This window comes from Saccopteryx bilineata, chromosome 2 (assembly GCF_036850765.1).
Source record: "Saccopteryx bilineata isolate mSacBil1 chromosome 2, mSacBil1_pri_phased_curated, whole genome shotgun sequence".
Lineage (NCBI taxonomy): Eukaryota > Metazoa > Chordata > Mammalia > Chiroptera > Emballonuridae > Saccopteryx > Saccopteryx bilineata.
Window position 1 is genome coordinate 330134591 of NC_089491.1, and position 144179 is coordinate 330278769.

General features: G+C 36.9%; 1 protein-coding gene across 5 annotated transcripts; it reads right to left on the bottom strand.

Annotated features, from left to right (window-relative positions):
- Positions 1 to 36900: 36900 nt before the first annotated feature.
- Positions 36901 to 88818, bottom strand: POT1 (protection of telomeres 1). Of its 5 annotated transcripts, none has more exons than XM_066262214.1 (20): positions 88571 to 88817; positions 87619 to 87800; positions 85551 to 85623; positions 84646 to 84737; positions 81696 to 81803; positions 80917 to 80964; positions 78794 to 78908; positions 70916 to 71046; positions 65126 to 65416; positions 63483 to 63638; positions 58476 to 58645; positions 57337 to 57422; positions 53012 to 53068; positions 52456 to 52612; positions 50153 to 50358; positions 45719 to 45854; positions 43426 to 43514; positions 41332 to 41423; positions 38984 to 39089; positions 36901 to 37063 (listed from the first exon to the last, which is right to left on the bottom strand). In XM_066262214.1, exons 2-20 carry the CDS (start codon positions 87739 to 87741, stop codon positions 36951 to 36953), a joined length of 2349 nt encoding a protein of 782 aa, XP_066118311.1. In that variant the 5' UTR covers positions 87742 to 87800; positions 88571 to 88817; the 3' UTR covers positions 36901 to 36950. The 5 variants fall into 5 exon arrangements, with proteins under 5 accessions (XP_066118311.1, XP_066118309.1, XP_066118312.1 ...); XM_066262212.1 differs by having other exon boundaries at positions 87619 to 87803; XM_066262215.1 differs by lacking the exon at positions 88571 to 88817 and adding an exon at positions 88524 to 88543.
- Between the last annotated feature and the right edge of the window lie 55361 nt (positions 88819 to 144179).

The window sequence follows — 144179 nt, forward strand, 5'->3', positions numbered from 1 at the left end:
GGTGGGTGATGCCAGGACCAGCTGCATTGACTGATGAACCCTGACCAGGTGCTGACCAGTCAGTGGAGACCATTACCTACCGTGAGTGGACACACCTGGAAAGCTGATGAATATTCTATTGAGGTCCAAGGAAAGCCTTGGTCCTCCCCTAAAAATCTCCAGGATTAAAAGCCCTTAGGCTGGAGGACCCAGCAGGGCTCTCCCTCCTGAGGATGGAGGATGTGCCCAAGCCTTTCCCTTCCCTCTCCTCTCCCTCCCAGGTGTGTTACCTTTACCTTTCTCTCTCCTACGCCTCTGTAACTTGTTTCCTGAGCTTGTTTCTTCTACTACTCACTTCCTCTACCTTTGTGACTTTCTAAATAAACTTTCTCTGTAGCTTGAGGCTGGACTTGGAATTCTCTCTTAGCCAGAACTCAAGTACCGAAGCTGCTGATCCGCGGTCCGGTCTGACTCCACTGTCCTAACACCTGCTGCTATTTTCAGTGCTGCCAGCTGCTTTGTGCTCACCCCTTCATGAGTTCAGTACCCTTCCCTGAGCGTCCACCTCTGAGACTAGGAAGGCCTTTCACTTCCACCCTCAGATAACAAAGAAGCGAATTGTCTCCTCTTGTATTAGAAAGGGGACATATGTGTGATCATATGACTGAGATCCCTTGCAGTGCTCTACCTTCTAGGGGAGGTGACCATCGTGTGGTGAACAAAACAACGATGGTCCATCTCCTCAGGGGACTTAACACTGTAATAGAGAATTCAATCGGGGAAGTCGGCACTGAACTGAAATCTCCCATGTCTGTCAGCTCTAGGATAGGAAAGGAGGGCCTGCTAATGAAAATGTAAAGAGCTGTCTTATGCAGACTGTGTAATTAGGGTTAAAGTAGATGCCCTTAAAAAAGACAGAAGTTGAGGCCTGCAAGTAAACGGGGCCAGAGAGAGGAGGGAGGAGCTAGACCTCCAGGAGAAACTAGGGCAGAGCTGAAATTCAACAAGATAGACAGGACAATAGTGGCAGCGGTGCAGGGCGGCTGGGAATAGAGTTCAAAGCGGAAGAGGGAGAGACGGGTCAGAGAGGCAGCAAAGGAACGTATTATGGACACACTTGAAAGCCTTTCAGTCCTTGGAGTCCCCGCGCTATTCCAACGTTTTCTCGTTCAGTGAGGTCGAACTGTGGTTCAACGACTTGCGATCAGACTTGTCACTGCTAATACACGTTCTCCATTCTCAGACTCTTCATGATGCCTTCTTATATACAAATTGCTCAGTCTTTAAGGAAACACTCTTAAGTATCCTGACTGCAAAGACTTATGATGCACATTCTATTTTTTTATTTTTATTTTTAATTTTATTTTATTTATTCATTTTAGAGAGGAGAGAGAAATGGAGAGAGAGAGAGACAGAGAGAGAAGGTGGGGAGGAGCTGGAAGCATCAACTCCCATATGTGCCTTGACCAGGCAAGCCCAGGGTTTCGAACCGGCGACCTCAGCATTTCCAGGTCGATGCTCCATCCACTGCGCCACCACAGGTCAGGCCATGATGTACATTCTAAACCTAGTAGAGCAACTATAGGTAGTATATAAACCAGGAGCAGAATTTTATACGAAATGGCTAGATTTTCTAGATCTTGGATTTTTTTCAGCTGTATAAGGTTTTTTTTATTACTTGTGGCGTTTGCAATCCATGGAGGACTTCATACCTAGACAGAGTTCCCGTGTAGGTCTAAAAATGAGGAAAATAAAAAGAGAAAGACAGTTATATCCCTTTCATACTTCTACCCACTGAATTGCCAGAGGTGTCCTTGAGCCCCAGCCCTTCTGTGGAGCTGTGATACAAGGCTGACTCGTAGGTTCTCCTTTTCCGCTGGGTGCCCTTGATGACACAGAAAGGGACGGGTGTCCACCACCTAGGTCTTTACTAAGAACAGGTTTCTGTGACTCTAGCTGGGTGGAAACAACATCTCTCCTGTCCAAGCTCAAGGTGAAGAAAAAATGAAACAAGTACAATATTTAAGAAAAAATAGGGAGATCATATTACAGAAAGGAAATTGATTGGTGGCAATGAAACAGGTCTGCACTTTACACTCCTTTCCGTGGCTCTGGGCTGTGTGCTGTACAGAGTGGACAGAGCCAAGATAGTTCTTAACTTTGAGTTGTTTACAATCTAAAACTTGTCTTCAAAATTATATGCAGGATTTTGGAGGCAATAACAGAGCACTTTTATTTCTCCAAGTTCTGAAATTCTTTTAACTTCAGGTGTCACTTTTGAAAAAGCAATTCAGAGTTTTGTTTGTTGAAGGATATTTTGTTGCTGTTCTGAAACTGCTTATAAAAATGCTACAATCTTAACCTACTGGTAGGAAATACTATTTAAAGTGTTAAAAATCTGCTATTTTTCCCTCTTTTTAAATTGAATTTATTGGAGTGACACTGGTTAATAAAGTTATACAGGTTTCAGGTACACAAAGAAATCTGCCATATTTTAATAGAGGAACATATTTTAGTAAGAAAACATTGTCTCAGATCTTTATAGCATACTGTTCATGTAGATCATAAAAACTAGACTTCTATGATTACAATATTGCAGAGAGATCTGAGTTCTAATCCTGATCTTTCATTAACTACCTGGCAAGGTAATCTTGGGAATATCTCTAATCCTCCTATACTTACGTATCTTCATTTGTAAATGGTTAAGACGTTTAAAAAATATGGTATTCCAAAATATAATAAAAATTTTAAAATGTTCATATAATTTCCATACTAGTAATTTATATCTTTATATTGTTTATAAAAATCTCTCTTTGATACAAGAGCTTTATAAAAGAGAAAAAAAATCTAGGAACTCTAAAGTAGGTCCACCAACATCATTACTAATATTTATGAGTTGTTAAGTTGTTATATGAATTGTAACAGAAATAATGGCTCATTATAAGCACATGTTGCTATATCTTTATATGAAGCATGTACTATTAGTTAAACGCACAGATGATGCATGTAGTCTGTGCATTTATGGACTGAGAATGACTGAAAAAATGGAAATATTTATAGTGATTTTCTAAGTGGTAATGCATTGTGTGTTGTTCTTATTTTCATTATAATTTTCCCCAAAATTTCTATAATAAAAATGTTGTTCTTAGGATAAGGAAAAGTAAATTTTTAAAAGCATATTGCTCAGTTAGAATTAATCAAATGTTTGGATTCACTAATGCTTTTCACTCACCTGTAAGACATGGACTGCCCATGGCCTGCCAATCACTGATTGTCCTCTCCTTCTCCCCTTGAACTGTGTCGTTTACAAAGTCAAATTCAGTTGTGTTTGTTTCTTTACACCTGAAAGCCAGTTGTACTTGCCACTCTAATTATTTAAATTAACATTATTATAAAAATTAATGAGGTGATTATTATAATAAAGGGTTATTATATTTGAATATTTTATAAAGAAATGTTTAAAGTGTTATTAAATTGGGGGTGATGAGACAATTGTGCAATCTGATAAAAACTTAAAATGCTTATACTTTTGAATTGCTTTACAAAAATCAAGTCCTTTTTCTACTTCAATGCAATTCAAACTGGATTGTAAATGATGTGTTACGGGTGTGGTTTATGCCAAAAAGAAGATGAGTACCTCCCATCAGAAGACACTACTCAAAAAGTTGGTGAATAAACAATAAATGTATATGTTTTAAGCCCCAGCTGGGTAGCTTGGTTAATTAACTCTCCCAAGGCAGAGAGGTTGCCAGTTTGATCCCTGGTCAGGGCACATACAGGAACAGATTGATGTTCCTGTCTCTATCTTTCTTCCACTCTCACTAAAATCAATAAAAAGAAATTAAAAAATAAATAAAGTATTTAAGGTATATATTAATCACTGTTTAATGAGTCCTCACGTTCATTGCTTTTCAATTATATAACCAACTATAGGTTTTCCTTGAGTTAGATAAAAGAACTCCTATTATAACTGTTTATTTAAATGCCAATATGTTAAATAATCATTCTGTGGCTCCTTTCCTACTCTGTCTTACACTTGAACCTCAAACCCCTCCTTTCTTTTCAAATCCTTTAATTATCAACAAAACATAGATACACCCTGAACTATAACAATGTAAAGGAAACACCTTAAATCCAATTATCTCAGAAGCACCAGTTAACAATCTGCTTTTAATCCTGACTGTTATTCTAATTTCTACAATTTTTAAAGGAATTCATTTCTCGGTCAAATCAGTCCATTCACCCAACTTTGTTGTCTCCTTCAGATCAAAAAATTATTACTATAGTTTATAGCTTTAAATGTTAAAAAAAAAAAAGGCAGCATTTTATCTTGAACAGATTACATAAAGTCTTACTATTTTCCAGAAAAGCCTTTTAGGGAAGAAATAAACAGATGTATAACTATTTTATGTGCTTATTAATTCAGCAAATATTTATTGATTGTGTTACACACAAGACAAGGTAGTGTGTTGTATGTATGTGAAGAAAAAGGGGAAAAAGATCTCACATTAGGAAGTTTGCTATGCCTATTGTTCTTGTCTTTGGGAAGGTTTCTTTTGATGATTTTAAAAAAGAATTATGCCCTTCTACCATGTGAAGATACAGCAAAAGACCCCTTTTATGCATAAGAAAGAGGGCTCTCACCGGATGTCAAATCTGCCAGCCACTTGATCTTGGACTTCCGGCCTCCAGAACTGTGATCCTCCTTCCCATTTCAGACAATGGCACCTCATCCTCTATGGGAGGTAACCTGAAGTCCTGCCTCCCATTCACTCTCTGCATTTACTCCAACACCAAACCTTGTCAACTCAGCATCTAAAATCCATCCTGAATACGACCATTGACCATCTCCAGGATGACCATATCATCAATACCGCCTCGAGATTGTTCTAGAGCAGCCTTCTTTGTTGTCTTTCCACATTTACTTTTGTTCCTCCAAACTCATTTTCCACAAAGCAGACATATTTTAAAGAGAAGTATGACCATGTCAAAAATTGAAGTATAAAATAGACAATGTAAAACATAAAGTGAAATCCAATACTATAACTTAAAAAAATTATCCGATGAAAGTATCTTTCCCTGAATAATACAAAGACAATGCATCCAAGTTAAAACAATGGGCAAGAAAAAATAAGAAAAGAAAAATAGCAATGGAAGCTCTCAGGATTTAGATGAGAGGTTATGGTCGTTTTAATCTGTATTCAACATGCTGAAAATTCTTTGTGATTTTCTATGTTGAAACAGCGCCTGACATATTTTCTCACTGCGTGTCTCTGGCAGTGCATGGTTGCTAATGACAGCTTTTGCTCCTGAGCCTTCCCTGCAGGAGAGCGACAGCCTTTGGGATAGAGAATTTCCTACAGCAGCAGACCTGCCGTCGCTGATCTGTCAGGATGAGTTAGACAAGCGTTCTGCTCCCTAAGGACAACAGGAAAACAAATAAAAATCAAACAAAATGCAAACATTTTCATCAAAGCTATTTTGGCCAATTAGTAGGTGCCCTAAGGAATCAAAAGCAAGGGCAGAAACAAATAGCATTCCATTCACTAAAATCTTTTGATTTCAATATTCCAAACAAAAATTAAACCATCTTTTATATCTTCTGATATTTAATTGCACAGATATCTGGGCTGGAATCCTGGCCAACATTACATGCTTTCACACTCTGCACATACTCATTTTTCACTCTTTCTGCAAAGGGTTATCAGGCTTCTACCATTCCAACACACAGTGCTGGGGGGAACTGGAAGAATGCAATGGTGAGCAGAAATCAAAAAGGACTCTCCCTCACCTAGCCCAGCGTTTAATGGGTGGGAATGGGGAGGCAGGCATAGTAATGTACTGTTCATGCAAACAAATAGAAAATTGCAGCAGATACAAATTTGCTGGTAAGCTATGTGATTCTTAAAATCTATGGTTGGAATATTTTATCTAACCCAGAAGGTCAAAGATGACTATAAGAAGTTCAGAAGGATTCTTAGAAGTTAATTACTCAACAAGGGAGGAAAGGATGCTCCAGGCAGAGGAAACATGGTGGCAGCAGAGGGTATGATCAGTTGAGACTGAAAGGAAGTCATTGGCTAAAGCAGAGTGTCAAGGTGCTGTAGCACACTATGGGTCTGAGAGACAATGGAGCCAAAGCATGAAGGACCTCACAGGTACAGTGAATGGTTCTGCCTCTGTCTCGAGAGACTTATAAAGTCAACGGAGTATCTCAGGTGTGTGTATGTGTGTGTGTGTGTGTGTGTGTGTGTGTGTTTCTGCATGCATGTGTGTTCATGCATGGTGTGTGTCTGCTGCTGGTGTGGGTGTCATGCTACTTGGGTGGCATGGCTTGAGGCAGTTTACTTCCATACTCTGTACTTTACTTAATCACTTCTTAATTTTACCAACAGACAATTGTCCTTGGTAACAGTTTCTCCATATGGTAAGAGCGATCGCAGTTGAATATAAATGGGTTTATCTCTAGATCGTGGAAAGCACAAATATAGCATCCTTTACAAAGAAAATATTAAACCAGTATACATAAACACCATCTCAAGTTTTGCATGTTTTCATTTGTAACATAATGTAACTGAGTGGCTTTTTAAAAATGTATGGTATGTATTCCAAATTACAGGTTGGGGCAAAAGTAGCTTTACAGTTATTTGTATGGAAAATAATACAATAATTAATAATACAAGAATAAACTCTGTGTTGCACATTCACAACTCTCAATCTACTCTTATCCCCTGTAGTATAATTTGCTCTTAATGTGAACAGAATCAAGAGAAAACTTTTTCTGACTAAAACAATTAAATATTTAAATAATCACCTTTAACCATATGCACTGCTATTTCTGAGCAAAATAATGAATAAAATATTATACACCCAGCAGTATTGGCTACATTCAAAGGTGACTAGTGTTCCTATTTTAGAGAATTTAAGATACAGTAAATATACAATAGGTTGAGAATATAAAAGATCTGAATCCAGGGGTCTCCAAACTTTTTACACAGGGGGCCAGTTCACTGTCCCTCAGACCATTGGAGGGCTGCCAAATACAGTGGTCCTCTCACTGACCACCAATGAAAGAGGTGCCCCTTCCAGAAGTGCAGTGGGGACTGGATAAATGGCCTCAGGGGGCCGTAGTTTGGGGATGCCTGCAAGCAATAGTACACTGAATAATAATACATGAATTAACACATTCTGATAATAATCATAGTAATAACTTGCTATTATGGTGACTTCAGCAATAAAGAAAAGCCAGCCTATAGAACATTATATTTTCAAATAAAATATAGTAATAGACCTATAGAATTATAGCCTGACCTGTGGTGGCGCAGTGGATAAGGTAACGACTGGAATGCTGAGGTTGCTAGTTCAAAACCCCAGGCTTGCCTGGTCGAGGCACATGCGAGAAGCAACCACTATGAGTTGATGCTTCCTTCTCCTCCCTCACCCCACCTCTCTCTCTTCGTTCTAAAAATCAATAAATAAAATCTTTAAGAAAATAGAATTATGGACAATATTACACATTACATAATTCCAGCTATTGATTGATTTAGTGTGTGTTATGTGTTAGATGCTTTAAATATTTCCATATTGAATCTTTGTGAGCCAGTTGTTTGCAGGGGGTCCTCACAGAGCTTGAGTCCCAGGCCTGCTGAAGCCTGCACGTGGGTGATAGAACCTCCCTTCATCCCACCTCCATGCAAACACTGAGGAAGGTGCTAATTTTGTTTTGCACTAATTATTTGCACCTAATGAGGAGGCAAGCATATAGTCAGCCTCCAGAACAGCCCAGCCCACCTGATACCAATAGTAGGCTATTAAAAAAACTTTAAAAAGGGCAAAGGAAGCTTCTCCATTTGGCAGGAGCCTCACTCCATTCAAGTAACATTGTCTGAGGCTACAGAGTTCCACTGGAAACCTGGGGGGACGTGAGAAGCCATCCTTGTCTCTGAAACCACGCTGTGTTAACCCCTGCTTTATGGAACTGTAGCCTTTTTTCCAATCTCTGTAAGGTTCCTAACCATTTGCCACTGAAGCCTTACATCTCTCCATTGATACCACTACCATCCTAGTGTGACAACGTAGAAATTGCTACACCCATTTTAGGAATAAAGGCATGTAGGCTCTGAGCATTACAGTGACTCGTCCAAATGGACAAGCAATAGTGTTGAGGTCCTGAGCAACAACCACAAGTAGGGCCATTGTGGACATAAGTATTAGAAAAGGGCAGGGAGGCCCTGGCTGGTTGGCTCAGTCATACAGCATCAGCCTAGAATGTGGATGTCCTCAGTTCAATTCCCAGTAGGGGCACACAGAAGAAATGACCATTGATTTCTTCACCCACCCCAACCCCACCACTTTCTCTCTTCCCCTCCTGCAGCCATGGCTCAATTGATTCAAACACATTGGCCCTTGCTACTGAGGAAACCTCAGCCTCAGGCATTAAAAATAGCTCAGTTGCAAGCATGGCCCCAGATGGGCAGAGTATCGGCCCCGGATGGGGGTTGCTGGGTGGATCCCAATCAAGGCACATACAGGAGTCTGTCTCTCTCTTGTCCTCTCACTTGGAAAAAAAAGAAAAAAGAAAAATGAAAGGAAAAGGGCAGGGAGGCTGATGGTGGGTGAATGTATATATTATAATGTGAGCATAAGGAAGAGAAAAAGAAATGTGTTCCATAAATGTCAACTGTGACATGGAGTGGAGATAAATAGCTAGCTATCATAGAATATAGAGATTAGTGTCTTTATCACTATATGTTTAGATATAGATACATATATAAAACATATGTTTTCATTTTTTTCTAATCAATATCATATAAGTGGAAATAATTTTAACTTCTCAAATGACTTTTCCCTCTGCCATGTCCCATCCTGTATGTTCAACAGCTCTATAGCCTGAGACTCAGAGTAGGAAGAAAGCATTGCCCTGAGACAGTTTATTAATGGTAGACCCAAGGCCCCAGGTGTCCTCACTCTCCTGCTCCTTCCTCCAGGGCCCAGATGGCCTCCCTAGTTGAAAATTTTAGTTAAAGAATAGCTAGATGTTGCCTGACTAGGCAGTGGCGCAGTGGATAGAGCATCAGCCTAGGACCCAGCAGAGGACCTAGGTTCAAAGCCGTGACGTCACTAGCTTCAGCATGGGCTCACCAGCTTGAGTGCAGAGTTGCTGGTTTGAGCATGGGAACACAGACATGACCCTGTGGTTGCTGGCTTGAGCCCAGCTATCACTGGCTTGAAGCCCAAGGTTGCTGGCTTAAGCAAGGGGTCACTGGCTCAGCTGGAGCCTCCCAGTCAAGGCACATATGAGAAAGCAGTCAATGAACAATTAAGATGCTGCAATGAAGAACTAATGCTTCTCATCTCTTTCTATTCCTATCTGTCTCCTTATCTCTCTCTCTTTCTCTCTCTCATAATAAAGGATAGCTAAATACCTATTTGCCATTAAAATTCCATTTGGGTTCCATCTTTCTTATTTACCTTGAAAATATACATATCCACCCCTGCACTATTTTCTGAACGTTAGAAATCTATTGAAATATTTCCTTTCAACATAATCACCTATGTTGGCAGATGTTTTTAATTTCTGAGAAAACAAATTTTATGTGAACTATGTAATTCATTCTATCACATTTGGGATCACCCTGGTTTTTATTTTCAGCCCTTTGCTGAAACCAAGAAATGTCCAATAACTTGCTAAAAACAAGAACATAATGCATCCACTTTGGGCATTAATGACAGTGACTGAGATAATGAGATGAGTACCTCAAAGCCTCTATAATGTATAACATATAAAACTCACTCTGAAGGACAGGATTAAAGCAAATAGTGCCATTAAAAGAGGTTGTGATATTCTCAATATAGTTACGCAGTAGATATTCTGTCTTAAAATATGGGAGTATGCAATCCTCACTCTCATTGTTAGCAGAAACAAATACATGTCTCCACGTGACTGATAATACTTTAAGAAATGAAGCTTATGACATCGTATTACAAATTAAAGAAGAACAAAAGAATGCAGGAAGATTCTAACTGTTAAGTTCCCAAAATAAATACCTAAAATCATTCCTTAAATAAAATCTGTGGCTGTTCAAAGCTTCAACCTTCCAGAGATCGCAAACTTTTATTTTGTATTTCAGATCTCTGAAAGGATATTTATGTGAAGAAAGGAAACTAGAAAACAAAGTCAGAATCTAATTTCTTTTCTGAGTTGTAGCATCCTCCACCTTCTACAACCTTACCCAGCAGCCCTGCTACCCAGGAGAATCGAGTCAGAGGGCGCTCGCCCAGCGAGTCTAGTTTGGCTCCAATGCATTTGAGATTGTGGGGATGCACTTGGATGAGCTTACTGCATGGAAACCCTCCTTTTTTTTCAGTTCACAGTGGACACTGCAACTTTAGTATTTTTCTGAAACCACTTGGCATCTCTAAAAACCTCCAAACAGTTGTGAAAGGTCGTCCGCCACCCCCCACCCTCAGCTGAGTTAGGCCTAATGATGTTTCTCAAGATCTCTAAATAATGGCTTTGTCATGACACGACTTAAACTTGCAGGATGTTTCTTCTGAGCGGGCTGGCTTCTCACACGGAGCTCCTCCTGCAGGGTGAGGTCAGAATCCCACGGGGAAGAGCTCCCACGCCTGCCTTGCAGAAGGTCACCCAGAGTGGTGGTTCCTTAACTGCCCCCTGCAGCCGATCTGTGGGTTTGATCCTGTGGAGCTTGCACTTCAGTCTGGCTAGATCTCTCCTATGTTGATACTCCTCATTTCAGAAACCCAAATTTCATGTATTAATAAATCTACTATCAAAATATTAACTATAGATGGCATGTATGAACAAAATGTTTAACACGCTCATTGGCTTCAGATTTTCTTCAAAAAACCAAAAATTATTTCACATGAGGCTTGGGGATTAATAGAAACCTGTTCAGTTGTGATTTATGTGCACGTCCCATCTGAGATTGTCAAAGAGGACACTGAGGTGGTTAATCAACATGCAAATTACACATTTCTGTATGAGTTAAAATGAATTTTGGCAGAGGTATGCATGCCAAATATTAAAATTTAAAGCTTTAGCGTTGTAATGAAAATGACAAACCACAGAAAGACCCGCCTTACCTGTGGATGTATTATTGAATGTCAGGAGCATTTTAATTAGTACTTGCCAGATAAATTTTCACTTGTTGATAACAGATGATATAAAATATAAATACTCAAAATGCTACAAGTAAGAAAACACACTCAAAGCCCCACCTACCACCTCCATCACAACACATTGCTACAGTATCCATTCCAATAGACAGAATTTTTAGACATGTCTTCAGAATGAAAAGTGGTATATTGAAACAATCATTCTGAGATCAATTGTTTTGTCTGTTCATAAATACTTGAAAATATACTACCATTTCTGAATCTCAAACATAAAAGTTTAACTTCTGTTAGAAATGTTATAAGATCCTGAATAAAAGGAAAGAATTGTGAAAAGGTATGAGATTAAAAGATAAACACAAAATAATTAATTTTCAGTAATGTCACTCACTTGTGCTTTCTTCAATTCTCATCACTCATTTGGAAAATCCTCAAGTTAGAGTGTTCCATAAATGTTAGTTACTAGTACATGGTAGGCAGTGTGTTAATTGCATTCCATTCATTATTATCTTTACACCTTGGGAATTCAAGAAAATTTAAGCAAACTGAGGCCAAAGGAACGAAATAACTTGACCAGCTCATACTGCCAAAAAGTAGTGGAGCTATGTTTTCAACCAATGTCTGGTCCCAGACTCTGTGCACTTAACCGTTACGCTGTCTATTTCAGACTAAATTATTGACTAACAACAATGCTTTCTCCTACAGTTCCTTGCATTACCTGAATGGATACACCATTGGTTAATGAATTTTGTGTGGAGCAGCTAAAGTCAGAGTAAAAGGATCCAGGATATACCTTGTAGGAAAAGGATAAATTTATGTTGTACATTTACTTGACCAGCTAAGAGACCCAACAGACCAGAGGAAGTGAAGAGGTGCATACTATTTCTTTGAAAATATTATCTTCTTTGTTTTGATGGACAATGGGGAATTAAAATTGGGCACTATCATTGTGTGCATGATAAACTAGGACATGTTAAACTCACATGATGGATCATATTCACTGTGGCTTTAGCACCAACTTAGGTCCCTGGGCTCCCCACATGGTGAACGTCAAAGGCTTCTACGAGAGCTTCTCCACTTACTCCCAGGGACTTTGCTATAAGGTGCCAGCTTAGGTTTCTCCTTCAGTATTTTTCCCTCGGATATACATGGAGTAGAAATCTCTCGGTTTCTGGAGTGGTTGTGACTATTCCAGCTTTACCCACCCTGGTAAAGGGGTAAAGGGGTTCCCTCCCTCCCTCCCTTTCTCCCTCCCTCCCTCCCTCCCTCCTTCCCTCCCTCCCTCCTTCCCTCCCTCCCTCCTTCCCTTCCTCCTTCCTTCTCTTCCTCCTCCCCCCCCTCTTTTTTTTGTTAAACAGGCCATTGGTCATTTTAAAGACTATCTGTAGAGAAGGATAGTCCTTTAACACTTAGGTGTTAAAGTTACCATCTTAAATCTCAGCCCTTTTTGAGAAGGCCATCTGCATACATGTTTAATGAAATTTAAATCTTTCAAAACTAAGAAATGAACCTGGGAAGTCCTCTAATTAATTTTTTAAAATATTTTTAAGCCTAGACTATATCTCAAAGTACTTGTAAGTACACTGTATGAATGCAAGTATCATATTGTAAATGTGATACTTTTCGTTGTGTTTTCGTTGCTTTTACATAAACGGATCTCATGTTTTTTGTCTGGCTTATAATCATGTCACAGTTGGACTAAATGTTGTGGGGCCTTCCCAGATAGGAATCTAAATATAATAAGCCTCAATACCTGTCTGCAGTCTATGGAAGAGAAGGAAATGATTTTCCTTTAGATATTTATTCAGATTACATATTATTTAAAGAATTCTTTTATTTAAAAAAATAAAGAAATTTAAATTTTTTTTGTGGGTGGTGAGAGAAGGGTTGATAGTGAGGCAGATTCCCACATGTGCCCTGACTGGATCCACCTGGCAAACCCATCCTGGCTCAGTGGATAGGCAGGGGTCCCCAAACTTTTTACACAGGGGGCCAGTTCACTGTCCCTCAGACTGTTGGAGGGCTGGACTATAAAAAAAACAATGAACAAATTCCTATGCACACTGCACATATCTTATTTTAAAGTAAAAAAACAAAACGGGAACAAATACAATATTTAAAATAAAGAACAAGTAAATTTAAATCAACAAACTGACTAATATTTCAATGGGAACTATGCTCCTCTCACTGACCACCAATGAAAGAGGTGCCCTTCCAGAAGTGCGGCGGGGGCTGGATAAATGGCCTCAGGGGGCCGCATGTGGCCCGTGGGCCTTAGTTTGGGGACCCCTGGGATAGAGTGTTGGCCCGGGCGTATGGACGTCCCAGCATGATGCCTGGTCAAATCAACTGAGCTATTTTTAACAACTGAAGCTGCTGCACTCGGACCAACCAAGCTATCCTCAGCGCCCAGGGCCATGCTAGAACCAAGTGAGCCACTGGCTGCAGGAGGGGAAAGGAGAGAGAAGGGGGAAAGGGAAGGGAAGAGAAGCAGATGGTCACTTCTCCTGTGTGCCCTGACCTAGCATCATCCTAGGACATCCATACGCTGGGACAACACTCTATCCACTGAGCCACTGGCTAGGGCCACATTAAAGAAATTTAAGTGGAAGTCATGTCCTATAAAATTTTAAAAGTTCTAAGCAAGTATTATTTATCAAAGGTCATTTGGTTCTCCATGGGAAAGCTACTATTACTCCACTATCCATTTTGTTACTTATTGCTAAGGAAGAGACACAGGTGCCCTACAAGTGGAGAACTGGTGCATTTCACCAAAGGCTGGAAATCACATTTTCTGAACAGGATTTCACAGCTAATCTAAAAGACACCCACACTCACCCAACATACCGCCTGTCCTTTTCAGGATCTCCCTCTCACCTGTCCTTTGAACTCTTCTCATTTTTTAATTTTCTGTTCCTCACCTCTATACATTTTTTGGGGTCTGTGTAGTATTTTCTTCAGGTAGTCTCTCAGTCTTCCAAGCATCTTTATTGTATGTTTTTCCTCTAATTTATATCATCTGACATTTATCCTTCTGTTTTCTTTTTGCTCAGGAAATCACCTGTCATTTGCACCTTCTATCTCTATAGTTTATATTCCCCGTTTTCTCCCTTATAACCTTAATCACTCACTTTCTCTTCTTTTTCCCATAAAGACTAAATCATGCTATCCTTTTACCTAACTTCCCAAGATAAATTTAATTTCCACTCCAGTTTCTTTTGCTTTAATCATTCTTTTCTCTTTCCAGTTAGTAAAAAGGAATAAAACTTGAATTCACAGATGAGTATTTAAGTTTATTATTTGTTTTTATGTTGATTATGCTTGGCTAATTTTTCTGTTTTCTAATGAAAGAAGGATTATTTTATTTAACCATATAAAATGCATTTGATTTGGATACTCTACAGCTGATCTTCCAATCAATTCAATTTTTTTTTTTATCCATTATGATATAAACACACGCTAGGCTTCTCTTTACCACCATTTTCTTAGCTCTTGATCACACCCCCACACTCATCAGACTAGATTTCTAGTGACTTCAGTGGCCGTAGGGGACACTCTCTGCTCCTATTTCCCTTAAAACCCTTACCAGCCACTCTAAGGAAGTCCTGGGGGCTTTACTCTCTCAGAAGTTGATTTCATCCTGCTTCACAATGGACTTGAAGCCTTTCAAGTTCAGTGCCCTGAATGGTGCCCCTGCTGCAACAGCAAAAATACTAGTTATAACATCAAAAAATCTTTCTAAATGCCTAGCTGACCTGGCACAAAATTGCGGAACAGATTCCAAACCGGAAGTGACATTAAGAACACTGGTAGGTGAGTGACAAAATTAGATTTGGTATCAGTGGTTTGTGACTATGCCATGGCCAGACTGAACAGAAAGAGGCCGGGAGTAGAGCCTAAAGCCTGAATACAGCTCGGACCCCAGCATATCAAACTTTCAGAGTAAAGTTGAATGAGAAATAAATCCTCTCTTTAGAAGAGGATAACAAAGAAACTTGTCTGTCTAGAACTTGATGCCTCCTCTGAGGATTTGTAGCCATTAGTGAGCTTTCATTCGAGTCTCTAGACCAAGTTATCACTACTTTTGATGTATGAAGAAAGTTTGAGTGGAAATTTTAATTTCAAATAGTCCTGGGTTTAATTTTTTAAAAATAGAACTTTAAGAAATTGAAAAGACAAACATTAAAGAAATACAAAGGAAGAATTACACAGCAGATATGTATGGCTGAAGAGAGAATGATTTGATCTCCAAGGGAAAAACTGTCCAGAAAGGAAAGCAAGAGTGAGAAAGTGGGAGTCAGAGAAAGGCCCATATGACTACTAGAATTCCAGATGGAATACCTGAGACACTTAGAGAGACGATGGCTACAGATTTTCCAGAACTGTAAAAGGACACCAAGACTGCGATTCAGGAAGCCCAATGAGAATGACAAATAAATTCCCACCTCCAAACATTATAATGAAATGCAGGAACCTCTAAAGCCAAAGGAAAAAAAAAAAGCCACAGTTTTTGCTCTCAGTGATCTGAGTCTGTAGATATGTAAAGGGCCTAAGTGTCCACACTTAGAGCAGTTACTTTGGGAATGAGCAGCCCTCATGGTAATTGCTCTCACAAATACTAATTTGCCCCTCCACCTCACTTTCATGTATCCAAATATTTAGCTTTCCTTAAGCTCTGCAGTTCTTTCTGAAGATGTGAGTTTTCTAGTCATCATTTTTCTTCAACCTAAAGAAAATTCTTTTTTAAAATTTTTTATTTTTCTGAAGTGAGAAGCAGGGAGGCAGAGAGACAGACTCCCGCATGCGCCCCACTGGGATCCACCTGGCATGCCCACTAGAAGGCGATGCTCTGTCCATCTGGGGCATTGTTCTGTTGCAACCGGAGTCATTCTAGTGCCCAAGGCAGAGGCCATGGAGCCATCCTCAGCACCTGGGCCCAATTTTCTCCAATGGAGCCTTGGCTGCAGGAGAGGAAGAGAGGGACAGAGAGAAAAGAGAGAGGGAAAGGTGGAGAAGCAAATAGGTGCTTCTCCTGTGTGCCCTGGCCAGGAATTGAACCCAGAACTTCCACACACCGGGCTGATGCTCTACTGCTGAGCCGACCGGCCAGGGCAAGAAAATTCTTTAGTCTAATTTTTCTTGTTTATTTATTTATTTATTTATTACCATTTTTAATTGAATTTATCAAGGTGTTGCTGGTTAACATAATTATACAGGTTTCAGTCAGCCAATTCTACAACACATCTCTCTATACCACATTGTGTATTCATTTCCCCAAATCAAGTCTTTGTCCATCACCATTTATCCCCCTTATAACCTTCTGCACCTCTTGCCCTAGACATTATATTTTTAATGTATATTCTTTCCTATTTTCTTTCTTCTCAACAGCTGGAATTCTAAGGATATATACATGAAATAACTTAATATTATCTCAAGTATTACTGAATGTCTTTTTCTTGTTTTTAGAATTTCTTCTCTTGTTCTTCAAATTAGATAATTTCTATTATCTGTCTTCAAGCTCAATTACTTTTTCTGTCATCTCCAATCTACTATTAAGCCCATCATGTGACATTTGCATTTCAGATATGTTAATTTTCAGCTCTATAATTTGCATTGATTTGTTTTTATAGTTTTCATTTCACTGAAATTCTCTACACACATTCACTGAGTATGACCATCTTTTCCTTTCAGTTCTTAAACATATTTATAAAAGTGGTTTTTAAAGGTATTTTCTGATTATTCCGACATCTTATCCAGCTCTGAGTCTTTTGGTCTGTTCCTATTGACTGCTTTATTTTCCTATTTGATTCAGTGTCATAATTTTATTTTAAATATTTAGTGGTTTTACTATATTCTAGGCATTTTGGATAATACATTGGATAGATGCCTGATCTTATATTGTTCTCTGAGCACTATTGATTTTTTAAAAAACTTCCTAGCTGGGAGTTACCTTATTGACTTCATCTTGAACTTACTTTTGCATATTGTGAAGGCAGGCCTAATTTGTAATTGTTCATATCTCAGCAAAAATCCCATAGGGCAGTTTGTAGTTTGACATTATGGTGCTCCAATGGAAAACCCAAGGTATCTGTCAAGCCCTTCCAACTTGCTGTGATTCACCCCCCAAATGTTTGTCTTCCCTGTAGGGGCAGCAGCTAAAATCTCTATTGAGCCTTTGAAACTTTGAAGCTATTGATTTTAACTGAACTCCTTGGTTCTTCCTTTACACTTACACAGTCACCGAGGACTTGAGCAGAGTTTATATTTATGTTGTGGTGCTCCTCCTCCATAACCCCTTACTGGGAGGAAATTCTCAGCCACTTGGCATCAAATTCTGTCCCTTTACAACTCCAACCTAAAACATTTTACTTTTTCACGTGAGTGCTCACTGCCTTACACCACACAGAGTAGGATGGAAAAAAGGACAAATGCAGTCTCCATATGTCAAGGGCCAAATGCCACTTTTAGTCATTCTCTAGTGGCTCTATTATTTTTGTTTAATATTTTGTTATTTGCAACTATGTGAAGGGATGGATATTAACTAAGTTTACTATGGTAATCACTTCACAATATAAGCATATATCAAATCATGTTGTATAACTTAAATTTAAACAAGGTTATATGTCAGTTGTATCTCAAAACACTGAAATAGAAGTTTCTTTAATTGTTACTTGCAGTAGGTGTGAAGAACTGTTGGTCAAATACAACTTACTTCACCATGATCAGAACCAGAACACCTGTTTGGTCAGTTGACTGGTTGATATTTTAAATAAAACTCCTCTTTATTCATTCATTAAACCAGTGTTTATTTGTTGAGCACATCATATGTGCTGAGCATGCTTCCTGACTTTGGCAATATAACAGTGAGCAAAATAGATAAATTCCCCATTTCAGAGAGCTGAAATTCTAGTGAAATAGAGAGAAAGACAGATAGATATATACAGAAAGTAGTGACATATACTGGTAAGTTCTAAGAAAAAATTAAAACAGAAGAAGGGGTAGATCTGTTTCTTTTCTCTCTTCATCTGATTAAGAGCATTGCTGGAAGAGAAAAAATTATTAAAATCTTTACAGTAAAATAAAATATATACTGATAAGAAAATCAAAGGTACTATTTAAATCAAAATAGTTAAAAAGTCATTCTGTAATCTAGTGTTATAATATAACTTACAAACATCTTATTCTAAGAGTTTTTACATTATAAAAAGTATAAACTGAAGCAAGCTAATTATTTGAAATATAGTAAAGCCAATCATAAAACTATCTAGTCCTTCTATAATTGTGTTTGCTATAAGACAATATGAAGACCCCCAGTTGAACTCAGCTCCTAATTCTCTACTATTTTACAGGACTCACTCCCATGTCACTGGTGGATTGCATGTGATTGTCTGCCCCTCACTCCATCACTCCAGCAACCCAGTCCCTCAAAGGCCCCGCCCAGGGTTAACACTGAAAATTCCTCTCTGACTTCCCACACCCACAGTGCTCTCCCTCCCAGCTCCATTCAGTTAAATATGTAGCGATATGCATTTCCACTGTGATAGTAGTCAGTGATTCAAACACAGAAGGGGACCATCATGTAAGCTCCACCCTTGAAAGAATCTAGTGGGAGATAGAGAGTCATGAAAAGTCACCCTTACTCAGTTCACTACCTTACGTGACGAAATGCTTATGGGAGAGAGTCTACTGAGCTTGGCTTCATGGAGATTTGCTCAATAGAAAATGACAAACAGGAGGTGACATTTGAAATAATCCTTGAAAGGCTTACAATCATTTGCCAAACAGATGACTGAAGTGGACATGACAGACAGAGGGCATGGAGTGCTCATAGGCTAGGATGGTGTGACTTAGCATGTTGTGTTTGGATGAAATGAGAATTCTAGTGCAGAGCAGGGTTGATGGGAGCTGGCAAAAGTGACTGGGAAAGATGCAGAAAAGAGCTGTGACTAGGTTATATAGTCCCTCGTTATGTCGTTTGAGCACACAATTGAGGTAGCAATGTTAATAAGCTGGGAAAGTTTTTGTTTTCCTCACACTTCACATCAGAATAAATTCTAGGGACAGCAAAGATTTAGAAAGAAATAATTAGACTCTATAAGTATTTGAATAAAATTATGGGAGAAACATGACCTAAGAAAATTTTAGATGTGATATAACCAGAAAGTACAATACAGATTGTTCATTTTATTTATTTATTTATTTGTTTGTTTGTTTGTTTGTTTATTTATTTATTTTTAGAGAGGAGAGAGAGAGGAAAGAGAGAGACAGAGAGAGAGAGAGAGAAGCAGGGAGGAGCTGGAAGCATCAACTCCCATATGTGCCTTGATCAGGCAAGCCCAGGGTTTCGAACTGGCAACCTCAGAATTTCCAGGTCGACGCTTTATCCACTACGTCACCACAGGTCAGGCCCAATACAGATTGTTAATAGATTTAACTTCACAATAAAACAATTTTTCATGACAAAATAAATAAAACCGCTAAGCAAAATAAAAATGAGAAATGACAAAAAGGTAAGAATACCTGTGAATCAGCCCCTTTATTAACTGTAGAAATATCCTGATTAAAGAAAATAAAAAGGGCAATAAGTCAAGCACAATTCAAAATGAGTTTAAGTCATGAAAATCATAGTCATGAGATCTTATGACTTACAGTGTTTGAATTTCAGTATCGCCACCTAGTAGCTATGCAAAGTTGCTTAACATTTCTGTGCTTCAATTTCTTCACCTGATTAACTCATGCCAGTCACATGGGGACCCATCCTCCCTTCAGCCAATTTGTTTGTAATGAAGAGTTCTTTTCCTCTGGGCTGTAACGTGGATTCAGTATTATCACAATGCTTGGAACATCACAACTCAATTAATAGCACACAACTGAAAGGTTTGAAATTATAAATTGATTAGGAATGGGTGCAGCTACAAAGAACAGGAAACTAAAATAGAAGTGAAAGCAAAGAGGGGTTCTAAAGAAAAATAAGTACAGAGGAGGGAAGTTAGCTGAGCTTTCAGGGGCTCAGGCTCTTTCTGTTTGTTTGTTTGTTCTGTTTTGAGAGAGAGAGAGAGAGAGAGAGAGAGAGAGAGACAGGAAGGAGAGAGATGGGAAGCATCAATTTGTAGTTGCAGCATGTTAGTTGTTCAATGATTGCTTCTCATATGTACCTTGACTGGGGGAGAAGGAGGGCTCCAGCCAAGCCAATGACCCCTTGCCCAAGCCAGCGACTTTGGGCTTCAAACCAGGGACCTTTAGACTCAAGCCAGCAACCATGGGGTCATGTCTGTGATCCCATGCTCAAGCCAGCGACCCCACGTTCAAGCCAGCAACCTCGGGGTTTTGAACCTGGGTCCTCTGCATCCCAGTTCAATGCTCTACCCATCGTGACACCACCTGGTTAAGCAAACAAAGCAGCTTCTTAAGACATGATTTTTTCTGAGATAAAGATACTCATCTATAAAATATTGATTTTGCTCTTTTGTGCTACCATAGAAGAAAAGAAAAATCTGGTATTTTGGATAAAATTGTGAATAATCCTTGTTATTTTCATTTAAACTGTGGAGAAAGTTTAAGGACCAAATGTATTTGCATTTGAGATATGAAGATTTCTAAAATCTTGGAAAAAAAATGTCCTGCTGACCTAAATGAAAATACTTTACACAATTTTATAACAAGCAAATAACCTGATATTCTTCACAAAAGCTTCTTTTTAAAAATCCTTATAAAGTTCACTACATAAGACAGGTCGTTAACATTGCTTCAGAAAATAGCAAATATATTTTGTACCTGAACTTGAGAAAAAAATGCATCCCAAGGAAGTAGCTCACAACATACATTAATTTCAGAACCAATAAGGTATTTGAGTCAAGCTGTCTTTTCTCAGTTACAAGAACATTCTTGGCCTACTGGGTATTTCCATTCTTCTCTAGAATTTCACACAGAGTTGTACAATTTGTTATTGATAATCATAATGACTTGTAAATTAGCACTGTTACATAGCAGATATTCATGCATATATTATATATTAAATGAAGGAACAAAAGACTCTCTCCTAAATGAACCATATAAACCATGCAGTAAAATTTATTGCCTAACAAAACTTCCATGAAGAGACTGACCTATGGGATGAAAGTTTCCAAAACTGATCTAAGGTCATTCACAGTTTTCAACTTTTAAAGAAATAGCGGCGTCCAACAGATACAATTTTTTTAAGCCTATTTGTTCTATTAGGATAACACAGGACAAGAACAGGGACAATTTGGTTTGGATTTAATGCAAGCCTAATCTCATAGAACTTTTGATATTTTTACTCAGATTTATTTGAGAGATGGATAGTGATCATAAAAACTAGTTAGTGTTCTGAAGTTCTCTCTCACACTCAAGACTTGAATGTTTTGCATCTGATACGAAGCCAACTTTTTAAGGTGTTGAAGTCTAAAAGCACATCTTTGTAATGTGTGAAATAAGTTTCTTGTGCAATCATAGATCCCAAATTCATCCCTGTTTCCTCTTAGAAAGTAATTTCAAATGAATTTCTGATGGAGGAAAAAATAAATCCTAAGCATAGAAATCACATCTGCTCAGTGAGTACTGAGATACAATTTTGAGCACTGTAGACAAGATTTTTCTTGAATGATGTATTATATCTATAAACTTAGTGGAATAAAAATGTTTTTACAATGATAATTATAAATTGGTACATAAACTATTTGATGATATTTTTTAAATGAAAAATTTTTTGTACAATTAAAAGCTACAGACCATCATGGATGGTGTTCTAGTTTATTAAAAAGATGTTGTGATTTATATAAATTCTGAATAGCCAAAGTATTGATAATAATAGATGGGTTCTTCCATTTTTTGTACCAATTTTCCCTGGAGACACTTGACTAAATTTTTAGATAATACCTCTTTTTAGTTGCAAAATGTAAATACCAGAAAATAGTGGGCTCTTTTCCCCGTCAACCTAGAAAGTAGGAACATGTTGTGAAGATTATCAGAATGATCTGATGTGATGAGAATACTTTTCTCAAGCTGCTTAAGAAAACCCCTTTTATTCCACTGGGGTTTCTGCACATCGAAGCAAAGTACAGTGAGTAAAGTTACAAAAATGTGTTGATGCTTTAGTCTGAATATAAGTTGGTACATGATCCTCCCAGGATTCTGAAAAGTATAGACAGGTTTAAAAATGTGAAACTGTCAGCATTTGGACCGGTTCTGCCTGTAATTTCTGGCATGTGGCTGATTTTGCAGGAAAAGACTGTCTTGTTCTAGCTGCGCTCCCAGTCCTCACAGTGTGCAGGAAATGTGCTTGTTGAATAAACGCGTGGACACATGTACTGAAAAGGATCAGAGTGCCTGAAACCTGGGACTGGATTTCAAGTTTGCTGCCTCCCAGTCGGAGAGAGGTGGGCCAAGCAACCTCCTCATCTAGTCAGTCCTGCCTCCACTTCCACACTTCTTCAACTCCTGGGCAGCTGGCGCGGAGTGATCTCTGGAGTAGTGCAATGTGGTGGTTCTTATTCTTGTACTTGGACACCTGAACAGGCCTCTATCTTCAGTAGAATTTCACTTAGGATTTTATACTAACTTTAAATATTCATAACAACATAAAGTGTTGCCTTTCTTCCAGACTCATTTGCATTGTGTGAATGCCTAAGACCTTGAACCACACAAGGGAAACGCTTTCAAGAGCAGTTCAACCTCTTAAGAGGTGTTTTATGGCAGACAGGGATTTCTGGTACAGAGCCAGTATAAAACAAGTATGAAGTGGTTATTAACTTTTCCAAAGAACAGTGATTTATTTCGAGTGGACCTGGGGAAATCCTGCTATGAGTGGTTTCATGATCTTGCAGGCGTGGTCTGGTTTGATATGCCTGTCACTGTTCTAGGATCACCAAGTGTTCTGACATAAAGACAGAAACACATGGAAGCCAGGTTTCAGTGAACTTAAATACCTAATATCTGTTATCTCTAGGAGAACCAAACTTATTTTCTGAGGCACATAGATTATGTGTCACAGGGCCTCTTCGTGATGTTAGAGTAGAAAGTCACTTTGCACATTCAGTATTGGAAATTTGAGGCTTTGGAGTAGGTGTCAGTTATTATCTGTAAAACCATAAAATAAGCATTAAAATATCTCACCAAATCTCTTGGCATAAAAAATGCATTTTGATTTGCATTTAGATTTAACTAAAACCACAGGGACTCAACACTAGTGGTGTATTACATCATTATTCTTTGTTTAAATCTCTATTAATAAGAAGAAACAGGTACATGGAGTCACAGGGCCCATTCCAAAATTAGATCCTACCAAATATTACAAAGAAACTTTCTTGACTACTCTGAAACACAACTAATAAGTGGTTAGTGACTTATTAAATATAACTACTCCTGAGTGATAAAAGCATGGGGAAATCCATCAATTTATTTGTATTTTATTTTTATTTATTTATTTTTTAGTGCATGACAGAGAGAGAGACAGAAAGGGAGAGAGATGAGAAGCTGAGAAGCATCAGTTCTTTGTTGAAGCACCTTAGTTATTCATTGATTGCTTTCTCATATGTGCCTTGACTAGGGCGGGGGTGGGGAGGGAGACTTCAGCCGAGCCAGTGACCTTGGGTTCAAGCCAGAGACCTCGGGGTTTCGAAGTTAGGTCTTCAGTGTCCCAGGCTGATGCTCTATCCATTTTGCCACCGCCTGGTCAGGCTGATTTATTTGTATTTTAATTCTAAGTGACTCAAATGAAGAAACTAAAGAGACTTTTACAGACTACATGGCAAAAGAAAAATTTCTCCATAATATTTACGTATAACTTTTCTTCTTTTCCACCATCACTTGAGAGTTGTGTTTTTAATCAGACAAAATATTTCCTTTCTTGCACACGGCACTGTTTTCAGATTCCTCCCTGTAAGGCCAGTGTCCGTGGCCATGCAGGTTCTCACTGGATTCGGGCAGACAGGAAGGGAACTGTGGAGCCAGGGGACGGTGGGACATTCTGTTTTATTAGAGTCTCACAATGGGAGGTGAGCAAGCAGGCAGGGAAGACCACTTCCCTTTCTCTCTCTCAGGGCTGATGAGCAAACTGGTGGTGGTAAAGGGGTGGGGGGAGATGTCTTCCCTGGCAAACAATAGAAAAAATGGCCCCTCCTAATGGTGATAGGCAATCTACAATCTACAACTGCCACCTTGATGGCAAGCACCTGCAGCCTTTCCTAGACTATACACACGTGGTGCTGCCCCACGCTCGTGCACCAATCAGGCAAAGCAAAGTGAACAAGCCTAACACATTCATTTGCCCAACACTCCTCTTGTCCCTTGTCACCCTAGTCCCTACTTCAAAACAACTATCAGCCCTGCTGGTACACAGCCACTGTTTATCTTGAGTTTGTTTTGTGTATTTTTCATAGTAAGAATGAAATACTGAGAAACTGGAATTTGAAGTAATAAAACTGCCAGAGATAAGTGTCTTAGGACAGGGTTCTTTGGTCATCCGTCCCCACTTCCGTAACAGCCTCAGGGGACAGGGCCTGACACAGCCCGACTGAGTGGCTGCTGTCCGCTGTCCTTGTCACCACTGCAGCGGGGCTTGCCCGGATATTTAGTGGATGATAAATAAAAATTTGTAAGTCTTCTGTTAAACAGAATAGCAATAAAGATTAGTTTTTGTCACCAAAGTGTAATAAAACCTAAACCCTGTATGAGGGTTTCCTACATGCGGCGTTCTGTTTCATGTGTCTCGTTCCCTTTAATCCCCTGCACCCCCCCCCCCCCGTGGTTTCTGAGGAGGGCGCTGTGAATATTCTCACTTTTCAGGAGAGGGTAAGCAACTGGTCTAAAGTCAAACAACTAGGTTGGAGTGCATATGGGTTAAATCCATGCATTTTTAAAAATTAATTATTGCTGCAGAAAGCTTTCTTGTTTCCATTTTGTCCACAGCATAGGAGTGGGATCCAGCCTGATTAAAAGGGTGCCTAGTGGTTGCAGGGAGAGGCTCAGGTGACAGCAGACACTGGGGGGATGCAGACGGGTCCCTCAGAGTCCTCTGGGCTCCAAAGGCTCCTAGTCATGCTTGAGGGTGAGCCTTTCGAAGCGACACTTGCCCAGCCCAGCCCAGCCTGGGGGCAGCCAGCCTGAAGAGGTTGGTCAGGTGTCCGTCCACCTTCTTGGTGAGTTTCACCTGCTCACCTAGGCAGTCTCAGAGATGAGGGGCTGGGCGGGTAGAACCCAGGGGCTGCAGATCCAAAAGGGCCTGGTCCAGGTTCTTCTCCAGGACTATAGTGGCTTCCCTGGCATCCTGAGTGTCACCCCAATCACCCTAGGAAGGCTTCTGCACATCCTATAGAGAGCAGTCACCAGGCTGGCTTTGTCCCTTCAAGAGCCACTTTGAGACCTTGCGCTTCTCTCAAGAGCCACGTCATCGCTGTTGAACTAAAGCTCAGAGGTGGGTGTAGGAGGCCCACAGGTGCAGGCTGGCCAGGTTGGTGATGGCAGCTTTCACTTCGGTGCAATAACTGATGCATTTGGGAGCTCATGGTTGTTTGGCAATAAGGAGTTAAGCTCAAAAAATGGTGTTGGCTGGTTTCAAAGGCTGAGGATGGCTGAGATGGTTCTAAAGGTGGTGATGGGAAAAAAGGTGAAAGGGTGGAAGAAGGGTGTTTCCGGGTCTGTCTCATCCAAACACCACTGAAGTAAGAGACAGATCAGGGGACCCCAAGGGCATTGCTGAATCCCTGCAGTTTTACCAAAGAGCCCAGAGTGATGCCCAGGATCTGATGCTTTTAAAATTCCCTCCGAGGTGATTATAATATGAAGCCTGAGTTCAGAATCACTGATTTCTGCCACGGGCCAGCCGCGGCGAGTTTATTCAGGTCTCCAGTGGGAATGGTACAAAATTGATGAAAATAGACAAAGAAGGAAAGACATATAAAAGATGGGTCCCGTTAGAACTTCAGTTCCCTACCAGCAGTAACTCCCGCCCTGGCAGAGCCGCAAAACATGGTCGCCCTCAGAAACTGCAGCCTTCTTTATTTACTGGGCAAAGTGGAAATTAGCATACAGTTTCCAAGGGAACTCAAGAATTCCACCAGGTGCAGAAAACCCCCCACCAATACTTAACATACACAACCGTACACAAAGAAGTAACGTCCTGCCAGTCCTTCTGGGAAACACGGGAGGTAGGACGAGTACTGAAGCACAGCCTTTTGCAACTTAGTGAGGTAGGGGGCTGGGCAGCAACCAGTTCCCTACACCTCTGTCCCCAAAATCCAAACTGCAGAATACCCTGTTGATTTTTTGGTCCCCAACAGACTTCCAGATTCTAGATCAAAGTGCTTCAACCTAAATGCTTTCAGGGTCAGGCAGTGAAAGGGAAGCGATCAGATAGATTCCATACTTGGAACTATTTCTAAAATAATGGTTCTGAATCTTTTACCTGAAAGGAATCACCTGGGGAGATTATAAAAGTGCAAATTAGTGAGCCTCAGCCCTACAGACTTCATTCTGCACCAAAATACCTAGGTTTTATTTTTAAATGCAAATTTCTGGGTTCTGAAAATCACTTTAAGGGCTACTATTACTTTCGGTGCTGATAAGTTCAGGAATTCTCAGAATTTGAGGATGGACTTGAAGATATTTTATTCATTCTAGAAATATTACTGAGCATCTATTATATGTCAGGAACTTCCAGGCACCGGGTAAACAGTAGTAATCAAATCAAACTCCCTGCCTGTAAGGAGCCCATGCTCTGTTGGGGAAGGGAACAGAGTAGGAACAAATAAATGGCAGATGGGTAAGTGCAAGGAAGAAAAATATGTCAGCGGTGGCAATGAACTGTCACGGAGTACACTGGGCTTTTATATGGTCAAGGGCGGCCTTTCTGAGGAGGTCAGTTTGGCACAGAGGGTGTGAGGGAGTGAGCCAGGGAACCTGGAACAGCTCAACAATGCTCAGGCTAAAGAAACATCAGGTACAAAGCCTTGGAAGGGCGAGTTTGTCCAATATACCGAAGAAATAGAGACCAGTGTTTGGAGAGGAGCGGGAGGAGAAGAGTGATGGTAAGAGCCTGAGCAGGTGGTGGTGCAGTGGATAGAGCATTGGACTGGGATGCAGAGGACCCTGGTTCAAAACCCTGAGGTCGCTGGCTTGAGCACTGGCTTACCAGCTTGAGCATGGGGTTGTAGACATGACCCATGGTCATTGGCTTGAGCCCAAGGTTGCTGGCTTGAGCAAAGGGTCTCTCTGCTGTGGCTCCCCAATCAAGGAATATATGAGAAAGTAATTAATAAGCAACCAAGTAGCCGCAACAAAGAATTGATGTTTCTCATCTCCCTTCCTGTCTGTCCCTCTCAAAGAAAAAAAAAGTGATAGTAAGAGATGTGAGAGAGGCGGTAAGGGTTCACATTGGGTGGTGAACACCACAGTCTCACTCTGTATGACGTTAGAAAACATTAGGAAATGACAGTATTTTTCTTACATTTTAATGAATCAGCCTGGCTGATATCCCATGTGGGGCAGTTGCAGAAGCAGGAAGGTCAGTTGGGGACCTTCGGCTCTGGTCCGGGTAAGAGAGGATGGCAGCAAGGCCAGCATAGTAGTAGAGGAAGTAGTAAGAAGTAGTCAAACTTTGGATATATTTTAAAGAGCAAGCCACAGAGATTTCTCCAAAGAAAGAAATCAAGAAATCAAGGATGATGAGCTATTAACACTGGGGCATTTAGTTGAGCAAATCTGGTGTAGGTAAAATAATCTTCCACCAAATTCCCAGGCAGGCACCAATATAAAGCTTGTTTTACTTTTGATAAAGCAACACCTTCCCTACAGCATGGAAGGTGTGAACACAGTGGTACCTTGAGATACGAGCAGACCTACAAAATTTTTTTTTTTTAAGATACGAGCTGCAACTCAGTCTGTATTTTTGTTCAAGACCCGAGCAAAATTCTGAGATACAAGTTGTGATTGGGGAAGCTGCCGCTAGTTGGCGTGTTCGCACACAAGTCCAGTATCAGCAACACAAAACCAGCATCTCATTCTTTCTCTCATGTGCTGTACTCGTCTTGCATCATTTTTGCATTTTTTACTTTTTGTGTGCTATCATGGGGCCAAAGAGAGCGTAAAGGACAGTGGTGAGAAGATAATGATGTTGATAGAAGTAAAGCAAGAAATAATAGAAAAACATGAGCGTGGTATACAAGTGACTGAACTGGCAAGGCTGTACAACAGCAATACATCTACAATTTGTACCATCCTTAAACAAAAGGATGCCATCAAAAGCACAAATCCAGTGAAAGGAACTACAATTCTGTCCCAATTAATGACAAATATCCATGAAGAAATGGAGAAGCTTCTGCTGGTGTGGGTGAAAGAGAAAGAGCTGGCAGGAGATACAGTGACGGAGACTGTAATATGAGAAAAGGCACGTATTATATATTTATGACGACTTGAAGAAGAAAGAACCATCAACCTCAGAAGAGGCAGCAAAAGATACATTTAAAGCAAGTCATGGCTGGTTTGAAAATTTCAAGAGATTTGGCATCCACTCAGTGGTGAGGCATGGTGAAGCTGCGAGTGCTGACGTTAAGGCAGCTGAGGAGAACATCGCACATTTTGCTGCACTTATCGCAAAGGAAGGCTACATCCCCCAACAAGAGTTCAACTGTGAAGAAACAGGGTTGTTTTGGAAAAAAATGCCCTGGAGAACTTTCATCACTGCAGAGAAGCTGCCAGACCATAAACCCATGAAGGACCATCTGATCCTTGCATTGTGTGCAAATGCTAGCAGTGACTGTAAAGCCACTGCTAGTGTATCATTATGAAAATCCTCGAGCCTTTAAGACTCACAAGATTCTTAAAGAAAAACTACAGGTTATGTGGTGTGCCAATGCTAGGGCATGGGTTATGTGGCAGTTTTTTATTGAATGGGTAAATCTCATCTTTGGTCTTGCAGTGAAGAAATATCTTCAAGAAAATAAACTCCCAATGAAAGCATTACTAATCCTTGAAAATGCTCCAGCCCACTCACCTGATCTTGAAGATGACATTCTCGATGAGTTCAAATTCGTGGAAGTCCTCTACCTCCCACTCAACATGACTTCAATCTTGCAACCTATGGATCAGCAGGTCATTTCCAACTTTAAAAAGCTTCACACAAAGCACTTGTTACGCCGCTGCTTTGAGGTGACTGAGAATACAAATTTAATTCTTCGAGAGTTTTGGAAAGATCACTACAACATTGTGATATGTTTACGCATTATTGACTTGTCATGGCAAGAGGTTACAAGAAGAACTTTGAACTCGGCATGGAAAAAGTTATGGCTTGATGTTGTTGCAGACAGGGACTTCTAAGGATTTGAACCAGAGACCAAGACTGAGGTAGAAACATTGGAGGAGATTGTGTCCCTCGGAAAGTCCGTGGGTCTGGTGGTAGATGAGGGTGATGTAAATGAGCTTGTTGAGGAATATGAGGAGGAACTCTCAACTGAAGAGTTGAAGGAGCTACAGATGATGCAACATATGGAGCTTCTGCAAGAGATTAGTAGTGAGGAGGAGGTAGAGTCAGAGGAAGTGATTTCTACAAGTGAAATTAAAGACATGCTGGCAAAGTGGGAGAAGCTTTCAAGTTTCATTGAAAAGAAACACCCAGAAAAAGTTTCGACTGGTCATGCTTCAGCACTTTTTAATGACACTTGTCACATTTCCGTAACATTTTAAAGGCAGGAAATAGCAAACCTCTTTGGATAGATTTTTATTCAAAAGTCCTGCGAGTGAAAGTGCCAAAAGTGCAGCCAAAAAGGCAGAAACAGGTGATGACTAAATGAAAAATACGTAATGTTAAGCTTAGGTTAAAGTTAAGAAAGTGCATTTTTTTACAATTAAGTTTTTGTGGTTTTATGTTAATAAAGTGCAGTTTTAGTTTACATTTAGTGTTAAGAAAGTGCAGTTTTAGTTTACATGTCTACAGTGCCTGCATCCCTTTCTTCCTCCCTCCTCCTCTGCCATTCACCTGTTAGCCACAATTGTCAGTCTCCAAGGTAAGAATACAGTACTAAATAACACTTTTTTTCTTTTATTTCATATATTTTGTTATGAATTGGTAAAGTATACATGTGTGTTTCTTAATTAAAAACATGTCTTTTTTCATAATTCAGGATGGTTTGGGGATGTTTCACAGGGCTGGAACAGATTAAATCTATTTCAGTTATTTTAAATGGGAGAAATTTGATATATAAGTTGACTGACTTACAAGCTCGGTTAGAGAACGAATTCAACTCATATCTCAAGGTACCACTGTACCGGAACTCAGCATCCCAACAAATGTTCACTCTTAAAATCCATTTTCTGCTAGACATTAAACATCAAATACAAAAAATTTCCTTTATTTCATTACCTGTACTAGAAAAGGAAAAGGTAAGAAGAGCTATTTTTCCTAGAGATATGTGGATCAGAAGGGAACTTTTTCATTTTCTCCTGTTGTAATTAAGGCTTCTAATAATTCTTGCATATGCATAATTTGAAATGCTCTAATCATTAATAAAACTGAAACAAAAAAAAGCACCTCAAATAAGAGCCAGAGGTGGACAACTCATTGAAAATTCCCCTACTATATTTCTTCCTGCTTCTGATCTTACCTCCTATTACTTTGGATCAAATTTCTGCATTTTAAAATAACTATTATCAATCGCAAAAATAATGGTTGTTTAGTGTGCTTAATGTAAAAATTCACCTTGTTACTCCTAATATTAAAATAAATAAAAGGCCTGTATCTTCTAATAACATGGTATAACTTCTGTTATTTATTAAGAGCAATGTAACCTGTTGCATTTTCACATATGGTAAGTTTTTTTCAAAACCTACAGCATTGCATAGGTTATGAATAGTAAACTGTTTTAACATTTTTGTTTGTTTTTAGCTCCTGTCTTCTGGCGCTATTTCTAAAGGTTGTGTTTTATCTGTGTTCTTTATTGTAAACTATGTCAAATCCTTTTTGGAGAGACACTATATGAATAATAAATGAATGCAAATGTCTGAGCAGACTTTTAACTACCTCTTTTGTACTCTTAATTCTTTATCTTAACCTCCATTTAAGCTTGGATCATTGTACAGAAATGTTTGTCAATTATTCCAAAATTGAAGAAGTTTATCATTCTAAAATCTTATCTAATGGGGAGTAAGCATGTAGAATTTCCTATCCAATCACATTAAACCCCAATGATGCCTATCTACTGTAAGCTGTTTTCATCTGATTCCACAAGTTAATAACTTTGATTTTTTAAAAATATGTTACCTTTCCTATTAACTGCTACAGAAGCTTGGGGCATGAAGTCATTGAAGAGGTCATTGAAGAGGCAGAGATTTTAAGTTCCAGAAAGGCTTTGCTCTCCACTGGAGGACAAACCTCTGCTGAGGAACAGAGTTACACGTAATGACAAACTCACTGTTATTTGGGAGCTCATAGTTCAAAGGAAAAAGTTGCTCTGAAGGTGTAGAAAAAGAAAGAAGGTATATACTTGAACTTTAAGATTATACATGAAAAGGTACTTGTTTGGAAAGTGCCACAATATTTGATGGAATACTTTATAAATAGATGATAAATAGGTTTTCACTAAACACATGCTCCAAACCTTCAAAATGTTGTCAACAAATAGATGAAAGAAAAGAAACTCTTTACACAAGTTAAAAAAAAATCTTTCTTTGGCAGCTGTGGACTAGGTTGTCAAGTAAATTACAATGCAGTATCCTGCAAAGTGAACTCAAAGCAGAGAATAAAAGCAATGTACACACACACACACACACACACACACACAACCAATGTGACTTTGTGGCCTAGATTTCAAGGGGAAAAAATAGATATTCATTAAGATGTTGCTCTTGTCTAAAAATAGCAGGGAAGCTTCTGAACTATCCATGTTTCTGCAACTGCACTTCTGAGAGAGAGCTCCCATATACATCGACACATTAGCCTTATCATGTAATTGATGCGAACACTTCTCAACCCATCAAATGCACTCCTGAATGGAAGGGACATTCATCTCCATGTAAGATGATCTTCACTTTGAAACCTTAAGTGATCTCAAATTTCTTAACAGTTTAAATGACAATACAGCCAGGGAAAAAGAATACATGGTGCTACTGATTCACTTCCTGAGTGCCAAAGATAAAATCGCACATGCCTAAGCACACTGGTGAGTTCCTGCTTAGTGAGTTCCCATACTACTTACAAGTACCAGAATTAAGAGATCACTATGTCCAGATTTTACGAGCTGGCTAGTTCTCCGTTTTTCTGGAGTTGGTAGGAGGCTTTGACATGATCACGAGATCCTGAGGGGGCTACACTGTAAGAACTATTTTTATTTCCCCTAAAATGATATTCTAGACCAGCGGTTCTCAACCTATGGGTCGCGACCCCGCTGGGGTCGCCTAAAGCCATCGGAAAATACATAATGCATATCAGGTATTTATATCCCAAATCATAACTGTAGCAAAATTACAGTTATGAAGTAGCCACCAAAATTATTTTTTGGTTTGGGGTCACCGCAACATGAGGAACTGTATTGCGGGGTCCCGGCATTAGAAAGGTTGAGAACCACTGTTCTAAACCTTTGGTGTGACATCATTGCCTCCACAAAACCTGGATTTCATAATGAAAAGTATTACAGAAGGTGTTTTCCTTTCTTACGTTAATATAATTCTTTTCACAATGAATTCTTTAAAGTATGAAAAAATATTTCAAGATAACTATGTCATGGCAGAATTCTAATCTGTATTAGGAGTCTGGACGGGCCTTTAAAATTCTGATCACCTGAAAACCTCCAGAAAATATTGTGACATTGGATTCTGGAGGCTCCAGGTTTACTTAAAGGGAAAATAACACCAGATTAAATAGAGTAAAATAATAATAATAAAATAATATAATAAATAACTATAAGGTTATCAAGTGAACAGAAGAGGTTACACAGAAATATATTCTTACAAAAATGTATTGACACAATAAAAACTATAACAATTAAATAGATAAAAAGTTACTACAAGAATAGAAAGTAAAATAATTGGAGAATTCCCCACTAAAAATTACTTATGTTCAACAATTAAAAACAAGTCTCGCCCTGTGCATGTATTGACATAAAAAGTCTACACTGCAAAATGACAGAAGCAAGTTGCATAAATATAAAGCATAATGCTATTTTTTTAAAAGTGTATATATTTATGTTTGTATGAAAACAGTCAAAGCTATTTTATACATTTATAGCACGATGTTATTTTTAAAACATTTTTTTTTTTACAATGGTAAACAGTCTGGTAAACTATTCATCAAACGGTGAAAAGCAGTTTCCTCTGGGTGTGTTAGAACAGGAATTAATTTAAATTTACATATTTCATGTTGTTTCACATTCTTGTAAGTACATGTTAACTTTTATTAAAAAAAAATTCTGGGTAATAGAAAAACTTTATAAACTTAGACAAGTCAGCTCATGAATCAAGCCTCAGTTTTCTTATTAGAAAAATGGTTTGTTGTGAAACTCAAATATGTAAGTATTTAGCACGGTACCTGGTGTGTAGACCGTCCTAAATATCTCCTACATGGATATACCTGCTTTGGATTCTTTGCCTCAAATCACACCTCAAATAGTATAAACAAGCCAAACAGCTGACCTGTGTGCATTTATTAACTATTGAACTAGAAGGAGCAGTATCTCTCTGTCTTTAGCAAATAACAGATCAATCTACACATACACAAACACACACACACACACACACACACAAATATTTTTATAAAACTGAAAAGTCATGATTTTAAATTTGACATATTGTCAGGTAAAAAGTGGATTACATATTGAGTTAACATCTCATTTAAATGTTCAATCTGAGCCTGACCAGGCAGTGGAGCAGTGGATAGAGCATCTGACTGGGATGTGGAGGACCCAGGTTCGAGACCCCGAGGTCAACAACAGCTTGAGTGTGGGCTCACCTGGTTTGAGCAAAGCTCACCAGCTTGGACCCAAGGTCGCTGGCTCGAGCAAGAAGTTACTCGGTCTGCTGAAGGCCCACGGTCAAGGCACATATGAGAAAGCAATCAATGAACAACTAAAGTGCCACAACAAAAAATTGATGATTGATGCTTCTCATCTCTCTGTATTCCTGTCTGTCCCTATATATCCCTCTCTCTGACTCTCGCTCTGTCTCTATAAAAAAAAAAAAAGTATAAATGTTCAATCTGACATATTTTACATAAGGCTATTTAAAAAAAGGCTGAGTCATTAACATTGTAAATTTGACCACTTTATTAAGTTGAAGTGGAATGGAATAATTTCTAATATCAGTAAAGAAATAAATGATCAAAGCATATAATTCTGGTCTGAAAATCAAATTTATCCTAAACTGGTCGATATTAGCATCCCAAGCAAGCAATTCTACCACTTCCACTTAGAGAACACCACTCTTCACTGTAGCCCCCTGAACAGCATTTCTTTGAGGAGTTCTTGTTTAAGTAGATCCTTTTGTACAAAAACAAAACAAAACAGCTGTTACATACCTGCACTCAGTCAAAGCTCAGACATTTTAGGTGAGGATATCTTTTAATCCCATAGTCATGATAACATCATCAGCAGTGCTGATACAGTGACCTAGGCAAGAAGCTTAACCAGGGAATTGGTGGTGAAATCAACAGGGAAAGTGCCTTTCAGGGCAGGGTAAGCAAGCAGCTTCTCCTGAGGACTGCAAAGGGCAAATGAAAACGGCCTTCATTTATTCAAAGTCTCTCTTTCCTTTATGACCCAGCGGCCATCACACTGGATACTTATGAGCAACAGGAATATTTTTAACTTACTCAACTAGAATGTGTTAATATAACACAGTATCTATTTTTTTAAAATTTAATTAGTGGTTAATTAAATTTTCCATTTTAAAACAAAATAAACTATTGAGCTAAATCTTTTACATGTTTTATAGTAATCTCATAGAAAATAGTAATGTTTTTGGAAATCACAATATTTTAGATATGCTAAATTGAGTGTCAATATAGATGGGCGCTTCTCCTGTGTGCTCTGGCCGGGAATCGAACCCAGGAATCCTGCACACCAGGCCAATGACTCTGACGGGTCTACCATATCATGCTTTTTAATTAAAAAAAAAAAAAATTTACATTTCTTTTGAATGCTGATGAACAGGAGACACCAAATCTTTTTCGCCTGCAAACTACTACCTTCTTTATTAGATCTAGCTAATAACACTGTTTTGTCTTTTTTCCAAATAGCTCCAGATATATGGAAAAGATTTATATAGGCGGATGGGGATCCTCAAACCCCTCAGCGAGATCTTCTGAGAATGGCTCTTAAGATACCTAGAGGCAGAAAAAGCCCAATAGAGATCAGGGGGAACTACCAGCTTTTAGGATACACCCTTAAAGGCTCCAACACCCCAAAGGGGTCTCATAGGATGCCATCTGGGCCCTGCTTCAATAGTGGAAAGGAAGGTCATTGAGCTAAAGCCTGCCAGGCTTACACGCCTCTGCTGTGAGGAAACAGGGACACTGGAAGGTGGGCTTCCCCCTCGCTCCTCTAAGGGAGGGTTCAGTCTCTTCCAGCCCTGCTCCAGCCACCTATGACCTAACCTTGCCCAGAAAGCTGGGGTTTGCCACTGAAGGCTGAATGTGCCCAGGGCCGTCAACCCCATCTACGACACTGTGGACGAGCCTAGGGTATTTCTTCCAAGAAGCAGGTAAACTGATTTCATTCGCACAAGGGCCACTTAACTATGTCTTGCCTGAATAGTCAGGTTTTTTATTCTTCCCTCAAAGATCTCTGTTGTGGGTGTTGATAGTCCTATTTTCTGCTGCTTTGCTTAATATATAGTGTTTCTTTATCCCTCCTACCTCAGTGCCCCACTCACATTTCAGGCTGGGACCTACTCTTAATTTAGAGCTCTCTTTCCTCCTTTTGCCAATTTGTATTATGAATTTACCTTTGCCACCCAGCTTAGTGTATCCCAAGGTTCTCTTTACCAGGCCACAGTCACAGAGCTCCAGGGAAAAGCAACCTGGTCTCAACTCTCCAGGCAAAGGAGAACAGGAGCTCCATATCCACGCATGCTGCAAATGGCTTTTTCCAGTCTACCTGAATCATTACCAGCTAGAAGCAGCAGTCATTGGGACTTGGACATGAGCTGCAAAGTATAGAATGGTGACAACAATTCCAGTGCCATGCGGACTTTTCCTGTGGGGAACTTTCCTGGACTCCTGCTCCCTGTGACAGCTCCTAACAGACTGAACTGTGGTTGGGTTGCATTTTTCAGGGATTTGGCATGGTGATGTGGTCAACTTGGACTTGGGGAACATGTTAAGGACACTACTCATTTATGGATTCTTGCTGTATTCGCCAAGAGTTTGCTTAAAGGCTCTTAATCACTGTAAAAAAAAAATAGAGGACTAGATGAAGAAGATGGGGCACATATACACCATGGTATATTATTCAGCTAGGAGAAATGGTGACATTGGATCACTTATAGCGGAATGGTGGAGTCTTGGTAGCATTGTGCGGGGTGAAATAAGCGAATCAGAAAAAAAACAGGAACTGCAGGATTCCATACATTGGTGGGACATAAAGGCGAGACTAAGAGGCATGAACAGGAGTGTGGTGGCTATGGGGGGTGGGGGGAGGGAAGGAGGGAGAGGGGGAGGGGAAGGGGTACAGAGAGAACTGGATGGAGGGTGGCGGAGGACGATCTCTCTTCGGGTGATGGGTATGCAACATAACTAAATGACAAGATAACCTGGAAATGTTTTCTTTGAATGTATGTACCCTGATTTATTGATGTCACCCCATTAAAATAAAAATTTATTTATTTAAAAAAAAATATTAGATAACATCATCTGCAACTGTGGTGTCAAAAATCTGATAGCAAATCTGCTGCTCTGTCCCACTGCTGACATTATAGGACTTGATGAAGCATTCCAACCATGGATATGTATCTGCAAACACAAAAGAAAATGTTGTTTAATGATTAAAACTTGTAAACAAATAACTCCGGGGTAGCCAAACATAATGCTTAGTTAGAAAAACTAATATATTTAATTTGAAGCTTGAAAAGTTTATAAATACATTTACCAAATAGAACATTATCTATTCTTCCAAATTACATACTGAATTTTTTCATTTTGAATTTTTATTAGCTTATTTGAGCCAAACTGACAACTGGCAGGAAGCAAAATCTTAATGGATAGAGAAGATGCTCCAAACAATGGCAGTTTCACCACTTATTTTAAACATCAGAATCCAAGGGGAAGGTGTAAGGGGGACAGGACAGGAGAGCCGCTCCTCTGTGACAGATTAGAGAGGTGAGAGAGAGCAGTGGGAAATCTTTGGGACTAGAGAAAAAGCAAAATGAATAGACACACACTTCTTTTCCATAGGCAGGGATAAGACACTTAACCGTGAACACGCCTTGCACACGGAAGAGTCACCTTTTCCACCCCACAGGGTGCGGCCACCACACTAAAGCAGAGCCCTCAGTCCCCTTACTAAGTTGTTGTTATTATCTTCTAACTTAGCTGTCAAAGTCCACACTGGAGTATTTCAAAATGATTATGAAGCTATAAAATATCCCCTAACATTTGTGAGCAGTATATTACTGTTTTACAGCACTTCTAATTTGAATTTTTTCCCTAACAATAGGAAAAAGGAATTACTAACTGTGGGGTTTTCAGAATGTTTGATAGTGAAGGTATTGAATAGTAAGTTATCTCATTCCCAAATTTTATTCCTTTATTTCCAGCTAATTGGTTACTGATCTCCCTGTTTTGTTTATTTATTGACTTATCTTCCTCTTGGTTGACCACAAAAAAACTGATCCTGAAGTTCCAATCAGCTGAACCCATCCCATGTGTCAGGTGAGACTACAGGTACAAGTACGGCAAGTATTGGCAAGGCTCGAGCCAGAGAGGCGCCCTCCACTGTGCCGGTAGAACGATACATGGTTAAAATGTTCCTGAAAAGCAATTTTGCAGTACATAGCGAAAGTCTACCAGGCCTGTGCTTTTTGACATGGTTGTTTATTTCCAAAAATCTACCCAAAGGAATTCAAGTAGCCAACAAAAATTAAAACTAACATCAAATAAAAGTATGTAAGTTAACTTTTGTTACAGATGTACAAAAACTGTCTTTTTAGGATTGTTATAAAATGCATAGATCAACCAAGGGAAAACAAGGCTTGATTAAAAATAACCCATAAAAGTTACTTAACAGTTAAATCTGAAACTGGTAAAATTTGTTACTGATGAAAAATTGTCAGAATAGTCAAACTGTCTTGATGATTAGATCTGCCAAGTTTCAATGAAAATACAGATAATGGCCACAAAAGAAAAACTCGGTTTCAATAGGTACAAGCTCTATTTATAATATGACCTGAAGATCTGGTTGATATATCAAATGTTATAGAGAAAACAACTAAAGCCGCTCAAAATAATTAGTAAAATAAAAATACTGTAAAATCTGAAACTAGTTAATATGGAATAGAAAACTCATCAACTGGCTAAATACAGTTTTTTACAGAAAATGTTACTAATAAAAATTTTAGCCCTGTTAATATAATTTCAACTAAAATGTCTGCATGCATAAATAGCATGAAATGTGCTTGTGATCAAAACTGCCTCCCCTTTATTTTGTTTCAAAATATTGAAAAATCTTTTCGTTTCAGGAATTGTGATGCACAGCCATTTTATCCCTGCCCCTGTCTGCACCAAAAGGTAGATCCCACAGTAAGCTAGCACTTAGAAATTTATTCGAATTCACATTTCAAACTTTTCATACCTCTAAAAGTCCATAGATTATATATGCTAGGTGCTATGTTTTAAAAAAAGAATGAATGGGACTGTTAAAATATTATTGCTTACCAATTTTCTTTCCTGGAGGACAAAACATATTCATGATCATTTCCATACTTTCCTGAAGGTAATCATTGGTTAAGATTTCTGATGGTGGAATATGGAAGAATTTGTCCTTAAAAGAATAATAAAATAAAAAGAAAATAATATTAATCTTTTATTAAAGTTATAATTAATACAAAAGTACAGGGGTGGCAAAGTAGGTCTACAGTTGTACTGTGACATTCTTTTGAGTTAATAAAGCTATTGCAATAATCGTAATTCCATGTCTTTTTCCATAGAAACAACTTAAACGTACTTTTGTTAATCTTGTATTTTAATACATTTAATTACCAGTGGTTGACAAACTCATTAGTCAAAAGAGCCAAATATCAACAGTACAACATTGAAATTTCTTTTGAGCCAAATTTTTTAAACTTAAACTATATAGGTAGGTACATTACTTATCGACGTAGCACCCGCATGTGATATTTTGTGGAAGAGCCACACTCAAGAGGCCAAAGAGCCTCATGTGGCTCATGAGCCGCGGTTTGCCGATCACTGATTCTATCTTGATATATCTAGACTATATCAAGATTGCAGAATTCATAAACTAGAGTGCCAGTCTGAACTCTAAAATCTGACTTACTACTTTGAGATATAAAATCAAGTTAAATTGCTTTGACTTAGTAATAATAAAACAGCAAGACTTACTATTCTCTTGATAATACATATATTGAGAGCCTACAATGTATAAGTATTAAGAGTATAACATACAGTTTATATTTAATATTTTTCTCCACTACTAAATTATGGGGAGGAAACAGATTTTGCTTGCTTTGCTCACAGTTATATCTTTATCACAAAGAGTAGTACTGGGCATATAGGAGGTGCTCATTAAATATTTATTTAATAAATGGATAAATGGATTGCTTAGGCAGGAGAAAAAGTCTCCACTCAACCTCACTCCAGATTCTTTTACAATGTGTGTAGTAAAAATATTAATAAAAATATTAGTATTACCAGTTTTTTTTGTGTGTGTATGTGTGTGTGTGTTTTTTAGCGAGCGAGAGAGAGAGAAAGGGAAACAGGAAGGGAGAGAGATGAGAAGCATCAACTCATAGTTGTGGCACCTTAGTTGTTCATTGATTGCTCCTAATATGTGCCTTGTCTGGGGGGCTCTAGCCAAGCCAATGACCCCCTGATCAAGCCAGCGACCTTGGGCTGCAAGTCAGCAACCATGGGGTCATATCTATGATTCCACACTCAAGCTGGCGACCCCATGCTCAAGCTGGTGAGACCATGCTCAAGTCAGCGACCTCAGGGTTTAGAACATGGGTCCTCAGTGTCCTAGGTTGATGCTCTATCCACTGTACCACCATCTAGTCAGGCCTAGCTTTTTCTTTTAGCTTCTGGGAAGTAATGTCTAAGCCCCTGGAATGTCATGATTGATAGAAGTGTCCTTATTTACCTGGAGACTCTGGGTTACACTGGATAGTGTAATACTGTGACTTAGGGTGGGGAGTTTGTATTATGTGGTATTAGCTTGACTGGTGGTGAGGGGCTGAAGACTGAGATTCAATCATGACTACTGGTAGAACTCCAGTAAAAACTCTGGATGCTAAAGCTCAGCTGAGCTCTCCGGTTGGCAATACTCCATGTGTACCGTTACACACTGTTGCCAGGAAAGGAACACTGTCTTCCATTCCAGGAAAGAGCACAAATGAAAGGTCCACATTGAAAACTTTCCAGGACTCTGCCCTATGCACCTCTTCCCTTGGATGATTTTAACCTGTATCATTTAGCTGTAATAACTGTAACGGTGAGTATAATAGCTTTCAGTGAACTCTGTGAGTCTGTCCAGTGAATTATCAAAACTAAGAGTGGTCTTTGGGACCTCTGAACTTGAGACTGGTGCCAGAGTGAGATCGGTCTTGGGAATCCCCATACTGGGGACTGTTATCAGAAATAAGGTGGTCTAGTGGAAAGCCAATGTAACGACCCTCTTATCAAAGTAATTTTGTTCCCTGTAATGTGAAATGAGGAGCCTAAACAAGCCTAGGGAAATGGTGATAGATGATGCCTAGGGGGTGTGGCTATACCTCTGTTTTTGGCTCCTGAAACAGAATTTCAGAGTCATAAAAAAATGACTCTCTACTAAACTCCTATTCCTCATTTTTCATTATTTTGATATCACAATTTACAGTATAATATTAAAGAGAGATAAACACATATAGACAATTTAAAATCTATGCACTCGTATTTTATTCTTCTAAGCTGCCTTAAATCTTCTAATAAAGTAGATATGAATAAGTATATTAAAAAATTTTAAGGTATTACTTTTAGTTAGAAATATCTTCACTACCTCTGTTACTTACAGAATCCATGAGATAAGCTTCCAATACTCCTGTTCCATCATCAAGAGTAAATGTCATCACAAACACATGCTGAAGGGGTACAATACCCAATACTAGTGAAGGAAGAAAAGATTAACTATATGAATGTTCTACCCCTTATAATTAAAGTAATGTAAAAATTATTTTCAGATAGTATGAATCTGTTAATTTTGTTTACTAAAGCAAAGCAAGAGAAAAACTATCACATATGCCTTTTGGTTCTCTAATCCCAACATATTAAGCTCATTTTATCAGGTTCACTAGGAACATTACACTGTACCTATATAAAGGTAATGAATTATAAACAATTGTATCTTTCTGAATTAAATATTAATATATCTGTAAAATGAAAAACATAAAAACTGATTTAAAATACAATTCATTGCAAGTTGGCCTTATGAAAGACAAAATTAAAGTACTGGGATACTCTTACAAATAGCATGCAGTTCAATATTTATGATTATGTAACATGTCTCTCCTCTTCATATTATAAATATAGGGATCACTTATTTTTTAAGAGATATTATCTTGTTAAAAGAAAAAAAATGTTGAAAGGTGGAATTTCATAATGTGGTAAGATGAGGAAAAAGGAAGAAATTAAAGGTATAGCAAATCACTTAAAAATTTATGTTAAATGAACAGCTGTGTTTGCAAATAGAAGACATTGAATATGTTTGTAGAATGAAATATTGTTTTCCATTTGTGGAGTCAATATTTAAACAGAACTAATTAAGGAGGCAAGTAAAAAGAATAATTAGGACATACAGACATGACGGAAATTGTTACTGAAGAGAAATTGATTTTTAGGATTTAAGAGGTCTCAATAGTTTAAAACTGTGTGCCATAACCAAGAAACATGAACATAAAACCTACTCTGAGGGACCAGACAAACAAATTAACAGATAACTGCATTAAGAATAGGATAGGGAGACCAGACTGGAGAGCAAGTGGTTCATGACAAAGGAAACTTGAGTTTCATTGGACCACAAACAAAATATGAGATAGCATTGGCATATTAAAAGAGAAAGAAAAAACAAAGTATAAATTAATATCTACATGGTAAATCCTTACTTAACATCGTCAACAGGTTCTTAGAACTGAGGTGAAACAACATATAATAAAACCAATTTTACTTGAGGCTAATTAATATAAACAAGAGTTAAGTTCCTAAGGCATCTCATTAATGCTATGATAAAATGACACTGAACAAAATGATGTTATTCAAGGACCTGCTGTACAATGAAATTTTCAGGCTAGATAAGCAAAGTGTCCACTTTTTAGGAAAATAAAAGTTTTGTTCATATACTGAATTAGCCTATATCTGCAGCCCTATTTCCAGCTTTGAATGCCAAAATTTGAGGAGAACATTGGAAATAAGGAACATTGGAAAAATAGTAAGGAATGTGGACAGTACCAAAGGGAGTGAGATGCCTGCTTGGAGAAATAAAGACTAAAAGAAGCCTCGACAGAAATCTTCAAATGTACAAAGTCTGTTGATCTCATAGAAGAAGGAAGAGATACACTCTAATTCTAGTAAACAGAATGTGGCCCAGGTTAAAATTATAGGAAGGCATATTTTTCCTCACTATTAAAAACTGCCTAAAAATTAAGGGATTATGTTGCCTTGCAATGTAATGAGTCCTGTCACTAAGAGTTTTAAGCCAAGGCTAGGTGACCATTGTTAAGAATATGATATAAAAAGATTATTGTTCCAGCAAAGATGTATTGGGGAAAACATTGTAACAGCTATCTCTGAAATTTGTCAAATCCCAAGGTACTTTCACTGGAGAGATTATTCAGAGGTTGTATTTGTGATTAATAATTAATACTAAAACAAATTATTGAACATTAAAATGTGAGTAAAGATGAAAAGATACTGTCAGATGTCTGAAAGGTAAGTTTCCAAAGAGTTTAAACATTTACGTTATACTTTTATTACAATGACTGTGGATGGTTTTGCTTAAGGAAAACTAAACTTTGCTCTAGTTTTACTATAGCCACAAATATTGAAATATAATCAGTGAGATCACTTTATACAAAGACAGTTAAATTACAGGACATAGAACTTTAGCTAACCTTCTGCCACAGAAGAAGGAATCCATGTTGTTTTATCAACCACATTATTCAGATTTTGTATTGGTTTCAAACTAGAACACTTTTTACATCTGAAATCAATAAAACAAAAACAAACATTTTAAAATAATTTATTATAATTACTTATACCTCAATATTATAGCTTATTTTTGCTGTTCAAGTATGCGCGATTTAAAAAGTGAATTAAACAAGATACTGAGCCTTCCATATTTCAATGTGCATATTACAAACAGAATTATTTTTTAAAAATAAGCTTTTTACAATAAAGCAATAATGTTCAGAATAAACAACATTAAACTGAGAATAAGAGAGGTTTCAGGTCCATATTATTAATTACTAAGGCTGATTTCCTTATTTGGTAAAATAAAAAAGTTTAAACAGACAATCTTTAAGAACTTCCATTTTATGGCTCTAGGAACAAGAAATAACAGCCTTGGTCTTCATTAAATATATCCAATATAAGGAAATTATTCCAACTAAAGAAGTAAGTACTAGCAACATTCAGGATAATATATTCCGTAAGCATATATTAGAAGTTGATCATTTATGATGCCCAGTACAAGAGTTACTCATAATATAAATCAATGTAAAACTATACAATATATTAAAATTGTACATTATTTAGTATAGGTATTGTGATTTACTTAAATACAAATGTATTTTAAGTAATTTTCTATTACATCTCACGTTTAGGAGATGAGAAAATATATAAATAAAAATATAAAAATCAATATTCAAGAGGTTCATGCTGACTTCTTTTTATGTGCAATCTGGGGAAAACAGAGGGTAACTATAACCAATATTATGCCCTTTGACCCTTCAAACACATCTAAGTTTTTTTTAAGAGAAAAAGGTAATTCAAAGAAGTATTATTGCCTTAAAAATAAAAGGCAACATTAACTTAGACATGAAAAGGAAGTATACAAATAAAAAAAATATGAAAAATAAAAATTTAGGGTAATAAATAAAACTTGAGTATTTATTACTTCCAAAATAGCAAAAGAGAAAAAAGGACAAAGTTAAAAATATTTTTAATAAATCAATTCTATTGAAGACTGAAGGAAAAAAAATAAGCAGAATAACAAAAATAAGAATGAAGTAGTATGGCATAAATGAGAAACAACATAAAATGTAGAAATAAAACCTAAATATGTCAGCAATTAAGATATTTTAACTCTCCTGACCGGGCGGTGGTGCAGTGGATAGAGTGTCAGATTGGGATGCGGAGGACCTAGGTTTGAGACCCCGAGGTCACCAGCTTGAGCACGGGCTCATCTGGTTTGAGCATGGCTCACCAGCTTGAGCCCAAGGTCACTGGCTCGAGCAAGGGGTCACTCGGTCTGCTGTAACCTCCTGGTCAAGGCACATATGAGAAATCAATCAATGAACAACTAAGGTGCCACAACAAAGAATTGATGCTTCTCATCTCTCTCTCTTCCTATCTGCCTGTCCCGCTCTCTGTCATCAAAAAAAAAAAAAAAAAAAGATATTTTAACTCATCTGTTTAAAAACAACTAAAATCTAGTTACATGTATTTATTCATGAGATAAAAAATAAAAACAAAGGGACAAGAAAGCAAAGGGATGAGAATAAGATACCAAGCAATTATGAACCAAAAAGAAACTTGATATAACAATAAAAATATGGCCTGACCAGGTGGTGGCACAGTGGATAGAGCATCAGACTGGGACACAGCAAACCCAGGTTTGAAACCCCTAGGTCACCGGCTTGCATGCAGGCTCACCGGGCTTGAGCATGGGCTCACCGGCTTGAGTGTGGGGTCGCTGGCTTGAGAGTGGGATCAAAAACATGATCCCATGGTCGCTGGCTTAAGCAAGAGGGTCACTTGCTCTGCTGTAGCCCCCTGGTCATGGCACATGTGAGGTAGCAATCAATGAACAATTAAGGTGCTGCAATGAAGAATTGATGCTTCTCATCTCTCTTCCTTCCTATCTGTCCCTATCAGTCCCTCTCTCCTGACTCTCTTGCTGTCTCTGTCAAAAACAAAAAATAAAACAAACAATAAAAATATGAAAACAAAACAAAAAACAACCTCAGGGCATAAAATAAATGATTAGAAATTAAGTCATTACAAAAGGATACACACCAAACAACTAATTCACTGGAAGATGAAATACCTGAGTGAATCAGCAGAGTCCCAAAATATATAAAGCACACATTGACAGAATAAGAGGTCACAAACTCACAATCCCAAACGACATTAAGCACACTTAAAAAACTTTAATTCTCAAATTTCCCAGAATTGCAAACATACCCATAGTGATGCATTTTTCCCTGAATAAGGTATGGTGCTGAAAGGTTAAGGAGTTCCAGGTCTCCATGGCCAGATCTCACAGGAATTACACTATGAAACTTGTCTGCCAGTTTGTAGATTTCACTTAGTGTACCTCCTATTAAAAGAGAATTAATAAACCCTTCAAGTAGGACAAATATAATGTAGGTAAAATGAAGTACCTATTAAGTAATACTTGAGATGTAGTAAAGGACTAAAGGGATTGATAGAAAAAGAATGAAAGCCATGAATTTATAGAGATTTAATACATTTGTACATTTATTGTGGAAAAGAGTGATTTGTAAACTTAGGATCCCATGCAGTATTAAAGAACCACTGCACAAAAATGCCGAGAGTTAAGCAAAACATAAGGCTTGAGAAATTTTAACCATCTTCTTAAATACATACAAGTTACTCTTTAGGCCAGAACACTCTGATTCAAAGAATCGAAAGAATAAAGTTGAGAGCCCAAGTATGACAGGATTCTCATTATTCAATTTTCTATACACATAACACTACTAATGTCTAGGCAACTTCAGTCCTGAGTTCAAAATAAATCTTTTAAACTCAGGTCAACATTAAATTTAAATATAGATGCTAATAGTTCATGTAACATGAATTTGTATGAAATGTTTGTTCATTTTTCCTGGAGAAACTGTCATAATTACCCCAATTCTATGACAGGATGGGCATTAAACCGTCATGTTGACTGAGAAGAAAACAATGCCCAATGGTGGACCATTATCAGAAGACAGCATTATCTGGGATAACTCAAACCTCCTGGTGCACATTTTACAGAGATCGATAATTCTTCCTCTCCAGGGGAAGAGAATATGATCTGGAAAAATATTTTGGTGTATTTCCTCAAATTTGTAGCATTAAAGGTCCATGTTAGGGGAAGCCGCCTGGCTCAGCAGACTACGGACGTCCAACAACACACATCTCCATACAAGCAAAATGAACACTGGCCCAACTGTCAGGTTCAACTCTTTCAGAACTCCAGAAATTAACCAAAGGCTCACAACCACCCAAGGACAAACTTTTTCTTGAAAAAGTGGATAAATTTTGGTCAAAACAGCAGCTTTGCGGTGTTTTAATTGACTTGCTGCCACCCCTCTCTGCAGCTCAGTGAAGCTGGAAGCCGGTTCTGCCCGGTCACCCTGCAGACGGAGCCTGGCCTCGGGTCAGTTAGGGTTAAAACACTCAGAAACACAGTAAAATAAAAATACTTCATATCGATGAAACCCTTTTAAATTTTAAAGTGCCTTCACACACACTGTAAGGTAAAGTGTTATTACTTGGGATGAACTTAATTATTCAATAAATATTTACTGAGAGCTAGTTATATGCCAGGTATACTACAGCAGGTGCTAAAGATAAATAGATTAAAATAAACCCATATCCTGCCCTTAGAGAGCTACATTCTAATAGGAAAACAATTCTACAAACAGATAAAACACAAATATAACATGACGAAAGTGCTCTTTTGGAAGTTCACGCAGTATGTGATAAGAACCACTCACCCAATCAGAAAAAAATGCTCATACATGTAGGTACTAATTAGATAGTCCACATAAATTGCTAAATAAGTAGAATTACTGGGTTTACTTTCAAAGTGTAACTAGAGCAGACATTCTCAGGAGAATAGCAATGGAATGGCAAAAAGGCAGAGAGAAACAGAAGGGGTTTAGGAACCTCTGCCTGTTCAGTATGGCTGGATGGTAGGATGGGAATCGTAGGAGATGAGATCGGAAGTTTGTGGGATGAGTGGTAATTAAGGATAGGATCAGGAGCTAAAGGACTTTCCAATTCAAGCTTCCTTTCGACCCTCAATGCCAACCTGGCCTCAGCACAGAGTTCTGAGGGAGTCCGCACAACGTGAGGGTCCTAAGGTATACATGACATACTCTTAGTTGGCCTTACAAGGACAGTTCTTATAAAACCTCATAGGATCAAAGCTTTAACTTTTATAATCTACAAATACTCTTACTCCATTTTTTTATATGCACGTGTTTGTGTGTTTTGTATTTAAATCTATCTCCTGGTATAGATTAAAGTATTGCTAATGGAATAAGATACCACATTTCATTCATCCAAGTAGCCAACTTTTTTAAAGCACTAGTATACATGAAAAGGGTAGGAGAACAGATCATCTCATATGCTGCTAAAGTACATGTAGACTAGGATAACTTCACTGAAAAGGAACTGGCAACATTTATTTACTTCATGACATGGGTCCTCATAACTATACCTCATCCAAAGGGGAGATAAATAAGGTTCTTCACAGATTTACTTTGCCCATTAACAAGAAACAATTCAGTTCCACCACTTACCACCTATATTGGGAAAGACATTTAACTTCTCTGTGGTTCAGTTTTCAAATGGATTAAAAATAGTTTATAGTTGTACCAACTGCATAGGATTACTGTAATGATTAAATTAATACAAAGAAATTAAGTTTCCGGTATACTAAAATGTATTTAAACAAGAGATATTAATGGAAGTGATACCAATGTTTATATATGTATATATTCTGAATATACCTATTTTCTTTTTTTTTTTTTTTTTTTTTTTTCATTTTTTCTGAAGCTGGAAATGGGGAGAGACAGTCAGACAGACTCCCGCATGCGCCCGACCGGGATCCACCCGGCACGCCCACCAGGGGCGACGCTCTGCCCACCAGGGGCGACGCTCTGCCCACCAGGGGGCGATAATCTGCCCATCCTGGGCGTCGCCATGTTGCGACCAGAGCCACTCTAGCGCCTGGGGCAGAGGCCACAGAGCCATCCCCAGTGCCCGGGCCATCTTTGCTCCAATGGAGCCTTGGCTGCGGGAGGGGAAGAGAGAGACAGAGAGGAAAGCGCAGCGGAGGGGTGGAGAAGCAAATGGGCGCTTCTCCTGTGTGCCCTGGCCGGGAATCGAACCCGGGTCCTCCGCACGCTAGGCCGACGCTCTACCGCTGAGCCAACCGGCCAGGGCCTGAATATACCTATTTTCTAAAAAAAATTATGTATAGCTTTTCTAAATAAAAAAAAGTAACAAAAATGATTATAATCCATTATAATAAAAGTCATTTATCTGTAAAATGAAGCGGTACATAGAGATGTGATGTAGGATTGGGCACCTGATACTCATGTTATGTTCACCAGTGTCACCCCTATAATATTCTTCTAAAAACCTAAACTAAAAAACAAAATAAAACTAAAGATATCTGTAATACAAATTAAAGATGATGCTTTCCTTTTATTACAGAATATTCTTATGGAAGGAAAGTCTCAAGGAAAATAATGAAACTTTAAACTTGTCAGGGAAAAATCTGCGGTGCATACATTAAGATACAAAAAAAGACAAAAAACAAATATGATTCAAAATTTTGTTTTTTAAAAGCATGTCAAGTTGCCTTTACTTGTTTCAAGGGTCCCTTCCTTGATTTACATATCAATAAATAGCTATTTAATTCTACTTTTATGAAACAACAGTGACATCCAGAGGCCAAGATAGCAGTGGCTGGTCGTCACAGGAGGCCTCCTCATTATTACTCAGTTTGATAAGCAGCTTGCATCCGAGTAGGATGACAGGCAGAACTCCGACAAAATGAACAAATGCAAATACCTGAGACTAATGTATAATTTCAAAATGTCATTCAGATGAATTTATATATAAAGTCTACCGAAAAGTTCTGTCCATTTTTGGAATAAAACAAAATACAAATTTTTCTTACCGTCAATAAACTTATTAAATAATATAGTTGCCATTATTATTAATGATTTCTTGCCAGCGTGAGGGCAATTTGTATATCCCATTTTTGAAAAATGTTTTATCTTTTGATGCGAAAAAGTGAACCAGTGCTTGTTTGATATCTTCTTCATTTTTGAATTTTTTGCCCTTCAAAAAATATTGTAAGGACAAAAACAAGTGATAGTCGGAGGGTGCTAAGTCCAGGGAATATGGTGGATGTGACAGACATGCTTCTGTAGCATTTCTTCCTTGTTGAAATTTGTAAAAATTACAGTGGCGTAAATGAACTTTATCAGTAGCCATGGGTACACTATCGCTTCACACATAAGACTAACGTGAATCAACTTTGTTTTAATTTGCTACGTCAGTATGTATACATTAAGTGATAAAAATAGAGAGGCACACATGCGCCAAATAAACGTGCTTACGTGTTGAAACTTGTGACAGAAACGGACAGAACTTTCAGGTAGACCTTATATATATATATGTATGTGTGTATGTGTATATACATCTATATATAGATTTGAATCTAGTTGTTCTAGTAATATATTTCATTTTATGAAATTTGAGTGAATATTTTGACTATGTGTCCTAGGTTCCCCCTAAAATATATGTAACAATTAGAGACAGACATAAGCAAAGCTGTAATCTAATAAAACAGTAACTTAAATGTCCTACCTTCTATCAAAATTAGACAATCATTTGAAAGTGGAAGAATGCCATTATTTTTCACAAAATGAACAGCAACTTTTCGTTCTCCCTGATCTTTAGTAGTCCAGACTTTCGAGTCATATAATAATGTGTTTTGTAGTTTGGCATCTGGAGTGTTAGTTGCACTCTCTTGCAAAATTAGATCCAAATCACCTTCACGTGGAATTTCTAGCCTAAAATAAACGACATAACACAAAACAATCGGCATTGGCTTGAAAAGTCAAATTCTACAAAACATCCAACTAAAAAATAATTTATATGCTTATGAGCTAGCTACTTTAAAATATGGAGATAATTCACTTTGCAGATTAAAGACTTATTCAATAGAAAGATATTTGTACTTCATGGCTAAGTAGCTCCCTATCAATAATTACATTAACCTCAGCCACTTCCTTGCCTGGCTTTGTACTTATCCAGGTTACTAATATAAATTTTCTAACACCAATCAATCTGTTCTCCTCTGTAAGGAATGCTATTTCCTAGTGGAGTAAGAAATGCAGCAGTCCCCTCCCTATGTTCACTCCAGTGAATATTCACTTACTATATAAGTAATCTCATTTGCATAGGGCATCTACTTCGCAAACCAACATTTGTTTCAATTTTTTTTCATCTAGAGTAATAATTTTAAAAAGTCACATGGTAAAGTACAATAGAGTAAAAATGACAAGGTCTGGAATCAAAACATCTGTTCTCAATCAGCCATGTAACTTTACCTAACACCTCTTAACCTTTCTGAGGCAATTTCCTTATTTGTTTAAAAAAATGATCACAGAAGGTGGTTTTGTTGCACAAAATTACATGATTTTACAAAATTCGACAAACTATATAATTTGATAATTCTTCAAGAATTTTTAAAATCTGTATTGATATTTTAATTCCAACTATCATTTCAAATTCACACAGGTAGAAGACAGTCTGCCCCTCATTGAAGGACATTTGATAATCAAAATTCCCCACAAATAGTATTATACTTAGATTTTACAGGGAAATATACATATACTAGTATACATAGAAGCATAACTACAAACAATATACAAAACACAAATAGAATGGACATGTGTATCAATAACTTAGGTTTACAGTCGTGAGTATGCCAAACAGTTTATTCTTGCACTATTATATATTAATTGTACTATTTGCAATATAACTGTAAACCTATGTTTGCCTATCCCTATACGTGTATATTATATATTTAGAAGGAAGATTGTGAAATCAATAAGTACACATTCATTCTAATGTCTTATAAATTTATATGTTCATGTAATAATTGAGGTTTCGAATAAAGCCTTTGAGATACTGAGAATTTCCCCATTACTAACAAGAATTTAAATTATATTTACTATATTGTATTTATTAGGCAGGACAGAAATATATCCAACAAGCCTTTCTGTATCCCATAATTAAACATTTCAACTAACCAGTTTTTTCTATTTAGGAATTTTAGTTAGATTTTGGTTATTCGGGGACTTTTGTGATTCCATAGAGATCTGATGGGTTTTTTTTTTGTTCTATTTCTTTAAAAATGTCATCGGGTTTGATGGGGAATGAACTGAATCTGATTTTGCTTTGAGTAACATGGACATTTTAACTGTTTATTCTTCCAATCTATGTAAACAAAATATCCTTCCAATTCATTGTGCATTTTGCAATCTCTTTTTAATAATGCTTTGTAGTCTTCAGTATATAGGTCTTTCACATCCTTTGTTAAGTTTATCCCTAGGTATTTTATTCTATTTCTGAAATTTCATTTGTTAGTATATAAGAATGCAGTGAATTTCTGTACAGTAATTTTGTATCCTGCAACTTTATTATATTTGTTGTTTCTAATAGTTTTCTTTTTTGGTGGAGTCTTTAGAGTTTTCTATATAAAGAATCATGAAACCTATATAATCTTATTAACCAATGTCACCGCAATAAATTTAAATAAACAATGGTAGTTATTAATGGTTTATTTTTAAGAATATTTTTTGTGAAAAATGAGAACGTCTCCCCAAATATTTTTATAGTTTATTATTTGTCTGCATTTACTAGAGCTGCTAAATTGAATTTCAGATCTAAAAATAGCCACTACTTTTATTTATTATCATTAAGAAATATCAGTAGGTTTTACTTTCTAAAATTTAGTAGTTTCTCCTAAAAACATTACCATTTTATCAAAATACAATATATAAAGTCACAGCTCACTTAAACCAGGACTTAAACTACCATATACAAAAAACAAACACACAGATGTTATGAAGTGAAACTTGTTTTACATGGAAAATACTTACAGTGAATGACAGTTAGGACAGTGCAGTTTAACAGACTGAAAGAGTCTTTTAGGCTTGTATGACCTCAGTTTTGCTCGGATGCGATATCGTTGAGGAGCTTTTTGTTTCAAAATAGCACATAGCGGGGTGTTCTCCAAATATTGATGGTCTGTAAGTACTATAAAGAGGTTTTAGATTAAGACAGAATAACCTACAAGAATATTGAGTATATTCATGACATGAATCCCCTTGATGATACATAAAATAAAATCCAATTAAGTTATATTATTTGCCAACCTTGTTAACATGTTGCCACATTTATCATTGTCTCCATCTGCCTGTCTTTTCTGTTTCTCCACATATATATACTTTACAGATTCATGATTCATTTATATGTGCATATAGATCCAAGTATAAATCTGAGAATAATTTCCTGATCATTCCCATTTATCCCTACATATTTCAGTGTGTATTTTACAAAAACAAGAAATTTCATTTACATAATACAGTGCAATTTCCAACATTAGAACATTTAATATTGATGTAATATTATCAATTAAATGAGATATAATCTTACTTGTAGCTGATAATTGTTGACATCTTTCTACCTCAAAGAGTGACACTGATCCAGAGCCTATAGGAAGGAGAAGGAAAAGAGAATTATACAGTTTTAAAATCCATTAAAAATTCAATGTGGCATTGAAAGCTATAAAGCACTGCTGAGAGAAGCTGAAAAACTCTAATCAAATAGTGAAATATGCCATGTGAAGGAATGGGAAGGCTCAGTACTGCTAAGATATCAAATTTTCCCAAATTAATTGGTGCATTCATTTCAATCCTAATCAAAACTGCAGAGGGTTAACTATAGAAAAAGATAAGCAAATTCTGTCACTTAGGTGGAAATGTAAGAAGCTAGACTAAATCTTAAGATAGAAAAAAATTGGAGGACTTATACTCCATGACTTAAAGACTTACTAAATTCAAGACAATATGGTATTGACATAAAGACTAACCAACATATCAATAAAATTGAATAGAAAGTTCATAAATAAACCTACATTTATGCAATCATCTGATTTTTGATAAAGGCAGCAAAATAATCCAAGGGGAAAGAAAAACTCTTTTCAACAAATGGGTTTGCGCCCTGGCCAGTTGGCTCAGTGGTGGAGCATCGGCCTGGCGTGCAGGAGTCCCGGGTTCGATTCCCGATCAGGGCATGCAGGAGAAGCGCCCATCTGCTTCTCCATCCCTCCCCCCTCTCCTTCCTCTCTGTCTCTCTCTTCCCCTTCCGTAGCCAAGGCTCCATTGGAGCAAAGTTGGCCCAGGTGCTGAGAATGGCTCTGTGATCTCTGCCTCAGGCGCTAGAGTGGCTCTGGTTGCGACAGAGTGACGCTCCAGATGGGCAGAGCATCGCCTCTTGGTGGGCATGCCGGGTGGATCCCGGTCAGGCGCATGCGAGAGTCTGTCTGACTGCCTCCCTGTTTCCGGCTTCAGAAAAATACAAAAAAACCCAAAAAAAACAAAAACAAATAAATAAATAAAATAGGTTTGCAACAACTGGAAATTAGCATGAGGAAATAAAATCCTTACTTCGTAATATTAGTAGGTACTAACTGGGAAACCCAGAAATAAATCCACATTTATACTCATTAGATTTTGACAAAGATGCCGAAGCTATCTTACAGAAAAAGAAAACAAACAGGTGCTCTAACTACAAATTAATGTTTTTTAAAACGGCTGCCTCAGACCACACTACTAGCATCCAAAAGGAACAAGTCACTGATATATGCAATAATATGGATAAGAAACATATAGTAAGTACAAGAGTACATATTAACCCATATATTTGAAGTTCTAGAAGAGGCGCAGTTAATCTATGGTGGAAAATAATCAGAACTCGGGGTGGGGTAATAATGAGGGTAGACTGGGAAGAAGCATGAGGGACTTTCTGTGACAAGGGTAATGCTCTAGATTTAAAGAGATTTAGGGTACAGAGATTTGTGTATTAGTTAAAAATCATGAAATGGTACATTTAAGTTGTCCATGTCATGGTATATAATTTTACCTCAAAAAAAGAAATCCTAAACAAATGTTGAACTCTAGTTAATGATGTTCATTCGGGTTACGGAGGTATACTTTTATCTGCAAATTACTTGAAATGAGTAAAAAAATAAGATGGATTGATAGATTAAGAGATAAATGAAAGAGCACATAAAGTAATGCTTCATTGGAAAAACGGTGATAAGTATATGAGTGTTCACTGTACAACTGTTTCAATCTTTCTGTATGTTTCAAATTTTTTATTATTTTGGAAAAATACAATGTGAAAGAAATAAAGGGAGAGGTGGATAAAATAATAAGCTTACTAACTGTAATAGGATGACTTGATAAACACTGAAAAACAGAATTTTACTTCACCAAGAAAGTAAAAGTAGTGAACAGAGCTATAAGTTTTAATAATGCTTTTGAAGTGTTACTATTTTATAATTACTTTAGCTTACATTCTAGTATATAAAATAGTTATGTTTTTATAACTTATGAGGTATCATATACCAACATATGCATTACTTGTCCTTCTTCTTCAGCATGACTGACAGATCACACAAGACTCCATGGCAAGATACCTTGAATGGAAGAGTTAAGCTGGCAAAGCACAGTTTCAATGAATTTGATTACTTAATATTTGTCATTCTGCATGAAGTGAAAACAATGACAAAAACCTTAAAAGCAGTCAAATAGTGAGAACATATGTGTAAAATATATACAGGTCTCCTATAAACTAGAGAGAAACAAGAAAGATAAAGAACCAGACAAAAAGTCAGATAAAGGGTAAGAGCTGACAAAAGAGGAAGAAAAAATAGGGAAGCAGATTGGGTAAAGGGATTAAGCAAAATAAAACAAAACAAAAACTCACAGATACAACAATATGGTGATTACACAGGGAAGGGGATGGGGGAGGTAGAAGAGGGTAAAGGGGGAATAAATGGTGAACACACAACACGGCATACAGATGATGGTTCATAGAATTGTACACCTGAAACCTATATAATTTTATTAACCAATGTCACCTGATACATTCAATAAAGAAATAAAGGCCGATAAATGTGTGATAATTTTCTTAAGTTTCCAAGTTCTCAGGAAAAATAAATAAGATATCACCTTATACTTGCCAACTTGTTAAAAATTACACCCGTTGTTAACCTCCACTGTGCTGTGCTGAGTGTCAGGAAAGAACATTCTCCTACACTGCGATTCCCATGAATCCTATGACATTCTGGCATGTGGTCGGGCATAATTTATGAAAATAAAATGTGCTTACCCTTTTATCCACCAACCCCACTTTTAGGAGCTAATTTTAGAGACATGAAAGTACACCTGTTCAAGGATGTAATAACCTGAATGTCTATGAAGTATAAAATGACTGAATTAGTAGTGTTAGATTCATGTTATAAAATATAACACAATGATTAGAAGAGTAAGTTTGAGCTATCTGAATTATCCCAGAAAGAGGTCTCTGATAAAGCAGCTGGGATAGTATGGTCCCATGTTTGTAAAAATTTTAAACAGAGGGAAAAGTCTTATCTGTTTATATACTGGTACATATATTTGTATAAGCATGAAGGTGTTAAAGAAATCACACTACATTATTAACATCAGCTCAGGAAATGGACATAAAGGCACAGGAAACCTATGTAACTTGGTATTATGACTTGTATTACTTTTCCAGTTTAAAATTAATTTAAAAATCCTTTCAAAAGGAGAAAAGAGATTTCAAAAAGCATAATTACAAATTATATTGTCTCCAAATAATTGTCCATTGAGCCACAATGGCCCCTTAATGGTTGTTGGGAGTAATCACAGCTCAGGCTAAAATGCCATTACAAAGGTGTTAATAAATATGGAGAGTTTTAAGGCAGAGAGAATAAAGAGATAAATTTAAAATGTGTACAAAAAATCCCAAGTAGCATGCTTTGGAATCTGAGTGGTTTTTCCATTAGTCAAAAGCTTAGTAAACCTGGGAAAATTATATAGCCTGCATCACACAAAGCCTCAGTTTCCTTTCTGTATCAGCCTCAAAGGAGTGAGTGCTGTTAGGATTTAATAATAATGCACGTAAACACTACCAAGTGCCTAATAAACCACACATGTTAATTTTAATACTTATCATTACTGGTTTAAAAAGAGAGTAAATACCTATAAAATGATTTGTTGAATGATAGCAGAGGAGTTAGATTGTAAAAAAAGAAAAAATTTTATATATATATATGAGATAGAAACATGACAGATTCTAGGTCACAGAAAGTACAGAGAGCTATTAAGACAAAGTGATAAAAGAAAAAAATCTTATAGATTGAGAGTTTTAAAATTTAGAGATTTGAACACTCACCTATGCAGATAGATAATCATATAAGTACACAACCAACTGTTTATTAATATCTTATAAGTAGGTATTTAATTAACTCAATAAAGCTTGAGAAGTATGTATACATCTAAGATATGTATAATCAAAAAATACTTAGGCTGTTTAAAATAAAATGGCAAAAACAACCTTGTTCCTTTTAGATACTATTATGCAAACTAGTTACCTAAGAAATTAATACAGATTTTTAATTAATGAATAAATACACACACACACACACACATATATAAACACTATATGTATCACAAGTCAATATATAATCCCTAGCACCCTATTTGAAAATGTAATTATACAATTAAGGGAGGAACAATGTTTACCTTTTTGCAAAGGACATAAAGATTTAGCATGTTCCTTTACAATGAATATAAATTTAACAGAAGATAAGCAACAGAGATAGGAAGATATTAAAATGGAAGATTAACGTTGATAAAACTATTTGACTTGGAAGAAGTTGAATTGTCAATGTTAAAAATTGTTCTTACTTGTTGGAAAGCTGTCCTCACATTCTGATCGGCATATACCACCATCTGAACCCTGATTGGCTGTCAAACTTGCACATTCTAAAACCCTATAATTGAAAGAAATATAAGTTCAAATTGCATAAAACGAAGTCAGTATGGTCAGTTCAACTCTACTCACAGAAACTAAGAACTCACTAAAATTGTACAAAAAATTCTGTGTGTGTATGCATTCCTCAGTAGTGGTTTCATATCTGGGGTTCCAAAAGCCCCCAAGTTAAAAAAGAACTGAGTCTAGAAAGATACAAGTGTAACAGTGGAGTGATGAAATATTGTGAACAAAAATAAATTAACATTCTCAGACAATCTCACTCTAGATTCAAGAAGTAAAATAGTATGCTGCTATATATTACAATATGAGAAAGTAATAAAGTTGATATAAGATTAAGATAGCTAATTTAGTTGACTTTAAAGTCATTGGATTCAATATACTAAAAGTTAGAAAATACCTAAATCATTTTAACATACTGAACGGGATATTTTCTATACTGCTTTGAAGATATGCAGAAGATTTGTTTTTATTTCTCTAGAACACTGGTCAAAAAGTTTTGGGATACTGAGATTACTAAAAATACATCAGGAAAATAAACTGCATGTATAGCAGGATTTAAGGTACTATTCACTTTCTAGAAACGTTTAAAAGTTTTAAAAATATTATACCCTAAAACACTTCTGCTAACCTATTTTATCAGCAAAGGCACTATAGAAAGGCCAAGTTCTTTTTCATGGCAGGATCAAGTTGGTCTGGAATGCTAGATATGTATCAAGTTCCAGTTTCCACAATTTGTTACTGTCCTTGCAGGACACGCAAATGGTAGAAGAAATAAGTACAAGAATAGACATAAGCATGTAAGCAGAAACCTTAGACTATAGCCCTGGCTTTGCTAGTATTTAGCTATTTGAAGGTACAATCACTTGATTTGTTTCGTTTGGTTCCTCCCATTTAAAAAAATATGGATAATGCCACAGAAGGCTCTGAGGATCGATTACAAGAAACCTATTAGGTACTTACTTCCCTTCCCTTTCCAGAACAATATTATCTTGAAAATCAGCTTAATTAAGGCCTTATTCACAATTTTTAAATAGGGATACAATATGCTTACTTTTTAAGTTGGTCCACATCAGAATTGCTTTCCGGCAACACTCTGATTCCCCGACCATAACTGGTCCCTCCGTGGAGATGAAACTCCAGGGCGAGCGACGCTGCCTGGCTCTCCGAATTCACTGACTGAAGTTTGGTATGGAGGCTATAAATTCTAAGAAAGCTTCCAACCTAAAAGGAAGTTATTATTATTATTTTTTTAGAAAATGGAGAAAAAGCAAACAATTTCTGGTACTCAAAATATTTGGTCCATATTAATTCCGTGCCCTGCATCCATATAGGGCAAACGGGAGCCGACCAATCAGAAAAGATAATGGTATGTTATATAAGTGATGTGTATACTGAGTATCAAAGGACACTGTGTTACTGAAACCAAAATGTATGTGATTAAACATATATATACATATATCCACTTCAGAGACATTAAAGTATGAAATAAAATTGAATCTTAGTATTGATAAAATACAGTAGTTAAGAAACCCATGACCCAAATCAAGTACAAGCCCCTTATTTTATTAATAAACTTATTTGATTAAGGCTTCTAAAAATAACTTGTTTTAACTACTTTAAGGTAGGGTTTAATTAAATATGATCACGAAACCACTCTTTTTATAAGAATATTAGAAATCTGCTATTGTATCAAAATGAAACATCCCATACTCCAGGAATCCCATGAAAACTTCTGTAATAAACAATTTGTGTTCGTACATCATAATGGAAAATACATTCTATGACTTCAAATATAGGATTAAATCATTTATAGTCTTGAACTAAATGTTCTATAGTTAATTTCCATAGTTAAGTCTTGCTAAACTTAAGTCTTAAAAATGCCTTTAATTATAGAAATTTGGTATGTCTTTGATGTAGTCTTAAAATAATACAGATGGGGACTGTTCATCAAAGAAATTGATACCCATTCAAAAGAAGAAGTTATACAACCTAAATCACATTTATTTTTATGAAAAAAGAGTTATAAACAAAAGGAGTTACCAAACAGGAAATTTAATTCATTGGCATAAGGCAGTAAGTACTCCTGACTGCTGATGACTGTGGGAATACATTCTCTTTATTGCCTTCAAGGTCAGGAGTGAAAAACAGTGGTTGCGAATCTGTGCAACAGCAAAGCTATATAAGGAGGGGGATATAAAAAAGATGAGCTAGCAAACCAACCCCCTGCCTTGGCTTACTGCTGTTTCAGCTTACTGTATTTCCCCTTACCGCCTCTGGATTTTAAGGCAGGAGAAATGGAAAGAAAGTAAGGAGGAATAATGCACACACCCAGATGCTACTCCTTAATTCGCAAGGGTCTTTTTCCCAGCCAAGAATGGATCTGGGGAGGAGGAGGTAAGGCAGCTAGCTTTTTCCTCTGACTTATTCCACTAACATCTGTATCACAGCAGGGGAACAGGGTCGTCAGAGAAGGAAAACACACACACACACACACACACACACGAAAATATTTATTTTCCTCATGGTATCCAAAGATACTGAAAGAAAATATAAAAGTCTATTTATTTTTGTCTGAGTTTTCTGAATGTTTATTGTAATTGGGATTCTATTTTAATACATACCATACTCAGTACAGTACATGTGAAGTCACACACACGACTTATAAAAGGCCAGGCACAAGGAAGAAGACACCAGATTCATATATAAAAAGCTTCAACATTATGAAGATAATTTCCTCCTAATTAATTAATCTTTAAAAATCAATGGAATTTCAATGAAAATTCCCAGTGTCTTTCATGAGATTTGAAAAGTTGCTTTGAAAATGAGTATAAAAGTGAACAGCCAAGTCAATTTTGAAGACTAAAGTGGAAGCAGGGTGCTGACTTTTGGAATATCATTTAAAAATAAAGGTATAATAATTAAGGCAGTCTGGTATTAATGCAGACACATGTATGAACACAGCTAAGTCCTCAAAATATAATGTCAAAGAAAGAAAGCAAACCACAGAATATTATGTATACAATATACATTTTTCAGACAAAAGCACAAAAAATATAATAAACATGGGTATGCATCCCTACATGTTAGGATATGTAAAAGGAGAATATTGGGGAGCAAAAATGAGAATAAGCAGGGGTACAAAGAAGGTTCGGTATGTACTTTATTTCTTAAAAATTAGAAGTTCCTAAAATAAGTATAGCAAAACATTTAGAAGTGTTAAGTTTGAATGACAAACACATGATGCTTATTATACTGTCTTCTCTACTACTGCATTTCAGAAGAAAAAAAAAAGACCAAAAGAGAATTCATTTATATAAATAGGCTATAAAGGATGACAAATGTTATATCCAGAAATTCCTTCTGGAGGCAGCATTGGATTTGTTTTAAGCTTGCTAAACATACTAGGAAAGGCGCCAGAGGCTCTATTATAATACACAGACATTGCTGAGTCTTGTCGGTAATATAAGATTCCAGAAATACAAGTGAGGGAGTCATAAACAAACAGTTATAAAAACTACCTTAAATAATCATTACAAAAGCCCATTTCAACCTGGAAACATTAAAAATTAAGTAAAGGTAATATGGGTATTTAGAAATCACTAGCCCTCTAGAAGTAATTTAAAGATTCCGTATAACTCTCATGAACTGCACTTTTAGGTTTATTGTTTTCAAAGACCTGTATGGGTCTGAAAAAACAAATTATGGCTCTTGTGTCACTAAAGGCCCAACATAATTATTACTACGCTTTATAGTAATTTTTAAATTGTGTCAGGATAAGAGTGGGGATGGAAAATACACTACTTTAACTTCTAGACAAAAGATTTAAATTGTTAGTTTCTGTGTGTGTGTATTTGTGCAAAATGTTTAGGCAATGAGATAAATTGAAAGCAAGATTTATGAAAAATGTTATGGACAACTTAGGCTGTAAAATGTGTTATATATAAAAATTTGGCCCTGGCCTGTTGGCTCAGCGGTAGAGCATCAGCCTGGCGTGTGGGGGACCTGGGTTCGATTCCGGCCAGGGCACATAGGAGAAGTGCCCATTTGCTTCTCCATCCCCCCCTTCCTCTCTGTCTCTCTCTTCCCCTCCCGCAGCGAGGCTCCATTGGAGCAAAGATAGCCCGGGCGCTGGGGATGGCTCCTTGGCCTCTGCCCCAGGCGCTAGAGTGGCTCTGGTCGCGGCAGAGCGAGGCCCCAGAGGGGCAGAGCATCGCCCCCTGGTGGACAGAGCGTCGCCCCTGGTGGGCGTGCCGGGTGGATCCCGGTCAGGTGCATGTGGGAGTCTGTCCGACTGTCTCTCCCCGTTTTCAGCTTCAGAAAAATACAAAAAAAAAAAAAATTATATATACTTCATAATCACTTTAACTGTTCTCTTTACTTAAAGGAAACACACATCTTTTCCTGTTGCTATACAATAAAAATATGTCCCATGCTATTTTTAACAGTTGTCTTCAAATACTGATAAGAATTCATTTGCATCAATGTCATTTGCCTCTGGGATTTCTTAAATTAATATGAAATGGTTGATATAAAGATTATTTCAGAAAAAAGTAAAATGTAATATCATTGTACATTAATAAAAGCCTACAGTTATATTACTTCTACACAGAGAAAATCCTTTCATTTTTCTGCAGATTAATAATGTCATATCTTTAGAAAAAATTAAGCACTATATTTTAATTGTGTGCTCACAACACCCTCTAGTGGGTGAGATTAAAAAAAATCTGAAAAAAAATATCCACAGCACTCATTCATTCACTCATTTACCAGAAGGCAGTATTTAATTCATCCTTACTACATGGCCAAGCACTGTGCTGGTGGGGTTTAGAACCTGGATAAGGAACTCAGGACAAGTGAGGGGAACAGAAAGACATATAGATGCAGCCTAGTGAAAGAGAAGAACATTAAATGGTGAAAATAGGCCTAAAATGTACATCTTTTTCACATATATAACAAAATCTGTATTTTTTTAAGAGTTTATAACTAGCTTTAACACTATTTTCTTTTTTGTATTTTTCTGAAGTGAGAATTGGGGAGGCAGAGGGACAGACTCCCACATGCACCCAACTGGGATCCACCCAGCACGCCCACTAGGGGGTGATGCTCTGCCCATCAGGGCCTTTGCTCCATTCCAACAGAGCCATTCTAGTGCCTGAGGCGGAGGCCATGGAACCATCCTCAGTGCTCGGGTCAACTTTGCTCCAATGGAGCCTTGGCTGTGCGAGGGGGAGGGGGAGGGCAGGGAGAGAAAGAAAGGAGAGGGGGAAGGGTAGAGAAGCAGATGGGCACGTCTCCTGTGTGCCCTGACTGGGAATTGAACCTGGAACATCCACACGGTGGGCTGACGCTCTACCGTTGAGCCAACTGGCCAGGGCCCTAACATTACATTTTTGAAGTAAGCTAATCAATATACATAAAATCAGGGAATAGCATCAAAAATATATCTTCAAGAGATAATTCTTCTATATGTCAGAAGACTTGCACACATTCACACACAAAGGAATAAGAAAGTGCACTTATCACCTTCCTGGATGATGACTTTAATTTAACTTATTGATTTGAGTTGGATGGGGTTTATTTGTAACACAATGTGCAAGTGGAAATATCCCAAAATAATGAGCAAATCCTAATGGACTGCACACTACACACACACACAACTTATAATAGTAGAGGTGGATTTATAATTTCTTAAGTACAAAGTCTAGATTTCATCAAAAAAATTAACAAAGCTTCATGTTTAAATTTACAAATATTTTTTATATTCTTTGTCATTTTAAAGCAGTCTATCTTCCACAATAAATTTTTTTAACTATTTTCATAGTAAAATTATATACAGATTTAAGATATTCAGGAAATGTTTTTACTTTTAAAAAGCTTTTCATGCAATTATATTTAAATATACCAATAATTTATTTTGAACACACATCTTTACAAATAAAAATTTAAAAATTAAAATATAAATTTAATTTCTAGACTTCAAATATCTATAAATGTGATTTACCCCAAAATTTATAAAAATAAAAAAAAAATAGCAAACATGCTTGCCACTCAACATCACCTTCAGAGATTTTGCCACTTGAACATGGTTATCATAGACTAAAATGTCTACTGTCAGATTCTGCAGCCGATGGATGTCACTTAAATCACCATGGAAAATAAGGCCTTGTATTAAAACTCTCCACGATGGATATGGGGTCCTGGTGCCATCCCATACCTGCCGTAAGAGGGCACAGCAAAGTTTAACAACCTTTTTGTAAAACTGTAGAGGCTAATAAATTTTTTTTGCTGGTAATATAATTTGAAAGTAATTAAATGCATCATCCCAAATATCTGCTAAACTTTAAATATGATATATATCCTTTTCTGATTGTAAAAGGACTACATATAGTCAATATAAAAAATGTAAAGAAAAAAGTTCTATCCACAATGTAGAAAACATATTAACATATTATTGAAGTTTATCTTTTCTTCATCTGTGTATTTATAATTTTTTTCCTGTGTCTTTTATTTTAACAAACTGGCACTATATTCTGATTTTTGTTTTAGTATGTTGTTGAGCAATTTATCAGGAAATTTAAATACTCTTATAAAATATGGTTTTCAATGGCTTCACATTATTTTATGATATAAATGCACATAAATTCATTAAACAAATAATCTCTTTATTGGTCATTTGGGTTGTTCCAAATCTTCCATGCTATTTTAAATAACTTAGTAATTATCACCTTGTATACAAACTTTTATGAGTATCTTTACTAATATTCTTAAAAATAAATTCCTAGTATTTAGGAATGTTTATTCAGTTTGTTCTGACTTAAAAAAGGACTTTAACGGTATAGATATGAATATTTTGCTTATATTAGATGTTGTGAATACAATGAAAAGAAAACAAGTACTGTATGTTCGATTGCTACGTAAGGTGCACTCAGGTAAGACGGGAATGTGGGCACAGGACAAGTACATAATACCCCATCCTAAGACACAGCTGGCCTGTGCTATGCTTGGGTTTTCAGAGATGAGCTGGGCTGTGCTCTACTATAAAAGGTATGACAAGACATTTGCTGAGGCGGGGATGCCTCTGCATGTCAAAAGGTTGGCTGGACAAAAATCAATAGGCTATTTGAATAAAGAAAACCACTACATTTCTACAGAGAAGGTGTCTGCCAGTGTCAGATTTTAGGGGAAGTATTGAAAAAATATATAAATAAGTATAACACAAACTATACTACATTTAAAACAGATCTGATCATACTAGTTTTCTCTGGATGGATAGGATAAAGAAGAGAAATTAAAGAGTGAAGTTGCATGGATCTCCAGGCTTATCAAAAATGATAACTTTAAGAGATTAGATTCTTAATATATGCTCACAAAAATTAGGGGAGTAGGGAGGGTGCAGATACTCCAGTAATTTCAGCCTTTTGTATAGGACGTTTTCACCAATGAAATAAAAGTTGGTTTTGCACCTCATTTGCATAACCAAACACCTTTCTTAGACTTGTCGTTTGATTTTCTGATGTTCTTGTTCAATAAAAAAAAAAAAAAGTCAAAGGCTTCTTTTTTTATTGTTTCATATTCATTTTGAAAGATCCCCTAAGTTTTGTGAGCAAAAACTAGACAAAACATAGCATGTATAGTTTTTCCATCAGGATGCTAAAATGTAAGCTTTTTATAGACATGTAGGTGGTACTTAAAAATATGTACCTTTAGAAGAAATGACGCTCCATCTACTTCGGCTTTGCCCAAGAGCTGACAAGTCAGGTCAAAATACTGCATTGGCTGAACATCACACAATTTTACTAACGTCGAAGAAGGTGAAATATGAGTCGATGCCCAAACACGCAAGGTCTCTACCATTTTGTGGTCCTCGGTTGTGAAGTTAAAATACTTGTTTGAAGTACGAGGTATGATAGGAGCTCCCAAAGTTCCCTCAAATGTCAAAGATGCAAAGCCAGAGCTGGTGATACCCTGAGTCTCATTTTTATATATTTGGATCTGAGAAAGTGGGACAAAGTAGAAAGTAAAACAGAAACACACAAAACTGCTTACTGACGCAGAACCCAGGAACTGAAAATCCTGAGATGATAAAATCTTGCCAGCATAGTTAATGGAGGATATAATCCTTCCATATTTCATTTAATTAGCATGTGAAATAAAATCAACTGGGCTATATCAAGATCCACAAGCACCATGTTAACTGTAAACACTATGTGAAATCTATTTCTATTCTGTAAAGAGCTGGGTGTGAAGTTGCCCTAATCCTATCCAGCTTGTGCTTTTACATTAGTTTCAAGACAGAATTTACAGGTGGAAAAATAACAAGTGATAGTTACTTATGAACACAATAGAACTAGAAAAACTAAAGTTTAAGTATTTGTAATCAATAAAATGTAACTGAGCCTAAGGTCTCATCAGTCTGACTGAGAGAGCTTAGATATGCTCTGAACTTTTAAGCTCAGTTTTAGCTTTCTGAACTTTGAAGCTCAGTTATTAGATGTACTTGCATTTATGACGGTTACATCTTTACAAAGCAACATTTTTTGACCTTGTAAACTGCTCCCTACTTTCTGATCTCTTATAAACTCTATCTGACATTAATTTAGTTATTTTATTTTCCTAATGCTTACTGGTTGCTTGGGACATCTTTACTTCCAACTTGTTTCTGTCTTCATTTCTTGTAGAGCAGGAGTCGGGAACCTTTTTGGCTGAGAGAGCCATGAACGCCACATATTTTAAAATGTAATTCCATAAGAGCCATACAATATGTTTAACACTAAATATAAGTAAATGTGTGCATTTTATGTAAGACCAACACTTTTAAAGTACAATAAGTCTCTATTTTTAAAAACATTGTTATGCTGTTGCTAACCAATGATGAATAAAGTACTTCTTAACATTAATGCGACTTCTGGTGTTGCATGGTTTTGCTAATGGCTTTGTAGTCTGGTTGATACGTGGGGAGGTTAAGCTTCATGCAGGTGTTGAGACTTCCATCTGTAAAACGTGATCGTAGGTTGGTCTTAACGTTCTTTAGATGTGAGAAAGACTGCTCACATGCATACATAGAGCCAAACTTTGTCAGTACAGCAATACTCACATGCTGCAGTGTGTGGTATGTGACGGGAAGCACGTTCCAAGTTTTGACAATCAGCTGGTCCGCGGGTTGAAGTTTTTTCATTTCTCTCCATTTGTGTTTGCTCGCCAACTCTGCTTGCTGTCATGCAAGTCTTTCCAAATCTTCATTCAGTGACTTGAACTTATTCATCCACATGTCTGAGGCCTTCAGGTCAGCAGCTTGTAGCTCAAAATCTCTGACGGAGACACCAGGGATGTAACTCAGGTCAGCACTGTCCACTGCACACTCATGTGCATGGGTGATGAACTTAAAAAGACGAGTGTACTCACAAAATTCTCCAAAGCGCGCTTTGAATGACTGCAGGAGATTAGATGTGAAGCCTGCTAGCTACTGGAGATCAAGATGTTGAGCAGGGTCACTTGCTGTGCATGCATCTTTAAACTCTCCCAGTTTTTCAAAGTGTAGTAAATCAGTGGCCCCCAACCCCCAGGCTGCGGACTAGTACCGGTCTGTGGGCCATTTGGTACTGGTCCACAGAGAAAGAATAAATAACTTACATTATTTCCATTTTATTTATACTCAAGTCTGAACAATGTTTTATTTTTTAAAAATGACCAGATTCCCTCTGTTACATCCGTCTAAGACTCACTCTTGACACTTGTCTCAGTCACGTGATACATTTTATCCGTCCCACCCTAAAGGCTGGTCCATGAAAATTTTTCTGACATAAAACCGGTCCATGGCCCAAAAAAGGTTGGGGACCACTGTAGTAAACGACCTGTTTCAATGTCAGTGATGAAGAGTTCCAGCTTCTTTTCAAATGCAAACATTGCTTGTTGAAGGGATAAGACTGTATTTCCAATGCCTTGCATTTTCACGTTGAGCTGGTTCAGATATTCAGTCATATCCACAAGAGAGTAGAACTTCAGGAGCCACTCAGTGTTAGCTAACTCAGGATGTTCAACGTTTTTCATTTCAAGAAAAGTCTGGATTTCGCTCAGACAAGCCGCAAAATGGCTGAGCACCTACCCTCCTGACAACCAACGCACATTGCTGTGTAGAAGCAGACCAGGATAATTATTCCCAACTTCATCCAGCAGTGTTTTAAACTGGCGATCATTTAAACCTCAGGCAACAATAAAGTTGACCACCCGAATGAACAGCGACATCACCTCACCAAGCTGCTCGCCACACATCTGAGCACAAAGCGCCTCCTGATGTAGGATGCAGTGAAAACTTAGGGTGGGTCTCTTTTCATGTTCATGAAGAAGCACTTCGAATCCTCTGTTTTTCCCCACCATGCACAGAGCACCATTAGCACACACCGAAATAAGTTTATCCATCGGTAGATTTTTATCTTTAGTGAACTCAGTGAAACATTTGAATAAATCCTCCCCTCTTGTTGTCTCTTTCATAGGCAAAACAGCAAGACTTTCCTCACGTAGTATGTCAGCAACAGCATACCTTGCAATCACGCTGAACTGGGATAAATGGCTTACGTCTGTTGACTCATCCAAAGTGAGAGAAAAGAATGGTGCTGCAGTTATGTCCTTCACTTGTGTTGCCTCAAATTGATTTGCCATCATGATGGTATGATCGTGAACAGTTCTTGCCGACAGAGGCATGTCTTTTATTCATTTGATTATCTTGTCTTTATCCGAAAACTCATCAAAAAGTTCATTGGCAACATCAAGCATGAATGTTTTGGCATACTCTCCATCTGTGAATGGCTTTCCCTTTCTCACAATTACGAAAGCACCAGCTAAGCTAGCTGAATTCCAGTCACCTTGTTGGGTCCAAACACGGAGTTGCTGCTGACTAGCTTGCACTCTGCACAGTAGCTCTTGACATGCTTTCTTCCTGCTGTCCCCCACTGGATATTTCGATGCAAATGTAGTATGGCGTGTGTCTAAATGCCACTTTATATTTGACCGTTTCATCGATGCAATTTTATCATTGCGTATTAGACATACTGCAGAACCTGCTCTCTCTACAAAGGCGAAGTCTTGTGTCCATTCCTGCGAAAAGTACAATACTCATCTTTTTTTCTTTTAGCTATCTTCTTCGTCAAAAGGGTTTCTGCAATTAAGTAGCTGACTACTTGATTCAAAGGAGGGACGTTTACTTCCTGACCTCACAACAACCCGTGTACATTACGCATTATCCAATAAAAATTTGGTGTTGTCCCAGAGGGCAGCTGTGATTGGCTCCAGCCACCCGCAACCATGAACATGAGCGGTAGGAAATGAATGGATACACGAGAATGTTTTATGTTTTTAACATTTTTTTTTTATTAAAGATTTGTCTGCGAGCCAGATGCATCCATCAAAAGAGCCACATCTGGCTCACGAGCCATAGGTTCCCGACCCCTGTTGTAGAGAAATATTTGGTTCTTGCTTTTTATCAATCTATTTCTTTCTTGCAAAAGTAGTGTTGGGTCCATTTACGTAAATGCAATTATCGATATGGTTACATTTAAGGCTACTATCTTGTCTTCCTTTATAAAAATTTTGTTTTCTACTGTTCCTTTGTCTAATTTTGAGCATATGAGCATTCCATTTACTTCCTCTTACCTATGAATAAATCCTTAACATCGCAAAGTCGATTTTGAATCAATATTGTTCTGTTACATACTTCCTACTTTCCATTTCACATGGAATACCATTTGAAATGAAAATGAACAAAGTAAAACTCTACAGCAATAAGGTTGAATCACACAAGCATAAGACATACATTAGAAAAAAGCAAAAACTATACAGTCTAATTCCTTTATATAAAGAAAAAATACAGATGAAACTAATACATGTTGTTCAAAGTTATGGGACTACTTACTCCTGATGGTGGAGAAAGTGCTAATTACAACCCTAGGTAGTTTCTAGAGTACTAGTTATATGAGTATACTATACTGTGAACATGAATGGAGAGATGTATATTCTACTTCAATTAAACAACAAAATAAGTAAAGATGTTAGCAGGAGAGGGTATACAGTATGAATACAAATATTACAGAATCCAACAGTATATGAGAAATAAGCTACTTTGTAAAGTTTGAATAAACCCTTAATGTAGTGCTACAATATTTCTATCTTTATCTTTACACCCATATTGTCTATTATTCATCTATTCCTAGGGAAAAGGCATTCACAGATCAAGAGAGGTAATTCCCACCATATCTAAGAACAGAATACATCTGAACATAGTGCTCATTTATAAGCATTATGTTGACCAGAAGGGAAACAACCTGAAGTATTAGAAGAAAAAGACAACCAACACACTGAATGGGTTGCATGGAAACTCACATAACAAGAGGAAAGACAAAGGGACTAAAGTGTTTAAAATGTATGGGACTGAAACTATTCAAGTACTGAAAAGCTGATTTACAAAACCATATACTATTTAATACCTTTGCTCTTATATCATAGGTGGTCTTTTAAAAAGTTTTATTAATTTTATTATTGAGTTAACATGGATTCAAGTGTCCAACTCAATATAACACTCACAACCCCCACCCCTGTGTCCCTTATTATTCCCCCTTTGTTCCTTTCCCCGCTAGCTCCCCCCCTTCCCTCTGGGATTTGCTGTCCTGTTATCTGTATGTATGTGTTATGTATATATTTTCACTAATCCCTTCACTTTCTCTGATCCCATCCCCTCATCCCCCTTCCCTCTGATGGCTGTCCCTCTGCTCCCTATGACCCCACCTCTGTCTCTATTCTGTTCCTCCGTTCCCTTTGTTCATTAGATTCCACATTTAAGTGAGATCATATGATTATTTTCTTTCTCTGCTTGGTTTATTTCACTTAGCATAATAATCTCCAGGTCCATCCATGCCATCACAAAAGGTAAGATTTCCTTCTTTTTCACTGCTGCGTAGTATATCAAAGGTGTTCTTATATTTAATTTAACTGCTAGCATAATTTTAAAAGTACCTAAGTAGCTATTCCTATTTTAACACATTACTCATAAATGATCAGCTTATTGTGATTTTATACTTCACATCTTAATGCTTTCATTGTACTTGAATTAGTACAACAAACAGAAAAAAATTATACAATCTCCCAATCTTTGTATACTTTTGTTGTTGTTGACCTAAGACTTTTTAAAACAAAATTCTGTATAAACTCTACATGGAAGACATTTAAAACATCAGTCTATGCTTAGAAGCAAGACAGACCACAATCAGTCGGAATCATGGCCTCTAACATATTTCTGTGGGAGGGGGGCAGGCAGTTTGTTCAAATAAAGAGATTTCCTAATATAAATTATTTGAAGTCTGATGCTACTTACATTTCTTTTCATCTCTTGAAATGCTTGACGACATGTTTTAACAAAGCAACCACATAATTAGTGCTAACTATACAGTTTTAGTGAACAAAGTTCTCTTCAAAATAATATAACTTTAGACAGAAAAAATATACCTTCAGCCTGTGAAAGCGAACGATATCTCCACTTTTATAAATTATTGGAAGACTTTCATAATTTCCACTAAAGAGCAGGCAGGTTAACTTGACATTTGTCTGGTCTACAAGTGTAACAACCGAACAATAATCTGGAAAACAAAAAAAATATTTTACTTGACTTTTTGTATTTCAAAGGATTTAACAAAATAAGAATATGCTCAGTTCAAAATATTGAACAGACTTTATCCCTCCTTTTAATTAAATCTTCTAAGAATAAGATAAAAACACAGAGACATTTTCTTTGCTCTCAAAATGTACTACAAAATTATGTTATAAGTGTTCCAAAAAAAATAATAAATGTGGTAAACAAAAATGAAAATCCTACTTTATATAAATTATCTGGAGTGGCAATAACTTTTTGTTACTTCAAAGTTAAAAAGTCACAATGCAGATATAAACATATTCAGTAAAAAAATTAATTTAGAAAATAAACAAATGTAGAGTGAAAGCAAAAGACTAGAATATATTTGCAAAAAATGTGAAAAGTCAATGTATTGCATAAAGGTCCAATGAAAACTGGTTAGAAAGTATAGAATTTTGCCTGACCATGTGGTGGCACAGTGGATAGAGCATCGGACTGGGATGCAGAGGACGCAGGTTCAAGACCTGGAAGTTGCCAGCTTGAGCACGAGTTTATCGGGTTTGAGAAAAGCTCACCAGCTTGGGCCCAAGGTCGCTGGCTTGAGCAAGGGATTACTCAGTCTGCTGAAGCCCCCCCCCCCTTCAAGGCACATATGAAAAAGCAATCAATGAACAACTCAAGTGCCACAATGAAAAAAAAAAATCTATGCTTCTCATCTCCCTTCCTGTCTGTCTGCCCCTATCTGTCCCTCTCTCTGACTCTGTCCCTGTAAAAAAAAAGCTTAGAATTTCACAGTAAATATGTAATTCAAATGGATGAACAATTCGCTAAAAACTATATAATAACAAACTCAAACAGGAAAATGATGATTTGTTAGTTACCTCCAAAAGATCACACACCAGAACAAAATGTATTTTATATAATTTGAACTGGAAAAAAATTTAATGATAGTTGAGTTGCTGTGAAAGCAGTAACTTCAAATACTGGTGGTAGTAAAACTGTGACATATGCTGCCTTTCAATAGACATGTTTCAGAAAATTCCACACTAAAAAAAATGTGTTGGTTTCCTGCCCTTCCCAGTAGCCTAGTAATTACAATACAAAATAAAAAAGAATGAACCCAGAACAGTGAAGGAAGATAAAGGAAAAGGAAAGTAAAGGGCAAAAATATATCAACATTCTTCAGGAAGATGGGAAAGTAAGAGTAAGGGATAAAACAGAAGACTGCAAACCAGAACACACTATAAAAGGGCTACAGCAAAGATGGGGGACACTGAGATGAAGAGTGGAAGTGAAAAGCAGAGCCAAAATCAATGCTGATTAAAAGCCTACACATGGAACAACTTCAGCGTCCACACATCCTGACCCCAGCGCCCTGTGAAAATGACTTCATGCAGATAGGCATTGTATCTTAGTCTTTAATCCCATCACTTCAGGGAGCACAGGCTGTTTCCTGTCAGTTTCATTGATTAACTGGGAAGTGGCAATGCTTCTAAAGTGGATGTTACCACCCAGAATTAAATCCCTCCTTCATTATCACATTAGTAGGTCCACAGCCAGATAGCTCTCTCCTCACCCCCCTGGACTGACTCTTGCAATCAACACCATATGCAAGTACTGTCTCCATTGGACTTCCCATTCAAGGAAGAGATCAAGTTGGAAATATGAACTGCATATATAAAAAGCAAGGGAGGCAAATGTCTACAACCCCAAATAAACCATACCTACATATTTAAATGGAAACAGCAACTACCAGAAACAGAACAAAACTGAAAGAGAGGAATTGAAGGACAGACAGAAGGAAAGAGGGACAAGAGAAGGATTATAAGAAACATTTCAATGCATAAATTAATTTTAAATCTTTTTATTATTTCCAACCTTATTTTATATTCTTTTATTAACCCAGAAGATACTTTTTGTTTGTTTTCATTCAGGGAAGGGGAGATGATGAAGATGAGGCTATTATATAATTCTCAAACATTTGTTTTTGAAAAAAAGGTGACAGTCTCCTTTTGAGTCATTTTTTTTTAATTATTGGGGTGATAATGGTTAATAAAATTATATTGGTTTCAGGGGTACAATTCTACAATACATCATTTATATATTGTTTTGTGTTCACCACTCCAAATCAAGACTCCTATCACCATTTATTCTACCTGAACCCCCTTCCACCTCCTCTAATTCCCTCTCTGGAAATCACCATGTTGTCTGTGTCTATAATTTTTGTTTGTTTTTGCTTAATCTCTTAATCTTTGTACCCAGCACTATAACACCCTCCTTTCTGGCAGCTGTCTGTCTGTTTTTCATCTATGAATCTGTTTCTATTTTATTTTACTCATTAGATTCCACATGAGTGAAATCATGATTCTTATCTTTGGTTTATTTCTATTAGCTTAATGCTCTCCAGATCCATCTACGCTGCCCCGAAAAGTGAGATTTTCTATCTTTTTTCATAGCTGAGTAGTATTCTATTGTATAAATGGACCAGTTTTTTCGTTTGTTTGTTTGTTTGTTTGGTTTTATCTACTTATCTATTGATGGCACTTGGACTGCTTCATTGGGTCATAAGGCAGGTCCATTTTTAATTTTTTGAGGAAACTCCATACTGCTTTCCACTGTGGCTGCACCAGTCTGCATTCCCACTAACAGTGCCCAAAGGTTCCCTTTTCTCCTCATCCTCAATAAATCAACAAACAAGTGTTGGTACATGCAAAAAAAAAATGAAACTACATCGACTAAAACATTTTTTCATAGTGAAAGGAAAACCATCAACAAAATGAAAAGGGAACTCACTGAATGGGGAATCCTATTTATCAATGATACATCTGATAACTTTTTAGTTTGATGTAATTTCATTTTTCTTTGCATGTACTAACACTTGTTTGTTGATTTATTGATGACAAGCACTCTTAATAGGGACGAGGGTATCTCATTCTGGTCTTAATTTGCATTTCTCTGATTAGTGACATTGAGCAACTTTTCATCTGTCTATTGGCCATCTCTATGTCCCTTTTGGAAAAGTGTCTATTCAGATCCTTTGCCCATTTTTAATTGTTTTTTTGATGTTGAGTTTTAGAAGTTCTTTATAAATTTTGGATATTAACCACTTATCACATGTATCATTGCTGAATAGGATTTCCCATTCAGTGAGTTCCCTTTTTATTTTGTTGATAGTTTCTTTTGCTGTGCAAAAATATTTTAGTTTGATGTAGTTCCATTTATTTATTTTTTCTTTTGTTTCCCTTGTCCAAGGAACTATATATTAAAATATTGCTATCAGAAATATCCAAGATTTTACTGCTTATGTTTTCTTCTGGAATGATTTATGGTTTCAAGTCTTACATTTAAGGCTTTAACCCAGGGGTCCCCAAACTTTTACACAGGGGGCCAGTTCACTGTCCCTCAGACCGTTGGAGGGCCGCCACATACAGTGCTCCTCTCACTGACCACCAATGAAAGAGGTGCCCCTTCTGGAAGTGCGGCGGGGGCCGGATAAATGGCCTCAGGGGGCCGTATGCGGCCCGCAGGCTGTAGCTTGGGGATGCCTGCTTTAACTCATTTTGAGTTTATTTTTGTGTAAGAAGGTGCTATGATTTAATTTTTTTGCATGTACCTAATTTTCCCAGCATCATTTATTGAATAGACTGTCTTTACCCCATTATATGTTCTTGCCTCCTGTGTCAAGTATTGATTGACCATAAAGTTCTGGGTTTATTTCTGGGATCTCTATTCTGTTCCATTGACCTGTGTCTGTTTTTATGATAGTACCATGCTGTTTTGATTACTATGGCCTTGCAGTATATTCAATATTAGGTAGCATGATTCCTTCTACTTTGTTCTTTTCTTGTAGGATTGCTGTGGCTATTCGGGGTCTTTTGTGGTTCCATGTAAGTTTTTGGAATATTTGTTTTCGTTCTATGAAATATGGCATTGGTGTCTTGATATGATTTGCAATGTACTATAGATTGCTTTGGGTAGTATGGACATTTTAATAATGCTAATTCTTCCTGTTCATAGACATGGCATATGTTTCCACTTACTTGTATTCCCTTCAATTTCTTCAATGTCTTATAATTTTTCAAATACAGGTCATTTACAACCTCGGTTAAATTTATTCCTAGGTATTTTACATTATTTTTTGATGCAATTGTAAATGGGATTGTTTTCTTAGTTTCCCTTTCTGACAGTTCATTATTAATGTACAAAAATGTAACCAGTTTCTGGATATTTATTTTTTATCACAATACTTTAGTAAATTCAGTTTTAGTAGTTTTTTGGTAAAATCTTTAGGGCTCCCTATGTACAGTATCATGTCATCTGCAAATAAGGACAGTTTTATTTCTTCCTTCCCATTTTAGATGCCTTTTACTTCTTCTTATTTGATTGCTATGGATAGCACTTCCAGTCTATGTTGAATAAGAGTGGTGAAAGCAAACATCCCTGTCCTTTTCCTGATCTTAGAGGAAAAACTTGTAGTTTTTGCCCACTGAGTGTGAAGTTAGCTGTGGGTTTGTCTAGATTTCTCAGACTTTTTATATCTCCATTTCTACAGCTCTCATTTTGAACTATTGTTATAATCTCAAATTATTTTTCCTACTTTCAAGTTTTCTCCCTTCTATATCAAATTATGAACAATTCCATAATGTCACCACTCTCAGCAAAGAACTTCTTGTGCTACCACATTATCTCTGGGTATTTCTGAGTTGTATAAACAAATATGAATATGTACATATGAAGATGTGTAGTCAATTATAGAATTATTAAAGAACTACTTCCTTAAAATCAAAAATTGCAAAAATAGAATTTAAAATTATCTGTGAAGTTTATTTGTTAGTATATTAAGTCTAACTTTATAAGTATTTTCTTTGCAGGTGCTCAGGTGCACATGCACACACATCAGTTCTATTCAATTACCGAGCGGTAGGCCTAGACAAGACTCACAATGGCAATATTTTTCAAAAAATCATGTATCAGCTGCAAAACAAGCTCTCTAGAATAGCATAACTAAACATAAGGATGTTCTTAGACCCTCCTAAGGTTATCTATAAAATAGTGAAGTTTCAAAATAAGATACTATTTATATACTTTCTTTTTATATTTAAATATGTATATATTTATAAAAGAGGGAAATAAAAGTTCAGATTTAAGAAACAAGTGGCATTTAAAAAGTCTGTGTAATAATTTGCTCTCAGGAATAATAAAGGCAAATAGCAATCTAAATACAATATTAACTTTCGGGTTTATTCCATTAGTATTAGACCCATGACATGACTGGAAAACAAGCTACCCATTTCAACAAACACTGAAAAGGCAAACTAGTCAAGTAAGTTTTACTTAGCTACCCCAAGAAGTGTTCTACAAAATACATACAGTATTTCCCCATGTATAATATGTTCCCATGTATAAGATGCACCTTAATTTTGGGGCCTGAAATTTGAAAAAAAATGTATTACATAAAGTTATTGAACTGAAGTTTTATTCATCATAAAATCCATACAATTCCTCATCTGCGTGAAAAAGTGAGAAATGTAGGGAAAAAATTTAAAATCACTGTACAAGACACACCCAGTTTTTAGACCTGAAATTTTTCAAAAAAGAGTGTGTCTTATACATGGAGAAATACCATACATACTTATATAATCTTTCAATGAAGACTACATAAAATTAAAATTTTTTTTGCTTATTCCCAAATGAAGAAAAAATAACTTTAGTTCTTATTAGAGACAACTTATAAATTCATATTTTATTAATGTTAAAAGCTAAGGAGGTAATTTAATAGTCTATTTTCTGATGGGTAACATCAGCAGGAAAGGTTGGGACAGTCAAAAGACCTTTAATAAGTCAGTATTTTTACTTCACCTAAAGAGTTCATAATCTCTAAAAATATAGTCAAGTTGGTGATAAAGTATTGACTTCAATGCATTAGTGAGACTTCATAAACTCTTGACAAAAGTATTTCACTACTTTCACACTTAGGTAATACTTCATGTAACTTGATATAAATATGGAAAAAGATATAAAATGATATATTAAGCCCTATGTTCTGTAATCTTGAGCAATTCACTTAATTTCATCAGTTTGATTAAGTGTAAATTACCTTGGAGTTTTATTACAAGAAAAAGCTGGTAGTACATTTAAGCTAGGTCTTGAATCAAAGCAGCATCTGTGCATAAATTATATAATCTACAAAAAATACTGCCATTTGAAAGCTGTTTCACCTCCATTTTTATCCACTATAGCACTGGGTAGTTTAATCCTTTTTATTACTTCATTCATTCATTCAATTTTAGAGAGAGAGGGAGACAGATACAGACAGGGACAGACAGGGACGGGAAGGGAGAGAGGTGAGAAGCATCAACTCATAGTTGTGGCACCTTAGCTATTCATTGATTGCTTTCCAGTATGTGCCACGACCTGGGGCTCCAGCTGAGTCAGTGACCCCTTGCTCAAGCCACCAACCTTGGGCTTAAGCCAGCAACCTTTGGGCTCAAGCCACAGACCGTAGAGTCATGTCTATGAGCCCGCACTCAAGCTGGTCACCTTGCGTTTCAAACCTGAATCCTCAGCATCCCAGGTTGACATTCTAGCCACTGCACCACCACCTGGTCAGGTTAGTTTAATCCTTTTACATTTAAAGTATTCAGTGACAGGAAGAACTTACTACTGCCAATTTGTTAACTGTCTTCTGTCTGTCTGGTAGCTCTTTTGTCCCTGGTTTCCTCTGGTATAGTCTTCCCTTGTGTTTGCCTGGTTCCTTTCTCATTTTCTTTTGTGTATCTCCTATAGGTATTTTGTTGGTGGTTACCAAGCTTACATAAAACCCCTTACAGTTATAACAAAGTGTCTTAAGCTGATAAAAAATAAATTTCTATCACATACAAAAACTTGACACTTTTACACCCTCTACATATACATTTTACATTACTGATGCCTCAATTTTATATATATATATATATATATATATATATATATATATATATTTTTTTTTTTTTTTTTTTTTTTTTTGTATTTTTCTGAAGCTGGAAACGGGGAGGCAGTCAGACAGACTCCCGCATGCGCCCGACCGGGATCCACCGGGCACGCCACCAGCGGCCGATGCTCTGCCCATCTGGGGCATCGCTCTTTGCGACCAGAGCCACTCTAGCGCCTGAGGCAGAGGCCATGGAGCCATCCCCAGTGCCCGGGCCATCTTTGCTCCAATGGAGCCTTGGCTGCAGGAGGGGAAGAGAGAGACAGAGAGTAAGGAGAGGGGGAGGGGTGGAGAAGCAGATGGGTGCCTCTCCTGTGTCCCTGGCCGGGACTTCCGCACGCCAGGCCGACGTTCTACCACTGAGCCAACTGGCCAGGGCCACAATTTATATATTTTTATATTAACTTATGTTCACAGGTCATTATTTTTTACACTTTGCCTTTTAACTTTTAGGCCAGAATTAGAAGTAATTTACAGTTCACTGCTATAGTAGAATAATATTCTGTATTTGTCTATGTTTTCTAGAATTTTTTATACTTTCATATGCTGTCATTTTCTGTTTAGCATTCTTTTCTTCATATATACTTTAGAATCTAAAGACCATACTTATTTAATAAATAAAAACAGCAAAAAAATTTCTGCATGAGGGTTAGTGGGCAAGTGTAAATCAAACTTAAGCGTCTAAGACACAGTACAGAAGCTGTATTCCTGAAACCAGTAAAGCAGTTTCAGGAAATCTTGAAAAGCAGTTTCCATTGAAATCTTGACCAATTTTAATACCTACCAGTCCCTTTGCTTAGATATGGAGGCTTAAAGAACTTAACAACACCGTAGACATTGACAATCATGCCCCCCTTGAGTTCATCCAGGCGTGTGTATGTGTAGCGTGTGGCTGGAACCTGAAGAAAGACAGTAACTGTATCAATGTTAAATATTTACATTGTAGAATCATGTTATGAGCAATGATGAGTCATCTGACTGCATTTTTTTCCCTTTAAGTGTCTAAAAAGAGGCTGAAGGCCCTGGCCATTGGCTCAGTGGCAGAGCGTCAACCCAGCATGTGGATATCCCGGGTTTGATTCCTGGACAGGGCACACAGGAGAAGTGGCTGTCGGCTTCTCCACCCTCCCCTTCCTGTTTCTCTCTCTCTCTCTCACTCTCCCCCTCCTGTAGTCATGACTTGATTGGAATGAGTTGGCTCTGGGCACTGATGATGGCTCCGTGGCCTCTGCCCCAGGCACTAAAGAAGAGCTTGGCTGCTAAGCAACAGAGCAACATCCTAGATGGACAGAGCATCACTCCCTAGTGGGCTTGCCAGGTGGATGCCGATTGGGGCGCATGCAAGTGTCTGTCTCTCTGCCTCCCCTTCTCTCACTGAATACAAAAAAAAAAAAGAGGCTGAAGCCTGAAGAAAATGTACAGCTTAAAATGTTGCTATAGAAACCACTAGTATTAGTTTTTCTAACAAATAACTCATTATAAATGGCATAATTTGTACATAAGTCTAAGAAATAATGTTTAAGAGAATTTGGTTCTGGTTTTTAACCTTGTTAAGTAATATCACTTCAGAACTTGTGGGATATATTTCTTTTCATTTTTTTCCTGGACTGCTATAAAGATTTTACTTAGGCCTACATAAAGGTTTTTATTGTAAATGATATAAAGACATTAAAAATGGTAATAAGGGAAAAAAAGTTTTCTGAAAATAATTGTACATAAGTTTGCAAAGAAAAGTAAGTGATTGACAAGGATATGCCTGAATATTAGTCAAACACTCCACAAAAGGGTTCAGACATCACCCAGCCAATAAATTACCTTAATAAATATCTCCCTAATGTAGAGATGAATGGGGAACGCCAGCCCAGCTCAAGGACCACCATCACTAGTCACTCACATAATGCACTTGTTAATTTGTGACCAATAAACAACTTAACTATAACTTGGCTTTCCAGGTAAATAAGCCAGTCTATGTGTACAGAGAGCATCTGAGTGAGACTCTAATAGCTCAGAATACTAGGACTTTCCGAAAAACCGTTTTTGTCAAGTTTAGAGCTCCTTCATTTACCTTTGCTTTACTTTATGTGTTCCTGGGTGTGTCAAATATTTGAAGCTGACCTAGTCATAATAATTCTGAGAAATACTAATATCCAAGGTTACTTCACTTTTTTTTTTAAAAGTACAGCAATCCTTTATTAGCCACACTTTCCCTAACACACAAATTCAAATGATACCATTATAGAATTATTCAGAATTTAAAACCTGTATCTAGTAGTCATCATCAACTAGAAACAAAATCTCTGGACTCCATTTGTCTATTAGAAACTAAAGGCTTAAGAACACAGTAGAACATGAATTTTATAGTAAACTATCAATCTTTTAGCTTCTTTCTGGTTTCACTCAACTGTAAGTAGCTCACCTTTAAAAACAGGAACCTTCTTATTACTGAGATAACAAAATTTTATAAAATACTGAAAAAAATGATAAAGAGTAAAATGTGTGACAAGTATAATAAGCTACTTATAATTAATAATGTGTTTAAACACAAGCTGATAAAAACAAAGGAAATACAATTGTCTGAAGTTTAAAAGTAGTAGAAATCCCAATGTGTTCACGCAATAAAACTTTTCTCCATTTTAGTTTTGTTATGCATATAGTTTATGCAAAATATTTCAGACAACAGAATAACCAGATATTAATTAGTAGGTAAATATATAACTTGAATGTAACATCAATATCACAGAAGTAGAGATTACGTTTTCCCACTATTCATAGTATTATGTTAATACTACTTCAAAATCAGACTATAAAGTGGGTCAAAACATTCATATATATACATGTGTGTGTATCTACATATATATATACGTGGGGGAGTGTATATATATATTCTAAATTAAACAAATATCTTACCAAAGACAATGACTCTGTAGGAAAATCTACTACAGATTTAACATAAACCTGAAAAAAAAAAAGAAAGGGCTTATTCATAAACAAATGACTTCCAATGTTATTACAGTTCTTTAATTGCAGTAACACTACAAACTTATCTGTATAAAATATTCAAATATCATAAATTTATGGCTTACAAATTAAGAGTGACATGTGCAAAGTTGTCTAAGCTAAGGTTCCGTCTACTTCATTAATTTTAATATCAGAGGGAAACCCCTAACCCCAACATGCCCTTGTGCATGCTGGAAAAAACAGGCAAACATTGGCCTTTGCAAGCACATGGCTTGACTCAACTCTACCTGACAGCCTTCCTTAAACAGGTAGTTTCCAAATGTATGTGCTGGGGTGGGGGGTAGGGACGGAGAAAGGAAAAGGTGAAGAGAAAGAGGATGAGCACCTTCATTAAGAATAAAATAGGAGGAAATCAGTTTTACCTAAAAAGGGGCACTTGATCAATTGAAGCTTATATCAAATGGATCCTCAAAAGAGGAATACAGTATAACTGCAAAGAATGATCAAATCCAGAGTGTCAGTGAAGTTCACTAAATATTTTTAAGGGAATTTTGTTTTCTATCGGGAGTCATCTAAACATATAGCCAAAAAAAGAATTTCTATTTTTAAAACTTAAAATATTAAAATAATTCAGACTAAACAGTTTACATGAAGATTTACAGAAATCCAATTTCTAGTCTATCACCTTAGCTCATTCATACCATGAGCAGAAACAGTTATACACTTACATAAACAGTTGATTTTAAGTCCTCAAATGCTTTCAAAACTAAGCTATGTTCACCATCTTTGCTCGTAGATGAAGGCAAAACAATAAATCCAGCCAATGCAATCATGTCCTACATAAAAAAAAGGTTTTAATTACCAAAATATTTGTAATTGTGAATGCTACAAATCCTTATTTAAAAACAGAAATCATTTCTATAAAATGGAAAACTGGTCAACCTAAACTTGTTTAATGCTTTCTGAATGTAAGAGTGAGCCTACCACCCCTTCTAAAAGGGTATCAGCAATACAGCCATAAAGGGGTAAAGCATCCCACTTCGTGGACCAGGAATATATGAGCTAAATCACTTGGAATCTTTTATTTATTTAGTGGGACTTCAAAAAAAATCCTTATTTTCCAAATACTCAAACATACACACTCAACAAGTTCTGTCTTGCTGCTTTACATACATACATAGCAGTACATATCAATACATACATACATACATACATACTGATTTATTTATTTATCTTATTCCTATCTGTTTTAAAGTCTGGGCTATAAATACTTCTTTCTTCTGAGGTGTGGCTAAGATTTTTGTCCCTCTTTCAGAAAATAATTCTTTTTTCCTCTGAACTCTCCTATGCAGCATTTTGATATTTTTTACTTTGTGTGTTATTCATAAAGTTTTTTAATGTTTTTAATGCCCTTAAAACTCATTAAGCTCCTTGGGACTAAGAATAATGTATTATTAATCTGTACATCCCATACAAGTGAGTGGAAGAGGCTGCCATTCTGTTCAAAGTCAGTGCTCAACAAATATTTGTTGAATAAATTATACTGGTAAAAACTGAAGCACAGAGCTAAACAAAGGAGAAAAAGATGGCTCTTAGGAGTCAGTTCCTATGAATTTATAAATCATAATGGCTTTTAAATTAATTCACATACACAGAGGATAAGAAAGATAAATATATAATAGGCAGTATTAGCTTATATAAACACTCATTAGACTGAGTTGAAAATTAGATTTAATGTGCATTATTACATAGTTCAATGCTAAGAGTATATACTGCTATATCAGAGTAGATGTTTTCTCAATCTGCTAAAAAAGTATTAGGAAGCAAGCCTGAGTAGAATACCACACTGCTCAAAGTGAAAAGGCTTTATCAATATATGTGCATGAATATCATAAATGCAAAAACATATCTGGTCTAACTGAACTCTTAAACTAACTTAGGAGGATATTTGGGCGTCATTTCCCTTTGTGTCTGTACTAACGTGTCACTGTACCTCTTAGAGTAAGTAAACCCTTGTCATAAAAACAATTTCATGTTTAGCTTAGCAAACAGAAATATTTCTATTGCAAACCAATCTCAAGGAAAATGAATAAAATCAGTACAGGCCTTTTCATCATAAATTAGTTTTCTTGAAAAGTCAACAATGGCAAGGCAAAATAATCAGAAAACTTATTTGTACATTAACAAATATGGTTTTTACATGCTAATATATCTTAATGAAGAATACAATCATCTGTGAAAATAAAAAGAAAATAGGTAAATAACAAAAATGTAAACCACAAGGTATTAATTTGCTTATTTTTAGTGGACAATATATTAATAACTCTCATGTTATTACACTTAGTGAGCAGGAAAAGGGTACAGACAATATAAAACAATTGATAATCCTAATAGAAAAACACTTATCTGACTTCAACAGGCATTATTCTGACCTTACAAATCTTTGTGTGTGTGTGTGTGTGTGTGTGTGTGTGTGTGTGTGTGAGAGACAAAGACAGAGACAGATAGAGGGACAGATAGGGACAGTCAGAAAGGGAGAGAGATGAGAAGCATCAATTCTTTGTTGCAGCACCTTAGTTGTTCATTGCTCTCTCACATGTGCCTTGACCAGGGGGGCTACAGCAGACCAAGTGATCCTTTGCTCAAGCCAGCGACCTTGGGCTCAAGCTGGAGACCTCGGGGCTTTGAACATGGGTCCTCCACGTCTCAATCCAATACTCTATCCATTGCGCCACTACCTGGTCAGGCTGATCTTACAAATCTTAGTAGCTTATCATATTGTAAAACACTGTTCAGAACAGGGATCTGACGTCACTGATAGTGTAGTGATTGGCAAAAAATGTTTCTCTAATATAAAAAATGGGTTTCGTGAGTGTTAGCATTGCTTGGATCATGTAACAACAAGGACATAATTGGAAGTAGTATATGCTAATATCACAAAAACCAACATCTTTAAATGGCCTACAAATCACTATGTAATCTGATGCCCACCCATCCCACCAGCCACATACTGTGCGACTCATTCTGGAGTTACACCTTCTCCTAATTCTTTAGCATTCTAGCGTCCTCACTCAGGACCTTTAAACATGCTGTTCTTTCTATTTGTTCTCCCGGTACCCTTGGGCTCATTCTTTCTGCTATTTTTCTCATTCTGCTGCTTAGTCTTCTTGGTTATTAAATATTACATCTAAGTAAAATAATTTCCTAACAGTTATTTAATTTCACTCTTCTCCATCATGGCAAGGTCTATAACTGTCTTACTCAGTTAAATTGTCTCTGACATCTAGTATAGAAGACAGAAAACATTAAACAAATGTTTAGACAACCAAATGGATGATTGAACATATGAATAAGAATAAATATACACAGAAAGAATACCTTCATTAAATCTTAAGTAAAATACACCGTACAACTACTATAAAACTTACATCACGTTAGCATTGTAATAACTGAAAAGGGCCTTCCTTTTTCAAAAAATTAGGGCCAGAGAGAATAAATGAATAGCCTAAGGTCACATACAGCTAATTAGTTGTAGATCAAGACAAAAATCCAGATCTCCCAATTTCCAAGAAGGCACTACTCTATTCTCTCTTTCAGAACTAAATCTTACAGGGATGAGAAAAATGAATTAATATTAATCTACTTCTAAAACAATAAAGTAGTATGAAAATATTTTACCCCTTCAGAGAAAACTTTTGCACAGTCCTTTGCTAATTTTCCAAAAAATAATACATTGATCGCGTTACTCTCTGAATCTGAATTTTCTTGTTCTAGAGAAAAACACACACATACACACACACACAGAAAAACACTCATTAGATATAGCAGTTTTATATACACAAGAAAACTGGTGGCAACTACGTTCTAAAAACAATAGTTACTTTAAAATATAATAATCAAGACTAATTAAAATGTTTATAATTCACTTTTCGTTTACTATAATACCTTATTTTCAAAAATAATGAACAGAAGGCTACTGGGCATAAAACCCAAAATTATAAAAAGTTTCAACTAGAACATGTTTTGAAATTTCTATAAATATCACATTAACATCACCTAGTGCCACTTTCTATTCATTTTCCCATGTTTACAATAAAAAGAAACTGAGTAAGGTTTAATTATTCAATATTTATGTAATATAACATTATCACTCCACAAATTTCATTTTTACTGAGCTTCTAGTAATCTACAGCTATTGGTGTATTAAGTTTTAATTTAGACAAGTGTGGTCTTCTTCCCCAGCACCTACATACTCAAGAATAAAAGAGCTGTGTGTGTATTAAAGACAAAGCTATCTGTAATTTTGAAAATAAAAATAACTTGGGCATTAAGAAATCAAGACTCAACAAGTAACCCTTATTTGTATCTTCTGGGCTTTGGGCAAGAATCTCCATTATCTTCATTCTCTACAAGTCACTTCCTGTAACTGCAGCAGGGGCAAATGCTAAGACTCAATTATATCATTGTATAAATAAAGTTGTGCTTCTGTGTGTAGGTAAGTATGTGTGCATATTTATATACAAAGTTACCCATTTGTAGCTTATAGGCAAAAAGTTAAACAGAAATGGTCCTATATTACATACCTTGTAGTCCAACCTTCAAGATAGGTGTTCTGTTTCCACCATAAGTTAAAGAAGAGATACATGAAAGTTTTCCCTGAAATGAGAGAAAAAGAGTTACATAGAAAAGCCAAAAAAATTTATAACACCAGATACAAGTAAAAATTAGAATCATATTTTTAAAAGCATATTTTTATCTTTTAAGAAATTAAAGAACTATGCTCAAGTCAGTATTTTTTTTTTATTTATTCATTTTAGAGAGGAGTGTCAGAGAGAGAGAGAGAGAGAGAGAGAGAGAGAGAGAGAGAGAGAGAAGGGGGGGGGGAGGAGCTGGAAGCATTAACTCCCATATGTGCCTTGACCAGGCAAGCCCAGGGTTTCGAACCGGCGACCTCAGCATTTCCAGGTCGATACTTGATCCACTGCGCCACCACAGGTCAGGCAAGTCAGTATTTTTAAGACATGAAATGATTTATCTAGAGAAAAATGAAAGGGCCTAAAAACATTTTTGGTTCATAATTTAATTTTCTTAATCTTATTAGTTAAATATTATGAACTCCTCATTTTATGTATAAAGATAAACTAGCTCAATTCAGCTTTATTTTAGCCTGTAAAATAATTTTCCAAAGGAAAAGATTAAGAGTTTGCTCCTAGAAATTAAACCTGATTAAGGAGAAACTTTGAAATACAAAGTGATAATCTCATAAATAAGGACATTATGGACAAATCAATGGACTAGGCATAAATGAAGTTTAGTCTTTGTTCTATTTCTGTAACTAACTCTAATTAGAGTCTCATAAAAAAGTATTTAATCTGGATACTTTCTATAATTTCTTCTGGCTCTAAAATTTAATTATTTCATGAGCAAATATATTACAGGGCTCTTTGAAAACTTCCACAGAGAAATATCATTTATTTAATAAAGTTTAACAATAGATCCTCTAATCCAGGGGTCTCAAACTCGCAGCCCGAACAATTTTGTGCGGCCCGCAGACTAATCCACGAAGTTCAAAATATTTTGGATAAAATTAAGTAAGCCTAGGGGCCTACTTGTATTTTTCATTTCTCTAGCATCCTAGCTAGATATTAGCTTAGTTAACAGCAGTTGTGATGCGAACTACAGTTTCTGGTCGTTTTGTGACACTGAGTAAACTGCATGTACGATTGTGCTTGTTGTACTGATTTTTTTTTTGTTTTCAACTGCAGTGAGAAAAGTGTTGCGTAACAGTTGCCTTTTGTAGACCTAGTGTGGCCCGCTGAACGGCTGTGATCTTGCTCTGTGGCCCACATGCTGAGTTGAGTTTGAGACCCCTGCTCTAATCCGTATCTCCCAAACTAACATTCCAGACTTTGATACAGACAACAAAAACAAAAAATTAACAGTAATGTTCATAAATCAATTTTACTTAAAAGATAAGAATCAGGAAAAAAAATGACTATCAGCACTACATAATGATTCAGTCAAAGGTAAAGGGAAATAGTTCCTCTTTGGAGATAGGAAGCTGGAAAGAACAAGAAAATGTTGGATGATACATATATTCAAATTTTTTCTTGACCCACCAGAGTTGAAGTCAGAAGGCAACTAAATAACCGGAAATCTAGGAAAAAAGAAGTATCTCCAATGAGATGGGAGGCACGTGATTTGAGGTCAAAAGGCAACACTTAGCCAGAAACCTAAGGAGAGGGAAGACCTCCAATGGGTGATGGGGAGTAAGCACTTGTGTACATGAGATAAATGGCAAATGCTGCCTGACATTTTTAAGAAAAATTCATCTAACTTATTGTAATGAGTTGCTAAAAATATTGCTCCAGCAAAAAAGAAAACAACACAGACAAAAAAGGGACAGGACCTCAAGAGATCCTTGGGACAACAACAAACAGGAGAAGAGAGTAATAATGTGGGAAGGAAAGAACACCAAGGAAAATTAGCCAATAATTTCCCCGACTTTGGATGAAAAACATTGATTTAATGGATTCAAGTAGCTCAGTTGCCAAGAAGCAGGAGAAATTCAAAGAAAAACCACACCTAGCCACATGACAGTATAACTGCTAAAAACAAAAGATGACTATTTTGAATTATGAAAATTCTTACCTGGATATATTTCTTGCTATAATCACAACCTAGCTGTAGAGACCTAAAATCTACTTTGTGTAGTTTAACTAGCGGCTCAATTTCAGGCACCCCACTGACTTCTTTTATTAATTCAAGTGGCATATCTGATCCACTTTACAGTGCTGTCCAGAGCAAATTCAGTCAGGGAAGTTGGTATCTTGCTGCTGAAAACACAAAGACCAGTGTTTTATACAAACTGTATTCTTTAAGATTCTTTGACTTAGGCTTGCTTTTTAAATTAATTATCACTGCTGGGGAGAAACATGAGGGCAGGCGAATGGGTTATGCTATATTTTATTTCATCAATAAACGCATTCTTCTAAGGTATTCAAACTTAACCCTCTTCTATTTAGTTTTATTAAAAAGTACCTCTAAAAGTCAGTTTTAGGATCTGTGAAAACTGGTCTAAGAACAGCCTTACCACTGTGCTTTAAAATGTACAATCTACCTAGGAAGAAGTTTGGTTTCATTTTGTAATCCTTTTGACAGTTTTAATATTGTGTATGCAAAATGTACATCCAACGCAAATTACTTCAAAATATCAGTTTCTTTCTCCTTCCAACCCCCATACAATCGAAAAGAAATGACTATTAAACTCATGTCAATTTGTGCATAGTAGGTTCGATCTTAAGTCTAAAAACTCTGAACTGGGACATGCAGTAGTGTCAACACTTAATTCTAAGGCGTTCCCGGGCCAGCAGAGCTCCGTGAGGGCGGGGACTTGGACCGACTCCACTAAGCGGCTCCCAAAACGTCAAGCCAGAAGCTGAACACAGCAAGCGCACGATAATGACACCATGAAGAGTCTCTCTGCCATCACTGTATCCAGTAATTGTTCTAAATTAAACCAGCCTCTTTATCACACCCGTTCGGTCCCAGTTCACCTTGTGCCCACGTAACAGACTCCAAACCCTCTAAGAAATTGACTCACCGCGCTCTAGAGCAGAACGTAGCGTAGACGGGCGCGCGTGTGACGTCACACGCATGCGTACAAGAGCTCTAGGGCTAAATGGCTACTCGCCCTCCAGCAGAAGACAAACAACTTGATGTTTCGCTATGTCTAAGATGCCCTGGAAGTTGAACAGAATGCAAGATACATGCAGGGCACGGCGCCATAGAAACAGTGGACGACGGTCCAGCGTCCACCCGGATTTCAAGCCACTCCCCTTAGCTCCGCCCTTCGTCAATTTCCCGCGATCGGAGCCTTAAACTCCAGCAACTGAGGCGGGAACCGATTTCTAAACCATGTGACCAATTGCAAACTACTCCAAGCCAGGGCGGGATTTGAGGTTTAGTTTGGTCGACTGGAGGCTCCGGTGGGCGGGGCACTTCTTTTAACCTCTAGTTCTCCTCCCCACCCCCAGCGCCCCAGCAATAACCCAATCATTGTACTGTCTACAAAGTAGTTCCAGCAGTGAGTAATGAACCTCTTCACCGATTTATAGGGCTGTGATTTTTGTGGTATAATTAATAAGACATTGGTCACCTCAAACAAAAAGTGGGCCAATTATTCCTTCAGCAAAAAAGGATGTATTGGAACTAGGGAGGAAGGACTGCCCCCTGACAAGCCACTGGCAAGAAGAAAACCAGACAACAGGAAGTTCTTTCATAGAATGAGAAACTGTAAAGTTACGTTCTTCCTGTGGGGCATTCATAGCAGATATAGAATGTGAGAAGTCATCCTTCAGGACCTTCACATTCCTGTCTTGGTTAAGGTCTCTGTCATAAATTTTAACAAGATCCTCTTAAATGTAAATCCTCTGCTAAATTATGATTCATGTCACCGATCATTTCAGTTAAGTGAAACCACCCAGTGCAAAACAATTATAAAGAATTGCATAGAGCCTGGCCAGATAGCTCAGCTGATTAAAGCATCATCTTGGTAGGCAGAGGTTGTCAATTCAATCCCAGGTCAGGGCACATACAGGAACAGAATGATTTTCCTGTCTCTCTTTCTCTGCCCTCCATCTCTCTCTCTAAAATCAATAAATAAAAAATTAAAATAAAAAGAATTACATAGATATATTCAAGGCTAATTTGAACTAAAATATCTGTGTGGATACATATTTGCAAGAGGAAGTAAGTTTTTTTCAGCAGGGAACATTTGATGTTAGCCTATCCTCCTTCAAATAGTCTGAATAAACAAGCAGTGGCAGTATTTTTTTTGTTTTGTTTTGTTTGAAAACAACTATGCTAAGTGAAGCTTAGATACTCCTCTCCCTACATTAGTCTCACTCAGCTCAGAAATAACTGTTCTTCCTAAGCAAGTTCCTCCACTTGGGATCTTGATACTTTCATACACCTGTCATCAGTTATCTTCTCTCAACATATATTAAATTCTTCCTTCTTATTCTTTTTGTTTGTTTGTTGTAGAGACAGAGAGAGAGAGAAATAGAGAGGGACAGGTAGGGACAGACAGGGAGAGAGCTGAGAAGCATCGATTCTTCCTGGTGGCACCTTAGTTGTCCACTGATTGCTTTCTCATATGTGCCTTGACGGAAAGGGTGGTTGGAGGCTATGGCAGACCGAGTAGCCCCTTCATCAAGCCAGCGACCTTGGGCTCAAGACAGCGACCATGGAGTCATGTCTATGATCCCATGCTCAAGCCAGAGACCCCGCCCTCTAGCTGGTGAGCCCACACTCAAGCCAGCGACCTCAGTTTCTAACCTGGATCCTCTGTGTCCCAGTCCGACTCTCTATCCACTGCGCCACCGTCTGGTTAGGCTATTCCTTCTTATTCTTTTCCATCAGCATTTAAGCACATTCTTCCACAGCCTATGCTTACTAAAGGCAGAATTATTTACTAATATTTTCATAAAGCTTCTGCTGTGACTGGTACATTGTGGGGGCTAATTATTTGTTGAATAAAAAAATGTTAACAACAAAATAGTTCTCTATCTGTGGCTTCCACCTCTCTGTCTCACCACCTCCCTATATTGAAACTGCCTGTCAAGATCACTGAACTCCTTTTTGTTGCTAAACCAAAAGGACACTTTTTAGTCTTTCTTTCTCATCATTTTTAAGGTGTTTTAATTTTGCTACCACATGTTCTTAGTTTTCCTCTTATCTAGTATCACCTTAATCTTTTAAAGTTTTTTCTTTTCCTCTGTTTAATCTATAAATGTTCATTTTCTAGTGCAATGAAGACATCTAATAGAACTGTCTGTAACTTTTTATTGTGATTATTCTCATTTCTGTAGCGCTTACACACTTCTTACACATTCAAGTAAATTTCAATCTTGTTTCTTCTTCAGTCTCCTAATTAGTGGCAGAGCTGGGGATGCATATGGCTCAAGAGCCTGTTCTATTTTCCCTCACATTAGCAATTCGTTTGTCCTACTAATTAAGAAAATTGAACATGAAAATTCTGAAATTTAGGATAAGACAAAAAAAAAAGGGGGGGTTGAATCAACTAGATAAGGCACTGACATCATATATGTCAAAACAATCTATTACTGTGGGGTTTTTTTTCTGTTTATTAAAGCAGCATGAAAGTTTCTTCAAGACTAACAATGTAATAACTATTACAAGTTGTCATTTTGTAAAGTGCAAAGAAGAATTTTGATATAAAATCTACAATGTAAAAATTATCAATTTTAAGAAGAGTTAAAATGAGACTCTCACTAATAAATGATAAGCCCCAGAAGTGCAAATTTCATTTTTTTCAAACAAATGCAGCGAAAAGAGAGGAATCCTGGTGGACAAACCATACACTGTGGGGAGCGAATGTCTGGGAAGAGAAAATAAAAGCCTGAAAGCCAAGTTAGCATAACAAGGGACCCAAATATGTGAAGAAAGACATGGACTAAGCAAGAAGGGCCAAGATTTCATTATGAAGAATGGGTCATCCTTCTGTTTTGGACCATGCCATGTGACACCTAGGTGGCACATAGTGTATAAAAGGAACAGGGTTAAGGTCAGCTGTCACAACAGAGATAACTTCTGATTAAGTTACACCAAAGATATATGCTGATATAGGGAGAAAAAACTGTATTCATAAACATTAATGTTAATTCAGAAAGTTTCTCTGACAAGCTTTGAGGGAAACACCAAGACCCTAAGACATCCATTTAGGAATCACGTTGCCTAAGAAGATGGTGGGTTCTTCAGGTTTCTCTGTAGAGGTGGGGAAGAGATAAAAATTGAGGAGGAACCATCCCAAAGCCAAAAGGGGTGCCTGGTTCTCAGAAGAGATGTCACTCTTTTTTGCCTGTGTGGTCTAATACCCATCACAAAAACAAAACAAAAAAAATCTTTAAAAACAAGGAAGCAAATATAGAGGGGAAATAAAAAATAAGAGGAAAAGATTTGCTGGAAATTAACACACACGAAGCCTAGATTAATCAAAAAGGTTCTGTCAGCTTATTAACACTGTAGAAGTAGGGGTTTATTTCTCAAGTTTAGAATCCTTCGTTTTTACATGCCCTACATTTTATACCATGAGAATATGTCCTGAAAGAGCCCACAATGACACTCAAGAAGAGAAACTTATTTCTAGGTAATCTTAGAGTAACAAAATGTGTTGATGGTTTGGTTTGAAAATCCATGGTCCAGCTCTAAGGTATGGAGGGCACAGTAGCATATAGCGATTTGTTAGGCTGATATTTTTCTCTCATTTTCCCTCTTTTTAAAAATTTCTTTTGTAAGAGATCAAAATTAGGCACATTTTAAAACCTTTATAGTGAATAGTTTTAAACAATGGAAAACAGATTAGGCGGTTGCCTGTTTTTTTTAAATTCATCATCATCTGGAATATTTGAGACCATTTACTTTAGGCTCAAAATGCGTTTTTAAGACAGAAAGACAATTTGTAACTTTGTTGGATGTTTTTACTGTTAATTTAAATAAAATCTGCATTTATTCATTATGTTCATACCTTGTTTTTCAGGAAATGGAAAAGTCAGTATCACAGTTCTCTTAATGAAAATTGAGGGATGTTATACATTTTTTTTTTTTTGTATTTTTCTGAAGCTGGAAACAGGGAGGCAGTCAGACAGACGCCCACATGCGCCTGACCGGGATCCACCCAGCACGCCCACCAGGGGGCGATGCTCTGCCCATCTGGGGCGTTGCTCTGTCGTTGACCAGAGCCACTCTAGCGCCTGGGGCAGAGGTCAAGGAGCCATCCCCAGCACCCGGGTCATCTTTTGCTCCAATGGAGCCTTGGCTGTGGGAGGGGAAGAGAGAGACAGAGAGGAAGGAGAGGGGGAGGGGTGGAGAAGCAGATGGGCACCTCTCCTGTGTGCCCTGGCCGGGAATCGAACCTGGGACTTCCGCACGCCAGGCTGATTCTCTACCACTGAGCCAACCGGCCAGGGCCTATACATTTTTTTTTAATTCAGTGAGAGGAGGGGAGACAGAGACAGACTCCCTCATGCACTCTGACCAGGATCCACCCAGAAAGCCCTCTGGGGGGCGATGATCTGCCCATCTGGGGCATTTCTCCATTGCTCAACAACAGAGCTCTTCATTGCACCTGAGGCAGAGGCCATGTAGACATCCTCAGTGTCCAGGACCAACTCACTCCAATTGAGCCATGGCTGCAGGAGGGGAAGAGAGAGAAGGAAAGAGAGAAAAGAAAGCAAGAGGGGGAGGGCTGCAGAAGCAGATGGGTACTTCTCCTGTGTGTCCTGACCAAGAATAGAAATACATTTTTTTTTTCAATTTTGTACAGTAACAGTGAAATTTTCTATGTCTAAGTGACAGTTTGTCTTTTCTCCCCACAATTGCCTGTCAAAGATTTTGTGTTGTTAGAATAATAGGATTATAGCTAGGGTATTAATTAGAATGAAAGGACATTCTAATTAATAGAAAAGGAAATTTATTCCGTTTTTCCTGTTTATATCTGAACATCAAGAGTTTTTTATGCATGCCAAGTAATCTAATTTTACTCATATTAATTTTACAAATATAAATAATATTATCCTTGATCAATCTCCTTATTAATTTTTTCTTGTATTAAAACTGCTTCTTTTCTTTCCATTTCTCCCAGGTATTCTTTATATCAAACCCTCTATTTCTCCATCAGAAAAATCTTATTTTATTCTCCACAGTTACAGATTCAAAAATGGGCATTTGACCCAATTTATGCCAAGGAGAGGTAAAGAGATTTTTGCTGGGTCATCTGCAAGAGATTCTCTCTGTCTCTCTCTATAGAGATAACATGAAAAAATCAGCCTTTGCTCTTCCTAATGTCAAGTAAAATAAAACAACAAACAAACAAACTAACTAACTAACTAACATGTAAACCAATCTGGAAACCATTCTATAACAAAAACAAACAAACAACAGTAACAAAAACAAAACAAAACAAAAAACAAATAAAAAACCTGATTTAAAATAAAGCCAGTCAGTGATAACTGAGCAGAATGTCAAATTAAAAAAAAAAAAAAAATACTGCCATCTTGATTATATGAGCTAGTAAATTTTCTTATTGTTTAAGTCATTTTGAGTTTTCAGTTTTCTGTTACTTTTCAAAGTGGCATTCTTTCATGTGAAACCAGGGAATTCATAGGTACAAAGTATCTACCATCTTGTACCTAATCTTTATTTAGCAAAAATTGATACTAGATTTAAAAAGGAGGGAGGGAAGGAAGGAAGGGAGGGAGGGAGGGAGGGAGGGAGGGAGGGAGGGAGGAAGGAAGGAAGGAAGGAAGGAAGGAAGGAAGGAAGGAAGGAAGGAAGGAAGGAAGGAAGGAAGGGAGGAAAGAAAAATATGATACTAGATGGGAGAATAAAAGAAAATAGCATCTAAGAATTCAAGAATTCTGGTTTTAACTTCTTGTTCATCCTTGGCAGTTTTTTTTGTTTTGTTTTGTTTTGTTTTGTTTTTTAGCAAGAGAGAGGCAGAGAGATAGAGAGAGGGGCAGACAGGGACAGACAGATGAGAAGGGAGAGAGATGAGAAGCATCAATTCTTCATTGTGGCACTTTAGTTGTTCATTGATTGCTTTCTCATATTTGCCTTGACCAGGGGGTTCCTGGTGACCCCTTGAGCTAGTGACCCCTTGCTCAAGCCAGCAACCTTGGACTCAAACCAGCGACATTGGGATTCAAGTCAGTGACCTTTGGGTCATGTCTATGATCACATATGCAAGCCAGCTACCGCACGCTCAAACTAGCAACCTTGAGGTTTTGAATCTGGGTCCTCAGCATCCCAGGTTGATGCTTTATCCACTGAGCCACAACCTGGTCAGGCTGTCCTTGGCATTCTATTTCCCAATTTCAGTGCAGTTATGTGCTCATGCCTTTCAATCTATATCTTCAGCTCCAGACATTGATATGATATCCAAAATTTAGATGTTCATGAATTGCAGACATGGGCTTTCAACTGTATACTTGTTAGCTTCACCTGAATTCCTAGAACAAGAACATCCCCAACTTTCAAACCATTAACAGGCCCAAGAGAGAGCTCACTGGCTCAAAACAACAGCCTCCTTAAATGGTTTCCTAACTTCCATTCTTATCTTCTTCCATCTGAATCTCCACATAGGACACAGAGGGATTTTTTAAAAATATACTGTCATCAGAAAAATGACAGTCCTTCATGCAGTATCTTTTAATGTTTTTTTTATCACAATAATAAATAAAAAACACACCAATTTAGCCTCTTACCACCTCCACTTCTGTAGTCAAATATCCTCCCTCAGTCCCACTGCTAAAGAGCACTGACTGACCCTCTTGCTGTTTTTGAAGCAACCTAAACATATTAAACATAACAAATTCTCTTTTTCAAATGTCCACGTAACTCACCTTCTTCAATCTCTGCTGAAAAGTCACCTTCTTGTAGTGTGCATTCCTAATCACATACTCACTACTTCTTTACCATCTTGTATTTGTTTTAAAGCATGTAGGTGACCTGTTCAAATGACATATTTGAGTATGAAGTCTGTGGAAACCTCATCTGTTCTTAAGCTTTTCAGTTATAAGAGCTAATCCAATTTTGCTTATGACATTTTTGACAATGTGTTTCTTTTATTAGCAACAAAATAGTTAAGGCAAGATTTCACTCTCCATGAACCAAAACTAAGCTTGGCCTTACTATTTGAACTTCACTTTTGAAACTATTATCAACTCCTTTTTTAATTTTATTTTTTGCCAGTGTGATCACTCTTTCCTTTATGAGACTTGAGATCATCCTTGTCAACAGGACTTTGTAAGGCTATAGACCACTTCTTTGTCAACAGCAGGGACAGGGAGCAGTTCTTGTATCTCAGAGTCATGTAGAAAAGACTGCCTTGATTGGAGATGTAACCTTCAATGCAGGGTGGCAGCTGGCCTCAGTCCACCCTATAGATCCATACTCCCTAAGATCTATGCCAGGGTTCTGCATTCTCCAAAGCCAACCAAAAGCCGAAAGGTATGGTGTGGCAATGATATGGACTGTACATAGGTCAGCCTCCTCTGGCTGAGAGCGAGGCAAAGAAAAATTACAGTGTCTGGAAGGCAAAGAGAGGATATATGGCATGTCCTTCTAGAAATCTTTATTCTACTTTTAGCAGACTAATTTTTTTTTTTTCAGAGACAGAGAGAGAGTCAGAGGGAGGGAAAGATAGGGACAGACAGACAGGAATGGAGAGAGATGAGAAGCATCAATCATCAGTTTTTTGTTGCAACACCTTAGTTGTTCATTATTGATTTCTCATATGTGCCTTGACGGAGGGGCGGGGCTACAGCAGACCGAGTGACCCCTTGCTCAAGCCAGCGATCTTGGGTCCAAGCTGGTGAGCTTTTGCTCAAACCAGATGAGCCTGTGCTCAAGCTGGTGACCTCAGGATCTCAAACCTGGGTCCTCTGCATCCCAGTCCAACGCTCTATCCATTGCTCAACCGCCTGGTCAGGCTGGCAGACTAATTTTTAATTATCTAATTAGGAAGTTAAACACTTGCCCCTTAAGGATTACTAAATAAAAAAGAACAAGCTCAGACAGTGCATGCCCTCAAGGCAAAGCAAATCTCATTCAAAGTATTTGTTTTTGAGGATAAATAAAGCAATCTGGGAGAAAACAGTGCCAAAGACACTTTTCAGTACAGACGGAAATCTGTTATGAATTGTTAATCCAATTCCAATTTCTTAAGAGACCTTTTGGTAAACACAACTATCTATTACCCTAGTTTAGCACTACTGTAAATCCCAGATGCCTGTAAAGAAAAGTCATAAAATATTAATATAAAGGTGAAATATTTAAATTATAAGACTTTTCCTAGATATTTTATATGGGATAATTTCTATAGGCCTATGTAAACATTAAAATTTTGCTGCTTTCCCCAGGACTAATAAAATACACACTACAGTTAGAGTCATATTTACAGATTGATGGTTTAAGCATATTCTAATTATAATTACCTAGTTTGATTACATTACTCAAACTTTAATGTAAGACTTTCCAAGTTAGCTTTGACATATTCTCCATTTAAAAAAAAAAAAAATTGAAATCAAGCTTTACCAGGCGGTGGCACAGTGGATAGAGTATCTGACTGGGACTCAGAGGACCCAGATTCAAAACCCCGAGCTTGTCGGCTTGAGCGTGGGCTCATCTGGTTTGAGCACAGCTCACCAGCTTGAAACCAAGGTCACTGGTTTGAGCAAGGGGTCACTTGGTCTTCTGTAGCCCCACAGTCCAGGTACATATGAGAAAGCAATCAATGAACAACTAAGGTGCTTCAACAAAGAATTAATGCTTCACATCTCTGTCTCTTTCTGTTGTCTCTCCCTATCTGTCCCTCTCTGTCTCGGTCACAAAATTAATTAATTAATTAATTAAGCATAAGAACAGCCATTTATGTGAAAGTGCAAATATCCACATTTTTGCAAAGATTAATGTTTGCTATGCTAAAACCCTGACACTGTATTTGCTCAAACTCAAAATTTTGATTTGTCTCAATTTTCTCTTTGACAACTATTTATATGTTCCAGAAACTGTTTTAAATGGAAATATCAATTCAGTTAACACTTATTACAGCTCTATGAGGTGGTACTGTTATTTCATCTACAGAAAACTAAACTGAGGTACAAAATGGTTACATAATTTACTCCCCAAAAAGTCTTTGATAATAAACTGTGGAGCTAAGATTTCTTGCTCCAGACTCAGTGTTTCATAACTAAGCCGAATCCTTTTCTAGCCCAATGTATGACTCTGTAGTAACATTGTAGTTTTACAACATGATAGACAAATACAATGTTATATTTATTATTGATAACATTTTTGCCACTGTCATAAAATACTTTTGCCTTTAGGATCAGAAACTTATTTTACTAATTATCTTTATTAGTTCTAGAGAACCCTTTTTCAAATATAGTAATTAAATTGCAGAGCCTAAGAACAACTCTGGGAAATGAAAGTGATTTAATTAAGTTTCCATAACTGGATCTGAGCATTTTTATTTTGGAATAAAACTGCAAGCACTTAAAATATTTTGAAGTTAACACTTTATTAAGATAAAGAGAAGAAATTCACACCTCTCTTGGTGTTAAATTATTCCATGCTCTCTGGCTTCAAAGATGCTCACAAGAAGCTAGTACATTGATTTTTGGCAGAAAGGCTATCTCTGCAACCACAGAGGGTAACTATTTTATTATTTGGTATCTTGAATCTTAGGTTGTAAAAACAGCACAATCTATAGTGAGAAGAGTATTTCCTCCCAATTTATTAATAACAGAGCTCATGTAAAATTTGAAGTAAATCAGCTAAGAAATGAAGATTTTTTTATATAAAAATCTTGTATTTATTCTCAACTCTTATGTTCAACCATTATCTCATACTAAGGATGTTCAAGATTTTTATAGAAATGCATGTATTTCATAAAAACTGCTGGGTAGCCTATTTTACAATGAGGATCTCTATAGAAAATTGAAATATAACAACTGACAAAATTACAAGTACACAAAATACATTGTATGTGTACTTTGACAATATTCTTGAAGTTCTGATAATTTATTCAAAAATATTTTTAAGAATTATTTTAGAACAAATTTATAATTCTTGATGTCTAGGAAAGTTGTCATCATATTCAGAATCTCTGTTGAGGTGGACCAGAAAATTAACTTTAAATTTTTACCTCTCAAATATGAGAAATGCAGGCAGACCTATCTTTTCCCTTACCTTAAAAAGTTTTGAGATATAGTAAGGATTTTTTTTTTTTCTGTCATTGGGGAGCGAATAGCATTTTTTATTTATCCTAACTGAGACACTATTGTATCTTATATATGTTTAATGAAGCCCTTATATTTATTTTATCGCACCATTGTTGACATCAAACAACTAAAAGGAAACTCTTAAATAATAGATGATATAAAAGCAAATGAGCTGCAGAAACATCTGCTAAAAGTAAAAAAAAAAAAATCTTACACTTTCACCTAAATGTGAAAATGAGTAGATTATTTCCAAAGAAGAAAAAATGTTCTTTGGAAGTTAATTAACATAATAAAACAGCACTTTTAAAGATTTTAAAAGATTTAATTATAAGAAAATGAGATTGATCTCAATCTAGAGATGCAACAAAGCAAAAGGATTATTTATGAAATAAGCTTATACGATTAAGGCAGACTATGTCATCTGTTAATCTTGTTGAGCGAGCATCCGAATGAAGCTTCATTTTCTAATATTGAACTGAAAGAATTATGATTGGAAGAGCAGAGTTTGCTATCCAAATATGCCTCTTGGGGACATTGACTATTTTATGCTCGTTACTTTTAAGAAATGAAAGACCCAGGAAGAAAGACCCAGGTCCTTAGTGGAAGGACCTTTCCACTAAGTGCCTGAAAGAATTTAGGTAGAGGACCTGCTCCAGGAAGATAGCTCTCATCATAGATAACTATAGTTTGGTATAAACATGTGTGAGGGACAAAGAAGAAACTAGCAAGGCCCATTTGATCAAAGTCCCCTCCATGTCCCATTATTAAAGATGGCCCAGTATGCATTTGTTTCCCAAACGTTTGCTCTACATCTCTGTGTGAATTGCCTTCCTCCCCTTTGAAGTCCCAAACCGCAATCCTCCTTTCTCATTAGCTGGAGACAGCATATAAGCCTGTGCTGCCCTGTGGTCCTCAGAGTCTTATGGATCCTCCATATGGACATGTGTAATTAAATGTGGTTGTTTTCTCCAGTTAATCGGTCTCATGTCAATTTGATTATTAGACCAGCCAAAAGAACTTAGAAGAGTGAATGAAAATTATTTTCCCTCGCCCACAATGCAAAACCAAATATCTATTTGGTTATTCTAAATACATTTTGAAATAAAAAGAAATTAGTGCCCTGGCGGGTTGGCTCAGCGGTAGAGCGTCGGCCTAGCGTGTGGAGGACCCGGGTTCGATTCCCGGCCAGGGCACATAGGAGAAGCGCCCATTTGCTTCTCCACCCCTCCGCCGCGCCTTCCTCTCTGTCTCTCTCTTCCCCTCCTGCAGCCAAGGCTCCATTGGAGCAAAGATGGCCCGGGCGCTGGGGATGGCTCTGTGGCCTCTGCCCCAGGTGCTAGAGTGGCTCTGGTCACAACATGGCGACACCCAGGAGGGTCGCAACATGGCGACGCCCAGGATGGGCAGAGCATCGCCCCCTGGTGGGCGTGCCAGGTGGATCCCGGTCGGGCGCATGCGGGAGTCTGTCTGACTGCCTCTCCCTGTTTCCAGCTTCAGAAAAATGCCAAAAAAAAAAAAAAAAATTAGTGTCATCACTTTATAGTATAAATAAGGCTCTATTTACTTAAAGGCAAAATTTTGATAAATTTCAAGTATGTTTCAATTAGATAAAATTTAATTGCTTTAATTAGATTTGTGTTTCACCCACAAATATATAAAATAAAAGATATGTAAAATACATATGAAGTAAAACATAGTTTTACCTTCTGTAGATGTATTCATCTGCTTCTATCAAAATTATGGTTATGCAATGTAGTACCTACAATTAAGAGGTATATATAGTTTAGCAATCATTCTACTTGCTGGAGTAAAACCATATATATAAATTCATATACACACCGAGCACATTGTATATATTGGTTTATGTTCTTTCCTAAATAACCCTCATAGGCATTTACTATAAATATCCAACTTGGTAACTCTCTAACCAGGAGAAATGAAGGTAATCAAAACTGTGGTTGCCTGACCTGTGGTGGCGTAGTGGGATAAAGTGTTGACTTGGAAACACTGAGGTTGCCGGTTCAAAACCCTGGGCTTGCCTGGTCAAGGCACATATGGGAGTTGATGCTTCCTGCTCCTCCTTTCTGTCTGTCTGTCTGTCTCTCTCTCCTCTCTAAAATGAATAAATAAAAAAATATTTTTAAAAAAATTGTGTGGTTAGAAGATATTTTAGATCTATGTGAAATCATTTGTTTTGTAAGAAAACTTCTGATATGTAAGTTTTGTTGAAATATTTATTTGAGAAGAATCAGTTTTAGTGTTAAAATACTGTTTCATTGCTTTCCAAAATGTATCTGACAGCACACAACACAGAAAAAGCTTTCCAGAAACAAGACATTTTGACAGGAAAAATTTCAAATGTTTAAAATTTTAGTTTAAAAATACATTTCATAGCTGACCTCTTAAAGTAACATTATCACCACTGGGATTATATCAGTATTAAAACAGCTCGAACATAAAAATATTAGGAGTGAGTGTTTATTTTATTGCTCCTTCATTAGAAAATAGAAGTTGGGTGGTCCATCTCAAGAACTAAAGGTAAATGTCCTCAAGATGATTGTGGTTTGTTGCATCATATAAATACATTATTAATTGAAGTTGCTGACTCTCCCACAGCTAATTATTTTTACAGTTAAATAGTAAAAAAATTTTGAGACTTCAGAAATCAATTATTTAAATCATGCATCTCCATAAATGTTTCATTGCAGTGAGGCAGAGAGAACATTTAGAAATTGTTTACCTCACTACAAGATATTCTGCCTTTATATTTGCATAGTTTTGCCTTTAAGTAAATAGAGCCTTATTTATACTATAAAGTGATGACACTAATTTTTTTTTTTTTTTTTGGCATTTTTCTGAAGCTGGAAACAGGGAGAGACAGTCAGACAGACTCCCGCATGCGCCCGACCGGGATCCACCTGGCACGCCCACCAGGGGGCGATGCTCTGCCCATCCTGGGCGTCGCCATGTTGCGACCCTCCTGGGTGTCGCCATGTTGCGACCAGAGCCACTCTAGCGCCTGGGGCAGAGGCCACAGAGCCATCCCCAGCGCCCGGGCCATCTTTGCTCCAATGGAGCCTTGGCTGCAGGAGGGGAAGAGAGAGACAGAGAGGAAGGCGCGGCGGAGGGGTGGAGAAGCAAATGGGCGCTTCTCCTATGTGCCCTGGCCGGGAATCGAACCCGGGTCCTCCGCACGCTAGGCCGACGCTCTACCGCTGAGCCAACCCGCCAGGGCACTAATTTCTTTTTATTTCAAAATGTATTTAGAAAATTGTTATTTGGAACTCTGAATGCACTTTTTTTTTTCTTATGAAGACAGCAGTACTATAGTGAGCATTAAGTAACTACTAGGGAAAACCACACATACCTGTAATCTAATGTACAAGTAATAATAACAAAATTAATATAATAATTACAATTATTAAGTGACAACTAACTTATTCTAATTACTAATAGCCTTTCTTGGACTATCTCATTTAATATTGATAATGACTTTGTATATACATTCAATACATAAAAAACTTAGTGTATTCTTATTAATAGTATTTAGAGCACTCATGTTTTTCTTTTTATAGGAGAATATATTTCATATTGAATTTTTAATCCAGACTTTAAAAAGTTATCAAACAAAAAAAAATCAACATATTTAAATTCTACTTCTAACATTGTAGCCAAAATATGTCTACCTTCATAAATACTTTGAAAAGATGGATTTTGTTCAAAATAATCTATATACATAAACATATCAATATATTTTCAATGAATAAATGAAAATTTAAGGTGTTAAAAATAAAGAGAAAGATCAATTAAGAACACATGTTGATGCTGTCCATCTAGGAGGTGATTATCAAATTCAGAGATGAAGTACAATGCTCCAAGACTTGTGTTTTAATGTTTAGGCAGAGACAAAAGATGAGACATTTGAGGCCAATAACACATGAGTTGGAACTAAGGCTTCTGTATAAATCTGGAGTCCTTTGGTGAAAAAGGGGTTACAAAATGCTTCCAGTGACCTAATCTAAATCAAGTGATCATGTGTCCTCTCAATTCTCTGGGTAGAACACAGAAACATTTCATAAGAGTTCAAAACCAAGAGTGTGTTATACATGGGTTTGAAGCCTCATCTTAGACAACTTGTGTTCATGTGTGAATCTTATAGTTGTGAATTCTGAAATAAAACATATGTGTTAATATTGGTACTTGTATGGTAAGGATAGACTTATAGCTAAATGGAGTAAAATAATCAAATTGAAAATTCAATAAAAACTTGTAAAATTAAGACCAATGATTTTTGATGATGGTGTTATGTTAGAATTCTCCAGAGAAACAGAATCTATAAGATATTCATGTATATGTATATGTGTGTATACACAAATATGTGGGGGGTGAGGAGAGAGGAGAGAGAGAGAGAGCTTGGTTTTTAGAAATTCATTTACACAATTGTGGAAGCTTGGCAAGTCCAAAATCTGCAAGGGAGGCCTCCTACAAGCTGGAGACTCAGGGAAATGTTATAGTTTGAGTCCAGTGGCAGCCTGCTGGCAGAATTCCTTTTTGCTAGAGGGGAGATCGTCTTTGCTCTTTTCAAGCCGTCTACTGATTTGATGAGGTCAACATGGAGGGTAATCTGCTTTATTCAAAGTTCACTGATTTAAAGGTTAATCTCTTTTCAAAAATGCCTCCACAGAAAAATCCATAATAATGTTTTACCAAATATCTGGGCACTGTGGACCAACCAAGTTAACAGTTATTAAATTAATTATAATAGCTGTCAAGGCAATTCAATGAGCAATAAGGAGTATAACGATATTGATTGATATTAAACTTTTCCAGGTTAGGTTATACATATTAGAAATTTAAGAAGAACCACTGAAATACAGAAAAGTGTATACCTTCCAATAATTTATAGGAAAATATGGAATAAGGACATGGTTCAATCCAATTGAAGAAAGTAAAGAAAGAAAAAACACACATGAAATGAGGTGGCACAAATAAAATAATGAAAAACACATAAAGAGAAATGTAATAAACATGACCATTAAAAAAAGAAAATTTTGGCCCTGGTTGGATGGCTCAGTTGGTTGGAGCATCATCCTAGGGCACAGAAGTGGCTGGTTCAGTTCTTGGTCAGAGCACATATAGAAACAGATTGATGTTTCTGTCCTCCTCTCTCTGAATTCAATAAAATAAAATAAATAGAAAAAAAGACAAGAAAAAGGCAACAGAGAACATTTAAAAAAAATAAATTAATAGAAGAAGGAAATTTTATGACTGGATTACAAATTTCCAGCTAAAAGCTATTTTAAAAGGCACATCTAAAACATAATGACATGGAAAATTTGAAAGGGGGAGAAAAATGACATATCTGGCAAATAATCAAAATAAGCTGGTGTAGCTATAAAACTCTTAGAGAAAACTGTTTAAGTTAGAAAACCTTCAGGCTAAAGAGGGTTATTGGGAAATGGTATGTTAAAAAATTACTCACTAGGAAGATCTGATAAGAAGAAATTAGAAATTCATTTTCTGAGTGTTTATACATGAATAATTTTCAAAAGGTTAAAACTAGATTAGTCCCACCCCAGCAAACTTCCTTTTTTTATTCTTTGCCATCTCTCCTTGAAAGTTGAAGACACACATTTCTTTCACTAAGCCTTCCAGTATTGATTTTCCCCAACCCTTTCTACCTCTCCTTTTGCTCTTATCTGCTATGTTGTGTATTGAGTTTGATGGGAAATCTCACAGGAGCTTTGTCTTTTATGTGTTTGTAAGTGCCATGTATCCTTACAACTATTATAAATAAATAATCATCACCATCTTGGGATGAAAATAAAACATAAAAGTGTCAACCTTTCAAACAAAAATGAGTTACCGTCCTCTCTTTAACTATACCTTAGAGATGCAGTCTTGTAAAATTCTAGAAACTCTTTCAAGTATATATTTAAGTTAAAAAAGAAAAAATATAATGTTATACCAGTCTAGGGTGAACGATCATCCTTATTTGCCTGATTTTAGCACTAAATGTCCTGTTTCCTAGGAAACCCTGCAGGCCCAGGCAAACTGGGGTAGTTGGTTTCCCAATAATATCACTCTCTGTTATGAAATCTAAAACACATATACACCTTGTATCTTTTATTGGATATTTTCTGTAAATAAAGTTTTGAGCAAAAGATCAAAAGTTAATATCTATAATGGGAAACAAAATAATAAGTAAGTTTCTTTCATCAGAGTTCTTTATTTCTATTGTTAAAAAAAGAAAATGTGGCCCTGGCTGGTTAGCTCAGTGGTAAAGCATTGGCTTGGCCTGTGGATATCCAGGTTCGATTCTCAGTCAGGGCACACAGGAGGAATAACCATCAGCTTCTCCTCCCCCCCTTCTCTATCTGTCTTTCTCTCTTCCCCTTCCACAGCCATGACACTATTGGTTTGAGCACATTGGCCTGGTGTTGAGGATGGCTCTGTGGAGCCTCTTCCTCAGGCAATAAGAATAGTTCAGTTGCGAGCATGGTCCCAGATGGGGAGAGCATTAGCCCCAGATGTGGGTTATAGATCTCTATCGGGGCACATGCCAGTGTTTGTCTCTCTATCTCCCCTCCTCTCACTTGGAAAAAGAAGGAGAATTAAAACAAAGATACTAATTTTGGTCTAGATTTAAATATCAGGGACTGAGTGAACAGTCTTTTGTGCTTCAATGGAAACAAAGGCATATCAAGTCAATGACCTAACCAACTGAGCTACTCGGCTGGGCTAAAAAAATTTTATGTAGTGCCTTTAATAAACCGAGTGACCACTGGTACTTAGGAAAAGTTGAGGTCAGGTAGTGGGTAGAAAAGCCCATTAAAGCACTATAATGAGGGAAGTAGAACACAGATCCCCTTGGTATGTCTAGGCAAGAGAAGTATCTAATGTTCGGTAAGCAGATAAAAGAGACAGCTGAGATATGTTCATGTAAGTCATCAGCAACAGGGACATCTGAAGAAATTAAAGCAGCAGTAGGAGCCCTGGCCTGATACTTCAATTGGAGCATCATCCGGAAGCACAGAGGTTGCTGGTCTGATCGGCGGTTGGGGTGGGGGTGCGGGTGGGATGGAGGGGGGAGGTAGGGTACATATAGGAACACATGTTCCTCTCTCTCTTGCTTTCTCCCTTCCTCTCTCTAAAATCAATAAAAATAAACATATTTTTTTAAAAACAGCAGTAGGAGAAGGTTGGTGAAAATGTGATCAGAAATATTCACCTATTGAAGAAGCAAAGACAATGGAACCTGAGAACAGTGACCAGAACCAGAGAGTAGTGGAGAAAGGAAAGGAAAAATCCAGAAGCTGCAGCTGCTCCCCCACACCCCAGGCAGAGTCCTTTCTGCCTCACACTGACGAGTTTCAGTCCTGAGTAACTTCTGCTTGGATGTCTGTTGGTATTAGAATCTAAAAACAAATAGCTAACTACTGTGGGATGACCCGGGTAGGGTGCAGACACAATTTTCTGGCAGAGGCAGTTTTTATATTAAGCCTGGCTCTTCATAAAATATTAACGTTACACGGCTTAGTTAGAAGATGTTAACTGCTGAGAGCCTCTGGTGAGAACCGACTTCACGCTGGACTATAACTCTAACATAATTCTTTTATTTTAAAACCAGTAAACAACAAAGATACTGTTCTTTTTTGCTACGTGGGAAAATTCAAAATGTGATTGTTGAACACCCTGCAGTTATTGCACAATAAAAAAAAATTCTCATTTTAGTCTAGCATCTGAAACTCCATGTGTATATAAAAGTGTATAAATGTTATTATCAGAATCTCATGCCTCCAACTTCAATTTTCAGCATTCAGAGAACAGTTAGTATGATGGTTTGCCCAGAGACTGTGGTAATCTCACACAAAGAGAAAATGGGTGTACCTGTTGAGCATGGACAAAGTAGTCTCCCCTTTCTCTTATCCACAGTTTTTATTTCTGCATGTATGGTCAGCAAATATTAAATAAAAAATTCTAGACATAAACAGTTCATAAGGTTTAAATTGCATGCATTCTGAGTAGCGTAATAAAATTTTGCGCCATCCAGCTCTGTCCTGCCTGGACCCTGAGTTGTCCCTTTGTCCAGCATGTTCATGCTATATATACCCCCTGCCCTTAGTCATCTTGGTTATCAGAGCCACTGTTGCAGTATCATGTTTGTGTTGAAGTAACCTTTTTTTACTTAATAATATCCCAAAGTGTAAGGATTGTGATGCTGGCAATTCAGATGTGCCAAAGAAAGCTATCAAATACTTTCTTTAAGTGAAAAGTGAAAGTTCTTGACTTAATAAGGCATTTCATCATCTCATGTCATCACAAGAAGAATGGTGAGTACAGTACAATAGATTGTTTGGAAAGAGAGAACATATTCACATAACTTTTATTACAACATATTGTTATCATTGTTCTATTGTAATTAGTTATTGTTGATAATCTCTAACTGGACTTAATTTATAAATTAAACTATATCATAGGTATGCTCATATAGAAAGAAAAGACATACTGTACTATATATAGGGTTAGGTACCACCCATGAGTCCAGGCATCCACTGGAAGTCTTGGAACATATTCCCTGGAGATAAGGGGGGGATACTATACGTGATGCTGTAGTCATGCACCAGGAGATAAATATGCAGGGTGAGTCTAAGATGAATTTTTCAGAGATATGTTACTGCCCTAGAATAATACTTAGGTGTTCAAATGACAAATTAGATACGTGGCAGAAGACCCAAGAGTATATTTCTCCCCCATTTATAATAAATGGCAAATCAAGGTCTACAAAAACATTCTATGGTTCTCATTTTTTTAAAAAAAGAATGTTACATTCTCTGTGATTTCTTAATCTGCTTATTATTTAGTTAAAGGCCACAAGCTTTTGAAACATAAATGGGATACAAAGTGATTGATACAGTTTCTGTACTCTAGGAGTAAAAAACATAAATAGGGAAGAGACAGATGAGTAAAATCAACTATAATTCATGGCAGAATGTAATGAGTCAATTGAGAGTCAAATCAAGATTTATTATGTGTTCAAGAGAGCATAATTCTCACTAAGAAATCAGAGGTGGTTTTTTTGAAGATATCGGACTTGAGTAATTAAACCAAGCCTTAAAAGGTAGGTAAGGGTTTAGGAGGCAAAGGCAGAGCGCAAGGAATTCAGGCAAAGAAAATAGCAGCGAAGGCTTGTAGGCATTTGACATAAACATCAGGTCATTGGTCTAGTGTGGCAGGGATATAGGGATCGGTGATAAGGCTGGGGAGTCACATGAGGTTCAGATCACAGAAGGTCTGGAAGGCCAATGTTAAAGTAGTTAAACATAATCCCTAGGAAGTGCCACGTCGTGAAGAAGTTTAGGGGGTTATAGCCATGTTTACTATATAGCTATTTCCTAATCTCATTACGGTGATGATGGTTTTAGTCTGCTTCAAGAGATTGCTCTTATTTCCCTCTTTCCTGATAGCTTTTCTCTTCAGACTCTAACTTTTTACATTTGCTATATAAGCCTCTGCACTACACTGTTTGTATTCAAGCCATAAACTTGTATTTGTGTATCCTCGAAAACTGTTTGAAATCTTGGTAACAGCAAGCCTACCTCGTGGTAAAATTTTGGCATGAAATTTTTTGTTCTGTTAACCTTAACTGAATGCTTCAAAATCGGTCTGAGTCACTTTACTTTAACCTGATTTTTCGCATGCGACCCACAGAGATCATTCATCTAGCATCAAAATATGATGTAGGAGTAAGATAACTGAATTGACATGTGTTCCTTGGAGCAGCTCTATCCACTACTTCTTTTTCCAAAAGAGTTTTGACAGCTTGTCAAACATTTTCTTGTGAAGAGTCATCATATGACTACCTTCATCAAACTATCTGTCGGTTCACTCCCATTCAGGCTTAAACCCAATTCAGTGTTTCTCCATTGGTTTCTACTGTTGAGAATAAGAGTTGCTCAACTCAACATATCCTGAAAGGCAATGTGGTCTAATGGATTGAGCAACAAAGAGAAAGTTTAAAGTTTCGGTATTTATTTCTTATTTGTTCCCTACAGATTTACAACATAACTTTAGTAGAGGATTTTACTTCACTTCTGTCTATATTCTCTTGTCCCACTCCTAAGCTTCCCTTGTGGTGTTTGCCATCTGTCATTAGGAAGATGATACTGGCCTGCCCTGTGGTGGCACAGTGGATGGGGCATCGACTGGGATTCTGAGTTTGCCTGTTTGAAACCCTGGGCTTGTCCAGTCAAGGCATATTTGAGAAGAAACTATGAGTTGATATGGTTATAACAATGTTTATTTTCTTCCATATATGTGTGTGTGCCCCAAAATTGGGTAAGGGCATTTCATGAAAATAAACATTGTTATAATCAGGCATCCCCAAACTATCGCCCGCAGGCCACAATGCGGCCCCCTGAGGCCATTTATCCAGCCCCCACTGCACTTCTGGAAGGGGCACCTCTTTTACTGGTGGTCAGTGAGAGGACCACTGTATTTGGCAGCCCTCCAATGATCTGAGGGATAGTGAACTGGCCCCCTGTGTAAAAAGTTTGGAGACCCCTGGTTAAAATCATACTCAAGCATGAAGGAGATAGAGAATTAGAGAGACTGAGAGAAATTGATGAAAAAATATGTATTTAATCTGAATTTTATTGATGAAAGACTTATTCACAAGTATGATTTCAGTCTTTAAATATGCATGAAAATGGCAAATTCAAAAGGAATTTGAATAACAATTCAATTTTATTATCAGAGATTCAATTTCACTTAAATTCTACATGTACATCAACCTATTTTAAAGAACAAAATGGCTGGTGATATATCAATAAGAACTTCTAAAGGATATCTGAAAATAAGTTATCAATGCAAAATTATTTTTAAATTATATGATGCCATCAAATTTTTATTAATAACTGTCATCTATATGAATAAAAATGTAAATGTTTGTTCAAAATCTTAAATCTCTGAAAGTTCTTCACCGATTGCTTTGAAATTTTGACACAACATTATATTCAAATATGCACATGTTTTTATTTACCTGCAATTATATAGATGTCACACCTGTGACAGGTAAAAATATGCTTTTTTGAAAAACAGCGCCATCTGTTGGATGTAAAAGCAACACACGCTATACTAAATATTTCACAATTCCATTTCAATGTTATGGGAGAAATATAAATCACACATGGCTGAAGATATTTTCCTTTGAATACGCAAGGAAAATTCAAATATGAACATGGATTTCACAGCAGAAATCTACAACAAAGCATTGATAATGATCGAAGATTTGTGCTTAGAAATCGTGAACAAAGTTCTCAATCAATTGGGAATGCCATCACTGAATCGATCTGCTGCTGCTTCGTTCCATGTAGAATTGCGTTGTGAACAAAATTACAACATGGGTGATTTTTTGTCATATGTGCAATCAAATATTACTAAGCTAATGCTTGAGCAAAAAGGCATTTATGATAAAATAATGCAAACTGTCAATAACGGGGTTGGAGAAATCTTCTTCTTAGATGTGCCAGGAGGAACTGGTAAAACGTTCCTAATTAGATTCATTCTGGCAGCAATTTGATCCCAAAATGACATAGCCTTAGCTCTTGCGTCGTCCAGAATAGTTGCGAAATTGCTACCAGGTGGAAGAATTGCTCATTTTGCTTTGAAATTGCCATTGAACATGCAATTCATTGAAATTCCCACATGCAACATTTCCAAAGCATCCGGCATGGGAAAAGTTGTAGAAATGTAAACTTATTGTTTGGGATGGATGCACACTGGCACACAAAAAATCACTCAAGGTTCTTGATCATTGCAAGATTTGCATGGAAACATCAGACCATTTGGGAATGTATTAATATTTCTTGCAGGAGATTTCAGGCAAACGTTACCTGTAATTCCTCCATCGACACCAGTGGATGAAATAAATGCTTGCCTGAAATACTTTACTTTGTGGCGACACGTAAAGACCTTAAAATTAACTACAAATATACATGTCTAGCTGCAAAACGATTGATCAGCTGAGATATTCTCACATCAATTGCTGGAAACTGGGAACGGAAAGGTGCCAGTTGATCTGACCTTAGGACAAATTTCATTGCCTCATAACTTCTGCAATTTAGTGACGTCAAAAGAAGAATTGGTTGAAAAAGTATTTCCCAATATTCAAACCAATTATAAGAATCACGATTGGCTGAGTGAATGAGCTATTTTTGCGGCCAAGAACAAAGACATCTACGAATTAACAATATTATTCAGTCTAACATTCAAAGCGAGGCAGTCACATACAAGTCCGTCGACACTGTTGTGGAAGCAGATGAAGCGGTTAATTATCCAACAGAATTTTGAATTCACTCAATCTGCCAGGGATGCCACCGCATGTACTGCAATTGAAAATTGGTGTGCCAATTATCATGTTGTGAAATATCAACCAGCCAAAGCTTTGCAATGACATGTGGCTTGCAGTAAAAAAAATTAATGAGTAACATTGTAGAAGCAACAATCTTGACAGGACCTTTCAAAGGTGAAGATGTCTTCATTCCTCGCATTCCTATGATTCCAATGGATATGCCATTTCAATTTAAGACATTGCAGTTCCCACCTGACCAGGCGGTGGCACAGTGGATAGAGCATCAGACTGGGATGCGGAGAACCCAGCTTCGAGACCATGAGGTCGCCAGCTTGAGCGTGGGCTCATCCAGTTTGAGCAAAAGCTCACCAGCTTGGACCCAAGTTCGCTGGCTTGAGCAAGGGGTTACCTGGTCTGCTGTGGCCCCGCAATCAAGGCATGTATGAGAAAGCAATCAATGAACAACTAAGGTGCCACAACGAAAAACTAATGATTCTGCTTCTCATCTCTCTCTGTTCCTGTCTGTCTGTCCCTATCTATCCCTCTCTCTGACTCTCTCTCTGTCTCTGAAAAAAAAAGAAAGAGAGAGATTGCAGTTCCCAATTCGATTGGCGTTTGCAGTCACCATCAACAAAGCTCAGGGCCAGTCTTTAGAATTGTGCAGTTTAGGTCTAGACACGGATTGCTTCTCACATGGACAATTATATGTTGCATGTTCTAGAGTCGGCAAACCAGACCATCTCTATATCTGCACAGACAATGGAACAACAAAAAATATTGTATACCCACAAGCATTGTGAAATTAAACATACTAGAAACGTGTGCTTTCTCTTTTCTTTTCCATTTAACCTGATTGAGCCACAGCAACGTGTGGCCGGGTACAGCTAGTTTTAAATAATTTTGTTTCAAATTTTTCCACTACAGAAAAAAGTTTTGAACAATGCTGCCACAAACATGGGGTGCATTTCTCCTTTTGGAGTCGTTCTATGGTGTCCTTGGGGTATATTCCTAAAAGTGGGATAGCTGGGTCAAAAGGCAGTTCGATTTTCAGTTTTTTGAGGAATTTCCATACTGTTTTCCACAGTGGCTGCACCAGTCTGCATTCCCACCAGCAGTGCAGGAGGGTTCCCTTTTCTCCACACCCTTGCCAGCACATGTTTGTGGCAGCATTGTTCACAATAGCGAAGATCTGGAAACAGCCCAAGTGTCCATCAGAGGACGAGTGGATTAAAAAGCTTTGGTACATATATACTATGGAATACTACTCAGCCATAAGAAATGATGACATCGGATCATTTACAATAACATGGATGGACCTTGATAACATTATACGGAGTGAAATAAGTAAATCAGAAAAAAAACTAAGAACTATATGAATCCATACATAGAAGGGACATAAAAATGAGACTCAGAGACCTGAACAAGAATGTGATGGCAACAGGGGTGGGGGTGGGGGGAGGGGGGATGGGGTGAAGAAGGAAAGAGGGGTTGGGGGAGGGGAGGGGCACAAAGAAAACCAGATAGAAGGTGACAGAAGACAATTTAACTTTGGGGGAGGAGTATACAGCATAATCAAATGTCAAAATAATCTAGAGATGTTTTCTCTCAACATATGTACCCTGATTTATCCATGTCACTGCATTAAATTTAATAAATTTAAAAAAAAAGAAAAAAGTTTTGAAACTGCTACTTATCAAGATTAATTTAAAAACCAGGAAGAAAAAAAAAAACCCAAGAAAATATAAAATGTCACAAGAGTAAAGGTGTTCAAAAGTGGCCAGTTAGGTCTCTTGATTGAACGATGGGTGACCACTGGAAATTGATTTTAAAGCTTTGATGTAATTATTTAGGCATTAATATCATCCTAGATTTTTAAAAGAGCTAATGGCAAACACTTTACTTTTCTGTAATAATCAAATTATTTCTTTCTCATTACACTTATGCATAAATATATTGAGTCTATGTACCTGAAGTAATACGATTGACCTTTACATCGCCATTAAAAAATGATACCACTTCTGACAGATTTGGCCTCTGTTTGTTGCTATCAACATTATAAAGCTTACAAACCAATTCAATTGCTATCTGGAGAGTAGGTTGCAGAAGAGTTTAGACACAAGATCTTTAGAAAACATCTAATGCCTAGTAACAGAAAAGCTCTAGATTCTCTGTGGAGTTGAGGCAACTCTCACAAAATTAAAGAGGATTGTTCATAAGATTTTGAGAATTTCTTTTTCAGTTTTTTTTTTTAATTGGATTGTATTATCCTTGCTTGAAAACTTGATAACTTGTTCAGATTTCAGAATTTCATCACTCTTTTCTTTCAGGGATGGAAATGCAATGCTGTCGGTAATTGAAAAAAAATAATACAAAAGATTCATTATTATGAACCTTTGAGTATGAGCCATTGTCATCTTCACTCTAAAATCTGTGAAAATTCAATATGAAAGATATTATCCTTTTAGAAGGTGACATAATCCATTCTCAGAATAATTCACCGGTATTGTGCTTGAAACCTGCTCACTTGTCTGCATCCTAGAATACAAATAAATATTCAATAGTTTGGTGGGATTCTTTCTAATCTCTAACAATATTCATTTAAGCTGGTCTTTGGCTATAAAATTTCTCCATGTTCATATTTTTCTATGGTTCCAAATAACTGAAAATTCTTACCAGATAAAAAGATGTTGTTTTAAGCAGGAAGATCAGCATATCATAAAGACAAAAGCACAATACACCGAAACCTGGACTGCAGCGGTTTCTTCTCAAACATTCACCTGATGTTATGTGAAGACTTGAATGCCTATGACAGTGCCGCATACACATCAGACGCTAGATTAAAGGCTGCTCAACAAACGGATGCACTCTGAATAAAACTTTTCAATTAATTTATAAAATGTCAGTGTATTTAATGTGGTATTAAAACATTTTACTGCTTCATCAACTGCCCAGATGGTTTTATTACTTTGCTGAGTAGAATTTTTCCATAATTAGTTTTATTTTATAACACACAGATTATGAAGTGACCCTACCTGGAATGTATTGACTACATAGCAATAACTATTAAAAGACACTCGTCATTTTCTACAAAACATCTTTTAAACGAGTCTGAGGAATTTCTCTTTAATTTTCATATTTAATTAATCTACTATTTTTAAAGTGTCACTGGTATTTGAAAGTCTAAATGAGCCAATATTTCTGTTATCTAAAAGGATCATAGAGACAAAAGTTTATAAAATATTATATGTAAGAAAAAACCCGTATAATTAGTGAGTATGAAAAGAAATAACATATCTAATAGATATATCAATTATTTTCTATTCGTAGATAAAATGTGTTGGGAAGGTATTTCTCAATATTATACCCCATTATATATCCTTTTGTTTCAGTGATATTCTTTTTTACACACCTTTTATTTCAATGATGTCCTATTATATATTCCCATTAACATAATAGTCACTTAAAATTTCGGAATAAATTTACTGTTCTCAAAAAAAACCTATAAGATTTCTTACTTCATAGAGCATAATTAAAGCATTTTGTACTTTAATGAGATCTTAAACACTGTATAGCTTAAATTCTACCTTCTCTTTTCTCTTTCTTCGACCCATGATTTCATGATTTGCATATCAGTAAATTGAGGACGGATGAAGGTCACACTATGAGTACACCATTCTGCTTCTTCCTAGAATTTGTATCAATATATGTGCTGCCAAAACAAGCACTCTTCCCAGAATTTGGGTCCTTAAAATGTCAGTATTTATGGTGAGATCCCAGGTTCCTCAAGCCCAGTTTTCTATTTGTTCTTGTTAATCTTTGCATGACCAGGACATCTGGTTGAGATAAGGGGCATCTGCAAATTGAAGGGTCATGTTGAGGACCATGCATGTACTGTGTGTGTGCCTAAGGATCATAAATCAAACCTAAGACTCTGTATTCAGTCCATTTTTCACTAGATTACATAGCTTTTGGTCAAACTGTGCATTCAAGTCAGAGCATATTGGCAGGCTGGGCAAAAGGCAAGGGGGGTTATGGCCAAAACATGCAAATGAGCACCTGCTGGAGACCACCAGAGCCATCTACTTTTTGAATTCTCATACCCATTTGCCCACTTTTTTATGTTAGCTCCTCCCCTCAGTTGTTCAGGATGTGGAGGGGACACATTCTCAAATTATAGATTTTAAGGCATGAGGAATCATTGAGATCATACAAAATGAACTTGTCAAAGAAGTGCCTGCTTGATGTAGTGAACTAGTGTCCCAAGCTGCTTGAAGAATTTGTGGGTTATTCTTAAATTGTCGCTTCTGAAAATAAAGTTGACTTAATAGATTCCCCGGGTCATTCATTTCTGCATTGGTTAGCACTCTGATTTATGATTCTAGGATCGTTAAAACCTCAAATTTCAAAATAAATCAAACCAATATATCCACTAAATACCTTTCCCAGACCTATTTAGTATCTTAAAATATTCCTTTAGTAGATTATTCAATTGATATTAACATTATAAAAATAAAGTATAATCACATAGAAAATTGGAAATATGCAGAAAAAATGGACATAAAAAAACAAGACACATGTAATCACTACTCATGATAGTGTTCATTTTAGTTACATATATCTTCATCCTGTGTATGTGTGTATAATATTTAGAAATTTTGAAATATAAATAATATCAAGAATATATTATTTATATGTATTCAAAACATAGCCAAATCACCCTGGATATACAAATTTTTACCATTTAACAACATACTATGAAAAATGTGCCCTGTCATCCAATGCCATTATTTATAATGGCTGCATGCATTTCATTTGGTTGATGGCTCATGATTGATTTAACCCTTCTACCCTTTTTTAATATGTAGGCTGCTAACACTACCTTCATCCTAATTTTCTATGAAAATCATTACATATAAATCTTGGCATACATATTTAATTATTTCTTTAGAAAAAGCTTCTTAAAGTGGAAATTGCTGGGTCAAAGGAGATTAAGCTTACACCTAAAAGATGCTTTTAAAAACTTATGTCTGATAATACATTTGAGGTGACTTCATTATTCCTTCATTATTCTACTTCAGATCATATATATTTACCATTCTTGAGCATTTACTATGTGTTCAGCACAGCTCACATTACAAGAATTTATCATTTATTTGGCATAACAAAAACCTTGGTATTTAATATTATTATGCACAAATTACTGATTTGGAAGACTATAACTGTGATTTTAATAAATATATCTGATTATGTAAGCAGTACATATCCTTATTTTTATGTGAGTTGGTTTTGTAAGTCTCACCTTAATGTTGTTAATCATCTCTGAGCTTTGAAGAGCCTTTGTTTTCTACTGTAGAGAGCCACAAACTAGATAATTACCCTGCCAACTCACTCATGAACTTATAACAAGGACCTTTTTTCAAATCAAAATTGTGAAAACAACTGCTTGCTACCATTCTTCTTATTATTACCATCCTCTGGCTGTTATCTCCAAGCAAGACAGATAATTCACAGCCATGTACTCATTAAGTACCTGTGCATAAAGTCATTCTCTCTCTGAGTCAGACACTTGAAAAACCAAACTGATGTCTAAAGAAAATTGATGAGAATTAATTCTGCTACCAAATAAAAAGATATTATAGAGAGAATCTGGGTGGTGGTTAAGAAGTCTCTAGAGTTAAAAATAGTCATACTACATATTATATTACATGCAGATGACATAATGTTGCATCACATAGTCAAGGTTATGTAATATCACATTAGCTGATAATTCTTTTCTGACTAATGATACAGGTTTAGGTGAAAGGGGGTTTTGGAAACATGATGCTTCATTATTAAATAATTTTATGAAAATCAATTCATTCTATTTTTAGTTTTTATGCTTCTAGTTAGGTCTTTAGTCCTTTGTGTTAATTTATTACATTAGATATCTATGCCTGTCAATGAATGATAATACTCAATAGTGTTTTTCTTTTTTTCTTTTTTTTACCAATAATATTTTAACAAGAATAACTTAATTATGCTGCCCTTTCTATACATGTATCAATAATGTGAAACAATGCATTAAATAAGTATATAACTAAATTATGAAGAACAGGAAAGAATTTAACTCTACATTCTCAAGAATATTATTTATTCACGATTGCAATAAAATTGTCACTTTTTAACAATAAATTGAAAGAGAGCTAAATAAAATTTCAATCAATTGTCTTTAACGATTACATTTCTCTAATTGAAAGAAACATTTTTAGATCTTGGACTCACAACTACACTTTGTGGTCTATAATACTATTGTACTATAAAGTATACTTTTCAAATTATTTTCAAGACTTTCAATACAGCTCTAAACTTTTAATAAGAGTAGTTTTTAGTTTGGTTATCTAGACTTGCTCACCAACTGTCGCTGACAGGGTAATTAAAAGCTTCTACTGGCTTGGAGAGGGAAAACATGTTGGTTGAGTAATTTATCACATAGGTTCACAAGCCAAAAGATACTTTGGCTCACATCAAACCACTGTTTAAAAGTACATTCAAAACAATCAATTTGCACATCAAACCACTGTTTAAAAGTACATTGAAAACAGTTTGCTAGTGTCACAGGTGTAAAAATCACATCTTTTGATTCTGCAGATTCTTTTTTCTAAACATTGAGTAGAATTTCAGGTTTGTGGAGTGATTTCATCTCTCCCCCTCTCTTTACAAAATTTTCTTGCTAGGAATGGTATGTACAAGCAAGTATTATGATGATTTCCTTTCTTTCCTAAACTATTTCTTCATTAGCTTTTATAGCATGCAATACAAATTTCATTTTCACCTTTTATTTATATCTGCCACTCACATATTTTTAGTAACAACACTGATTTTTTAATTATGCAGATTTATCAGATTTTGGACCTTGCAAAACAGCTCACCAGAATTGAGATCAGCATGCTTTCCACTGAAACCTACTGGGCTTGAAGCATCAGACATCCAAGGTCTTTTTCATGGAGTGTCAGCTGTCAGCCCTATATTTTAATATTCTCAACAGTTGGTGTAGTCATAGAGAATCACAGAATAACCAAACTGGAAAGGATTAAAAATAAGCATATAGTTCCAAACATTTGTAGTGTATTACAATGCAACTCTTCCCAGCTGCTATCAAACCATGGTTTTAAATTCTCCTGTTTTGTTGAAGTAATAAGCAATCAACAAGACTTTATTGAATAAACTAGTAATACTTCTGTGGGACTAATTGCTCCTCCTACTCCACTTTTAAATATTTAAAACACATTATGGCTTCCCTTTGCACTTAATTTGATATCAAACCTTCTTAATGTGAACTGTGAGACACTGTATCCTATGGCCCTACACACTGGTATGAAGGAGTCAGTTGGTTTGTACCAGCTTTGTAAGAAGAGCTCAGCTTTCAGGAATTTTGTGAGCTGGTTGTTAAACTCAGATATTATTTTAAAACTAACAGGCAGTCATATATAAACTTAAAATTAAAAAAGATTAGATTTGAAACAAAGGTAATAAATACTCAAAACTTATCACTTTCAAATTATTTGACTGCATTTTACTAGCGTCTTGAAGTTTACTCTTATCTTATACCTATCGTGCCTACATCATGGAAATACCATACAATGCAGTGCTACTGTGCAGTTCTCCTCAACTCAGCATTTAATGACATCATGTTGGTCAATGACTCTTTCTCTTCCTTTCTCTCTTTCTAAGATCAATCAGTCAGGCCCTGGCTGGGTAGTTTAGTGGATAGAACATGACTTTGTGTGTCAGAGGTTGCAGATTCAATCCCCAGTCAGGGCATGTAGGAGAAGTAATCAACGAGTGCACAACTAAATGGAACAGCTAGGTGAAGCAACAAGTTGATGCTTCTTTCTCTTTCTCAACTCAATAGAAACATTAAAAAAAATAAAATCAATGAACCAATAAAAAATTAAGAAAGTGATAGAAAAAATGTTAATAATACAGATTAAACTTGAAAAGTGTCATGTATGTCATTTTAAGTATCATAACAAATTAACTAAATATTCTTTCAGGTTTGGAAAACTATTATATGAGTCAACAAAGAAATCCTGTACATCATTAACCAAGAGGTATGATTTCAGAGATATATCTTCATTGTTTCACCTTTATCTTACTTGTTAATGAAAATGAAGATATCAGCTAATATTAATGTTGAACCTATGGCTTGTTTGTTAATTGCAAGCATAGATTAGCTATGGACATAAGAGTTTAGCAAAAATCAACAAAATTGCTCTGTGAACCCCAATTGGTTGTATGGCATTTATAGCAAACTGTATTTTATATGTTACTATTCTTTGTAAATTATGTGCAAATTTGGGAACCAACTTAGAAATCAAGCATAAGAACATGATACTGCCCCTACCAATATTTAGCTCCTATCTCCAGCTTCCCTCACTAATCTGTAGGCAAATTGGCTAGCTATCACTTCTTTAAAACTACTAAGCTTTTTTTACTTATGCATTTTTCCCCCCAGAAGAATGTTTCTTTACTCCTCCATATCTGGCCAACATATACTCACTTTTTTTTTTTTTTTTAATTTTTATTTTACTGAAGTGAGAAGCTGGGATGCAGAGAGACAGACTCCCGCATGTGCCTGACCAGGATCCACCCAGCATGCCCACTAGGGGGTGATGCTCTGCTCATCTGGGGCCTTGCTCCCTTGCAACCAGAGCCATTCATTCTAGCACCTGAGGCAGAAGCCATGGAGCCATCCTCAGTGCCCAGGGCCAACTTTGCTCCAATGGAGCCTTGGCTGCGGGAGGGGAAGAGAGAGACAGAGAGAAAGGAGAGGGGGAAGGGTGGAGAAGCAGATGGGCACTTTTCCTGTGTGCCCTGGCTGGGAATTGAACTCGGAACTTTCATATGCTGGGCTGATGCTCTACTGCTGAGCTAGCTGGCCAGGGCTCATACACTCACTTTTAAAGTATCAATTCATATCAGTAGAGAAACATTCTTTAGCACTTTAAACTTTAAGGCAAAAAAACCACACCCAAAACTATCCTTTTTCTTTTTCTTTTTTTCCTCTTTTTCAAGTGAGAGTAAAGGAGACGGAGAGACAGACTTCTACATACACTCTGACTGAGATCCATCCAGCAACCCCTGTCTTGGGCTGATGCTCTGCCCATCTGGGCCATGCTCGCAACTGAGCTGTTTTTAGTGCCTGAGGCACTAAAAAAAAAATCCACAGAGCCATCCTCAGTGCCTGAGGCCCATGTGTTTTAACTAGTGGAGCCAAAGGGAAGGGGAGGAAAGAAAGAAAAAGATAAAAAAAAGGGGGAGGGGGAAAGCTGAGAAGCTGATGGTCACTTCTCCTGTGTGCCATGACTGGGAATTGAACTAGGGACTTCCACACCCTGGGAAGCTCTACCACTGAGCCAACCGGCTAAGGCCAGCTTACCTTTTAATTAGCCTGATTTTCTGAATTTTCCATCTTTGATAATTAGCACAGCTGAACTAAATTTGGCAATGATTTCCCCAGAATTAAGGGCTCATATTTCTGCAGAGGAAGTGTCTTAATTAAACCTTCTCATTAAAACTCAGTAGCTTTAATTGTCAGTGTCTGTCTCCACACAACAGAAAGTATACTTTGGCCATTTCTTATGTAATTTTATTAATGTAGACAGCTCGTCTTAGTTATTTAGCCCTGACTAAAAGGAAAATTTTACGTTTTTTTTGTTTTTTTTTTTATTGTCTAGATGAGCTGAGTTTAGATCTGCCTCTTATGTATTCCTTTTAAATGGAGTTCCTGACATATCGGAAAATTCTGGTTAGCTATAGACAGAAGATTTTTTAAGTTGTTTAAAGGAAAAAGGCATATATTTCCTTTGTTTTTCTACCAGCAATTATGAGGAAATAATTTTTTTTTCTGAAGTTGGAAATGGGGAGGCAGTGAGACAGACTCCCGCATGCGCCTGCCCGGGATCCACCTGGCACGCCCACCAGGGGGCAATGCTCTGCCCATCTGGGGCGCTGCTATGTTGCAACCAGAGCCATTCTAGCGCCTGAGGCAGAGGCCAGTGCCCAGGCCAACTTTGCTCCAATGGAGCCCTGGCTGTGGGAGGGGAAGAGAGAGACAGAGAGGAAGGAGAGGGGGAGGGGTGGAGAAGCAGATGGGTGCTTCTCCTGTGTGCCCTGGCCGGGAATCAAACCCGGGACTCCTGCATGCCAGGCCGACGCTCTACCACTGAGCCAACCGGCCAGGGCCAGGGAAATAATTTAAATGGAGTGTTGGAGAGAAAAATAATGTTCTCTACACATTTTGTTAGGATTCTTGCAATGTTCCTATCCTGAGACTCCCCACTCCTGGCTCAGCTCTCTCCCTCACAGATTTAGCTAGCACTGAGGGGTTTCAGGAGGTCTGTGAGTGTGGTTCAACTTCATCACACTTTTGCTAAAATGGAGGCGTGGAGACTGACATGTGGTGGCGCAGTGGATAAAGCGTTGACCTGGAACACTGAGGTAACTGGTTTGAAACCCTGGGCTTGCCTGGTCAAGGCACATATGGGAATTGATGCGTCCTGCTCCTACCCGCTTCTCTCTCTCTCTCTTTCTTTCATATCTATGAAATGAATAAAGTCTTAAAATTATATATATATGTAAACGGAGATATATTATATATATATAAAATATATATATAAGGAGGCAAAGTCTCTTACAAGCTTGGTATTCGGGCCACATGATCCTTTGTTCTTGAAAACAGGAGGAGGTGAAAGGGGTTTGAAATTAAGAACAGAGTCCCAGGAAATATGTGTTTCTGTTTTCTTGACTTTCATATAGTAGATCCATTCAACTAACTGGACCCACCATGTGGCATGAAATTGTAGGGGAATTTTATGTATCTAAATATGATTACTGGTATGTATGATTTCTTAAACTAAAATTATTACCTACACAGTTCCCCACATAATTCAATTAAAATTTTACATAATAGTAGGGAGACTCTGTGTATAACATTCCAGAGAAAATAGAGATATAGTATAGATATTTAAATATTCCATTTACTGGAAACAATGTATCTTTGGAATATATTTAATAAAACTACGGAAAGCAGTTGCTGTGGAAATTTAAAAAGACTGTTCACACTTAGAAGATAAGTAATAACAGAAGCAAAACACAGTAGAGATACATGAACTCATGATGTTTTTAAAGTCTTTTTTAATCATTCAGAAAGCTTTTTTTTCTTTTTTTTTTAAATTAAGTGAGAGGCAGGGAGGCAGAGACACACTTCCACATGCGCCTTGGCGACAAGCCCCCTACCAGGTGATGCTCTGCCCATCTGGGGCTGCTGCTCCATTGCTTGACAACCAAGCTATTTTAGTGCCTGAGGCGAAGCCATGGAGCCATCCTCAGCATCCAGGGCCAACTTTGCTTCAACCATTTGAACCATGGTTGTGGGAGGGAAATAGAGAGAGAAAGATGAAGGGGTGAGGGGAGAAGAAGATGGTTACTTCTCTTGAGTGTCCTGACCTGGAATTTAACCTGGGACTTCCACATGCAGGGCTGATGCTCTACCACTGAGCCAACTGGCCAGGGCCTAGAAAGCTTTTTTTAAGGAAAAATTTACAGTGCAAATTATGTTCAAATGATTTTTACTGACTGTTGACATCAGTTGAGACATAAATCACTTTCAAACCAAATTATTCCTAGGAATAATTCGTGTATGTCTTAACTTTTGCTTTACTAGTTGTAAAAATTCCTGAACTACTTGGCAAATTGGTGAAATGTTCTTTTTCCTGCAGGACAATCCACATAATGGTATATGGGAAAGGAGGACTTGTATTGATTCCTCTTTCCCTCTTGAATGGGATCCATTCATTTGGATCATTTAATTCCCACCAGTGACTTCTGTTCATTTGGTAGGAAACTCCTAAAATCCCTTATTTTTTATTGATCAAGCACCAAAGAAAATTTAATCTTATTGACAGAAATGAATATGATAGAAACAAAATCAGACAATACTCCCCCTAAAAAAAACCCTGCATTTTAGCTTAGTAATATTCTGTAAGTATTATGGGCTGAAAGACTGAACCTGTGATCAGCCATGATGACCCCATCATTTCCCCCTGAGAGTACTTATATATTTATCTGAATTGTGGATCGATCATTGGATTTGGGAGAATCTCAAATTTGGAAGTAAAACTTGTAGTCATCACTAAGCATCTGTTGAGAAATCACAACTGTATTTTCAGATCTTGTTACCCTCTGGGCCTTTGCTCTACCCCAAGTAATTTCACTCTCTGTCGGGTTGTAATAATGGTGGAATTGATGGGTTTGGGGGTGTGATGACCAGGGTTCTCTCCAAGCTCTATCATTAATTAGTTGTGTGACTTAGTTACTTAACGTTCTTAAGTTCTGGATTTTTTATCTTTCAAATAGAGATAATACTCCTACCTCATGATTTTGTGAAGATTAAATGGCCTAGCTTGCTTAGGGAAAGGACCATGGAGCCTAGAGTGCAGGACTCAATGATTACAACCATTGCTGCTATTATTACTTAGGCAGTGTCTGTTATACACCAAGACAAATAGCAAAACTTGCTCTTTGCACTTATTTTGCTCTTCATTGATTTATGTGCGACTGAGCAGGAATTTTTTTTCTCTTTGTGCTCTGTAGTTATTATTTATTTTTATATATTGCAGAAGTTCTCTGTGTAAAATAATGTACAGTCTTAAAGACTGACTACATAAAATGACATATGCCAGCCATATTCCTAAGCAACTTTTAATTTACAGGACCAGGTGTCTGAAATTTGAGAAGTGTACCGCTACAAAGATTTCTTTTTATTTATTAATTTTTAGAGAGGAGAGAGAGAGGGAGCAAGAGAGAGAGAAGGGGGGAGGAACTGGAAGCATCAACTCCCATATGTGCCTTGACCAGGCAAGCCCAGGGTTTCAAACCGGCAATCTCAGCATTTCCAGGTTGACGCTTTATCCACTGCGCCACCGCAGGTCAGGCCCAAAGATTTCTTTTTATTTAGTGACATGACATTTTCTTTTTTTTAGTAAAAGTATCTCAAAGAAATTAAAAAAAAATGATTTGTCTTTTCTTGGAAAACAATTTAGGCATTATGCTTTGTTTAGTTCCAAGACAAATAAATGTCATTTGGAATAAGATTAAGGAAAGAATCTAGGTTCATCTACATACTTGTCAATCACACCCATACTTCTCAAACCTGGACGTTCATCAAGATACCCTGGGAAACTCTTTAAAATCAACAGTTCTGTAAAATCTTGGTCCTTCGAGAGCTGGCTAGGTTCCTGAGGAGGTGGGAATCTGGTTACAGTGTGGACTAGGGGAGACCTTGCCCTGCAGGCAGGAGAGAATGGGGGTATCAGAAGAAGACTAAAGCTAAGAACATGTCAGGTTATGTGACCTGTAGGGTTGGCACATTCTTCCTTTGTTCTGATGTTCTGAATTTCATCATGATTCTTTATGAATTTCCTTAGAAAATTAGCCAAAGCTACAGAAAAATTACTAATGGTCTGTGGCGGTTATTAATTTTGCGGCTGCCATCCACATGTTCACCCAAAGGTAAGAATTCTAGGGCTGGTAGGAGAGTCTTTTGCCCCAGAGGCAGCTTGAGAAACCAGGAAGCACAGGACCAGAAATGGGCAATTATCTTCTATGTTTGACCAATATCTTCAGTAAATATGCCTGATGTAAGCATCTGCTTTAGAGATGCATATTTTATTCCAAGGATCTGAATGGTTTAGGTAGAGTTTGAAAGATTATCCTAATGCAAAGGGTCTGTGTTAGACAACTTCCCAGACCATCATCTCTTTAGTATTTTGATGTCCTGGTATGGCTTTTAAAGGAGATGTTTTCCAGATTCTAAGACCTGTGTATGAAGACAGAGGGCAGTAGCATGACCTTTGTTTGTGGTACTTGGGAAGAAGCTGTACTTTCTTTAGTTATCCTCATTTCAGTAAATGCAGGGCTATCATACTTTCCAGGGTGGCTGGTGGCGAGTGCAAAATGGCAACAATACTTTGCAGTAACTGTCACCAAGAGGTGGAGCCTGGTTTCTTACCCCTTAAACCTGGAGCTGGCCTTGTGACCTTCTTTTAAAGAATTGAATGGAGTAGAAATGATGAGTTACAAGTAATATGAGTTACGAGCCCAGATCTCAAAAGTTCTCATAGCTTCGATTTTTGTTAATTGTAGAACTCTGTTGCCACCATGTGTGCAAGCCATCCTGGTGGATGATAAGTTCCCACTGGCCACATTTGCATCCATACCTCTGCTTGATAACTGTCAGACATGTGAGTCTAGACCAGTGTTTCCCAACCTTTTTTGTGCTATGCCCCACCTTAACCTTTCTAAAATTTTTATGTCCCCCTCTATGTAACATACATAATTTTTAACATTAAAAAATTGATTTGTTCACTTAATAAACATAAATGATAGGCTCTAGGAAGAAATCACTATGAAATTGTTAACAAAACACAGTAAGTAAAATTTCAAAACATATAATGAAAAACAGAAATTTAAATTCCAAATAATTTTAATACAGATTTTTTATATTAATTTATTATTTTAATTTAGTGTGATCCTTGCGCTTGATGCTTGCTGCACAGAGATTTTATATTAGGTTCCAATTTGGTTAGCTTTAGTCTCAAGTCTCCACGTTGTGTTATATCCAGCCGATTTCTTTTTTTTACCAGTAAATCATTTACAGCACTAAATCCACATTCAGCTAAAAATGAAGATGGAAACAGTAGCAATAGTTTTCTTGCACATTTGGTTGAATTTGGGTATTTGATTTCTGTTTCCTCACAAAGCCATGCCATCGCTCCTTTGATATTAAATAAAGCTTTAACTGACTCATCATTTTGCAATTCTGCGAGTTCTTCTTGATACTGCATATTTGATATATCAGACAAATCCACTAACATTGGCTGCATCATCCATGTTGGGAAATCAATTTGTTTTAAATCAGAAAATCTTTTTTTTAAATCAGTCGATAGAATATTCAAATGATTGATAATAACAAGCAAAGCGGTATCAGTTACTTCACATTTTTGGAGCCAATAAAACTGTTTAAAGTTTTTGTTGTTAATACGTTTCTGACATAACTCAATCTTGGTAATGAAACCAAATATCTTTGCTTTTGCATCGACAAGAGTTTTATTTGTTCCTTGAAGTTGTTTATTTAATATATTTAGTTTTTCAAAGATATCGGCTAAATAACTCACAAATACTTTACCATCTATTGTTAACAGATACTTCATTTCAGGTTTGTCGCTTAAAAAATCACTAAGAGTATCAAACAGTTCCATAAATCTTTTCAAACAATTTCCTTTAGATAGCCATCTTACTTCAGTATGAAGTAAAAGTCTCACATGGTCTTCATTTTGTTCTTCACAAAATAGCTTGAAAAGATGCTCACATTTGTCACTAGCTTTAATAGCATTAACACACTTTATTACTGTATGTAATACTTCATTCAGAACAGGCGAGATGTTTTTAGCTACCAAGTTTTCCCTATGAATAACACAATGCACAAGAATCATTTCTGGATTCGCATCTTTCATCAATTTTAAGCAGCCAGATCCTCTGCCCATTGTTAAATTAGATTGCTTATTTGTTTGGTGTTGAGTTGTATGATTTCTGTATATATTTTGGGTATTAACCCCTAGTCAGAGCAGTTGTATGCACATATCTTCTCCCATTTGACTACCTGAAAACTGTTTCCACATGGAAATTCAGTGATGCAGGAGGAAATAAAGAACAATAAAAATAGAAATTAATGTGGTCAAAGTACTTTGATCTCCATTTTTTATTTTAGTCTAAATTCTGCAATTAGATCATTTATTCTGGCTGATTAATTTTTCATGATTTCTCCAGCAATTTTTCTAAGTACTTAAATCCTTAAGCAAGTTCATAGAAACAATATTTCTAGGATACTAGTCTTATAGGCCAATTTGTCTGGATAATACTTTCTCTCTTCAATGATCTTTTAGTATTGCTCCACTCTGTTATGACATTATCTATTACTGCAGAGAACTCTGAAGCCTGCCTTATTCTCTTTACAAATTTTTTTTAAAATTTCAACTGGTTGCTTTTGTATTATGAAGGCATAATAACTTGACTGGAATATAGCTCAGTGTTCATCAGTCTGGCTCACTTTTATCTAACTGACTCTATATATAGTGTATATGTATACATATATAAATATATATTCCATGAATATTTTTTTTAAATTGAATGTTTAAATATTATAGAATTTTATTTTGCTTTTTCCTTTGGAGACTCCAGTGATAAATATATTGGCTTGTTTTGCCTGTCTCCGGTATTTAATACAGTCTTCTGAATTCTTTTCAACTTTAACTCATTTCTTTATATTTGATACTTAAATTTGTACTCTGTGTGTCACTTACTATATTTTCAGCAGTTTCTATTCTTTTATTTTCCTTCAAAATTTGTCTTAATTTCTATGATTGTTTTTTATCTCATTTCTTTCCCAAGTACTAACAGCTCACACATTATTTCCCCTGTTGTCTCATCTTTGTCTTGAGTTCTTATATTTCTGCTTTGTGATTCCCTTTACAAAAGAATGGCTTCATGAAGTATTAGTTTTTAAAGTTGTGACAAAATAACTGGTACAATTTTTATCTTGCTTATAGATTTACTTTCTGGTGTATGGTCTTTGTAAGTTTTGCTGCTATTGCTCATATATATATATGTGTATGTATATATATATATATCTATATATATATTTATATAATATCGCCTGGATACTTGTTTTAGAGATGCTGCTTCTCTCTGATTTATAGTGCTTTCTGTTGGCTTATTATTATTTTGATAGTGCTGTCCGAAGTCAAATATTTGTCCCAAATCAGAACATAGTGAATTTTTGTGTTCTCATTGTGTGTCAGACTTTGCACTAATTGCTGGGTGTAACATTTAGCAGGAAAGGCAGGTCTCTGTTTCCATACAGCTAGTAAGAGTAGTAAAGGAAAAAGTAAGTCAATTCAATAGTAAAGAAAAAAGGAAGTGAATTCAACAGTAAAGGAAAAAAGAAGTAAATTGAATACACTGCATGCTATGTATCATAAGAAAAGAAATACAGAGTACATTGGCAATGCATTTTAAGAATAGGAAAAAAAAAAAAAAGAAACATGTAGGTTCTTATGTGTCCTTGCACAAGTTCTGTATTTTGGAGATTTGGAAGAGTCATGAAGAGATAGATCCCCAGAGGAAGGAATGTCTCAGCTGAGATTCAGACAGAACTAAGAGTGTTCTACGTTGAAGTAAGTGTTCATAATAATAGATAGAGGCAAGAAAAAGCACCCAAAAGAGCACAGTACTGGCAGGTGAATGAGTTTCTCTGTTCAGTTTTCATTTTATGAATCCATCAATCGAGTAACTCTGTGGAACTCCTCATTTTAGAAGTGGAATTTGGATTTAAATAGAATTCATCAATCCCTTTTAGAAAACTGTCTTCAAAAGCAAGGAAACAATGGAAATGCTTATTAAAAAGTTCTGCCTATACAAGAGACTTTAGATTCCTGGTTCATATTTAGGGTTAGCAAGTTATGATCCTTTGGCAGATGTTCTAATCAGGATGTGGAAAATTCTTTCTTTGGACAGTCCTTGTTATTGAATGCTCCTCCTCCTCTTCTTAGTAGCCATCCCATTGTGAATAATTTCCCGGCAGGATCCTTTAAGCCTCTGCCCAGCACTTGCCCCAGCTGAACTTTGAAATTTAAAATATCTATAAACTAAATGGAAAGCAGCTGTTAAGGGACTTCAGCTTGATCCCTTTGAAAGCAATGTGTTAGACCAGGGGTCGGAAAACTTTTTGGCTGAGAGAGCCATGAACACCACATATTTTAAAATGTAATTCCATGAGAGCCATACAACGACCTGTGCACGTTACGCATTATCCAATAAAAATTTGGTGTTGTCCCGGAGGACAGCTGTGATTGGCTCCAGCCACCCGCAACCATGAACGTGAGCAGTAGGAAATGAATAGATTATAATACGTAAGAATGTTTTATATTTTTAACTTTTTTTTTATTATTAAAGATTTGTCTGTGAGCCAGATGCAGCCATCAAAAGAGCCACATCTGGCTCGTGAGCCATAGGCTCCCGACCCCTGTGTTAGACTCTCATTTGTGGAATCTTGCAGTTTCCCAATGTAGGCTGCTATTAATCCTTTTTCCTCCCATTTCACATCACCTGCATAGAACTATATTAACTCTCCCAATATTTCCCCCTGGCACTACACTAATTTTCTGAGGAACGAGCATTTTTTTGTCCAGGAGCTGCCAGCTAATTGACACTATTAGAGTACATATTCATATGGCAGATTTCTAGCTTTTTAGTTGGTGTACAATTCCAGGCTGGCTTGCTAGGTACCTTAGTTTGTTTCTATATTTAGAGAAAGGACACAAGCATAAACTCACATATGATATTTGTGCCACAAATGTCAGCCTTATTATAATTAAGTCTTCTGAGTATTTCTTTTTTTTTGAAAAGGAAAACAGTGTTGAGCAACAGTAAATTCATGTTTTTCTATTTTTAGAATGGAAACTACAGCTTGTTTTCTTAATTGGTTTGGCAAACAAAAAATTGTTAGCAGAAAAACAGAACAACTAATTTGTGGTCCCTTCCATTTATCCTGGTTCCAGATAGAAACATTTGATTCTTTTTGTTCCTGAAGACACACACCAGCAGGGACTAGAAACTTGCAAATTATAATGAACTGCAACTAATAGTGTGCATTATTTTAACAGAAAACTCAGAATCAGGGAATAGTCTGATAAATATGAATTTATAAAACTGTAATTCTGTTAAAAACTGTCTCTGCCTTTTAGACTTTTCATTCAACTGTGCCCCCTCTATCCTTAGGACATATATTTTGTTTTCTGCAATGTTTTCAACTGCTGGTCTGTGGACTGATCTCCCAGAAATATGGTGCTGATCGTGAAAGAGTTAACCACCCTGATGTATAAAGATCATAGACCCAGTGATCTTATTGAAATTCGCTTATTTCAGGGTGATTTCTGCCCTAGTGGTCCATGAAATAATTCTATTTTCAACAGTCCCCATGTGTAAAACGTTTGAAAAGCACTGCATGCAGAAGACACATTAACTAGGTGGAACTTTAGAAGCCAGCCCTACACAGTACTGGAAGCCAGTGGAAGATGCTGTAAGTTACAAATATTAAAAAGGAAGGTGAGAAATTGGTCATTTGCAGATAGAAATTTTATATACATATAAAAAAAACTTAAATAGAGAAGTACATTTAATATTTGTTGCCTTATTCCAATGGCAACAAATATTGCTCTATTCTGTGCAATGTTGAATAAGTATGGTGAGAGCAGACATTCTTGTTCCACGAGAGGTACATCTAGACCTGTTTTTTTGTTTTGTTTTGTTTTCCCCCCTAACTTTAAAATAATAGAATCATTTACTTTAACAGGTAAAGACCTATTGATATTTTGGAAGTTGAACTTTTAAAGGAATTTGTTGAGTTAGTTTCTTTAAATTTTCAAATTTATTGACAAAATTGTTCTTACTATTTTTTAATGTTTGTGGACTATGTAATGTCCTTTTTTCATTCGTAATATTGTTATTGTCTTTTTTTCTTTTCTTCTTTTCTTGAGCAGGCTTACTAGGGGTTTATCTTTTTTTAGCCTTTTAAAAGAACATGATTTTACTGCCTTTTAAAAAGTATGTTGTCTATTTCATTGCTTCCGGGTTTTAGTTTAATTCAGTGGTTCTCAAAGTGTGCACCAGGGTGCACTGATGTGCCCTAGAAGATTTCCAGGTGCATCCTATGGTATTCCAGAGAAATATGTGCCTGTTGGGGACCAAAAAACCAACAGGGTTTTTGGAGTTTAGATTTTTAGGGGACAGAGGTGTGGGGAAGTGGCTGTAAGCTGACAGTCTGCCCAACCGCCACCTCACTTGCCTGATTAGGTTGCAAAAGACTGTTAAGCTGTGGTGCTGGATTGTTTACACTACCTGCCATGTTCCCCAGAAAGACTGGAAGCAAGTTTCTTCTATGTTTTGTTTGGTGTAAAATTAAGATTGCTAATGGCCTCACTTTGCCCTATAAATAAAGCAAGATGCGGTTTTGGGGCACGTTTTGTTCTTGCCAGCAGCAATTACAGGGTCCTCCCAACCCCGTATTTTCTTAATTCTGCATATTTTCTTAATTCCACACCATTCCCACTTGGGACCTGGAATTACTAGCTGCACTGGTTCACGGCATGTGCCCAGATATAAAAATATAGTTACTCTATTATACCATTTCATTAAGGAATACCACTCTTTTCGTTAACACATTATTATATTTATTATTAACACATTGTTATATTATTTTTAGATAAATACACCCAAATAAAATTGATAGATTTCTCAAAAAGAAGCACGATATCAAAGAATCTGATTCTGGAAGTGAGCAAAAGTTAAGTGCAAATAGGAAAGCAAAATCACAGCCTACTTGCAAATAGAATACAGTTACTTAAGCTTTGGTTTCACTTGGACCGGAAGTGAAGATCATCCTTTACTGCTATGTTTAGTATGTGGATGTAAAATGGCAAATGAATCATTGCTTCCTAGTAAATTTAGTAAACACTTTAAAACTATACACTCTAATTTACAAGATAAATCTGTAAGTTTTTCAAGAGATTGTCTATACAGCACAAAAAGCAGCAAATTCTTTTAAAAGTATAGTGACTGTTTCTGATAAGCTCATATTGCTTCTTATCAAGTCTCAGAACTGATAGTAAAAAATATGAAAGCTCATACTTTAAGTGAGTCACTTATTTTGCCTGCATGCAAAAAAAATGGTCATGACAATGCTAGGAAATGAAGCAGCAATGAAAATAAGCAAGATTCCTCTGTCCAATGATACAGTTCCCAGGCATATTATAGAAATGTCTTCTGATAGCGAGAAAAATGTATGCAGTAGTAAGCTTCAGTATTCAAATTTTGTATTGCAAGTTGATGAGTCAACAGACATTACCAACATGGCGCAACTCTTAGCATTCATCCGTTTTATTGATGAAGATCAAATAGTAAATTAGTTTCTTTTTTGCAAAGAATTAGGCGTGTCTACAAAAGGTGAAGACATTTTTAACATTTTGAATAACTGTCTTGATAAATGGCAGTTAACATGGAAGGTATGTATAGGCATCTGTACAGATGGGGCCCCTTCCATGGTAGGCTGTTTTAAGGGTCTTATATCTTTTGTTAAAAAAACAAAATGAGAATATCATAAGTCACTGCTTTCTTTATAGGGAGGCCTTGATGGCAAAAACATTGGGAGAAAATTTAAGAGAAGTTTTAGATCAAGTTGTTCAGATAGTAAACTTTATGAAAACAAGACCTGTCAAATCACGTTTATTTGAAAAGCTTTGTATCGATATGGATTCACAACAGAGATAGCTGCTTTCACATACTGAGATGAGGTGGTGTCAAGGGGAAAAGTACTTACCCGTGTACACAAGCTATAAGAACTTCTTGCTTTTTTTGAAGAGATGAAACAGTTACATTTTTGTAACCTCCTTCTGTGCGAATTTTGGATTGCCAGGTTACAGTATTTGGCCGATATATTTCAGCAGCTCAATATTTTGAATACTAGCATAGAAGGAAAAGAAGAAAATATTTTCACATCCATTGACAAAATGAAAGCATTTCAGAGAAAACTACAGATTTGGAAAAGGAAAGCTGTTGAAGGTAATTTGGAAATGTTTCCATTGGTAAATAACACTTGCATAAATGAAACACTTCCAATAATAGTTGAACATTTAATAAGTTTAGAAGAAAAATTGGGTTCTTATTTTCCATCACTTAACACTGAACAATACAATTGGATTAGAAACCCATTCATGGAAGCTTCAAGTGATTTTGGTTTAACATTAACAGAAGAAGAACTGGCAGCTATATCCACTGATCATGGATTGGTGATTAAACATAAGGAATTGTCTCTTGAAGCTTTTTGGATTTCTATAAAAGAAGAATACGTGGCAATATCTAAAAAAGCTTTAAACATTTTACTATAATTTTCAACATCCTATTTATGGGAATTAGGATTTTCTACCCTCAACACAATTAAGAGTAAAAAGAGAGGAATTCTTCAATGTATTGATGAGGAAATGAGAGTTTGCCTTCCAAATATATGCCCAAACATTGAACAAATCGCTAGGACACATCAGGCTTATGTTTCTCATAAACACAAAAATGAAAAAACAATACATTCGTGCCGGGACCTGCCAAATTTACTAAATCTTACTAAGAATGTATCTATATATATACATATATATATATAAAGATAACTTTTTTGTCATTTAAAAATTTTTTTAATCTCTCTTTTTTACGAATTCTAAAAAGCATAACTCAAAAAATGTATTATAAAATGTTTTTTAATGTCAGAATAAATTTAATTTTATTTCATTTAATTACCATAAAAGCATGCTTGGACTTTATATTTTTTCTTTAATATTTGACTTAATTATTATAACATATTTCTCAGAAATTTGTATATAGTGCACCTACAATTATTTGTAGGATTTTAAATGTGCCTCGACTTCAAAAAGTTTGAGAACCACTGGTTTAATTACTTAATTTTTTAAAATATTGGTGGGGTTTTGTATGTTAGTATGTTGTTAGTAAGGATTTGAGATGTATCCTTAAGTATCTCCATTTTGATTGGCTTTCTGTATTTGTCCCTATGCGTTGGATGGAATGGCTTCTCTCCCAGTCTTGAAAAAGCGGTTTCTGTGTAGACTGTGTGTCAAATAGGTTTGGCAGGCTGGTTGTGGTTAGGGTGAGCATGTGCAGTGCCTTGTGCATTACCTGGATTTGGGGTAGGGGAGCCTGGTGTGTAGGTTTCTTGCCCTTCTAATCGGGTTAGGCTGTCTGGTGTAGATGGGTTGCTCAGTGCACTCTTGCGGTGCCCTGAGGCTCTAACCATTGTCAGAGCAGGATCTGGGTGGGCTGCTATGTATGTCTGTGTCTCAATGTCCTGCTAGTGCTGCCCTTCCTCCGGGTAGGACAAGTTTTCTATGTGTGCACAAGTGTGCTTTGCTAGTCCTGCACCCTCTCCAGGAGCTACAGCACCTTGCACACTCAGCTGAGCACTGCTCACTCTCATGGGCAGCTCTATGTGCAGGCTCTGTTGCTTCTTCTCATCTCTCTCCTCCCCTCTCCCTCTCAAAAAAATTATTATTTCTTAAAGAGAAAAGGCTCGTAAATTAACTAGCTATTTGAAATTCATGCACAAAATTAATTCCTCATGTAATCAAACTGAACTTTTGGCAGTTGTTTTACTCTATCGAAATTAGTTTTAACAACTTTAAAATAATGTTAATTCCTAAGATAATTTTTCTTAAAATAAATATTAGCTACTACTTATTAAGTGCATACTTTATACCACTGGTGCCTTATAGCTTTTCCCTGCAGCTCATTTGCTGTAAGAGTGATACATGCATTGTATTACTGCACATGTTTTAGAGAAGAGGGATAGGAGCTCAGGGAATTCAAGTCACTGGCTCAAGGTCATGCTGTGACAGAGCTATCTTTTGGTTCTAACCCCAGAGTCTGTCTACATTCTTCATGTGATTTTTAAAAATTAATTTTTTTTTTTTTTTTACAGAGGCAAAGAGAGTCAGAGAGAGGGATAGATAGGGACAGACAGAAATGGAGAGAGATGAGAAGCATCAATCATCAGTTTTTCGTTGCGACACCTTAGTTGTTCATTGATTGCTTTCTCATATGTGCCTTGACCGGGGGGCTACAGCAGATCGAGTAACCCCCTTGCTGGAGCCAGCGACTTTGGATCCCAGCTGGTGAGCTTTTGCTCAAACCAGATGAGCCCACGCTCAAGCTGGCGACCTCGGGATCTGGAACCTGGGTCCTCTGCATCCCAGTCCTATGCTCTATCCACTGTGCCACCACCTGGTCAGGCTCTTCATGTGATTTTTAAAATTAATTATAACAATCTTTAGTCATTTAGTTTATTTTATAAATATTTCAACATATTGAAGCCTACAATTATAACTGTGTATTGCTATATATACTACTCACAAAAAATTAGGGGGTATTTCGAAGTGAATATGAAGCTATAAAATATCCCCTAATTTTTGTGAGCAGTGTACATAGTTTAGTATAAATGGTGGAGATGCTTAGAACAAGTAAAAGTATTATGTTTTAGATTAGAAAATATGTCACTGAGAAATTCAACAGAGTAGATTTTGAAGTCCTGCTTAGGCTCTCTACTTAACGTGTGGCTATTATGCAAATCTCTAAACTTTCAAAACTTCAGTTCCTACATGGTAAATGTGGAGATATTAACTATTATTTCATAGAATTTTTATGAGAATTAAATGATTTACATGCATACAAAATTTCATAGAAAACTCAGTGAATTAATTAGTTGATAGACTTTGTATTTTCTTTATCTTAATGCTTTTTATTATTATACTTTAAAAAAATCAAATGGCCAGTGAGTATATGGGGGATGGGTTAAGATAAGAACTTACCTAAGAGTTATCCAATCACAATTTTAATGTAACAACATTATCAAAACCTATTCAACTTCCTTGTAGGTTCAATGCCCTACATCAGCAATTTTCAACCATTTTTTATCAAATTGCACATATAAACTAATTACTAAAATTCTACAGTACACCAAAAAATACTTTCTTTTGCAATATGATAAAAAAATAGGTATCATTTGGATTCATTCACAGTGGACAGTTATTGTTGTGTTGGCTATTGTCATTTTTTAACTTGACAGTCTAAGGGAAAAGAGGTCAGTGCCCCTAATTAGTCAGATATTCCATGTTTTAAAAATATCTTGCAGCACATTGGTTGAAAATCGCTGCCCTACATGGTTTAGATGGAAACTTTTATACTCTAGGATGCATATAATATAAATACCTAGAAAGTTTTCACAAAGTTAAGTCACATGATTTATAAACTTATTTAAATTTATGACCCAAGAAATACTTCTGATATGTGAACACCTGAGAACAAAATATCTAAAAAGTGATCAATGAAAAGAATTTATTAAAGGTTATAGAAGACTATGCTTTTCTTCTTTTTTAATGTAATGATGGATTTATTAGATTAGGAAGTTCTGGAGATCAATGTGCTGTATAGTATAGATTTCACAAGTAGTCTGATGAAATGCCATGAAGCACAATAACAAGAACATCAATGTTAAAATGCCAGGATTTAAACGATATATTTTTTAAAAGGCAGGCAGGATCAGAAGGAAAAGTCATCAGATATAAAGTCACTCTAAGTTTGTCTGGAAGATAGTTTCTCTACCTTCTGTTCTTCCCGGCATATTACATGCAACCTTATTATGAAATCAGTATCGTGAATTACAGTTACCTCTCTTTTTCTGCCTCCCCACTAGACTGTAAGATCTTTCAAATTAGAGAACCATATTTATTCTTCTCTGATTCTTCAGTATTTAATAAAATGCCTAGTATATATGAAGAATTTCTTATTATTGGCTGAAAATGGTCAGTTTCTTAATCAGTAAATATATTAATTTTTATTTTAAACTGGGTCAAAAATCCTCCAACATTTTCAAGGTAAGCAAGTTCTCATGTGTAAAAAGTTGTAATTTTTTTTCTATGAGAAAAGAAATACTGTGCATGTAAAGATCTGGTTTCATTGAATTTATTTTTCTTGGATGAGGAAAATTCGACAGGACAGAAGTTACCGTGGACAAGGCAGGGAGGGGTCTTCAATTTCCTTATTTGTAAAATAAGTCATTAGACAAGAGTCAATGCTTCTGGTTCTTTAGTTGTTCATTGATTGATTTCTCATATGTGCCTTGACTGGGGGGCTACAGCAGACCTAGTGATCCCTTGCTTGAGCCAGCCACCTTGGGCTCAAGCTGGTGAGCCTTGCTCAAATCAGATGAGTCTGTACTCAAGCTGGCGACCTCAGGTCTCGAACCTGGGCCCTCCACATCCCCACATCACAGTCCAACACTCTATCCACTGTGCCACCACCTGGTCAAGAGTCAATGCTTCTGAAGTGCTTTATTTTGCTTTGAAAATATGTCTATGATATTAACTCTCACAATCATAGGATTTTAAGCACAATGATCAGGAACTGGGGTGTACAGATGAAGTCCTCACCAACCAGACTGTTCTGCCAGTTAGTGTGGGGCATCTATGCAAGAATAAACTTTAGGTAAAGTCTTTGTTTACCTAAGATTCCTGTCATTGTCCATCTGGCTATAGGAAACGTTCTATTACTTTTTTAAAAGAACAAATATGCATTTCATACAAAATGTTGTTGGCTTCTCAGTGTGAGACTTCCTTAAAATTAAAAGCTTGTAATACCACAATTAATTGATTCAGAATGATTTATTATGAATAAATGTGTTTAATAAAATTTGACAGTATAATTTGGTGTAAATTACAAAGTTGCTTCAAGTATAATAGCTTCAGGTATATAACTACACTAACGACCAGCTGACAACAGTTTATTATATATTTTAGAAAATATTAGCATCTCCCTGCAGAGAATATAAATATGAAGAAAGTAGAGCAGAAACCATGAGCCTAAGTGAATATACAATAAAACCTCAACATGGGAGATTTTTGGAGAGTCCTATAAAAAAAATATAAATAATAACCTTTGCTATTCTATTTTATTTATTTATTTATATTTTTCTGAAGCTGGAAACGGGGAGGCAGTCAGACAGACTCCCGCATGCACCCGACCGGGATCCACCTGGCATGCCCACCAGGGAGCAATGCTCTGCCCATCTGGGGCGTCGCTCTCCAGAGCCATTCTAGCGCCTGAGGCAGAGGCCACAGAGCCATTCTCAGCGCCCGGGCCAACTTTGCTCCAATGGAGCGTTGGCTGCGGGAAGGGAAGAGAGAGTCAGAGAGGAAGGAGAGGGGGAGGGGTGGAGAAGCAGATGGGCACTTCTCCTGTGTGCCCTGGCCGGGAATTGAACCCGGGACTCCTGCACACCAGGCCAACGCTCTACCACTGAGCCAACCAGCCAGAGCTTTTGCTATTCTCTCTAAAAGTAGATGTGCTGAGAAATTAAACACACAAATATAGTTATAGGAACTTTAGTAATCATACATGTCAGAAAAATGAATTTGAAGTGTTTCAGGTTTTTTTCCCATTTATTACAACTTGTATTCTAAAAATAATTATTAGACAAAATTTTTCCTGTTCCAAAATACTAAAAATTAATCAAAAATACAGATTTTGATTTAAAAAGAATTTTCCATGGCTGTGAGTTATCACTAATTAATACTGATCTTCTTTTATCCATTCTTATTACAAAGTAGTGGTATGCATAAAATAGTTAGAATATGGAAATAAAAAATGTGAATATTTGTTTACCAAAGTACAAGAATTAGTCCTAAAACAAGTCAGAACAATAATTCATTATGAAGTTGAAATGAAATATTTGCAAATAGATTTTTTTCAATATGATAGGAATGAGGATTGGGGAGTGTCAAGCAGAAAAGATATATTTTGCTCACTTTGTTAAAGGTGGTGCTGCCCCTGTGGATGGCTGTCGCCTAGGTGATAATATTAATTGCCTCCTTGCTTGGGAAGGGGCATGGTTATGCTAAAGTGTGTTGGGGGAGGGCTTTTGCATCAAAATGTTTTAGAAGGAGGAGCTAGGAGGCAGTTTTGGAGAGAGATCATGTTGTTTTGGGAGAGAGTGGCCACGTTCTTGCAGGGAGGAACAGTCCAGACTGGTGCAGGGCAGGGAGGTCACGTGGAAGAGGTAGCAAGAATGGCAGAAAGGGGGAAGGAAAAGCCAGTTCATAGAGGAGAAGGAGATGGGAAAAAGGTGAATAAGACTGGTGAGGTGGAAGCCTTTGATTCTAGGAAAACTCAGATGGGTCAGTGGTTTTGGGAATCCTGAATGGAAAGGGAAGTGTTTCCCACTGTGTATATTTTCTTACCTGCTGGGTGTGAGCTAGGATTCAAGGAAAATGAAACACCAGTTTTTGGCTCAATTGTTTTGTTATGATTGATCTGAATTAAACCAGAACCTGCAGTGGTCTGGGGGCTTTGATGGTGGCGGTGAATACTGACTATACAGGGAGTCTTATCAAATTGCTGCTTGAAGATTGTCATCATGTGGCACCTGACTTGTACCTAAGATCCTAATTACTGTAGAAGATTTGAAGCCACCATTATTGTGTCCTCTCTTATTTACTGCTAGTACTACAGAATGTCAACTTGTAGGGACTCATTAAAGAAACCATTATAACTTCCTTTTTATAAAGCATATAGATGTGGGGAACTAATAGATATCGAATGCTCATTAAATACTACACATTTAATACTTCTATACATTATGTGTTATTTCTTTTAATTCTTATAATCAACAACTGCAGAAAGGTGATCTAAGTTGAACTCCAAATGTAAGGCTTACAATATTTCTATGAACTACTCTGATGTTTGCTTAGCTGTGAAAGATAAATGGATAATTTTTAAAAACAGGAAATGTATTTCTCTGCTAAGTAACCGATGATAAAATCTTGCTCAGATAGTTACCATAGTAAGGTCTCAATAATAAGAGAAGGCACACATAGAATATTGCAAGTTATCCAGGCAGTGATGGGGTATTCTTGGGACGAGGTTAGAGTGCTGGGGTCCTGCCCAGGGGGTGGATCCAGGGGTCCTGCAGGAAGAAATGGCATCAGCAAGAAATGAGTGAGAGAGCTGAATTTTTTAGCATTCACTGACAGGCATCTCTGCCATTAGCTAGTATAGCTTTATTTTTATACACTAAGTTATAATTACATGGTATGTGGAATACATTGACTAACAGTTGTTTTTTACTTTAATTTGGGTAAATATTCTAGGAAAAGTTTAGTACATTTCTTTAAACTATAAATCAGGTGATAAGCTATTAAGCACAGTTATACAATAACTTAAGCAGCAGTAACAACAATACTGGCGCAAGCTTCTAAAAAGATCCTGTTGATTCTATCTTACTTAGCAACCTATTGTCTAGTAAAAAGTATGTTTGTTTACTATTACTCCCAGAACGTTCCACTACCTGAAGGCTAGGTATATGAGAGGCTATGTGAGAGGAACAGAAAGTTTTTCTATTCTTTTATAATGAGTAAAGGACTAGGGAGGTAAAACAATAGAATGGGTAAAGGCTGAAAGGTGCTTTTGTGTTTAGTCTCTGAGTCCTACCTATTCATAAGTCACAATCTATATTTTCTTAATAGGATTTCAGGAGGGAGTTTTTTCTATAGATCTAGCCCCTTTTAGGGGATATCATAGCCAGCCCCCTAGGTCCATAGACCTAGGCAAAGATGTTCATAGGCTTTTCTGTGGAATTCACACCCTCTGTCTCACTTCCAGAGAAATTACTGCAAATCTGCAGGGAAAGTACAGTGCTATTCTCCCTGTGCCATAAATGATAGCACACACACACACACCTCAGAGATAAAAGTGGGGGGGGGAATAAAAAACCAAATTAATTCAAGAAGTTAAGGGGGAAGTATCGTTGCGCCTTTTCTTTTGCCTTGACTGTGTCAACCAGCAACTGTTGATTTTCTTTGCTGTGACTGTGTCAACCAGAAGTTGTTGATCGGCTTCTGATATAAGAGATTATGGTTGTCTCTAAACTGAATTCAGAAATGCTATCAGGAGTACTTTACAAGTGACCTTAAGATGAAGATATGCTATCTTCAACCTCTCACATACAAACATAGTTTTTCATCTTGGCCTCACTTAAAATTCCAAGAGCACAGAATATTGTCTCTTCTTCTTTGCCTCTACATTGTAGAGTATAAAGTAACATTAAGTAACAGATATAAAATTAGCATTTTTATTTTTATTTTTTATTTTATTTTTTGCATTTTTCTGAAGCTGGAAACAGGGAGAGACAGTCAGACAGACTCCCGCATGCGCCCGACCGGGATCCACCTGGCACGCCCACCATGGGGCGACGCTCTGCCCACCAGGGGGCAATGCTCTGCCCATCCTGGGTGTCGCCATGTTGTGACCAGAGCCACTCCAGCACCTGAGGCAGAGGCCACAGAGCCATCCCCAGCGCCCGGGCCATCCCTGCTCCAATGGAGCCTTGACTGCGGGAGGGGAAGAGAGAGACAGAGAGGAAGGTGCGGCGGAGGGGTGGAGAAGCAAATGGGCGCTTCTCCCATGTGCCCTGGTCAGGAATCGAACCCGGGTCCTCCGCACACTAGGCCGATGCTCTACCGCTGAGCCAACCGGCCAGGGCAGCATTTTTATTAATTATAGTCATAACTGTAGTAACTACAATCCCCTGAATAATTATGCATATTCTAGTTCTGCAGTCACACAACTCTTTAATTTCTAATCTCCCAAACTAGTTTATATAATCTAGCAATTTCAGCAATCTTTACTAAAATGATAAAACAAATAAAATTAGTTTTCAGTGGTACTCTCAAAGGGGCTTACACTGTTTTGTCAATTATAAGAAGCTCATTTTTTTGCATGTTACCATTTCTGAGATGCGACTTTAAGATGATGTGATAAAAAATCATTACCATTGTCAGGGTTAGCTGGCATTTTTTTCTGTGCTACACACAAAAAGTGGTGCATTTTATAATTAATAGAATCTTAGATTTAATGAAATTATATGTAAGGTGAAAATCTTTAGGCATTATTTCTCTTAGGGATACACATATTTAATAAGCATCTGAAATGAAAAAATAATCGACAAATAAAATAATTTTAGTACTCGAAAAAATGATTTACTAAAGGTAGATTTTCAATCATGGTAATGGGCAGTGGCTGGTATATTTTGATCGGCATCTATTTCTGGCACCATTGAAAACTGTTCTGTTTGCTTCAGTCTTAGCTTTTAGTTAATTTATGTGGCCATTGCCAAAGATATAGCCTCTTTGAATGTCAATTTCCTCATGGAGAAATGGGGATGCATAATCTACCTCATAGAACCACAAAAAGAACTACACGAGATGGCAGGTAATTGAGAAGTAGCTCAGTTTCTAGCACATAAATGTTCATTTTTCCTTAAAGGGTAGTCTCTATGTAAACTGCATTTTGAAAATTGAAATTTGTCACAAGTAGTAGAAAGTATTCCCGGTGGCTGGCTTAACCTGATTGCAGATTAGATTGCCAGTGTGTTTGAACTAGACACTGTTAAAACAGAGTTTTTCAGATGAATGTTCTCTGCTAATTTTAGTGGATGATTAGCAGGACACAATAGGATGAAAAAATCCTGTAATGAAATGATTGCATTCATCAATCAAAGGTCCGTGCCTAAGTCTCTAAAACAGAAGGTATGAGCATCATATTGGGACCACCTCACTGTGCAATGGGCAATACAATTAAATGCCAAAATACTTTTCATAACATTTAACACCAGGTGGCTGTAGGCATAATTCCTGCATAGGTATATAGGTGACTACTTATGAATTCATTTAATTATTTTCTCAATTGTCTATCTCAGAGTTTGAAATCCTTACCATTAGAATCATATTGGTTTAAATAGAAGGATATTGCACAAACACACAACTGTCCCACAGAAAGGGATGTAGTACTCCAGCCCCCTGAGAACTATCAGTGTTATGTGGAAAAAACCTACTCAAAACACAAACTGATGTCAAGAGGAAGAGGGGGAGGCTTGCCAAGGGAGGCAAAGAAGACCTCCTGAATCTTCCTCTCCCTCAGCTTTTATTGATCAAAAGCAGAACAAAGGTAACAGGATTACAGGGGAGGGAGATCAAAAGAGAAAGAATGACTAATGGACCTTTTGCTGACCTACAGAAAGGGATAATTTGGGCCAGTACAGTTTTTTTCTTTTGCTAATCAACATATACAAAAGGAGGGAAAATCTAGAACCTCTATGCGAATTTTCTAAATTTTCTAAAGCCTGTTCACATGCATTCCTTTGTGTCTGCACAATGGTCACTCACTCACACAGTTTCTTGATATTTGCATCCAAGAGCACATTAAGAGGCAGGGTTTTTTAAACTAAAGTTCCCCAACTGAAATCATAGAGGGTTCAAATTTAAATGGGTGATTCCTTACAAGGGGAGAGAGATTTTGTTGATTCATTAACATACATTAGTGTTCAGATTAAATAGGGAAGGAAATAAAAATCAATCCACATAACTTTGATGGAAATAAGAGAAGTTTAGATAGTCTCAGGAGGAGGGCAATCTCTAGCAGCAAAGTGAATGATCTGCCTAGAAGCTTTGTAATTGGAAAAAGAATAAATGTAAAATTATAGTTCTCAGAAACAAGAACTGTACTGATATTTCATTGCTCTCTCTTCAGTTTTTGTTGAATGAATGAGACATTATAAATGAAATATATTTTTACTGTCTATATATTGCTAGAATATTACAGAGTATAAACTGAATTGTATTATACACGCTTGAGTAAGGCAAGAGCATTGAAGAACATAGAAAGCCAGGAGCCACCATCGTGGCCACTCACATGCAGGTTCCCATTGGATTCGGACAGTCGGTAAAGAAACAACGGAGCCAAAAACTGATAGGCCATTTTCTTTAATCCTAGCTTGCACCCAGCGGGCAAGTAAAAAATACACACTGGGCTCCAAAACCCACTCACATTCAGTGCTCACAAAGCCACTGACTTATCCGAGTTTCCTAGAATCAAAGGTTTCTAGCTCACCAGCCTTATTTTCCTCAGTTCCCCATCTCCTTCCTTATCCCAGATACAAACTCTGCACAAACTGGCATCTCACTCAGCACTCCGCCATGTTGGCTGCTTCTCCTGGCCTCCTCCATGTGGCCTCCTTCTGCTCTCTGCTCTGCTCTCTCCTCTAATCATCCCAGGAACCAAGAGAGCAAGCTCTTGTTCTGCCCCCATTTTATAGTGTAGATTCAAAACCTTCAATCCAATATACAAAATAGGGAAGTCTCTAATACAAAGTCACTTTCCTGAGGCATGATTGGATTGTACCACCCCATATCAAAAAGGGTGGGAGAGGCTTAATCCCAAAACCAAGCCCCAGGCTACAATGATCCTGCCTGCCCCCAACACACATTAATATCACCTGGGCTATGGCATCTTTAACA

Bases quoted from the DNA above. Each gene is read 5' to 3' on its own strand.
- POT1 (XM_066262214.1), bottom strand. From the start codon at position 87,741: ATGCCACTTGAATTAATAAAAGAAGTCAGTGGGGTGCCTGAAATTGAG. The intron at 85,624-87,618 runs GTAAGAATTTTC...CTCTCATTTCAG, and splicing joins ATAGCAAGAAATATATCCAG to GGAAAACTTTCATGTATCTC. The intron at 78,909-80,916 runs GTAAGATATTTG...GTCTTTCTTCAG, and splicing joins CTACAGAGTCATTGTCTTTG to GTTCCAGCCACACGCTACAC.